The sequence below is a fragment of the Pristis pectinata genome, chromosome 4, assembly GCF_009764475.1.
Source record: "Pristis pectinata isolate sPriPec2 chromosome 4, sPriPec2.1.pri, whole genome shotgun sequence".
Classification (NCBI taxonomy): domain Eukaryota; kingdom Metazoa; phylum Chordata; class Chondrichthyes; order Rhinopristiformes; family Pristidae; genus Pristis; species Pristis pectinata.
In genome coordinates this window covers 22,363,018-22,507,196 of record NC_067408.1, presented here as the reverse complement: position 1 = coordinate 22,507,196, position 144,179 = coordinate 22,363,018, and the positions used below count along the sequence as shown (strand labels likewise).

The 144,179-nt window shown below is 39.9% G+C and overlaps 2 protein-coding genes across 2 annotated transcripts in view; both read right to left on the bottom strand.

Annotated features, from left to right (window-relative positions):
- LOC127569829 (uncharacterized) overlaps window positions 1–13,359 on the bottom strand; it is an 18,713-nt gene extending 5,354 nt beyond the window's left edge. Inside the window, exons 1-2 of the mRNA XM_052014775.1 lie at window positions 13,177–13,359; window positions 11,473–12,065 (exon numbers count right to left, since the gene is read on the bottom strand). Of these exons, the coding sequence (XP_051870735.1) occupies window positions 11,473–12,065; window positions 13,177–13,228 (645 nt within the window). The 5' untranslated portion in view covers window positions 13,229–13,359. The remainder of the gene's footprint in view (window positions 1–11,472; window positions 12,066–13,176) is intronic.
- A 49,855-nt stretch (window positions 13,360–63,214) lies between these two features.
- LOC127569828 (PDZ and LIM domain protein 4-like) lies at window positions 63,215–142,102 on the bottom strand. Its single transcript, XM_052014774.1, has 7 exons — window positions 141,912–142,102; window positions 122,341–122,492; window positions 99,702–99,786; window positions 73,692–73,879; window positions 70,540–70,697; window positions 68,996–69,116; window positions 63,215–67,710 (listed from the first exon to the last, which is right to left on the bottom strand). The coding sequence occupies exons 1-7, from the start codon at window positions 142,002–142,004 to the stop codon at window positions 67,515–67,517; spliced, it is 993 nt and encodes a 330-aa protein (XP_051870734.1). The 5' UTR covers window positions 142,005–142,102; the 3' UTR covers window positions 63,215–67,514.
- Window positions 142,103–144,179: the final 2,077 nt, after the last annotated feature.

The window sequence follows — 144,179 nt, the reverse complement described above, 5'->3', positions numbered from 1 at the left end:
GAGGGGAAAGATCCAGTTGTCGTGGTCCATGTGGGTACCAATGACGTAGGTAAAACAAGGCAAGAGGCTAAGCTGAGGGAATTTGAGCAGTTAGGGACTAAATTAAAAAGCAGAACCAAAAAGGTAGTAATCTCTGGATTGCTACCTGAGCCACGTGCAAATCGGCACGGGGTCAATAAGATCAGAGAGTTAAATGTGTGGCTCGAAGGTTGGTGTGGGAGAAATGGGTTTGAATTCATGGGACATTGGCACCAGTATTGGGGAAAGAGGGAGCTGTTCTGATAGCACAGACTCCACCTGAAATACGCTGGGACCAGGGTCCTGGCGAATCGCATAACTAGGGCTGCGGATGGGGCCTTAAACTAAATAGTAGGAAGGTGGGTTCAACATTTTGGAAAAGTATGGATAAAGTAAAAGGGAAGGAGAGTGCAGGAGAGGTTATTGAAGTCTCCAGAATAAAGAATAAGACAGAAAATTGAGAAAGGGATAAGAATTTAACTTCAGGCAACATAGAGACAAATTTGAGAAGTAGGGTGGTGAATACAGGACTGAAGGTGTTATATGTGAATGCACACAGTATACGAAATAAGGTAGATGGGCTCATAGTGCACTTAGAAATTGGCAGGTATGATGTTTTGGGCATCACAGAGTCGTGGATAAAAGAAGATCACAGTTGGGAGCTAAACATCCAAGGATACACATCCTATCGTAAGGACAGGCAGGTGGGCAGAGGGGGTGGGATGGCTCTGTTGGTAAAAAATGAAATCAAATCCTTAGCAAGAAGTGACATAGGATCAGAAGATGCAGTTTCTTAACTCTGCCCACAAGGATTCTACAAGGATAAAAAGACCCTATTGGGCGTTATGTACAGGCCTCCAAATAGTAGCCAGTACGTGGGGTACAAATTACAACATGAGATAGAAAAGGCATGTAAAAAGGGCAATGTTACAGTGGTCATGGGGGATTTCAATATGGAGGCAGATTGGGAAAATCAGGTTGGTACTGGATCCCAAGAGAAGGAATTTGTAGAATGCCTATGAGACAGCTTTTTAGAGCAGCTTGTGGTCGAGCCCACGAAGGAAAGGGCAATTCTGGATTTGGTGTTGTGCAATGAACCAGATTTGATTAGGGAGCTTGAGGTAAAGGAACCATAAGGAGGCAGTGATCATAATATGATAGAATTCGCTCTGCAGTTTGAGAGGGAGAAGCTAAAATCAGATTTTACAGTTGAGTAAAGGTAACTACAGAGGCATAAGAGAGGAGCTGGCCAAAGTTGATTGGAAGGGGACCCGAGCAGGGATGACAGTAGAGCAGCAATGGCAGGAGTTTCTGAGAGTAGTTCGGGAGATGCGGGATCAGCTCATCCCAAAGAAGAAGAAACATTCTAAAGGGATGATGAGGCATCTGTGGCTGACAAGGGAAGTATGTTAATGATCTGGATGATGGAATTGATGGCTTTGTGGCCAAGTTTGCAGATGATACAAAGATGGGTGGAGGGGTAGGTGGTGTTGAGGAAGCAGGGAATCTGTAGAAGGACTTGGACAGGTTGGGAGAATGGGCAAAGAAGTGGCAGATGGAATATAGTCTGTGTGTGGGGGGCGGGGGGGGCAAGGGTCCTATTGAAACCTACCGAATATTGCAAGGCCTGGATACAGTGGACATGGAGAGGATGTTTCCAGTAGTGGGAGAGACTAGGACCAAAGGGCACAGCCTCAGAATAGAAGGATGTCCCTTTAGAACAGAGATGAGAAGGTATTTCTTTAGCCAGAAGGTGGTGAATCTGTGGAATTCATTGTCACAGATGGCTGTGGAGGCCATGTCATTGGGTATATTTAAAGTGGAGGTTGATAGGTTGTTTTGATTAGTAAGGGTGTCAAAGGTTACGGGGAGAAGGCAGGATAATGGGCTTGAGAGGGAAAAATAAATCAGCCATGATCGAATGGCAGAGCAGACTTGAAGGGCCAAATGGCCTAATTCTGCTCCTATTCTTTATGGTCTTATATTTATTTTCTCATATTTTTACTGGTTCAATTTGCTCATCTTCTAATAAATATTTTAATCATATTTTATTGCTTTAGTTTTTGAATGGTTGTGCACACCCACAAACATTCAATTTTAATGCAAGGTTTTGCAACTGGTAAGCTCAGGGCCTTCCCTTTGTACTTGGAAAGACCCTGTGTTACACTGGGCCTTGCCACCCAGCTGGGAATGGGCTTCAAAGACTCTGCTCCCCAGGGTTTGTCTGCAAGAAATTGCAGGCTCTTAAGGCAAGTCGCCGGGGAGCCAAGGCAGCTCACCAGTCACAGGAAGGTTCAGCTCATTTTTATAAACAAAGGGAAGCAGTGTTTGTAACAGGCAAGTTAACATGTAGGAATAACAAAGCAATTGGGACAGGAAATGGAAATCTTTCCAATTTATACAGGGTGTCAAAACCACACTTGGAATAGTGTGTGCAACTTTGGTCCCCTTATCTCAGAAAATATGTTCTCACCTTGGAATCTTTGCACATTGAATTGATCGGGTTGATTTCTGGGGTGAGAATATTGGCATCTCCTCACCAGACTATAGAGGAAGGAGATGTCTGAGGTTCTGAGAGGGATTGACAAGAAAACCACTGAAAGACCACCTCCTCTAAATGGACAGTCTAGAATCAGAGGGTGTTGTCTCTGGCTGCTGCAATCACTGAGTTTAATCAGCCATGAAATTGATATATTTCAGGATATTAATGAAATCAATGACTTTGGGTAACAAGCAGAAAAGGTAGTAAATGAGCAATGATGGTGCAGGCTCAAGAGGTTTTCTCCTGCTCCTTTTCCTGATGTTTTTCTGCCTGGCAGTCACAGTTTAAAGGTAAACAATATTTGATGAGATGTTATGCAAGGCACAGATTTCTTGAAGGTATCTGTAACCTGAATGCATTGATATTCATGTGGAAAGAATGTATGCAGAAAGATGGGCTGATTACATTTGTCAATTTCATAGAACATAGAACATTACAGCACAGTACAAGCCCTTTGGCCCACGATGTTGTGCTGACCTTTTACCTACTCTAAAATCAATCCAACCATTCCCTCCTACATATGCCTCCATTTTTCTATCATCCAAGTGCCTATCTAAGCATCTCTTAAATGTCCCTGATGTATCTGCCTCTACTAGCACCCCTGGCAGCGTGTTCCACACACCCACCACTCTGTGTAAAAAACTTTTCTCTGATACACCCCTGTACTTTCCTCAAATAACCTTAAAATTATGCCCCCTCATGTTCGCCATTTCTGCCCTGGGAAAACGTCTCTGGCTGTCCACTCGATCTATGCCTCTTATCATCAAGTACACCTCTGTTAGGTCACCCCCCATCCTCCCTTGCTCCAAAGGGAAAAGCCCTAGCTCAGTCAACCTATCCTCATAAGACATGCTCTCCAATCCAGGTAGCATCCTGGTAAATCTCCTCTGCACCCTTTCTAAAGCTTGCACATCCTTCCTAGAGTGAGGCGAACAGAACTGAACACAATACTCCAAATGTGGTCTAACCAGGGTTTATAGAGCTGCAACATTACAGCTCTTGAACTCAATCCCCTAACTAACGAAGGCCAACTCACCATACGCATTCTTAACCACCCTATCAATTTATGAGGCAACTTCGAGCGATCTCTGAACTTGGACCCCAAGATCCCTCTGTCCCTCCATGCTGCTAAGAATCCTGCCATTAACCCTGTATTCTGCCTTCAAATTTAACCTTCCAAAATGAATCACCTTATACTTCAAACTGAGTTTACAATGAATTAAAATCAGAAAACGCCCAAAGACCTTCAGGTCATTGATCCAAAACACTACCTGTTTCTCCCTCCATAGATCTGGCTGACCTGCAGAGTGTTTCCAGAATTGTCTGTTTGTTTCAGATTTCCAGCATCTGCAGTTTTTGGTTTAATTACTTTAATACTTAGTTATCTACAATGTTCTAATTTATCTCCTAAATTAGATTGGAGATGGATTAGAGCATTGCTGATAACTCAGGTGTTAAAATAGTTGAACCAAAAACTACATCATATAGATTTGTCATTCTCTAACAATGATTACCCATTCAATACTGCATGTAAGATCATAAGCTCTGCAGTAACACACAATTTTGCCCCTTCGTCCCTTCTGCCATTCTTACCGTAAATTTTAGCTAAATTTATCAACAAAAACTTGGTGAAATTGCCCTCTTTCTCCTTCATTTCTGGTCTGAATTTCCATTAGTCAAATAATCCTTTGTTAAGAGAGTATTGTTTGTTAGTCAGTTTGCACCTTCCCTTGCTAGCTAACATCATGGTGAGCTCTTGGGAATGTAAATCTACTCCACAATAGTGCTCATGAATCAATGCTAATTGGTGCTTAGTTAACACTTAATTGGCTGTATCACATAACAAGACTCAAGACAATGGTTGCTGTTATTAACTGAAGTGTTAGTTGGTGCCCAATCATCAAGTTACATTAAGCACAGAAGCAGGCAACTTGACCCAGAGTCTCAACCCATACCTCTTCACCTAATCTTATCAGAATATCCTTTTATTCTTTCCGCATTTATGTGCTATCTAGCTTTCCTCTGAATGCACCTGTGTTATTTGTCAAAGCCACACCCTGTCGTAGTGTTTCACATTCCTACCGCTCTTAGCTGAAGAATCTTTACGTAAATTCCTGATTGGATTTATTATTTCCCATCTTACAATGCTGATCTCCACTCTTAACCCTCGCGACAAGTAGAATCATATTCCAGGCATCTGCCTACCAAAGACCTCTACCACATTATTCCTCAGCTTTGGTTTTTCTCAGGACAAGCATATTGCCCTCCCAAAATGTCAATAGATAGAAACAGAAAACCTACAGCATAATACAGGCCCTTCGGCCCACAAAGTTGTGCCGAACGTGTCCCTACCTTAGAAATTACTAGGCTTACCCATAGCCCTCTATTTTTCTAAGCTCCATGTACCTATCCAAAAGTCTCTTAAAAGATGCTATCGTATCCACCTCCACCACCATTGCCGGCAGCTCATTCCACGCACTCACTCCACTCTCTAAAGAACTTACCCCTGACATTTCCTCTGTACCTACTCCCCAACACCTTAAACCTGTGTCCTCTTGTGGCAACCATTTCAGCCCTGGGAAAAAGCCTCTGACTATCCACACGATCAATGCATCTTATCATCTTAAATACATCTATCAGGTCACCTCTCATCCTCTGTCGCTCCAAGGAGAAAAGGCCGAGTTCACTCAGATAATCAATTGTATTCTTCTATGTTAAATATCTCCTTTTTTATATCCATTATTCAATTGCCATTGTGACCTTTAGTTTCCCTGGTAAATACTGAAGCAAGTTAATCAGTAGCATTGGCAATCAGCTGTAGGTCCTGCCATAAATCTGGGATGTGCTGATAAACAGAATGCTGGTGCAGCTTCCGGTCTGCTCCGGTCCGGTCCACTTCACCATCAGTGATGTTAGACATTTCCAGAAGTGTACTACTGAACTTGCTCATGCTATACATCACCAATGGGACCCAGCATAAGAGCAGCAACCCCACCGATTTGAATGGGGATTCCTAGCTCTGCCCCTTAGATGGGAAGAGGTAAGTAAGGGAAATTCAGTCAGTTGTTTTTCCACTTATTTTACTTTACTTTAATGATTTTCATTGTTTATTGTGCCTTTTAATTCATTTTTGCTCCAGATTCCAGTATATGCAGTCTCATATCTCCCCTTAATTTTAGTTCTTTATTATTTTTAAGAGCATCATGGAGGGATGTTGCACCATGACATAGATATTCCTCCTGGAGGAGGGACAGTACTGGACCTAACCTTAAGGAGTGAAGCCAGGCAAATAAATGAAGCGTCAAGGGGAGAGCACTGTGGAGATAATGACCACAACTTTGAAAATTATAAGATAGTTATGGAAAGGGATAAGGGTGATCTGGAAATCAATGTTCTCAATTAGGGGAAAGCCAGAATTAATATCATAAGATAGTACCTGGTAAAATAGACTGTGAACAACTATCTGCAGGTAGGTCTACATTGGACAAGTGGGAGTCATTGCAAAGTGAAATTATTGGTTCAGGGCCATCACGTTCACACAAGGGTGAAGAGGAAGGAGAGCGAGGGCTGAATAAAGAACTAAAGGGAAGCACACTGTCTTTTTCCCAGGGTTGGGGAATCAAGAACTAGAGGGCATAAGCTTGAGGGGAGGGACTTAATAGGAAACTGAGGAGCAACTTTTTCACCCAGAAGGTTGTCTGTTTATGGAATGAGCTGCCAGAGGAAGTGGTTGAGGCAGGTAAATTAACAACATTTAAAAGGTACTTGGACAGGAACATGGATAGGAAAGGTTTAGAGGGATGTGGGCCAAATGCAGGCAAATGTGACTAACTTAGATGGGCATCCTGGTCGGCGTTGATCAGTTGGGTTGACTCGATATAGAGAACTGAAATCCTTCAGGAATGTCAAGTTCCTGGGCACTTATAAAGTGGGCACTTATAAAAGAAATCAGGAGGCAGAAAATATCACTGGCAGACAAGATAAAACAAAATCTCAAAGCATTTTGTCTCAAAGATAATAGGGTAACCAGGAAAGAGTAGGGCCCATTAGGGACCAAAGGAACAATCTGTGTGTGGAGCCAAAGGATGTACGTGAGGTCTTAAATGAATATCTCATCTTTATTCACCGAATACAAAGAGAGGGAAGGTAAAATTCTGGAACATGTTATCTTTAAGGAGGAGTTGTTGTTGGATGTCTTAATGGGTTTGTACAAGGATAAATCCCCAGGGCCCAATGACATGTACCCCAGACTACTATGGGAAGCAAGGGAAGGAACTTCAGGGGAGAATCACAGCCCGGAAGGAGATTTTTAAATCTTTGCTGGCTTTGGGTGAAGTAGCAGATGACTGGAGGGCAGTGAATATCGTATCTTTATTCAAGAAGGCCAGTAGGGAAAAGCTAGGTAAGTACAAGCCTGTGTGAGTCTGGCATCAGTGATATTGGACATAATTCTGAGGGATAGGACTAATCGAGACATGGAAAGGCAAAATTTAATAAAAGATAATCAGAATGGCTTTATTTGGGGGTGGGGGGTGATCCTGTCTGACTAATCTGACTGAAATTTTCCAGAGGTAAGAAAATGTATCAATGAGAAGAGTGCAGCTGATGTGGTGCACATGGACATTGAAAGATCCTACATGGGGAAATTGGTCCAAAAAGTTTAGCGACCGTGGGATCCAAGGAAAGTTAGCAAATTGGATCCAAAAATTGGCTTGGTAATAAGAGAGCAATGGTGCAGGGTTGTTTTTGTGACTGAAAGCCTTGACCCATTACAGTAAGGGCCCTTACTGTTTGTTATATATGTTAATGATTTGGATATGAATGTAGGTGGTATGGTTAGTTTTTTTTCCAAATTACACAAAATTTGATGTTGTTGATAGGACGATCTTGATGAGTTGGTAGGATGGACAGAGCAATGGCAGATGGAATTCAATCCTGATAAGTGTGAGGTGATTTATTTTGGGAGAACTATTAAGGGTAGGATGTACACAATGAAGGTAGAGGCCCAGGGGTTATTGAGAAACAGGGGATCTTGGTGTCCATGTCCAAGAATCCTCAAAGACAGCAGTACAGCTAGATAAGTATGATGAAGACATATGGGATAATGGAGCATCGATTATAAGAGCAGGTAGGTAATACTACAACTTTACAAAACATGGGAATGTTTCCAGCATATTTGTTTTTATTTATTACTAGACTCAGCCTAGTTATTTTAGGGAGTTCTAAATAATGCCAGCAGAGTTCTTGAAAGAAAATACTCAGCTTTTATAAAATGTTGCCATTTACAAGTTTCACTTTTTTTTGTCGCAGAGGACATGATACCAATATACTGCAATAAATGTTTGAATTAGTTTGAACAATATTGCATGTAACAGCTACCATATGAGCACATGAAAAGTAGCTGGTGAGAAAAGATGATTTGATTCACCCAATAGATATTCAGAAGTAAATCTTATCTTAAACTCCCCCCCCACCAAAAGATCCTGTGACAGATGCAGAAAAACAAAAGCTTTAAAAAGCAGGGTGGCACAGTGGTACGACAAGTAAAGCCATTCTGAAACAGTGCCAGAGACCCAGGTTCAGTCTTGACCACTGATGCCCTCTATGTGAAGTTTGCATGTTCTTTCTGTGACCACCTGGGTTTCCTCGGGTGGTTCAGTTTCCTCTCCCATCTCAAAGATGTGAGAGTTGGTAGGTTAATTGTGCACTGTAAATTTTGCCTAATTAGAGTGGTATAATCTGGGGAGAGTTGATGAGAATGCAGGGAGAATAAAAACAATGGTATTATTGTAGGATTAGTGTAAATGGGTGGTTAATCTTTGGCACGGATTTGGGGCTGATGGGCCTGTTCCCATGTTGGATCTCTCTGACTGTTAATTTGTTGGGAGAACACTGTGTCTGTTCATTTGTAGACTATGGAGGTAATCAATTTGTTACACCTCAGCTTTGTTCCACACACTATAGGAAGGATGTGTACGTATTGGAGAGAATACAGAGGAGATTCACTAGGGTATTGTCTGGGATGGAGCATTTCAGTTATGAGGGGAGATTGGAAAGGCTGGGTTTGTTTTCCTTGGAACAGAGGACCTGAAAGAGGTATGCAAACTTATGAGAGCATAAATAGGATTGATATTTTTTCTCTTTCAATTTAACTTTACCCAAATGTCTTTAGTCGTTCACAAGTTTATTGTTGAACTCAGTAAAATACACTCCTCCTGAACTATGTTAATCACTGTTTTAACTAGTTCTCCACTACTGTTCCCTTTATTTTTTTCTAATTTATCTTCCCATGTTACATTCTCATCCCATCAGGATTTGCTTCCCCCCCACTCCATTAGTTTAGCCTTAGAGAAAGACATTAAAGACAATCAGTACTTTAAACCTTCCCATGTTTTGTAATTGTTCCATGGATTTGACTGTCTGTACAATACTATGATAAGTGTGATTGATTGCTTCTGCTTCTTTGATAATATATGGATTCCATTTCAATCTTCTTGCCATTTATGTTCCATTTTTTCTGTTGCCAATATGATGTGTCTATTAACAGGTACCCTACAACTCCGATATTTTCCTAATCTTTTCTGGAAACATTAGGCTGAATCATGTTAGATTTGGCCCACAGCCCATGATGCCCACCTGCTCACACTTGCATGGGCCAATTAAGCTAACCTGCCCCAGGACACATGGTGAGCACTCAGCAGCAAGTAGACCGAAGGGAGCATTCTGCTCATGTCCTGCCCCAGATTAACAGGAGACAAACCCAGGAGAGAACCTTGACTCCAGTTAAAGCTGTCAAGACATGGGACTGTGTTTAAATGTGTTTGATATACAAAGACAGTTTTAAAAAAACTGTTCTAGGATTGCTTTAAGTAATTAAAACAATGATTTAAAAAAACATTAAAAAATACTCAAAATATTCATAAGGAATTAAAAACATTAAAAAGTTTAAAAATGCCCTTTTTTCCTAAACTCCAGGTGGGGAAGCCAAATACTATGCCAAGTCTGGCTGGCAGAAGATCAGAGGCTGTGAACCCCAGCCCAATCTGGTTGCACCACTGTATTCCACATGGAGTCCATTATCACTCAGCACGTGCTAGACTCACAGTCAGTCTGCATTAGTCAATGACGTATCTACCTGGAAACAGCTGAACACTGCAAGATCAGCCAGCACAATGCAGGCCATTATTCCTATTTGCCTATAGTGCTCTTTATTAAGTTGCATTTCAGTTATCCTCTCAATATCTGACTCCTTGCCACAAATTATTACCTCTCGTTTTCCACTTATATTCAGATTGTGTGCATATTGCTGCACCGACAATTCTGTTTGTTTTTATTAATTATTCCATTCACCTCATTTTTAACAGTCATTTTCTTCTAACTTTCCCTAACTGTATTTCCCTAATCATTTATGTTACTCTTTTCCATTAGCTTGGACTGACTTGTACAATCATCTACTTTAGACGCACCATAGATACTTTAGATAGAAAGTATCTGATATGAATGCATTACAGCTTGGTATGGCAACTGCTCTGCCCAAGAATGCAAGAAATCGCAGAGTTGTGGACACAGCTCAGTCCATCATGAAAACCAGCCTCCCCTCCATTGACTCTGTCTACACTTCCCAGTGCCTTGGGAAAGCAGCCAACATAATCAAAGAATCCGCCACACTATCCTCCCCCCCCAGGTCATTATCTCTTCTCCCCCCTTCCATTGGGTAGAGGATACAAAACCTTGAAAACACATTTCTATCCCACTGTTATAAGACTCTTGAATGGACCTCTTCATTGATAAAGATGAACTCTGGATCTGTCAAGCTACCTCGTCATGGCCCTTGCACCTTATTTGTCTACCTCCACCACAGGTAACTGTAACACTATATTCTGCATTCTGTTACTACTTTGGCCTTCTTACCACCTCAATGTTCTTGTGTTGTGTAATGATCTGTATGGATGGCATGCAGAAACAAAATTTTTCCACTGTATCTCAGTACGTGTGACAATAATAACCCAATTACCCACCCCACCCCCACACAATACAGTCGAGAGCTCTATTTATCTTTTCAGTAAATCATTCATCTCATGACATCTGAGGTCAGGCCCATTGCATTCAGAATCTCTACCTCCCCTCCTCCCCCCACCCCCAATATTATTGGTTCAGGCATAGGCCATGACAAATGGATTTTCACACTCTTTTTCCAGGTTCCCCTTTCAGATTTCTCAGAAGTGTCCATCCACACACTCTCCTAGACTGTCCATCCCATCTAAAGGATTCTGGTTTTCTGGTTATCAAATTCTCCATAACTACAAATTTCTATTTCTCCTTCCCTTCATTAGGTTGCCTCCTGCTCCACAGTTCCATGGCTGGCAATCCAGATCTCTTCCTTATCATCTCAGATGACCAGTGCTTGTTGGGCAGGACCTGTGTCTATGAGACTACCTGCTCCATTTCCCCATTTAACTCCTTGTTCTGCTGACTCACAGTCACACTTTCTCCCTTATTTCCTCTGAGATATGACTGTATACTGGAGAAAACTAATCACAAATTGCTCCCCTTTTTTGATGTGCCCAATTATTGCTAATTTACACTTGAGATTAATGACTATGAGCTGAAGTGACTCAGAGAGTCATTTCCTGTAAGCATCACTTTCATTTGTTCCATACCATGATGCCGACTCATAGATTGTTTATTCTTTATTCTACTCTTTTGAGATGAGGTTAGAGTTTTGAAGCATCGTTGGGACAATATTGAACAATCTTTTCTTGGCACCAAACTCACAGGAGTACTTGATGCTGACACAGGGCAACAAAAAACTGGAAGAAATGTTGTATTACGATTATTTCCAACCTCCTGAGCTGCAAAGTATGTGAAGAAAAATGTTAACAAGATAAACCATTGTAACTCTGGTGACTAACCTGATTTTCCAGGCTGTTCTGTCTGAGCTGCTCCTGGCACTCAACTATTTCCAAGGTATCAGATTCCTCTGTGGTTTTCCATTTGCTTTCCTTGCACCAGTTGTTGGAGCTTATTTCACAGCCATTTTCTTTTCCTGTCTTATTCTTGGAAACAGCTGCGGCTGTAAGATCAGATTTTGCTAGTTCTGTCAGCTCTGCAAGGTTATATGGTATGTTCAGTGTTTGTGTGACGTTATTCAGCTCAAAAACATCATCATCATCCATTGGAGACTGTGCTGCTTTAGTTTCATTCTCTGGACCCGAGAGAGCAGTAAAACTGAGAGATCTTGGGAACAGTCCTGATGTACTGTCACAAGACAAGTAAGAGTAGAGGCTGGAACTGTTTGATGTGTGTCTGCTGTGGATGGAGATGTTCTCTTGTGTATCAGATGGCACTCTCTTCTGATAAAGGCAAATAGGATTTGATAAATCCAGGCCCGAATCTTCTGATCGACTCCTCCCAAACAATGAAGGTTCTTGTTTTAATTGACACGAGCCACAGTCTAGGTCAGCTGGAATCTCAGCTTTCTCTTCTTCACTTTTCTGTTTCTTGCCTGAAACAAAATTGTTCACATAAGATATTTGTCAAAAACCATTAGAGGAGCATCATTGATAGTCTATCGTGCAAATGTGTCAGTGATGTGGAAGGGAAACTTATGACTATCTGAGGAAGGGTCATTGACTCAAAATGCAGCAGGTTTGAGAGTGACATGGAGAGATAGCCAGTAGGTTGTTACAACCTGACAATTAGGTTGTTACAGTTTTGACAACTTTGCCCAAAAAAAGCATCATTTCCTGATTGTCATACATTGATGAAGCATTCGCATGTGATTGCCTCGTGGGGGGGGGGGGGGGGGGGAAGAAAAAAAATCAGGTCATCACCCCTCATCGAATAACTATATATCTTCAGTCAATTGTGCTGAAACTCCCATGTTTGGATTCAACTTCCTGTGTTTTGATTTTCAGAGATAGAGAGAGAAAAGGGAATATAACAGCGAAGGAAATGCCTTGTATTATTTTTGGGTGGAGGGAGTGTTACATTTCTCATGGAGCAAAGGCTTTCTGCCCTTCATGTTTCCTGTGCATCAGACAACAAAGAAAGTTAGTGTACAAGAAAACTGTCACCCTCTTTCACCTCCATCACGTTAATACTACCTTCCACAATTTTAGAATGTCCCAGGATGATTCAGTCATTGGCTGATAAAAGATTAACCTAAAGTATTAAGTTTGTTTCCTTTCCATGTGCTGGCTGAGTTTTTCCAAGTTTCTGATTTTATTTCAAATTTACAATATTGCTTTTACTGTAACCTGCCGTACATAGATTTGGGGCTCAAATTCCAAAGGCTTTGAAAGATTTCCTGTACAAGTGCACCTGCTATTGAGCATTGATTATTCTTTTCACCTTTTACAAACACAGCCGGCTGTGTGAATACTTAAGCAGTTTGCAAGTAGGATTGCACACTGTAAATATAGGAGTCAGTGCTTTGAATAGTAAGGGAGATGGTAGGTTAGGTTAGTGCTCTTTAAAAACTACAGGAAACCATAGTAGGAAACCAGCGCTCTCTGATTTTACTCATGAAGGAATGCTCCTTTAAACTCTATGAATGAATTAACAATAGCCAAAAATACTTCTACATATTCAGCTGAAAATTAGTATAATGTTACCTTTTCTCCACTTTAGCAGTGAGAAAATTTGCTTCTTTCTCTCCGATGACATATTAGAAGAGGTTTTCTTTTAAATCACATAAATCACCTCCTTCTCTTGCTGAACAAACTAGTTCAGAGGGGGTGAAAAAAAACCAAAGAATTCTTGTCACTTCTCCTATTTAGAGATGCCTTTTTCTTCTTCTGAAACATAAATCTTTAATTTAAAGACTGTTTTAAACAGAGGAACATCAAGAAAGCACATTTAACTGAACTCAGATAAGGAACAGGAACTGGTTTGAAGCTGAATATCCAGCCTATTTATAGCATTGTGAAGACTAGGTCATGAAATGAGCAGTAAGGATTGCAGAGGAATGCAAAAGGTGCTTGCATTCTCTAAGTGGCCAAGTGACATATTTGCACACACGCTTATTAGCTTCTTACTGTGCAAAGTTATGGTTTCCTCAATGGAACCTCAGGGGATCATCATACTTGAAATATTTCTAATCTGGCATTTTATCTTAGTTGAACTCAATATCTGCATTTATATGCCTGCTCCCAGCATTTACACTATGCTCCAGTTATTCATGGTTCCATGATATTATGATAGATTAAAGTAAACATTCTGTAAACATGGAGAGCCAGATCATAAAGAAATGCACATAACCTGCAGCATTTTGTCCAGCAATTTATACAAACTGCTGTGCTTTTCTTTTCCAGCATGTTTCTTTGTTCCCCCCCCCCCCACCCTTCTCTAAGATGGTGACTTCTACTAAGGCACAATTTTACTTGCACCACCAGCTCTCCAAACTTCTCAACTCTTCATGTGTATGTTTAGTAGCATATTGAAAAAAATCAGTGGATATAAAAACACAAAATTCTGGAAACATTTAGCAAGTCAGGCTGCATCTGTGGAAAGAGAAGAGAAAATCTGAATGTGATGGGGGTTTTAGTGTATAATAAGACTATGTGCAGGCAACGTACCTGGGCACAAATGGCAATGGGAACATAGCAACCATGTCAATTATCATTTAACGCACATTTTACACTAATGTCACAACACTGGACTGTGGATACATTACAACAAAACAGCATGGATCATGAATAAGCAAGCAGGAATAAAAACACAAAATGCTGGAAATTCTCAGCAGGTCAGGAAGATCAAGTCAATGAGCTTTCCAGGATTTTATGTTTTTATAGAGAAACAAAGGACTGCAGATGCTGGAATCTCGATGGAAAACATGATGATGCTGGAGGAACTCAGCAGGCCAGGCGGCATCTGTGGAGAAAAGCAGGCGGTCAACATTTCAGGTCAGGACCCTTCTTCAGGACCTGAAGAATAGTCAAAAAGGTCCTAACAGAATAAAGGTGTGGGCTTAAAGGAGTGCAAGTTAACCTACCTCTTGCAGAGAGCCCACCGCAGAAGACAGCATTTAACTGGCTGAGACTTTCTAACATTTTTGATGGGGAGGGAGAATCCTCCGAATTGTCTAATTCTCTGCCAAGGTGCCTAGCTTTTCTGCCACAATCTCTTAATTCAGTTTCAAAGTGATGTCATCACCTACATTTTTTTTCAGAATTCTTCATTAGTCAGCGTAGGAGTTAACACAAGAGAATAACTCTCTGGTGGTCTTGGATTAGGTTGATGTAGGCCCCCCCCATGCATTTTAGCATTGTTTTGGTGCTAGGATTCATTTCCAGTCTATTTCCAGTGTAAATATAGAAATGCTTCTTGCATAAATCATACAAATTTGAAATTCAGCAGATAGTATCTGAACTTCAGCCTAACCTGCTGAGTGTTTCCAGAATTTTCTGTTTATGTTTCTGAAGATCCCTGGCTGCCAGTTTAGCAGCTGTGACAAAGCAAAATTCCCCAAAACTATCAAAGGTGCATTGTGAGAAAAATGTAGGTTCTGAACTTGATCAGAGACATATGAGATGAATGCTCCTTTACACTGAGCAGTTTATCATTCTGATTACACAACGGAAACAATTTTAAAAGACTCTTTGGAGATGAAATAACCATCATCAATTACGCCCAAGGTTATCAGACATTAGCAAGTTAGGATATGAACAGTCTTCTCTGTTGCAGCTTGGGTTACTGGCATTATCCTCAGCTTCCAGGGTTTGGAGTCAAATGTATTGCCTGATGTAGTACTGGATCACTCAGTTCACAAGGTTCACAGTTTCAGTCCTTGACCTGTGCTCAGATAGCTGAATATGTGACTGAACCTGCCTTTGAAGAACCAGCAGTAACAACAATGACTTCTATTTACTGTATATGGCATCCAAACCTCCCAAGCTGAACCATCATTGTCTTAAGTACTACAGCTACACACCTTTACTTAGTCACAATTCAATGACTTCTCTTGGAATGTACACAAACATTAATTTTGAGATAAAGAAAATATTGGGTGCAGTTATGACTGAATAATTTATCAATATAAAGATTAATCTATGAAAATTCATTACTTGAGAGCGAACTGTAGCCAATCATGAATACATAATCCATTATAAATTAACTCTCAATCAGACAATATGTGTTTGAGCCCATAATCTACAGCAAAATTAATTTGCATTTTACCTTTAATATAGAAACAGTTGTTTCACTGAGGACAAATAAGAAAGTTAAAATGCAGAATCAAAGGAGTGGGTTTTAAGAATTAGGGGCATATAACTATCCAAATGGTTGGATAAAAACTCTGGTTTAAAGGTTCAAATGTCAGTAAATTCAGTAATTTATTGATTCCTCTGTACTGCACAAAATTGTCAGGCTGGACAAGAGGCTAAAGTCACACACACAAAATACTGGAGGAACCTAGCAGCGGGCAGCACCTATGGAGGGAAATCAACAGTCGACATTTTGGGTTGAGACCCTTCAACAGTCCTGATGAAGGGTCTTGACTCGAAACATCAACTGTTTATTTCCCTCCATAGATGCTGCCTGACCTACTGCTGAGTTCATCCAGCATTCTGTGTGCATTGTTCCCAATTCCAGCACCTCTTGTGTCTCCGGGAGGCTAAAGACTTTGGAATGGGGCATGCTACCCCAACCCAAGAAGCACAATCAGAGAGTTCCATGAAGTTCAGAAGGAGGTACACTGAGGAGGTGGTGGAGGCAAAGTGTATTTGACATACAAGACATGACCCATTATCTTGATGCAAAGAATGTTGCGATGGTAAAGTTGACCAACATGCTGCGTGGTTGAAGTAGACAATCTTCATTATGGGAGGTAAATCTGAAGCTCAGCTCTTAGTTAAAGAATTTAAATTTTACTGCTGCTGAAGAGCCACATTAAACAGATCCATTTTATAGACATCCTTGGTTCTTATTGGTGGTGAGAAGGAACAATCACCCTCCTGGTCATCCCAACTCCTCCACATCACTACCTAGTAACTCTGATTTTACATGAGATTATATCGGGGAAGACATCAGAATTGGTTATCAAGGGTGCAGAATTTGGGTTAAGAGCCAGAGGCAATTTTCCAATAATCTAGAATATTATTTCTGGTGCAGTACTGCAGAAGTGGGATGTTGTCAGAAAACATGTGTCTTTTTCCACTCTTCTGATAGTTCCCATACATATAAAGATTATAGCGACTCGGGTTCAATTCCTGCCGCTGTCTGTAAGGAGCTTGTATGTTTTCCCCATGTCTGCGTGGGTTTCCTCCAGGTGCTCGGGTTTCCTCCCACATTCCAAAGGCATACAGGTTAGGACTTGCGGGCATGCTATGTTGGTGCCGGAAGAGTGGTGACACTTGCAGGCTGCCCCCAGCACATTCTCAGTAATGCAAAAAGATGCATTTCATTATGTTTCAATGTACATGTGACTAATAAATAAATAGATATCTTAAATAAATATCTTTAAGGGAGGTGTTCTCTTCCCTCGAGCACCAAAGCATAGATTAATTGTCTATTCACCTCAAGTTATTTTTACACATTTTTGTGGCAGAGTAGCTACTCTATTTCAACAATAAGTTGAATATGACCTCAATGTGCTAATCCTGGAGAGGAGACAAAAGAATCACCCCTCTGTGTTGTACAGCACTGCCATTGTGCTAAATGTGATAAATTCAGGTCAGAACTGGTAGATGAAACCAGGGTATCCATGGAGACACAAGATATTGCAGATGCTGGAAACCGGAGCAAAACAACCTACTGGAGAAACTCAGCGGGTCGAGCAGCATCTGTGGGGGGAAAAGAATTGTCAATGTTTTGCGAAGAAGTGTCCTAATGCAGGGTTTCAACCCAAAACATTGACAATTCCTCCCCCCCCCCACCCCCACCATAGATGCTGCTTGACCTGCTGAGTTCCTCCAGCAGATTGCTGTTGCTATGCATCCTTGGACACATGGGTTAACTGCCACAGAACAGTATTTGATCACAGTCGGTAAACTCACTGGCCACTATATCCTTCACTCTAACATTACCATCAATTTCAAACCAGGGGCAATAATGACTTATGAGTAAAGAAGAAAATGGCCCCAGCAGCACCAGACATGATTAAAAGTGAGGTGCCAACCTGCTGAAGTTATAATACATACATCAAACTGGAAAGATAGCATGCTGTAACAGGATAAGTGGTGGAAGATAGTGGTTAATAATCTTTCTACAACAATCAAAGGTTACTCTTTAAAAATGAAAACATTGTCACAGTGTAACTACAATAATAAGAAATTATTTTGAACTGGAAACCAGGTAGAGGAGTCAGAAAGTGTATAAAATTGAAAAGGTTAAACATATATCCCATATGTAAATGTAAAGTAGGAATATTTACGTCATTATAAATTTTTGCCCCAAGGTTAAAGAAAACCTTAAAATGCCATTTTTTCTCCTGAATGCTGTGGTACGTTAAGACTGCAGTTGGAGCCCACAGAGAGATTAAGCCTCGTGGATCAAACCTGTGACTACTTTAGCTGGTTTGTCCAGTTAATGTTGAAATTGCTTTGAACCAATGAAGAAATAAGTCAAGAATTCCTGCATGGGATGGTTTATCTTTCTTAATGATTTAATATACAAATTATGAAGATCACAGTTTCTGTGCTAAAGTAAAATACTGCTGGGTCTTATCTAAAGTATTAGTTTAAATTCCTCATTTAAATGCTGATATTTCCATCACATATTTCCAACATATTCTATTATAGTTTTCCTTTCAATATTGTCTGCCAGCTTTCTGCCCTCCTATTTCTTCCTATGGTCTAAATCCTTAGCTGCCAGTTATCCTTCTAATCTGCTATTGACTATTATTCAGGTACTACTCTTAAAATGAATGTCAGGATGCTAGTACTATATGAAATACCTCATTCAGTTCTCACCCAATATCTATAGGACTTAGCAGACAGTAATCAGGAGCAGGAATTGAATTGGTAACTCTCTATCATAGTTGCAGACTACTGAGGTTAGCTCTATCCTGCTAAAATCAACTAACTCATCGCATTCAAAGGACTAATTCTAAAACCTTGCTGATAAAGCAGTTTCACATGTTTGCTGTTTTATTTTCCCACATTCCTATTATCCTTTTAAAGACTTTGAACTCAAAACATTAACAATTTTTTTGACGGGAAAAGCTGACTTGTATAATAGTTTCCAAAGGAAAAAATGCTGATGCAGGAAATGAGGAAAAAAATGCCACAGAATTCATGAATTATAACTTGAATTTGCCTAATAGGTTTGGCCAATAAAAACAACATACAGCCTCAAAAACTGTTCATATTCCACCCTCATGAAATAATTAATTTATTTGGCATTTTAGGTATTTGTGATCTAGCACTACAATTTCCAAAATAACATTCACTTATCATTCCTCATACTTATTTTAGGTCACCAGGCTTACTTTACTTAGTGTGGCACCTACTGGTGTGTTTAAATAACTATTTCAAGGAATATGAAGAAACGTTCAAATAAAATTGATGGAATGAAACCCTACATGTGACCACTGCTTTGTAATATAAGATGGTTGAATTCACTGTAACCTCTGCTCTGTTTTTCCAGGACCACCTTTACTCAGAATATGTCCTCTTGCCAGCTATTATGTAGTACTTTCTTATATCTTTCTCCCTGCCCTTTAACCAGGAAATATTTTTATGTCATTATTTTATCTGAGAATGTAAATTAAACAATACAATGTAATCTGTCTCCTTGTAGGATAGGTTCCATTGTTCATCTAATTTCCTGAGGAATCTATTATGCTCAATTGTTGATGAATGCGTTCTACACAGGTAATGGCCATCATTTGCAAGAGAAACTCATGCTTCTTAATGAAATATTTAAATAAGCAAGTTCAAATTATAATGAAACAGAGAATACAAAACTATTAGCACATTAAACAAAAGACAAACTAACAATTTGGGGCAATATCTACATGTGATTATCTTTTTTTCTTGAAATATGATAATAGATTTATTGTGTAATTGATTTTTTAAATACATTTCTCTTAAAGATTTCCAGCACTGGTAGTTTCTTGTTAAGGTCCAACTGGAATTTTCATAAAAAATATATTCACAAGAGAAATACTTCTTGAATTCTAAATCCAACACTGCCATAATGAAGGCGCAAGAGACTACAGGTGCGGGAATCTGGAACAACGCAAAAGGGCACTGGAGGAACTCAAAATGAGTGCCAAAATGAGATGATTTGAAATCATGCATGAAGTTTGTTTCTAATGCTGAAAGCATTGTTCTGGGGAACACTATAATGTAAACAACATCATTGTAATGCAAGGTTCTGAAGGTAATATTTTGCAATGCTTGGTGCCAACCTGGTTAAGAGACTGGAAGATCTCTGTTCAGAACAGAGACTGGCCAAACTGGGTTTGTGCAAAAACAATGGACTGCTAACACCCAAAGTTCCCAATGGCAAATGTACAAAAGTTTGTTCTGAACTTGTAAAATAAGTAAGTGAAAAGTGGAGCTTCATTATTCCACAACTTTCTCCAGAAAAATTACATCACTACTCCAAGAGAATAATTTTCATTTTTTTTCAAGAACCAAAGACAGTCCTCAAAATAAAAAAAAATGCAGATTATGGAAATATGAAATAAAAACAAAGTGCTAGAAACACTCAGCAAGTCAGGTAGCATTTGCGGAGAGAGAAACAGAATTAATGTTTTAGGTCTCAGAGATGCTGCCTGACTTGCTGAATGTTTCCAGCATTTTCTGTTTTTTACCCAAGACAACCCATTACTTCCTATTGCTTACTATAATGGAGAGTATATATTCATTTTAGCCTCTTACATCCCCTGGGATTCCTTTGAGAAGAATTAGAGAGAACTCTGTAACTCCATAGGGATGCACAGTGGCAGCTCTCTATCCATTTGGGACAGTTTGCCCCAACCCATTATTAGCCAAGGAATTGAAAGAGGCTACTGTTGTTTGAGTATGTCTGATGAGATACGTGCCAATTGCATTAAGAGATTAGTCTCAGAATGTTGACACAGGAGACTGCAGATGCTGGAAATCTGGAGCAACACACAAAGAAGCTGGAGGAACTCAACGGGTCAGGCAGCATCTATGGAGGGAAATGGACATTCGATGTTTTGGGTCGAGACCCTTCATCAGACTCAGAATGTTGCTGCCATTTGCAATCCAACCTGAAAGCTTTATTTAAAGATTAGATAACTCTATTCATGGTTATGAAAATCAGTACTACCTTGAGTTTCTATGTAATTAGTTCCTTTGAAGCAAATATAAGAGATATTTGCCCTTTCCTGTAACTTGCAGTACACAAGTCCATTGTGATATCTTGTTTCCCAATGTGAATCAGTTTTATGGTTAGCAGTAGAGGTAACTCTCCACATTACCTAGGAGGGTGAACCCTGAAATTGTAACTCATGGGGCCTTGCAGACTTCTCTCTTAATACCATGCTGTATATGAATGGGAAGGTGTTTCAGTCAACATACAGCTTGTGCATGTTTAATCATTCATCTCCAGCTGTAGAACTTGTATTGGGAACACACAGTATATCAACAAGGCCTTTGACAAAGTCCTGCATGGGAGGCTGGTCCAGAAGGTCAAGTTGCTTGGCATTCAGGATGAAGTAGTCAATTACATTCAACGTTGGCTTAGTGGGAGAAGCCAGGAACTGGTTGTGTCTCTGACTGGAGGCTTGTGTCTCGTGGTGTGCTGCAGGGATCAATGCTGGGCCTGTTGTTGTTTATCACCTATATTAATGATTTAGATGATAACGTGCTAAACTAGATGGGCAAATTTGCAGATGACACCAAGATTGGGGGTATACTGGACAGCGAGGAAGGTTATCAAATCTTGTAGTGTGATTTTGACCAGCTAGGTAAATAGGCTGAAAAATGGCTCATGGAATTTAATGCAGCCAAGTTGAGTTTGAAAGAGTGCAGTGAAATTTTACAAGAATGTTGCTGGGACTTGAGGACTTGAGGACCTCAGTTATAGGGAAAGGTTGAATAGGTTAGGACTTTATTCCCTGGAGCATAGGAGAATGAGGGGAGATCTTATAGAGGTATACAAAATTTTAAGGGTATAAATAGAGTGAATGCATGCAGGCTTTTTTCCCTAATGTTGAGTGAGACTAGAACTAGAGGACATAGGTATTGGTATTGGTTTATTATTGTCACTTGTACCAAGGTACAGTGAAAAACTTGTCTTACATACCGGTCGTACAGGTCAATTCATTACACACTGCAGTCATATTGAGTTAGTACAGAGTGCACTGAGGAAAAAACAATAATAGTACAGAGTAAAGTGTCACAGCTACAGAGAAAGTGCAGTGCAATAAGGTACAAGGTCACAACAAGGGTGAAAGGTGAAATATATACAGGAAATCTGAGGGGGAACTTCTTCACAGAGGGTGGTGCGAGTGTGGAACAAGCTGCCAGTGGAAGTGGTAGATGCGGGTTCAATAGTAACATTTAAGAGAAGTTTGGACAGGTACATGGATGGGAGGGGTTTGGAGGGATATGGTCTGGGTGCAGGTAGATAGAACAAGGCAAAAGATCAGGCAGCGTGGACTAGGTGGGCCGAAGGGCCTGTTTCTGTGCTGTAGTGCTCTAGGACTCTAATAAGAAGACCAACAAGTAAAAGAGGATGATTTTCCTCATAGTTGACAGCATATTACTGGTGTAGAGTATTTTCTGAATGAAGAGAATGTTGTTGATGCTTGCTTACATTTGCTAAGTCTCTTCACACTTTATTTGCCTGCCAGATCCCCTAGAGACTCCTTTGTCAGAATTAAGATTGGTGCCATAACAGCTGCAAATTTCCTGGACTTGCAGTCCTAATGTACTCTGGGTTAGCCAGACCAATGATTTATGAGGCGCAGCAGCTGCCATGATCATTTTACCAAGACGAAAGTCAGAAGATATGAGGTCATTATGTCTGGAAAGTTAAGCAATGATTTCTGTAGCTTGAAGATCTTGAACAGAATCTTTATATTTCTTGTTGTCTGCAGTTACATCTCACTGCACATCACAGGGTGGGTGCACTAGGATACCTTCAGATGTCACCACCCTCCCACTATTGGGTATGTCTTTTCCTGTGTACTGTTACAGTACACAGGCTATATGCCATGAACACAAGAAGAGCTGCACAGGATGGAAACAAGGAGAGTTTTATACCTTCTAATAGGATGTCATGCTTCCCTCATCTCCAGCCCCTATTAACAAAATACAGGAGTAGCAAACGCCCTCCCTTGGGCTAAGAAGAGTACATTGAAAACAAAGAGGCAACGGGCTTCCTTATGATTTGCAGCAGGAAGATGTCAAGGCACGTATGTCAACAATTTGATTGTGATCACCACAGAGGCCAGATATGATTAAGCTGGAGAGGGTGCAGGAAGTATTTACAAGGATGTTGCCTGGACTGGAGGGCTTGAGTTATAATGAGAGACTGGATAGGCTCAGACTGTTTTCACTCGAGCCATAGCGTCATACAGCGTGGAAAGAGGCCCTTTGGCCCAACTTGTCCATGCTGACTGTGTTGCCCAATGAGCTAGTGCCATCTGCCTGTGTTTGGCCCATAGGCCCCTAAACCCCTCCTATCCATGTACTTATCCCGATGGCTTTTAAATGTTGCTAATGTGCCCGCCTCAACCACTATATCTGGCAGAGCGAAGGAAGCTGAGGGGTGACCTTACAGAGGTTTATAAAATTATGAGTGGCATAGATAGGCTAGAGTGTCTCAGTCTTTTTCCCAGGTTAGAGAAGTCTAAAACTAGAGGGCATAAATTTAAGGTGAGAGGGGTAAGATTTAAAGGGGATCTGAGGGCCATGTTTTTGAGTGACAGAGCTGGAGGGGATTATGAGAGATAGGATTTGCATTTGGAAAGGTAATGACTGATCAGGGATAGTCAACATGGCTTTGTGCATGGGAGATCATGTCTCATGAATTTGATTGAGTTTTTTTTTGCAGAGGTGACCAAAAGGATTGACAACAGCAGGGTGATAGGCATTGTCTACATGGACTTTAGCAAGGCCTTTGACAAGGTCCTGCATGGTAGGCTGATCTAAAAGGTTAGAACGCATGGGATGCAGAGTGAGCTAGTCAAATGGGTACAAAATTGGCTTTGTGATAGGAGACAGAGGGTGATAGTAGAGGGTTGTTATTCAGATTGGAGGCCTGTGAACTGTGGTGTGCTGCAGAAACTGGCGCTGGGTCCTCTGTTGTTTGCCACATGTACAGTATTAATGTTTTGGGTGAGAATATAGGCGGTGTGATTAGTAAGGTTTGCAGATGATACCAAAATTGATGGTATATCTCTAGATATCTGGTAGAGAAGGCACTCAGGTCAAGGCCTCCCTGTACATGAACAACGTCACTGTCTTCAGCACCTATGACCATTATGAACTAGATATGGAGGCCAGAGTCAATCACAGCAAAAGCTGGTCCATGTTGTTTTGTAACTGGTCACACCCACCTTTTGCTCCCTTCACTGTTGAGTCCAATTACCTGAAGGTATTGGGAGCCTGGTTTGGAGGAACTGGGGCACGCATCAGGAATTTGGCTGGAATGAATAGCCAAGGTTAAACAGAAGGTGGGAAGTGGAGGTGTCACTCTCCCTCAATGGCAAGAAGGACCACGGTCACCAGGTGCAAGGTGCCCTTGGTATTGCCACACATGCCACAAGTGTGACCAACACCTCTTTCCTACACTGCAGCCATCTTCCATTTCATCTGAGATCTAAATTATATCATGGATCAGATACAGCTCTGTGTGTGTGTGTGTGGGGGGGGGGGGGGTGGGAACAATACTCAACACACCCCTCAGCCTGAAGGCCATCTTTGCATGTGGCTGCATCTAGCAATGCCTACAGGTGAGTGCACAGACACCAAATGTCACTAAGGTTCCACCTGTCCCCGGCAGTGCAATAAATGTCCCTGGTCTAATTGTTGTGGAACATTCCATTGTGTTGGAATGTGCTTGTCAAAACTTTTCTGAGAAAAACACCTCAGCCACAAGTCAGTCAGGTGGTGGTCTGAATGTAATGTCCTGTAGCCTCTGCAGGAGAAGGAAACAGTGGATCCTGTACAGTAGTTCCCCAAAGGGACTCTCAAAATAATTTTGCAGAATGTCTTGTTGCCAGAACTTTCAGATAAACTTCTAGACTTCACTTGGCTGGTGGTGCAAAGGATACCTCCTGTCAGATGTTTCATGCACAGCTCAATCCTACCACACACTGCCCACTGCATGCAACAATGGCTGAGCCCGGTGTTAGAACTTCCGAAAAATTTCACTGATGGAATACTTAGGATGAAACATCAGCAAGTTTGACCTTTGTAAGTGAATGTTTTGAATTGCTTAGTACAGTGAATGTTCCAACTGTATGACTGTATATTAAATAAGCCATACTTTTGGGAAAAAGTACAGTATCATGATGCAGGGTATTGTATTCCCAATCACATATACCCTTTTGTTACCCTAACATTCTATGGACTTCTGTCAGTAACAACTAGCTTGGTAACTATTGAGTGATGAGTATTGAGTCAACAGGGTGAACCCTTGCAAGGCGTCAGGCCCCAACAGTGTACCGGGCAGGATCCTGAAGACCTGTGCCAACCAACTGGCTGGAGTGTTCAAGGATATCTTCAACTTCTCACTGCTGCAGTCGGAGGTTCCCACCTGCTTTAAAATGGTAGCAATCATACCAGTGCCTAAGAAGAGCAGGGTGAGCTGCCTCAACAACTATTGCCCATTAGCACTCACATCTACTGTGATGAAGTGCTTTGAGATGTTGGTTATGGCTAGAATTAACTCCTGCCTGAGCAAGGACCTGGACCCGCTGCAATTTACCTACCGCCACAACAAGTCTACAGCGGATGCAATCTCACTGGCTCTCCACTGGGCTTTGGAGCACCTAGACAACAGCAAAACATATGTCAGGCTGCTGTTTATCGATTACAGCTTGGCGTTCAACACAATCATCCCCTCAGTACTAATCAACAAGCTTCAAATCCTGGGCCCCTGTACCTCCCTCTGCAATTGGATCCTCAAATTGCTTATCGGGAGACCACAGTCAGTGTGGATCGGTAACAACATCTCCTCCTCGCTGACAATCAACACAGGCGCACCTCAAGGATGTGTGCTTAGCCCACTGCTCTACTGTCTCTACACTCATGACTGTGTGGCTAAGCACAGCTCAAATGCCATTTGTAAATTTGCAGATGACACCACTGTTATTGATTAAAATCTCAGATGGCGATGAGGAGGCATACAGGAGTGCGATAGATTGGCTGGTTGAGTGGTGTCACAACAACAACCTCACACTGAACATCAGCTAGATAAAGGAAATGATTGTGGACTTCATGAAGGGGAAGTCAGGAGAACACACACCTGTCCTCATTGAGGAGTCAGCTGTGGAAAGGGTGAGCAGCTTCAAGTTCCTGGGCGTCAACCTCTCTGCATACAAACAAAAGCTGAAATGGGAGGAACCAGTGCAGAAAGTCATACAGTGCTGGTCTGAGGAAATAGATGAGCTTCTATGTGACTGCTTTGAATCAATAGACTGGTCCACATTCAAAGACTCAGCTGTCAGCTTTGGTGTGTCCGTTGTTGAGGAGAATCAGGGTATTCCCAAACCAAAAATCATACATGAACCAAGAGATCCACTCCCTACTGGTCTACACCTGCAACATTCAAATCAGGTGACCCTGACCATTACAAGAAATTGAGATACAACCTCCGTAAATCTATCAGAGATCCAAGAGGCCTTATCAGTCCAAAATAGAGTGCCAGACCAGCTGTCAGTTGTGGCAGGGTTCACATGCTATAATGGGCTACAAAACGAAGCTGGGCAGCATCGTTGACAACAGTGCATCCCTTCCTGATGAGCTTAGCACATCCTATGCACGTTTTGTCCAGAAGGGGATAGGTGTGTCACCACCCGCCCCAACAGGCTCCAATGAACCTGAACCCATAGTCATTGTTGAGGATGCAAGATCAGTCTTCCGGAGAGTGAACCCACGGAAAACATCTGGCCCAGATGGTGTCCCTGGCTGTGTCCTTAGATTCTGTGCAGATCAACTGGTGGGGGTATTTGCAGACATTTTTAACCTCTCCCTGCTTCAATCTGAGGCTCTGATCTGCTTTATGAAGACCACTATCATGCTGGTTCCTAAGGAAAACAAGGTAACCAGCCTTAATGACTACCACCCGGAAGCTCTGACATCCACGATCATGAAGTTCTTTGAGAGCCTGGTCATGGCATGTATTAATTCCAACCTCCCAGATATCCTCAACCCACTGCAATTTGCCTACTGCTGAAACAGGTCCATGGCGGACCCCATCTCCCAGGCCTTACACTCATCTCTGGAGCATCTGGACAATAAAGACACCTACGTTAGACTATTGTTTATTGAATACAGCTCCGCCTTCAAAACTATAATTCCAAGCAAACTCATCTCCAAATTCCGAGACCTGTGACTCAACACCTCCCTCTGCAATTGGATCCTTGACTTCCTGACCAACAGACTTCAATCAGTGAGGATAGGCAGCAACATTTCCGCCACGATTATTCTCAACACTGGTGCCCCACAAGGCTGCATCCTCAGCCCACTACTCTACTCCCTATACAGTCATGACTGCGTGACCAGATTCTGCTCTAACTCCATCTACAAGTCTGCAGATGATACCACTGTAGTGGGCCATATCTCAAATAACGATGAGTCGGAGTACAGGAAGGAGGTGGAGAGTTTAGTGACATGGTGTCATGACAACAACTTTTCCCTCAATGTCAGCAAAACAAAAGAGCTTGTTATTGACTTCAGGAAAGGGGGTGATGCACATGCTACTGTCTATATCAATGGAGTTGAGGTCAAGAGAGTTGAGAGCTTCAAGTTCCTGGGAGTGAACATCGCCAGTCGCATGTTCTGGTCCAACCATGTAGACACCATGACCAAGAAAGCTCACCAGCACCTCTACTTCCTCAGGAGGCTAAAGAAATTTGCCATGTCCCCATTGACACTCACAACTTTTATCAATACACCATAGAAAGCATCCTATCTGGATGCATACAACTTGGTATGATAACTGCTCTGCCCAGTACTGCAAGAAACTGCAGAGAGTTGTGGACACAGCCCAGCACATCACAGAAACCAGCCTCCCCTTCATGGACTCTGTCTATACTTCTCGCTGCCTCAGCATAGCAGCCAGCATAATCAAAGGCCCCACCTATCCCAGTCATTCTCTCTTCTCCTCCCCTCCCATCGGGCAGAAGATACAAAATCCTGAAAGCATGTACCACCAGGCTCAAGGACAGGTTCTATCCTGCTGTTATAAGACTATTGAATGGTTCCCTAGTACAATAAGATGGACACCTGAGCTCACTATCTATCTTGTATCACAGCTTTTATCCAGCTGTTATAAGACTATTGAACATTTCCCTAATACGATAACATGGACTCTTGACCTCACAATCTACCTGATTATGACATCGCACTTTATTGTCTACCTGCACTGCACCTTCTCTGTAGTTGTGACACTTTACTCTGCATTCTATATTGTTTTACCTTGTACTATCTTAATCACTGTGTAATGAATTGATCTGTATGAACAGTATGCAAGACAAGTTTTTCACTGTACCTCGGTACAAGTGACAATATCAAACCAATAATAATAAACATCTCTCAGGATCTATCCTGGGCCCAACATATTGATGCAATCATAAAGAAGGCACGCCGGTGGTTAGCAGTTGGAGGAGATTTGGTATGTCACCAGAGACCCTTGCAAATTTCTATACATGTACAGTGGAGAGCATTCTGACAGCTGCATCACAGCCTGGTATGGAGGCTCCAATGCATGGGATTGCAAGAGGCTGCAGAGTTTTGTAGGCTCAGCCAGCTCCATCATGGGCACAGCCCTCCCGTCATCGAGGACAGCTTCAAGAGGCGGTACCTCAAGAAAGCGACATCCATCACTAAGAACCCTCACCATCCGGGACATGCCCACTCCTCATTACTACCATCGGAGAGGATGGATTACTGTGCCTCCCTGTGCCCGATCACTTGGCTGTACCTCTACTCCCGACATATAGGTAGAGACTGAATACTGCTGCAGCAGTGGTGAGCACCGTGAAGGTATGGTCAAGGCAGGCGGAGGAGTATTTACAGGACTGCTTTGAATCAGTGGACTGGACCATATTCAGGGATTCATCTTCAGATCTGAATGAATATGCTACAGCCATCACCTGCGTGGATGAGTGTGTGCCTTCAAGGTTGTACCAAGTTTTCTCAATCCAGAAGCCCTGGATGAACCAAGAGAATCTCAGCCTGCTGAGGGCCAGATCTGTGGCGTTCATGACTAGCGATCCAGAATCCTACAAGAAGTCCCAGTACAACCTACGGAAGGCCATCGTGAGAGCGAAAAGACAATTCTGTGTGGAATTATAGACACGATCAGATGTATGACAGCTGTGGCAGGGTTTGCATGCCATTACCTCCTATAAGGTGAAACCCAACAGCATAAATTGCAGTGGTGCTTCACTCCCCAATGAGATCACCACATTTTATGCACACTTTGAAAGGGAGAATAACACTACACGTGTGTGAATCCCCACAGCATCCAGCGACTCTGTGATCTCTGTTTTGGAGGCCAATGTCTGAACATCCTTCACGAGGGTGAACCCTCGCAAGGCATCAGGCCCCCACGGTGTACCTGGCAGGGTACTGAAACCTATGCCGACCAACTGGCTGGAGCGTTCAAGGACATCTTCAGCCTCTCACTGCTGCAGTCGGAGGTTCCCACCTGCTTCAAAAGGGCAGCCATCGTACTGGTGCCCAAGAAGAGCAGGGTGAGCTGCCTCAATGACTAACAACCGGTAGCACTCACATCTACCGTAATGAAGTGTTTCTGGAGATTGGTTATGGCTAGAATTAACTCCTGCCTGAGCAACGACCTGGACCTGCTGCAATTTGCCTACCACCACAACAGGTCTACAGTGGACACAATCTCACTGGCTTTCCACTCTGCTTTGGAGCACCTAGGCAACAGCAAAACATATGTCAGGCTGCTGTTTATCAATTACAGCTCAGCATTCAACACCATCATCCCCTCAGCATTGATCTACACTCATGACTGTGTGGCTAAGCACATCTCAAACGCCATTTGTAAATTCGCAGATGACACCACTGTTATTGGTTAAAATCTCAGATGGCAATGAGGAGACGTACAGGAATGAGATAGATCGACTGGCTGAGTGGTGTCGCAACAACAACTTTACACCTAACGTCAGCAAGACCAAGGAAATGGTTGTGGACTTCATGAAGGGGAAGTCGGGAGAACACACACCAGTCCTCCTTGAGGGGTCAGTGGTGGAAAGGGTGAGCAGCTTCACATTCCTGGGCGTCAACATCTGTGAGGATCTGTCCTGGGCCCAACGCATTAATACAATCATGAAGAAGGCATTCCAGTGGCTCTACTTTGTTAGGAGTTTGGGGAGATTTGGTATGTCACCAAAGACTCTTGAAGTTTCTACAGATGTACAGTGGAGAGCATTCTGACTGGTTCCATCACAGCCTGGTATGGAGGCTCCAATGCACAGGATCGCAAGAGGCTGCAGAGGGTTGTAGACTCAGCCAGCTCCATCACGGACACAACCCTCCCCACCGTTGAGGATATCTTGAAGAGGCAGTGCCTCAAGAAGGCAGCGTCCATCATTAAGGACTTTTGCCATCCGGGACATGCCCTCTTCTTTTTACTACAGTCAGGGAGGTGGTACAGGAGCCTGAAGACCCACACTCAACAATTCTGAACAGTCCATGACCACTACCTCATTGTTCCTTTTTTTTACACTAGTTATTTTGTAATGGATAGTTTTTTTTAATGTCTTTGCACTGTACTGCTGCCGTATAACAACAAATTTCACGACATACAAGTCAGTGATAATAATTCTGATTCTGAGTGATGATGTTCAAACTTTCAATCTCTTCATTACCAAAGGTGGCATGTCCCTAGCTCTGAGACTGGTTGAGAACTTGTTAGCTATGATTATTAAAATGAGAAACATTAATGCATTTTCCATCAAGAGAAACTGAAAGTTTTGTCCAGGCTGTTATCATAACCATATCAATGTTGTGTTTTGTAGTGTAGCTTGTGGCTTTGAACTTCAATTTTTAGCTTCTACTGAAAATATAATAAAAAGTCATGACTGCAGTTTTCCAATTTGAATCACTTCCAAAGCATGCATCATTTAAACCATCTGTTCTAAATCCAAAGAATGCTAACAAACCTGTGGAGTGAGTAGCCAGATCTCACACCCTTCCTATAACTTAAATTGAGAAGTTTGTTTTTTTTTAACCATGAAGTCTGATTAACTCGTTGCTTGCAATTGAATTGCAAATGATGTGTCAGTAATGCTACATCAAAAAAAACCCTGGATACTTGTTACTATAATGACCAGTGAATAGCAGGATATTAACAAAGACAAGTTATAGTCACACCAGCTTTCTGCACTTGTCTCTGTTTGGGGATCTTTACCTTTCTGATGTACATGAGGCAAAATGCAAGGGATCTAAAGGGCTAATTTACCATACAACAGGATTATACACATCAGAAGTAGTTTAGAGTCTATATCAGGTCTGTCCTGAGTTAGTGCTTTTAGCCAGGTTCCCTTAGCTTCAAACAAACTGGTGGAGGAACTCAGTGGGCTGAGCAGTCACTGTGGGGGAGAAGGAATTGTCGGCAATTCCTTCCCCCCCCCCCCCCACCCCACCCCACAGATGCTCCTTGACCGGCTGAGTTCCTCCAACAGTTTCCAGCATTCCAGATTCCATCATCTGCAATCTTGTGTCTTCCCTTAGCTTTTCACTCTGTTTGCAGCATATTTGTTCCTATACCCTCACCAATGATAAAGGCTTTCACCTTCTAAATAACTCTTACAGACTCAATCTTTCTGTATTGAATTTACTGTATTCTGTATCTGTCAGTAAACTAAAGAGCTGATTGTTGACTTCAGGAAAGGGAAGGAGGGCAAACATGTGCCAGTCTACATTGGGGGATCAACAGTGGAGAGGGTCAGCAGCTTTATATTCCTGGGAGTTGACATATTGGATGACCTGTCCTGGGCCCTGCACATAGATGCAATCACAAGGAAAGCGTGCCGGTGTCTTTGCTTTCTCAGGAGGTTAAGGAGGCTTGGTTTATCACCGAATACTCTTTCAACAGTACGTCTCTAGAAGTTTGTTGGTATCCTGACTGGTTGCATCATGGTCTGGCATAGCAATTCAAATGCACAGGAACATAAGAAGCTTCAGAGAGTAGTGGACTTTGCCCAATACATCACGGGCACATCCCTCCCCACCATTGGTAGTACTGCCTCAAGAAGGCAACATCCATCATCAAAGATTCCCCCACCATCCGGGCCACGCCATCTTCTCGCAGCTACCATTAGGCAGGAGGTACAGAAGCCTGAAGTCCAACACCACCAGGTTCAAGAACAGTTACTTCTCTTCCATCATTTGGTTCTTGAACCATCTGGCACAACCTTAATCTCTAGAGTTTAGCAACACTGTGACCACTTTGATCACTTTGTACTAAAATTGACTTTTTTTCTTTATATTTATGTTTTTCTTGTGAATGCTGCTTATATGATGCTAGGTGCCTGTGATGCTGCTGCAAGTAAGATTTTTGTTGCACCTGTGCATACATGTAATTGTGCATGTGACAATAAACTCAACTTTGACTTTGTCACTGAAACCTATAGAGCCATAAATCATGCAGTATGGAAACAGGCCCTTCAGCTCCTCGAGTTAACATGAAGCACCAAGTTTGCACTAATCTTGTTTTATTCTCACCACATTCCCATTATGCACAAGAGGACAATTTAAAGTGGCTAATTAACCTACCAATCTGCATGTCTTTGGGATGTGGGAGCCCTCAGAGGAAACCCATGTGGTCACAGGGAGAATGTGCAAACTCCACACAGACAGAACTACAGGTTGGGGGAGCTGTGAGGCAGCAGTTCTATTAGCTGTACCTCTGTGCCAGCCTATGCACTTGTCTTCTCTGGATGTAATTATTTCACTGACTGCTTGCCCACAATCCAATCTTTCATCTTCTATTAAACCCTGTATGTCCCTAATCCGCTGACTGTATGTTTTCAATCACCATTTACTGCTTACTCATGACCTATAATACCTTATTTGACCAAAAATCTCAGATTTATAAATAATGCCCTAGAATTTATTGAAGTTTAATGCCTCACTTTATCTCTATAATCTTTTCCAATCATACATTTCCAGCCACTATACCTCAGCACTTCCTTTCTTAGAAATGTTGATGCATGGCACTTTATTGTACAGTCTGAAAATATTTTTTCTTGGAATGCAAAACAATTGCAATCTTTTCAAGGATGAATTACGCGAGTCTGGGCGCTTGACTGATAATTTCTGCTTGAGGTTCACCCATGGCGTCATTCCTTGTTGTTTCTTTTGGAGCATTACAGGGAAAAGTAGACCAAGCCGTTTTGGTAGGAACCTTCTTTGGATACCGTTAGGACCACTATGGCTTCTTGACAAATTACTTAGCAATTCTTGGGCATACACCAGAGTATATCTCAAATTTGCCTCTGAACCTTTGGCTCCTACCATCCAATTTCCTCAAGCTCAATTCTGATCCATCACAGAACTTTTCCTCCCGACGCCCACCCACCACCAACCCCACCCCCCCCCCCCCATCCCCCGCTATTCAACTAAATCAAGTCTGGATCAACTCCCCTCACACCTCAGGTCTTACTTTCAGCCTTGGGCACTGAAGTTGCTTGCTTGCCCAATCAGAGTTCTTGATTACCACTCTATTGCCCCAGCCCTCTTTCAATCATCAGTCCCCCAGTCCTACTCTGCCCTAAATGCAACATCTTCAACATCAGAAACAATAACCTTTCAATATAATTCACAACTGATATGGCATTCCAGAACACCTATAATTTGTACTATAATTTCTAAGCCTCTTTCCCTCTGAAATTTGGAATTGGAATTAGTTTATCATTGTCACTTGTACCCGAGGTACAGTGAAAAACTTGTCTTGCATACCATTCATAAAGATCAATTAATTATACAGTGCATTGAGGTAGTGCAAGGTAAAACAATACCAGAATGGAGAATAAAGTGCAGTGCAGGTAGACAATAAGGTGCAAAGTCATAACAAGATAGATAGTGAGCTCAGGTGTCCATCTTATTGTACTAGGGAACCATTCAATAGTCTTATAACAGCAGGATAGAACCTGTCCTTGAGCCTGGTGGTACATGCTTTTAGGCTTTTGTATCTTCTGCTCGATGGGAGAGGGAAGAAGAGAGAATGTTCAGGGTGGGTGGGGTCTTTGATTATGCTGGTTGCTTCATCAAAGCAGCGATAACTATAGACAGAGTCCATGAAGGGGAGGCTGGTTTCCATGATGTGCTGAGCTGTGTCCACAACTCTCTGCAGTTTCTTGCGGTCCCGGGCAGATCAGTTGCCGTACCAAGTCATGATGCCTCCAGATAGGATGCTTTCTATGGTGCATCAATAAAAATTAGTGAGTGTCAAAGGGGACATGCCAAATTTCTTTAGCCTCCTGAGGAAGCAGAGGCACTGGTGAGCTTTCTTGGCCATGCCTTCTACGTTGTTGGACCAGGATAGGCTATTGGTGATGTTCACTCCTAGGAACTTGAAGCTCTCAACCCTCTCAACCTCAGCACCGTTGATGTAGACAGGAGCATGTGCACTGCTCCCCCTTCCTGAAGTGAATGACCAACTCTTTTATTTTGTTGACATTGAGGGAAAGGTTGTTGTCATGACACCATGTCGCTAAGCTTTCTATCTCCTTCCTGTACTCTGACTCATTGTTATTTGAGATGCAGCCTAACACAGTGGTATCATCTGCAAACCTGTAGATGGAGTTAGAGTGGAATTTGGCCACACAGTTATGAATGTATAGGGAGTAGAGTAGGGGACTGAGTATGCAGCTTTGTGGGGCACCAGTGTTGAGAATGATTGTGGCGGAGGTGTTGCTGCCCATCCTTACTGACTGAGGTTCATTGGTCAGGAAGTCAAAGATCCAGTTGCAGAGGGAGGTGTTGAGTCCCTGGTCTCAATTATAGTATTGAAGGCGGAGCTGTACTCAATAAACAATAGTCTAACGTAGGTGTCATTCCTGTCCAGATGCTGCAGTGATGAGTGTAGGGCCAGGGAGATGGCATCTGCCGTATATTTATTGCATTCCTTTGTCCCACCTAGGATCCCTATGCCTTCAACAGCCTACTTCCCATGTTCTGGAATTACCTTCTGAAAATCCCAGCCTCTATTATTTTAAGACCACCATTATAACAACTTAATGTTCTGTTTAATTCTACTGTGACCTTTGAACTCCATGTACCATCCATTAGTATCAACATCTGTATATTCTGTCTCCCAACCCCCCCCCCCCCCCCACCCCCACCATTACAATAGCACCTCACCACTGGTACGGAAACTCTCAAAACCCAATTCTTCAACCATGCCTTCTGTCATCTCTTTGTGGTTTTCAATGGTGAAAAATCACTGATAATACTGTCAATGTTAAATGTACTCGATAAATGTAGTTTACTGCTTTATTATACTCAAACTGCATGACCTATTTAGTACAAAGGTTTCAAGTTATATCAGAATAGATATTTAATAAGTCCTAATGCTTTTTACATTTTTGCATTGATTAGAACATAGAACATAGAACATGATATTGTGCCAACATTTTATCCTGCTCTAAGATCTATCTAACCCTTCCTTCCCACATAGCCCCCCATTTCTCTATCATTCATGTGGCTAAGAGTCTCTCAAATGTCCCTAATGTATCTGCCCCCACAAGCTCTGCCGGCAGTGCGTTCCACACGCCCACCACTCTCTGTGTAAAAAAAAACTTACCTCTGACATCCTCTCTATAACCTCCACCAATCACATTAAAATTATGGCCCCTCATGTTAGCTATTTTTGACCTGGGAAAAAGTCTCTGACTGTCCACTCAATCTATGCCTCTTATCATCTTGTACACCTCTATCAAGTCACCTCTCATCTTCCTTCTCTCCAAAGAGAAAAGGCCAAGCTCACTCAACCTATCCTGATAAGGCATGCTCTCCCATCCAGGCAGCATCCTGGTAAATCTCCTCTGCACCCTCTCTAAAGCTTCCACATCCTTCCTGAACTGAGCACAATACTCCAAGTGTGGTCTAACCAGAGTTCTATAGAGCTGCAACATTACCTTGCGGTGCTTGAACTCAATACCCCGATAAATGAAGGCCAACACACCACACACCTTGTTTACAACCCTATCAGTCTACGTGGCAACCTTGAGGGATCTATGGATGTGGACCTCCACACTGATGTGTCTTGCCATTAACCTTGTATTCTGCCTTCAAATTCAATCTTCCAAAGCGTATCACTTCACACTTTTCTGGGTTGAACTCCATCTGCCTCTTCTCAGCCCAGCTCTGCATCCTATCAATGTCCTGTTGTAACCTATAGCAACCTTCTGCACTATCCACAACACCACCAACCTTTGTGTCATCAGCAAACTTACGAACCCACCCTTCCATATCATCATCCAAGTCATTTATAAAAATCACAGAGAGCAGGGGTCCCAGAACAGATCCTTGTGGAACACCACTGGTCACCGACCACCAGGCAGCATACTTTCCACCTACCACCACCCTCTGTCTTCTATGGGCAAGCCAATTCTGAATCCACACAGCCAAGTTTCCCTGGGTGCAATGCCCCCTGACTTTCTGAATGAGCCTTCCATGAGGAACCTTATCAAGAACCTTACTAAAATCTATGTACACCACATCCACTGCTCTACCTTCATCGATGTGCTTTGTCACATCCTCAAAGAATTCAATCAGGCTCGTGAGGCATGACCTGCCCCTCACAAAGCCATGCTGACTGTCTCTAATCAGCCTATGCTTCTCCAAATGCCCATAAATCTTGTCTCTAAGAATCTTCTCCAGTAATTTGCCTACCACTGAAGTAAGACTCACTGGCCTGTAATTCCCAGGGTTATCCCTACTCCTTTTCTTAAACAAAGGAACAACATTTGCCACCCTCCAATCATCTGGCACTACTCCCGTGGCCAGTGAGAATGCAAAGATGATCGTCAAAGGCACAGCAATCTCTTCCCTTGCTTCCCATAATAACCTTGGATATATCCTGTCTGGCCCCAGAGTTCACATGCCCTAGCGTATCAGCCTGTTGTATGGCATCCTCACAAACGTCAAGGTCTCTCTCACTGGTGAATATTGAAGTATTCATCAATGACCTCCCCTACCTCTTCCAACTCCAGGCACATTTCCTATTTTATTCCTGATCCGTCCTACACTCACACTAGTCATCCTCCTATTCTTCACATTTGTGTAGAGTGCCTTGGTTTTCCTTAATCCTACTCATCAAGGCCTTCTTATGCCCCCTTCTAGCTCTCCTAAGTCCATTATTAAGCTCCCTCCTGGCAACCTTGTAACTGTCCAGCGCCCTGTCTGATCCATGCTTTCTAAACTTTAGGTAAGCTTCTTCCTCTTGACAAGATATTCTACGTCTCTTGTCAACCACAGTTCCTTCACTCTACCATCACCTTGCCTCAATGGGACAAACCTATCCAGAACCCCACGCATGTACTCCCTAGATAACCTCCACATTTCCATTGTGCATTTCCCCAAGAACATCTGTTCCCATTTACGCACCCAAGTTCCTGCTTAATAATTCCCCCTCCCCCAATTAAATACTTCCCCATATCATCTGCTCCTATCCCTCTCCAAGGCTATGGTAAAGATCAAGGAGTTATGATCACTGCCTCCAAAACGCTCTCTCACCAAGAGATCTGAAATTTGATCAGGCTCACTGCCGAGTACCAGGTCCAGTATGACCTCTCCTCTAGTCGACCTGTCCACATACTGTTTCAGGATTGATTGCAGGCTTTTGGTACATGTTAAGCTACCCAAAGATCCTGGAACTAGAAAACAGATGAATCATTGTAAAAAAAAATCTATATGTTCAACATTTGGCTTCACTAGAAAAAATGTTATAGTCATATTTCCCTCACAAAAAGTTAAAGGTTTATTCAATTATGATTCATATATTTGATAGTGTACAGACTCTGGAGGTAGTGCTTGCAGCTGGAGGTGCCAGCTGGTCTGGTTTCAATTTCACAGAAAATACTTTATAATCAGTCTGTTCCGTGTGTGTAACAGCATAGAGAACAATGAAGAACTTCCTACTCCAGGTATTTACACTTATAACAGGTATGGCGCTAAGACTGCATCCCACAAAATGTTTCATAACTAGCACTGCTAGTTGGTATAAAAAGGTTTTGTATTTGTACAATCAAAAAATAGTAAGTTTTGTGTACCATATTGCTTTAGGGTGGGCAAACTATATTCTAGCAGATATTATATGTACTTTTACATTATATTGCACAGTCTGGGTATGATAGCTCTCCCCAGTGTCCTGGGAAGATGTGTGTGCACTGGTGTGCATGCGTAAATGAGAGAGGTAAATGTGGAGGCAGCATGTGGAGCAGGGAGGAGATGGTGAGGGAGCACTAAGGAACTAGGTAGTGAAGCGGTGAGAACTAGGGTATATGAGCCTTTAAACATGATTTAAAATATCTTTACATGGTTATGTATGTTTAAAATAAAATGGGTTTCTTGTGAGCAGCCCTTGGAAGTGGTTTAGAATGTAGATCTGCCCCTCCCCACAAAATATTTATTCACCAATGCAATGGAGCCACAGCAAAAAGCAATTGCTACGTTTGCTTATTAGTAAGAAGAATAATTTATGGCCATAGTACCTGCTTGAAGGTTACAAATATTTACATGTGATTTTTACTTGAATTGCTAAAGATTGATGTACCACAACAAACTACCCATTCATGTTAATGGCTCATCAATCAAATTTGTCAAATTACACCTCATTTCCTGATTGGATTGCTTTGTAGTATGTTTGACCTATGATCTCATTAGGATAAACTTCTGAGAATGATTCAATAGAAAACCACTCTTAGATCCAACTCAAATCCTGAACATAAATGTTACAAGCTGCCAAGTAAGAATCAGTTAGATTTATCCAACTATGGACAAATTGGGTTCTGTAGACTTTATTTTCATGTAGTTGTTATAAAATCTTTTTTCGCTAAGGAAAAAGATTGCCTACTTCCTTCCAAAAAAGTACTTCACCTCCTATTCCAGCTGAATTTCAAGCATCTTACTTGCTTGACTGGTTTGTTTGATTGGTCTCTTGTGAAACACTTCCACATTTCTTGTGCTATTTTGGAAGTCTCTGTTTTCACTCATAAAGTCAAACACCATTGAAACAGGCCCCTTGGCCCACCAAGTCTATGCTGACCATCAACCACCCATTTACACTAATCCTAGTTTTTCTCCACACATTCTCATCAACTTCCCACAGAGTCCACCAACCACCTGCACACAAGGGATAATTTACAGCAGCCAGTTAACCTACCAACCTGTAAGTCCATGGGATGTGGAAGGAAACTGGACCACCCAGAGAAAACCCACATGGTGACAGAGAGAATGTGCAAAATCCACACACACAGCACCCAAGGTCAGGATTGAACCTGGTCTCGGCGCTACATGTAGCAGTTCTACTAGTTGTGCCACTGTGCCACTTATCTATGTTGTTTCCTCTATAAATAATTCTCTTCATCAAGTAACATTTTGTTGACTTCATTACTCAAAGTTTCTGGCAAGCTTGATCTTTTTCTTCCTCTGAAGTGATGTTAAACCCTACTTTGATATCCAGTAGGACATCTAAAATAAAAGCAAGGGCCAGAGGCAGAACAGTACACAGAGCACATTCCTTTTCCTCCACAGATGTCTGACCTGCTGAGTTCCTCCAGCAGCTTGTTTTAGTACACAGAGCAGCCTGATGCAGCAGAAGAATAACTTTGCCAGCAGTGCCATAATCGTGATATTTTCAACCTTACTAGTCAAAAGAGCATTATTTTTTTACTCAAGGAACAACACCATTTCCCATGAAACCACGTTATTTTAAAAGGCCAACACACAAATTGTATTCTTTGTCCTTGCTGAGATCTATGACTTCCTGCAACCTCAAGCAGTCTCACAATGTTGTGCTTCAATGTTTTGTTATGGCGGGAAATAAGTCATGGTCACTTTCATCTTTCTAGACTTAGGATTGTTCCTGGCTGCTGTTGCTGATCCCCACCTCAACCTTTCTGCTACATTATGGTTATTCAAATTCCATAGTCAAGGAGGGAAAACTTTGTCTACGTTTCCTTCAGCCCATGGGACAAGGAAGGGTGTGTAGAGGGACTTTCCTGTATTGCAGCTTGCCCCCAAAGTGCAGGCACACACAGCCTGAGCTCATGCAGTATTCTGTCTTATGGAGATCTCCCTAGCAACCTCCTTGCAGGTGTAAAACCAGAAAGAAGGTCAGATCCAATCTGGTTAATTATCACTCAATCAGCCTCTCTCAATCAGTGACAAAAGTGATGGAAGCTGTCAACAGTGCCATCAAGTGCTATTTTCCCACCAATAGCCTGCTCACCATTGCCCAGTCTCAGGTATGCCAGGACCACTCAGCAACAGACCTCATCACAGGCTTGGTCCAAATGGATCAAAGTGCTGAATTCCAGAGGTGATGAGTGTGACTGCCCCGAAGATCAAGTCAGTATTTAAGTCCTGATTGGTGATGTTCACTCCCAGGAACTTGAAGCTCTCAACTTCAGCACCATTGATGTAGACAGGTGCATGTACACCACCCCCTTTCCTGAAGTCAATGACCAGCTCTTTTGTTTTGTTGACATTGAGGGAAAGATTGTTGTCATGACACCATTCACTAAGCTCTCTATCTCCTTCCTGTAACTCCGACTCATCGCTGTTTGAGATATGGCCTACAACGGTGGTATCATCTGCAAACTTGTAGATGGAGTTACAGCAAAATCTGGCCACACAGTCATGAGTACATAGGGAGTAGAGTAGAGGGTTGAGGACGCAGCCTTGTGGGGCACCAGTGTTGAGAATAATCGTGTCAGGGTATTGTTGCCAATCCTCACTGATTGCGGTCTGTTGGTTAGAAAATCAAGGATCCAGTTACAGATGGAGGTGTTGAGTCCTAGGTCTCAGAGTTTGGTGACAAGTTTGCTTGGGATTATAGCATTGAAGGCAGAGCTGTAGTCAATAAACAATAATCTAGCGTAGGTGTCTTTACTGTCCAGATGCTCCAGAGCTGAGTGTAGGGCCAGGGAGATGATAGGCAAATTGTGGTGGGAGGCTGGAGTTGATGCTTGCCATGACCAGCCTCTCAAAGTACTTCATGATGGTGGATGTCAGAGCCACTGGTCGGTAGTCATTGAGGCATGTTACCTTGCTTTTCTTCGGTACTGGGATGATAGTGTTCTTCTTAAAACAGATGGGAACCTGAGATTGAAGCAGGAAGAGGTTAAATGTGTCTACAAATACTTCTGCCAGCTGATCAGCACAAGATCTGAGCACACGGCCAGGGACACCATCTGGGCCAGATGCTTTCCTCACGTTCACTCTCTGTAAGACTGATCTTACGCCTCAACGGTGACCACGGGTTCAGTTGCATTGGAGGCTATCAGGGTGGGTGGTGACAATCGACTTCTGTTCAAAACGTGCATAGAATGCATTAAGCTCATCAGGAAGGGATGCGCTGTTGTTAACTATGCAGCCCGTCTTTGTCTTGTAGCCTGTGATGGCATGTAAACCCTGCCATAACTGACGGCTGGTCTGGTATATTAATGTGGTATGTTATTATATCTGTAAATTCTATGAATTAAGTGCATGTTAGAAAGAAATAGAAAGACATGCTGAAAATTTAGGTTGAGGTGGTCAGAGTGGAATGGAGTATGAACATCAGCAAGCACTACCAGACCAAATAGGCTGTTGTGTGCTGTATACATTGCTTATTCTATGTTATCCTTTGCAATCCACATGAATGCTGTTTGACAGTCAGACTTCTGGGGAAATGCTAAACAGAGCGTTCTTTAGTTTTTTTTAAACTTCATATCTATTTAGTTTTTCCACAAAAATTGTCCACGTTTTTCCTAATTTTCAATTTATTTTCTTTTCATTCACAGCAGTTTAGGAATCAGTCCTTGAAATTTGGCCTTTGGTAGGAGTCATAAGAAAAAGAAATGCACAAAATTAGAAAGTTGCAGTTTAGAAATACTCTTACAGTTCTTAAGTGTCTATATTGAAGAACAGCTTGTTAGCTTCCGTTACTTTTAATGAAGTAATACACTTTACAGAACCAACTCGGTGTTTTTAATTACAAGAGGCTCTTAGGCACATGAATGTGCGGGAAATGTAAGGATATGGATATTTAGGTGGAAGAGATTAGTTTAGTTGGGCATTTGATTACTAATCTAATTAGATTGGCACAACATTGTGGGCCAAAGAGCCTGTTCCGTGCTGTACTGTTCTATGTTCGATATATTTCCAGCCATGAGATGGTGCCATTGAGGCTGCGGGAGATTTAAAAGATGAAGTTCCTTAAGGCAAAAGTCAAACAGCCATCTCATTTCTATCACTGCAATAGAACCTAATGACATTGTTTTAAGTTGTTTGGGATTGAATTATGGCATATATTCAATTGCTAAATGAATTTGGTGTCTTATAATTTGCATAATGAAATTTTCAACTGAGTAGTTCCATATACATAAAGCACATTTTTCTAAAGCATTCTGTATCAATTGACAATGCAGTTCTTCCCTTGTTCCACACTTTTACAACAATGAAGTAGTATTGCCTCTGTGTATAAAAGAAAAATTCTTGCCATTTTAGTGTAAGGTATAGATTCTTCTGTGAATGCTAACAGTAGTGGGTTGCTCTTTGGAAAATGCTGTTGCAGGAACAGATTATCCTCAGTCTATTGATGGATTTCCATGAGTAAAATTCTAAAAAAAGTTGTGCTTCATCATCAAGGCATTAAATGTCAAATGCATTTGTCGGTGGACTGTTGAGTGAATGATTTAGCAGTTACTCAGAATAAGTTCGGAATGATCTGGAGCAAAAAAGTTTAGACATATTCAGAGGCACAAACTGAAGCTTGGGCTTGACAATACAGGAAAGCTCCTATGCTTTCTTTCATGCTTAAGTAGAACCAGAAAGGTAAAACAGCCAGATAGTTTTAGTTGAGGTTGTTTTGTGGTTAAAAGCAGCTGTGCATCATCCAAGCATAGCATAAATGCTACCCAAGACTGACTGACCCCCTGAAACAGATCCAAGAGGCTGAAGTTCAAGGCACTGAAAGCTGCCATAAGATTTTGCCTGCAATAGACAATGTAATGCCAGTTGAGGTAGTGGGTCACAGACCTTGTAAAAACTGGCAGAACTCTATGAATATTTCTTATGCACTACCCTTTCCTATGTTGTCCTGGCACAATGCATTCTCTTTGGGCACTAAAGAGTCCTATAAACAAGACTCCTTTTGGCTGATCTCTATATCACTATAACTCAAATTTAAAATACTAAAACAACTTTAGGATGTCCAATGCTTGTGCACCTTAGGAGTTTAAGCTCATTCAAAGAGTCAAAACTTGTAAGATAAAAGCAAAATGTTATGCAACCCTTGCAATATATTAAAAATAAAGGGATAATTAACTCTTTGAATAATGAAACTGTCTGTTTCCCAACCATTACTGGGTATACTTTATGGGTGGGTTAAGGAAGTAAATGTGTTGAAGCTGATTGATAGGTAAATGTTATTGTTGGCATTTTCATGTTTTTACATGGCCCCAGCATCATTTTCTGATAAAAATGTTGAACACTTAAATTGAGACCTGCCTAAAAGCAGGGAACATTGTCCTGTATAAATAGTCATCAAGTCAGGCTGCATACGTGGAGAGAGAAATAGAGTTCATCTGAAATGTGAAATCTGTTTCTCTGTCTACAGATGCTGCCTGAGCTGCTGAGTTCTTCCAGCATTTTCTGTTTTATTTCAGATTTCAAACATTTGCAAGACTTTGCCTCCTCCTGATTTTTACCTCAAGTACCCTGGAAGTGGTGGCAAGGTGAAACTCAGGCCCATAAGAACAAACACACGCACTAAGCTATTGTTCGGGAACAATCAGGCTAGAAGTAACCAAGGCTTTAATAGAATATTCTTATCATAGGAGTCAGAATGCTCAGCATTAATTGCAGCCTAATTTTTAAATTTGTCGAGAGATGTCAGAATCAGTTAAGTGTTTTCACTGCAAATCTCATGAATTCTTACCAGATCCAGAGCTGCCAAGTGGAAGATAGACTACGTGGGGTTATTTTCCATTTATCATGTTGGCTAGGGTTTACTTGCACTGTAGGAATACCCCAGTTGTTTGATGTTCCTTTGGAACTTCTCTGTCAGTGCTGTTATATGGTTAATGTTAACTGTAAACTTAACATCATCTTTCCAGACATTGGAGCAAATACAAAAGACACATCAACCTACTGTCATTTGAAAACAAACAGTTTATACAAGCTCTTCTCAAGCTGAAGTGAATAGAAGTTCTTTTATCAATGTATCACTGATAATGTTGCCCAAAAGGTCAATGCTTAATTCTTGGTTGGTGCTAAGCAAATTATTTTCAGCTGGACAGCATTTGCAGTGTTACATAGAATATTGACAGAACTATGTAGAGATGTATTTTAAAACAAAATCCCACTAATATTTCTTCACCTGACCGTTAATGATGATTTTTGCAGGAGGAAAAAAAAAGGGTTTAAGGAAGGACTCTTCAACATAAGAAACTTTACAGGTCAGAGAGTATCACAGAAATTCACAGATAGTGTAGCCTAATATTCTAGAGAGTACTGTCAGTAGGTGAGATTTCAAACCTTCAGTACATAATTGGAAGATACATTTCAGATAGAACCTTCATAAAGTTTGGCTGTGGTTGAATAGCCAACCTTCCCCTGGATGTCATGAGAATTGGTGATGTGGATAGGGAGGTAGGTTGTCTTAGGCCACAACTGGATATAGATCAGATGAAAAGTTGGATAGAGCACTGGCAGATGGAACTTAATCCTGACAAATGCGAGGTGATGCATTTTGGGAAGTCAAATAGGGGTAGGACATATCACAGTCAATGGTAACGCAAAAAGGAATGTTGATGAACAGAGGGACCTGGGGTGCAAATCCATAGTTCCCAGAAAGTGGCAACACAGGTGGTAAAGAAGGCATATGGTCTGCTTGCTTTCATATGTTGGGGCATAGAATATGAGAGTTGGGCATAATGTTGAACTTTACAAAACATTAGTTAGGCCGCAGTTCTAGATAGGAAGGATGTGGTTGCACTGGTGAGAGTGCAGAGGAGATGCACCAAGATGTTGCCTGCATTGGGGAGGATTTTAGTTATGGGGAGAGATTGGATAGGGTGGACTTGTTTTCTCTGGAGTGAAGGAGTAACTGGATAGATGCATGTAAAATAATTTCTCATGATATGGGGTATCAAAAATAAGAGGACATAGGTTTAAGGTGAGAGGAGAGTTTTTAAAAAAAGGATCTGACAGGGACATTTTTTTCCACACAGAGAGTGGTTGCCGGAAGAGATGCTGGAATCAAACATGATTACTAAATTTAAGATGCATTTAGACAGATATTTATATAGGCAACAAACTCCTAGGTCTCTCTGTTCATCAACATTCTAATACAGGCAAATGGGATTAGTGTAGATTAATAAAAAGGTCAGCATGGATGTGGTGGACCGAAGGGCCCATTTCTGTGCTGTACATCTCCATGACTCTATTTCTCACATTCTCACTCAGACATGATGAATATACACTTGAATGAAGGCTGAGGCCACCAGCAGTATTTTGCCCCAATTCAGTCAGAGCTTTCAGGAGATCGGGGAGAAAACTGTGAGAAAGTGCATCCCTCACAATCTGTCCAATGGCTGCACAGTTCTGACAAAACCAAATAACTCTATCAATACTTTGTGTTTAAGGGAGCTATACTTTTCATGTTAGTTACCCAGTTTGTCAACTTAATAGTTGTTGTACCTCACATATCATTTATTGGACATGAATTGCTTTATGTTGTCTGGAAGCTGCATTAATTGGTGAGATGAACTTATTTTGAAAGTCAAGTTATTGAAGCAATTCAGGTTACTTTCTGTCAACCCTCTCCCAAAAGTTGAGAAGAACCTTTTCTGCTTCAGGGACAAAGTATAGTCAGTCTCTAACTGCCACCTTAACCCATTGTACCTGGTCTCAGCCTATCACAGATATTCCATTTGTCCTATCCATTCCTCCCACCACCACCTTCTCTGCAACTTATAAATTACCTCTGCTATCTCCCTTTCCCAGTTCTGACAAAAGGGACCCAACCTGAAACATTTACTCTATTTCCCTTTCCACATATGCTGCCTGACCTGCTGAACGTTTTCAGTATCTTTTATTGTAAATTCAGATTTCCAGTAATTTTTTTCTCCAACTTCTGACACTCAATTGTGCTCCAAGATTGCCAGGCAAGCTACTCAGATGTACCAATCTACTATCCACTGTGATAGTGCATTCATCATAAGGGCTTCCAGTGTTCAAGTAGACCATCCCACTTTCAAGGTAATTAGAGATGGACAATAAATGGTGATGTTGCCAGCAACGTCCACATCCTATGAATACAATACGTATATGTTCCACAAGAGCAGGCCATGGAAATTTGAGAAACATATTACTTGTGTCTGATGCTGTTACAATGTCAGAAACCCTCGGAATGATAGTACTTCACTGATATCACCAAAACATCAAAAAAAATAAAGTTCTGTCCTGAAAATAGATTTTCTTGCTGTCTGGAGATAAACTAAAACAGTACAGAGCACAGCTATTTGCACTAAAAGCAGAATTTATAAATATTTGAATTAGATATTGAATGTTTGTGATCTGTTTATCCTTACTGGCTGGTCACTAAGAATAGCCTGTTACTCATTGACTCCGCTCTCCAATCTATTATCACCCTCTAGCAGACATTTATTGTGCCAGTATAAACAATCTGGAATCTACTAGAATAGAATGGCTGATGCTGAAAGCTTAGCAGTCAGGTTTATCTGAAAGGCAGACTCAGCTATTTGCAAAGCGGTGACCCTTTCAGCGGATTAGTAGGTCAAGCAAGAGGGCAGGGGTTTATTATACATTCAAGCACAGGGACTGAAGGGTTAATGATTTGAAGTGGAGGGAGCATGTGCTTCAGGGTTAAGGTCAAAAGTGTGCATCCTAAAAATAATTAAAATGTTAGATTCTGTTACAAGAATCATTAAATACAGACTGTACAAACTCAGTAGGAAGAGGGAAGGAAATATATGGTCTGGTTTATATTGATTCTGCATTAATAACAATCTTATTATTTCTACACCACTTTTCCAGTGCACTCCTGGCTGGCTTTCTTCATTATATCCTCATAAAACAGAAGTTATTCAAAAAATCCACTCACCTAGAGCCCATGAGCTTTTTGACTAACATTAGCTTCCAATTAAGCAATGCTTCACTTTTAAAATGTTCACTTTTATTTTCAAGTGGCACCCACACCCACAGCCCTCCAAAAAAATCTGCACCTATTGACTCCTGGCCTCTCAAGCATCCCCATTTCCAATTGTTCCTTTCTTGGTGGCTCTACCTTCAGTTTCCTCCTTTCAGATGCTCCTTAAACTATAATTTTGAGCAGGCTTCAGTTATTTGTCATTACAGCTCCTAACATGATATTACATTTTGTTTAAAGCTCCTGTAATATGCCTTGGTTGCATTGGTTCACCATGTTAAAGGTACTATATGAATGCAAATGGTTAATGAGGATTCTTTAATATAGGTGTGTATATGAAGGAAGTCACAGGAGCTATAAGGAAGGAAATAGTAGCTAACAAGACAACAGATACAAAATGTATAATTTTCCTGCCATGTCCTTAGTCCCCATGTCCTTATTCATCTCAGTCTGGAAGGGATCCACATGAACTTTAGCTAATCTTTTCCTTTCTGCATATCTGTAGAAGCCATCATTCCATTTTTGTTTCAGGCTAGACAACTCTCACATTCTACCTTTTCTTACATTCACAATTTCTTGGTCATCTGTTACTGAATTCTGAATTATTTTCCAACCCTCAGGTTTACTACTTTTTCACAACATTATAAAACATTTGATCTAATCCTATTTTTATCTTCCCTTATTAGTCCTAGCTTGACCACATTTCCTATTGGGATTCTGTGCCTTAACAGGATGAATATTGCTGCTTTAAATGTTAGCCATTGCTCATTTATGGTCATATTTGCCTCTTTTCATGTACCTTCTTAATCCATCAAAGCCAACTGGGGCCTCATGCTTTGGTAGTTTCCTTTGTTTAGACTTAAGGCCCTGATTAAGACTGAACTAAATCTCTTTCAATAATATATACATTAGAAATAGAAAAGGAATAGGTATCCATCCCCTCGTCTCTGCTCCACATTTGATGTTCATCTTTTATTCTCACGTCCATTTTCTTGCACTAAATTCCCTTAATATCCAAAACTCAGTCGCTCTGTCTTGAATATACTCAGTGACGGAAATTCCACACCATTCTTGTTTACTGAATTCCAGGGATCTACTGCCCTCTGGATGAAGAAATTTATTCTCAACTCTGTTTTGAGTGGCTGATCCTTTACTTTGAGACTGTGACATCTGGTTCCAGCACCACAGTGAGGGGTGTCAACATAAAATTCTATATTATGGTCACACTTCTCTGAAGAGCCCCTTAACTACATATTATTAATTTACCTGTTCTCATTTCACAACACTAGATATGAAATCACCTGTTCCCTCAATGAATCCTCAACATACTAATCTAGAAAACCTTATACACTCTATGAATTTGTCTTCTCTCTACTGCCTTTACCCCATTCTTCTCCACTATTTTTCTGATCTCTTCCAGTAGTCTCCTGAAATATTTAATTCCTAACCTTGTACACTTGCCATTATTTCGTATCTATGGTTTTTATTTATTTGTGCCATTAAATCAGATAACGAGCCTTCAATTTCTCTTTCTTTTTACCATTTTTCCTTGCTCTGCCTCTATGTAGAGATGTACTCTGTTCCTTCCTGACAAACTCTGCCTATCATTATCCAGATCACCTCCCTGGAATACCATCTTATCCTTTCCCTTTAACTTTTAATATTTCCCCACTACACTATACTTAGTTTGAACCTTTATTGAGGGCTCTCGTTATTGGATTGGCTACTTGTACTTGATTCAGGTGAAGATTATCCCAGTGGAATAGCTGCCTCTATTGGCATTATTAGGTCTAATGTCCCATGAACTGAAACCCACTTCTCCCACATCAGTCTTTGAACCATATATTTAACCCTCTGATCTTTCTGACCCCATGCTAATTTGCATGTGGGTCAAATAGTAAGCCAGAGATTATCATCTTTGTGGCTTTGCTTTATAATTTCGACCGAATCTGTTCATACTTGTCTTTTACCCCATCATCCTTGTGTTCAATTCTCCATGTCCTCAGCCTCCCTATCTCTGTAAACCGCTCCTGCCCTTCAAGAATTCTATGTTGCATCATTTCTTGAAATCTTAGGCATTATGATTTTCATAATTCCACTATAAGTGCATGGCCTTCAGCTAACAAGGTCCCAGGCTTTTCTATTCTCTCTTTGCACTTCTCCATGTTCTTCTCCTCTTTTAAAGTATTTCTAAGAAATCTACCTCTGAACAAACTTTAGGTTGCCTGTCCTCATATACCTTTTGTACTTCAGTGTCAATTCTTTTGCCAGTAATACTCCTTTGAAGCACTTTAGGATGTTTCGTACTGGTAAGGTGAATGCTGTTGACGATGCATTTTGACTCAATTTATATTGCAGCCTCATTAACTGATAATTTTTCAAATGTTTTTTTTCTGAATTAAGTGTTTTAATGAAGTTAATGGTGGAACAAATTCAACTCAAACCTCCCTATATTTCCTGGATAAATGAAGTTAGAAATTTGAAATTTGTTTTATATTCTGTTACACCTAAACTGAATCATAAGTATGCTTGTCACCTTAAAGTGTAGGAAATTGCCTCATGTCACTTGCTGGAGTTGCATGGAATAGCTTCTTCATTAACCTTGCTTGATACAAGTTACATTTCTATTTCAATTAGTTTTTCTCCCATATGTTATCTGATACATTTGGTTGGTTGATTTCTACCACAGAAAGAAAGTTAAATTACCTTGAACCATTAAAATATCCAACACAAGGCCAAAACTGATACTCTTCAATTCAAAACATTATTATAAGCATTGTGATTCAATAGCATATTGAGTATTCTTGTAAGTCTCCTGACCTGAATGAAGTTTCCTTCCTTCCTTTGTCATTTCTTTCCTTGTATTATTTTATCCAAAGAATAGAAATTTCGTTAGAGGTCACAAATGCTTTTTAAAAAACATAATGTACTCAAGGTCTTGTTTTAAAAAGGGAGGTTCTATTACAACTTATGTCTTTTATGACTTGAGAGTGTTGATAAGCAATGACTTTGAGCAGGTCCGTAGGTCTGTTATTTTCAGTCTTTATAAATTGTTCTTCATGTACTATTGTACTCAGAGGTTTAAAACATACAGCATTCACACACCTTAACATTTAGGTGATACCCTCTATTGTGCATTATTGCTTAAAACTACATTTCTCTCAAGCTCTTTGATAGCTCTGTAAGCAGATATATTGCCCAGTGCATCATTTGATCCATGGAGATCAGAAAAATGCCAAGCTTGATCTCTTGTTTATTCTGAGTCAGAAGGCTTTAGATGGAACACCATTGAGGGCATTACAAATCAGTGTCAGCATCCCGCAGGCCATTTTCCAAAAATGGGAACAATCAACAACAGCTTTCACTTTTGATTGCTGTCCAGTGACCCGTGCTTTAAAGTATATGCATCTGAACGTTATTTATACCCCTGTCTAGTTCACTCCCCATGCTTGAATTACCTGCTGATATCAACTATACCCATATGTGAACAATGACTATCTGAATGAAGTTCTGTAAAGCTATTGGTTTCTGTGGAACTAAATCCTAGTACATCATCACATTCACATATCTTCATTACTGAGCTCATTTACCTACAAATGTATGAACCTAGATTAGAAGCAAAGGAAAAATAAATAAGACAGAAGGCATTTCACTCTTTTGAAGCATCAACTTACCTCCTGGCCTTCTCTATGCCAGTTTTCCTGATTAGATCATCTTCAAAATTTGAATTGGGAACTGGAAAAGAAATATTCACAATCCCAATGCAGAGGATTCAAGATCTCCGTTAGGATTCACTTTGAGAAGAAAAATGAATTCCTTTGGATGCATCAACACTCATTTTTCCTCAATTTTCCTGCCATTTGTTGCAATCCTCCCCACAGCTCCCCTCTCAATTTTCCCTCATTTCCAAGGCAGCCAGTGTTTTCACACTTCTTAAAGGAAAAAAATGATAACAATATTTTAAAACAAGGATAATGTAATTTCACAAATTATTTTAGTGACTCCCAATTTAACAATTAGACAAAATGTAGAACTCATTTAGCACATTAAAATGGGTGAAATCCATTTAAAGGCAGTAATATACTATTTTCTTGTTACATCCTTTCACTTTACTTTTCAAAGACTGGATTTTATTGTGCTTAGTTCCAAAGGTATGCTTGGAGACATAGCTTTGAGCAAGTCAATTGGAGGCTGCCTACAAACTTTAAAGTGATTCTATTATAAGTCATATTGTTATTAACTAAATTGCTATTCAGTATCAATAAATGTACAACAAAAATCACACTTTCAAATGCAGCAGTAAACAAAAGCAGAAAATATAGGAAACACTCAAATTAGGCAGTGTGGAAAGAGAAACAGAATTAATTTTGCAGACCCTCTGTCAGAACCGGGGAAGAGAGAAAGCAAGTTAGTTTTACGTTGCAGAGAGGGTAGAGGGAGAATTGAAATTTCATTTTGAATACCCCTTAAATCTCCTCTCGAGGAGAATATCTCTAATAGCGTGAGGTCAGAATTGTCACAGTGGTGAACTGTGATAGATTACTGATGGCAGTTAATGAGATAACACAAAGGGGTGTAAAAACTGCAAAATGCAGAGCTGCAGGAAATGCCCAACAGATCAGTCCAATGTTGGAAATGGTCAATTCTGATACAAATGGAGAAAGTGAACTACATGAAGTTGTTGAATTTACCAAACAAACATGTGATGTCAAATAGCTTCTCCATTCTTTTGCTTCTCAGTTGATTGCAATCGGTCATCTATTTCACATTTATTGATCATGTTATTGATGGAGCCAATGGGCAATATTTTATTCAGAATGTGAACCCAAAAAATGGAGCTGAGGCCCTGGGTCCTGTGCGTTTGAACAAAGAGCAAGGTTTGATTAGATGACGATGCTTATATTTTCCAAAACTGTGAAAAAAATGATTTAGGTTAGCCAGCAAGGAATTGCATAATTTTGAGTAACAAGGGAAATTAACTAAGTTGGTCCACGAACTGAGTTTTAATTTCAACATAGTTAGGTTTCAAGGAGGAACAATATTATTGCCTAGAAAGTGGATCTCACACCTCTTTTGGTGTACAAATCTGTAGTACATGCAGTGGTAATGCCCAAATAAATCAGCAAAAATTTGTGAAGTTAAGTAAAACTATACAAGCATCATGTGTGCAAGACATGTGATGGGCTTGCAGCTGCTGTGCCAAACTCATTGGCACAATTGGTGTTAACATAAAAGGCTTCTAGGGAGGCAAGGGACAACAAGGTAGGGAGGAGGCATCTCTCCTGAATGCCTGAGCAGATCCCCAATCAATAACCTAGCCGCTTGACTGTGAAACGTGAGTTAACTAATGGACAAGTGATTGTAGCATGCAGCTCAAGTTTGATTTCACAAAATACTGTGTCCAGTGAAGGGACCAACAATGAGACAAATTCTATAACCTTGACAATTGAAACTGAACCTATCTGTTGCTGGATCAATTTCACAGCGTAGGGCCTTTGACATCACTGATCCCTATGCAATGTACTCTTTATTTTTTTGTTAAGAGTGATTATCAAGTGCAAAAGCCTGCTTGATAAAACTCCAGGAAAGATAGCTTTTATTTTATGCTGACATTCAGTCAAGTAATCCTCCATCATTAAAAGTAAAAAATATAGTTTTGATGTGAAATATTATTATGAGCGCTAACTTAAGAGTAGCATTTATTTGAAGTTTGGTAACAAAGGTGAACTCAAGAATTGAGAACAGTTCATGTGATAGATTCAGCTCCATTGTCATGAGGACTCGTCATATTTTACTTCAGGTTGTTCTGCTGTTCTGCCTCAAAATCCAGATGGGCCTGCTCCCTAAGAACCCTTAGTTTCAGAAGTTTTTAGATTCAAGATCATGTAGGGTGCTGTCCATACAATAGTGCAGAATGCTTGCTTGGAAGCAGTAGAGCTCCCCAAAACAAACAAGACAGCATAGTTAGGGAGAGATTTAAGAGGTGCTCAAATTGAAATTGCCATAAGGTTTTTCTTACTTCATTAAGAGAAAGACTAAAACCAGAGGAAACAAATTTGAGATAATTGGTAAAAGAACCAGAGGCAGAACAAAGGGAATGCTCGACTCAGATTCCATGGCCCTTTGGTTACAATGTGTCATCTATGTGGCTGTGCTTTTCAGCTGCTTGCAATTCTTAGAGGGGCTTTTGACTATGGAAACAGAAGCTATATTTCTACAGATTATAAATTGCAGTTTATGCTAGGCCTCTGAAAGAGAGAACTTTAAAATTCACTGGCTCTTCTCAAACACCTGCAAAGTTTTCCTCAATTTCCATTTAAAAATTGTAATTGAATATTTCCACCAGTCTTTCATTAAAAAGACTGCATCAAAAAATTCTCTTCATCCCACCACAGTTACCTGAAATTTGTTTCATCTAATTATTGACCCATTTCAATTGCAAGGTTTTTCTTATCTCCCCTACATCTTGGACCCCTCTTAAACACTGCAGCAACTTTCTCCAGTATTAGCTAAGCTGCAGTATTTTTGTCTAATGTTTTCGGTTAACAGTACTCCATAACAGATATCACTTTCCTCAATCTCCTCGCACCCTCTTTAATGCCTTGATATCTTCCTAACATGTGTCAACTAGAAATGAACACAGTATTAATCAGTGTTTAGTCACCAGCTGGAATAAATGTTTAGTGTTATGTTTGTTCAAACAGGCAAGTCATTTTTGGAAATCTTTGTCCACTAAGAAAATTAAAAGGATCAACAGCTGGAACTTGCAATAGTACACAATGTTTTGTAAAGCACCAGTACTGTGGGGATCCTAGCAACACATTGAACTGTATGGATTTATTATGCTACTGTATTGTTATCATGCCAAACAGGATAAATTCCCCAGCTGTTCACAAATCTGTGTTGGTTATCTGTCGAATACATGCCCAGATGGGAACTAGTTCATAGAATATAATCCTTTTTGGTTGTGCAAACCGTAAACACATATACTGATAAAAGTCATCACTATCCCAGCCATATGCAGGGCTATCTGAGCAGGTGGTTTAGCCATTGGTCTTCATGCAATAGCTGGCATAAATTTCCCTGTCACTTCTTTAATAATAAGAGCTGCTCTAAAATCCTCATAGACTTTATATTCTTCACGTGGGAAATACTTTAAAACATATTGTCCCCTCAAATACAAGTTCACTCATCTTTCCTCTATTCACCTTGACTACTTCTTCTCTGTTAAATGTACTAACAAATGAATGCCTGTTGGAATCCCATGCTCGAAAATAGATAAATAGAAACTCTGTGACAATGGACTAATTACCTTCAGATTGTTAGAAATGAATCCAGGAGCAAGACAATACTTGAGGAGATGGTGAAACGCAAAATAAAAATGACAAAGAACATTTTGATCAACGAAGGGGAACGCAGTTGTAAGTTCAAACAATTGGATTGATATATTTATGTAAAGTCAATCTGCATAAAAAGGTACACAGAAAGTGCATTTTTGAAGAAAAAGGCAATGATTTATCCAATGATTAAAGTAATTTATGCATTGCATAGATTGTGCTCATTTCTAGTGTCCAGCCGTGCTTTAATATCCTCTTGCAGTGATGGCATCATAATTTCCTTATTCATTCTTAATGTCTTAATATATCCAACTGTCAGGGAGTTAAGGGGACATTGGAATTGGTCTCAATGTTTTCAGGTTGTGGAAGAGAAAAAAATGTTAGAATTCCTGTTCGATGTACATGCAGGGTTCAGGGAAATACAGAATGAGTTCCTGAAGTTAGACAGGAAATGCTGACTGCTTTTCTAACATTTATAATTCCTAACATTTATAATATTTGGCTGAGGTTCTAGAAAGACACAGTTATTTCAAAATGAACTTCTTCCTAATATGAGTCACTGATTTCAATAGCATGATTAATGTTGGGTAAAAGATTCCAGAACAGTCCAGTTCCCATGTAAAAAGACTTGCTAGATTACATAAAGCAAAATGGAATTACTGATGAAATAATTTAATCACAAGCTCACATGCCAATAAACCTCATGAGCTTTGTTCCAGCAATTTATGAGATCATTTTGACATTATGAGCCTTACCAGGAGCAGGGAATCTTCAAATATGAACAAGATTCTTACAGTATGTTGAAGCACCAGTTGGGGAACAGAGAGGAGATTGTGGCTGTGAATGAGACTCCAGGATAGTATTTTGCCTCTCTGGTATCAGGGTCAAGGATGTCTTCAAGTGATTGCAGAACATTCTCAAGGGGGAGGGCAAGGAGTCAGAGGTCATTGTACACATTGGTACAAACGACATAGGTAGAAAAAGGTATTAGGACCTGCAGAGTGAATATAACCAGCAGAAGGTTAAAAAGCAAGACCTGAAGGGTTGTAATCTCAGAATTTCTCCAGGAGCCATGCATCAGTGGGGGTAGGAATAAGAGGACAGGGTAAATGAATGTGTGGCTGAAGAGCTGGTGCAGGCAGAAGGGAGTCACTTTATTTGACCATTAGGATTTCTTCTGGAGCAGAGGTGACCTGACAAGAGGGAAGGGTTTCACCTGAAATGGAAGGAGACCTGGCAGGGAGATTTGCTGGAGCTACTCGGTGTAGTGTAAAAGGTCATGGCTGTCATGTGACCGTGACAACACTGACCCCTCTGGCTGAGATGACATCATTGAGCACATGGTCCAAAGCTACACCACTGTCAATCAAGGTTTGGCTCCACCCCACTAGGTAAACACCTTTGTCCTTGCTGGACCACTCGGATTGGTCTGTGCGAGCACCTTTGTTCCTGGGCACATCTACTATTGGCCTGTTTAAAACACCTTTGTCCTTGCTGGGCTACCCAGCCCCCCAGCAGTATAAAAGTACTGCATGTTTGGTTTTCTATTTCTTTTTCTGTCTCCGAGGATGTTGAGGTAAGCTGCGCACTACTTCAGGGCAGTTAGTTAAGGACTCCCGAGACCAAAGAGCCAATGTTTGTCCAGAATCAGGGTGTCCAAACATTGTACCATTTATTCCTTGATCATTTGTACCCAGTTATTTTGTGCGTGTGTGTGCACGCGTCTCTCACCCTCTGTCGTGATTTCCCTCCACATTCGTGATCTGCTTGAGAGTGTGTGAGTGTGCATCTGTTTCCATTCATTCTGTCCCCACATTTGTCTTTGTTAATAAACCATTTTTAAATTACAAAGACTGTGTGTCCAGACCTTTATCTTTAAGATACCAAAAGAACCCTTCTCACAACACTTGGGAGAGTTTAAACTGGTTTGGAGGTGATTGGGACCCAAAGTAGCAGTGTAACAGATGAGGAAGATGAATCAAAAATAGAGGTCAAAGTGAGCAAGTCCAGAAGGCAGGCTAGGATAGGGAGTGGGGAAGATCTGATAAGCTAAACTGCATTTATTTTAATGCAGAAAGCCTCTCAGGAAATGTAGATGAAATCAGCGCATGGATCAGCACATGGGATTGTGATAATATAGTTATTACTGAAACATGGTTGAGGGATGGGCAGGACTGGCAGCTCAATGTTCCAGGTACCAGCGTTCCACTATGACAGAGGTGGAAAAAGAAAGGATTGGTCCTCAAATTGAAGTCCTAGACTCAGACAAAGCTGTTCTTGATGGCTTCTGACAGGAACTTGCAAAGGTTGGTTGAAAGAGGCTTTTAGCAGGTAAAGGGAGGCAAGTGGGAAGCTATTAAAGGTGTTTAGGAAGAGTTCAGGGCAAGCTTGTGCCTGTTAGAGCAAAGAGCAAAACTGGCAGGATTAGGAAACACTGGTTGACAGGGTATATTGTGGCTCTGGCCAGGAAAAAGGAGGCATATGTCAGGTAAAGGCAATGGGAATCAAGTGAATCCCTTGAGAAGCTTAAGGGATGTAGGAGTACACTTGAGGAAATTAGGAGGGCAAAAAGGGGACACGAGATATTCCTGGCAGATATGATAGAGGAGAATCCTAAAATATTCTAATTATATGAAGAGCAAAATGGGTAACTTGGAAGAGAATAGGTCCCATTAAGGATCAGAGTGGTGACCTATGTATGGAGCCACAGGAGGTGGGTGAGGTCTTAAATGAATACTTCTCCTCTGCATTTACCATGGTGAAAAACATGGAAGCTAGTAGGTTCAGGGAAGATTTACATTATCTGAAACGTATCAACATTACAAAAGAGGTGTTGAAGATCTTGAAGTGCATAAAGGTGGCTAAATCCCTTGAGCCTAACCAGGTGCATCCTAGAACATTGTGGGGAAACAAGGGAAGAAATTGCTGGGACCCTGGCAGAGATTTTTGTATCTTGGTTAGTCATGGGTGAGGTACCAGAGATTGGAGGATAACTGACGTTGTGCCTTTAAAAGAGAGCTGCAAGGACAAGCCAGGGAACTATAGGTTAGTGAGTCTTGCATCGGTGGTGCGAAAGTTGCTGAAGGGTCTTCTGCAGGACAGGATAAATTTGAATTTGGAAAGGCAAGGACTGATTGGGGACAGTATGGTTTTGTGTGTGGGAAATCATGTCTCAGGAACTTTATTGATTTTGTTTATTGAAGAGGTGACCAAGAAAATTGATGAGGGCAGGTCGTGGATGTCATCTATATGGACTTTTGAAAGGCCTTTGACAATATTTTGTATAGTAGGTAGGTCCAGAGGGTTAGAACACATGGGACTGAATGTGAGCTAGCCAATTGGATACAAAATTGGCTTTGTGGTAGGAGGCAGAGGGTAGATGTGGAGGGTCACTTTTTGATTGGAAGCCTGTGGTCAGTGGTGTGTTGCAGAGATCCGTACTTGGTTCCCTGTTGTATGTCATGTACAGTATATAAATGATATGGTTAAGAATATAGTTTGCATGATTAGCAAAATCATGATGACACTAAAATTGATGATATAATGGACAGTGAAGAGGATTGTCCAAGGTTAGAACAGGATATAAGTCAATTGGGAAAGTGAACCAAGGAATTGCAGATGGAATTTAACTTGGACAAATGCAAAGTGATGCATTTTGCAAAGTTTTACTGGGGCAGTTGAATGGCAGGGCCCTAGGGAGTGCTGTTGAACAGAGAGATTTAAAGGTACAAGTACATGGTACATGGTTCCCTGAAAGTGGTGACACAGGTAGACAGGGTGGTGAAGAATGCATAAGGCATGCTTACCTTCATCAGTCAAGGCATTGAGTACAAGAGTTAAGACCTCATATTAAAACTGTACAAGATGTTGGTGAAACCACACTTGGAGTAATGTATGCAGTTCTGATTGCCCCACTATGAGAAGGATGTGATTAAACCAGAGAGGGTACAGAAAAGAGTCACAAGGATGTTCCCCGGACTGAAGGGCTTGAGTTACAAGGAGACACTGGATAGGATGGGGCTGTCTTCCTTGGAGCAAAGCCAGCCAAAGGATGTTTTTGTCAAGATTTATAAAATCATGAGGGGCAGAGATAGAGCAAATAGTCACTGACTTTTTCTGAGGGTAGGGGGCAAGGGTTTAAGGTGAGTGGGGAAAGATTTAAAGGAGATCTGAAGGATTTTCCCCCCCCTCATACAGAGGGTGGTAGGTATGTGAAATGAGCTGGCAGAGGAAGTGATAAAGATACGTACAATTACAAAGTTTAAATGATATTTGGATAGGCAAATGGATAGAAGAGGTTTAGAGAGGCGTGGGCCAAGTGCAGGCAAATGGGACTAGCTTAGACAGGCATCTTGGTTGGCATGGACGAGCTGGGCCAAAGGGCCTGTGTCTGTGCTCTATTACTCAATGACTATGACACTAATGGCCAGAACTTTGCAACGATCAGGAGTGCAACAGATATCTATGTTAAATGATCAGTTTGCTTCAGGTCACATAAGGGCATGTTTTGTGAAAGTAATGAGCTAATTTCACCATAAGACCTACTGCTTATAATGCTCCAAATTGTATAATAAATATCAGTAAAGGTCAGAATTTGTTGCATAGTATTGATTAGGAAATGGGGCAATGAAATTCACAGTGCACATTCTACTACTATAAAGGAGACAGTAAGCCCAAATTTATGATACCACTGGCTGCTTTGCTGCACTTCTGTAGCTCAAAGTCCCTTTCAACTGGATTCCAGCAATAGTGAAGTATTTAAAAATTGCTTGTAATTATAATGTACTACATTAAAATAAGTACAGCCATGTATTTTATTTAAGTTATCATGAAGCTGCATTAATAAAGGATGCAAATGGAACCCCATAATTTCCAGATAATTATTTAAACCAACCTTATACAGGCACATCTACCAAAGTGATTGTCATGACTCTGTACAGATCATATCGTGCACTATTGTCTCCATCTGATTGAAATCCATTTTACTCCTCCAGTACTGGCACAGTACATTCTGGTTTAACAAGACAGCACATGCATATCCTGCATATGTTTGAACAGCTTGCTACTTTCTGGAAGTTATTACACACTAGAATGTTGCTCTTAGCAGGATGAAGTGATTCCAGAATAAACATGTGGCTGGATGTCTTCTATGGTAAAAGTTATTTCAGGGAAAAGATGGCTCATTAAAGAACAATCCTACTCTTGTCACTACAAATCTGGAAATCTTGATTTGTTGGAAACTTTCTCAAAAGCCAAAGCCGACCATCATTTAGCCTATCATCAACTCCATCAACATTAATAATATATCATTTATTACTTTAAAATCTTCCAAATAGCACATTAATCCATCCTAATTTAGTTCAGTCATGTTCAGAAAGAAAAACTGCTTTTTTGTTGCTCGGCAGTTGGTCTGTCCAGTAAAACCAAGTGGGTAAGTAGAGTCATCATCCTACCAGAGTACAGGACTTTGCTGGCATAACTGCTGATGTAGACCTGTGTACCCGGCTTCAAATTGCCAACTTTAAGCTTTCTCACTGTCAGTGAAACTAGTTCCTCACCACATTGCTGGGAAACAAGTCTTGACAAAATTTAAGCAACAAGTTATGATTAATGAATTTGAATAAAATGGATGGGGAAATTACAAGAGCTTTTAATAACATAGCTCGGGTGATTGGTGGTTCATACACCAGCACTGATGCTGTTTCTTCAAATATTGGAAGGAAAGAGGAATAGTTAGCTGATCTCAGCATTTGAAAACCACCTCAGCCACTATTGAGAATGGGAAGGGTTGGCTCACAGTAGGACAAGGAAAGTGGCCAGGAGTGAGTGGTGTAGAGAGGTGGTAAATTGGTTGGGGATGGGAAGAGGTAGGGTTCACTTATTATAGTTCTAGGCCTAGTTTAAATATCATATCTTATTAGTTCAATTTTCTACCTATGGATGAGAAACAGTGGATGGCTGGACTGTACAATGTGAAAACCTTAACTACAATCTTTTTTAAACTTATTGCTTTTATGGATAAATCTTGTAAGATCATAATACTTGTTTATTCTAATGTTAAAATAATATTAAACATCTGAACTACATTATTTTGTCACTGCAAACAGTGAAAGATACAAGGGGGAAAAAAAATGAAGTTCCACCAAAAAAAATGCATTGATAGAATGTTTTCTTAGGAAAACCTGCATCTCTGGGCTGTCTTGTTGGTCTTTGTCTCAAATTCAAGGACTACAGGGCTGATTGGGGGCGGGGGGGGGGGGGGGGGGCAGTGGGGAAGAGGTGTGTGTGAAATGGAATTTACTTGTCAGATATATCAATTACTGAAGTACTATATTTTAACCAAATTACCAATTCCTATGTTACACAGAAAACTTTGGTCAAGATAATATTTTCTGCATTATTACACCCAATATACATACATTATAACTTCAGAGACTTTCACTTACGTTCATGTCGTTACAAGTTTCAACATAATTACATTTTTGATGCAAGCACTATACTGCAAGATTTTAAGCTTGTCCTGCTCTATGCAGAATTCTCCTTTCAAATGTATGGCCTTTCAACTTAGTAAAATTATACCAAATCAAGCGGTAGGAACAATAGCAAGGGCCTAAAATAGTATTAATTTTACTTTCCTTCCCTTCAGTCAATATACCTGCTGATCCTCGGTGCCTTCAACTGCACAATATTTCATCACATCGGAGCTTGGGATTGGGAACCACAAGCCCATGGTTGTACTATTGGATTGAAAAGCAGTAAATCTAGCAGTTTGTTTTTTATTGGTATAAAATACAAATATGAAATATAGTACATAGCCTACTTCGTTTTAAAGTGCATTACTAGAAGATCCAGAACAATGCATTGACACTGCATTCTTACTTTATTCTATATCAATGCAGCAGTCCCAAAATCCATAAGAAAGCATCAGAACATTACAAATTAATAATTAGATGCACCTGAAGTTTAAAAAATAAGTTGTAATGCAAGTGTTACGGACTCAGTGAAAGTCCCTTTAAGATAGAGAGTGTGTGTGTATGTGTGTGTGGGGTGTGCTTACGTCAATAGAAGATAAAGGACGTAATGACGTTGTTGAAGAAGTTAGAAGAAGAAAGGAGAGAGAGAGAGAGAGAGAGAGAGAGAGAGAGAAGGGAGAGAGACACCAGCCTGCTTGTTTTCTCTATCGATGGATGAGAAACAATAACTGTGTTTGCTACTGAAATCCATGTATGGAAGTTGGAAGTAATCCGGTGGAGTTCACTTTGTTGCTGACCTGTAGAAGGAAACAGGTATTTGTGTGTGGACAACCACGATTCGGATGCTTTTCGGGGTGAGGAAGTCACTACCGAGTAAACGCTGGAGTGTCGTTTGGGTTCCATCGTGGAACATTTGGATTTCGTATTTACTCTCCCTATGTTTCTCTACGTCTACGTCTTATCTTCAGACAACGGTGGTTGTTGAAGAAGCCCTTGCTCATGTTTCACCTTATGGCTTGCGGAACTGAACTTTAAGAACCGTTCCGGAACTGGGAGTTTTGGACTTTGTCACACACACACACGACGAGTTTAGTTTTGGGGTTAACGTTCGAGGTTTAATATTTTTGAATTCTAACATACTAACATTTTTACTTTTATTTTACATATTATCATAAGTAGTGATTAATAAAATAGTTTTTAACACTAAATCATGCTCAGTGTGTTTCTTTTGTTGCTGGTTCGTGACACAAGGATTAAAGATTTATTCTGTCAAATACCAGATTTCATTATTGAGGACACATTTGTGTGTTGTATCTTTTGGTTTCTTGTATTTTTTTTTGAGTCTGCAGTTTCCAAGATGTGTCTAGATTAACCATGGCATTTTATTTTATTCCTGCATACTTTTAAGGGAATTCAAGTATTAGCCTTGGCCAAGGAGGCAGGTGGCTTCTCTCATGTTGACATTATCAGTACTGAGTGCAGTCACGTGCAAATGACTGGCAAGTGACAGAGTTCACTTCAGGGCAAGCCTGCCAAACTCCTGATTATTGGTTAATACCATGTTGCAACCACAAGGACTCAGTTGGAGGACATTGCCTTGCATGATCTAGCCCAATGATTGATCAGTTTCATCTGGATTGGAATATCTGTGACATATGCATGAAAAATAAACAATGTGTTTCATAATATTCACTGGAGGAAGAAGTCTTCATTCTTTTATTACATTCCTGATGATGGCAATGTGAAGGTCTAATTTCATGTGCATCAGTTACTTGACCACCTCATATCAGGGCAAACTTAGCAGCCTGTGCAAAGTAGGGAATCACAATTGAACCAAATATCATCCTCCCATATGCTCTTTTCAGCAGGGTATTCTGGTTTGAAATCAACAGTATGAAATCTGGATGATTGCTTTGTGAGTTACTGGGTAAATGTGGGTCATTTCTCCTCCATGAAACAAGTGGAACCAGGAAAAGTCATACAAATCTACAAGAGCCAAACTTTGACTTCTGAAAAGTTAAATTGGAATACAGTATATATTTTAATACAGTTCTTGATTAAAAGCATTTCTGCATCACTAAGTAAGCTTAGTAATTTTACTGGAGAGAAATGGAATATGGTGCTTTAATATTGAACTCACATTGTGGTGCATCATGATAAATATGGACATCAGATTATGGTCACAAGAAGCTCTATGGTTACGTACATTTCAAAAGTTCAAATGCTCTACTGTGATGGACCCCTTTGGCTTGTATCAGATTGGGTGAAATTTAGTACCAGTAACCAATGACTCTCCAAAGAGTTTGAACAGAAATATGAAATAACCAGTCAAAAATGCATGTTCATGGCTTTATTTGCATCCTCTAGTGGTGTTTAGTGTCATAATTATGCAATTTAAGACATGAATACAGAGGAAATTGTAACTTATAGAATTAACAATCTTCAGAGTTAAAACTGAAACAGGAATATTTGTAGATGACAGTGTAAATGTACTAAAATACATAATATAGAGTTAACATTCAAAGTCCAAAGGAATGGGAAGATAAATAGAGTAAGCATTAGTGTCTTCAACAACCTTTATACGTGAAGTTTCTGTTAAAAACTTGGATACAAGAAACCAGTACACAATTCAAATTTAGAGTAGAATCAGATGGGCTAATAGAATAAAAGATTTAAATAGAATTTTTGACAGGCATGTGAAAATATTGATCCCATTTATCTGCCATAACTGTACAGACCCATTTCCTGTTACCATGATTTAAAGAAAATGGCATTTTTGTTCAGCCATCAAAACTGGAACTGAATTGTTTTCAGAGTGTCAACAAACTAGTTTGACAATTTACTGAATCACTTATGGTTACATGATTTTGCCATTACAGAAACATATTGGAACCAAGTCATATTTTTATCATGACAGATACAAATTACATTGTGTAAAGAATAAATTGTTCACATCCTTATTTTGTTAGGCCTCATGTAACCAGCACATTAGAGACACTTTATTCTTTCAAGGCTTTGCAAGAAGCACATACATTGAACAATACACCTGTGTTTATGCAGCATTTCAGAATTGGTCAATATTCCATGATTTGTACTGGCAAAGAAAATTACAATGTATTGAACAGCCAAAATGGTCAAACCCAATTACATGCCACTTAGATCCTTTAAAATGTTGCACATTTCATAAAAGGAATAAGTGGTTTAATGATCAAAGTAACCACCTCTGAAATACTACATTAATATACAATTCATATACAAAGTTATTTTGCCATCTCACTCATCTGTTGACAAATGTGCATTGTACTAAACTCTGCATTTAAAAAAATCTTTCCATTCATCTTTAACATGACTATTGTAATGCTTTAGAAATTGATTATCCAGCCAAGGGTTTTAAATGGATTTCAAGCTGATGTGTAATGCCTTGATAAGTTATCAGAAATTCATAATTCCAACACATTGACAGCATTCATTTAGCGTGGCAAAAGAAACAAAAATACTGGAGACAATATACAACTTGATTCTATATACAAGAATCTGTTGCTCTGTTTGATATGTATACACAACAAGATTCTTTATAAACACAATGTAATATTGTTTCATTAGAATATCAAATTATTTTTAAATTCAGTTCCACACATGGGTGGTGGGGGAAGAAAAATGTGCAGAACAAAACCTACACTAATTTTGGTCCACCCACAAGAGAAAACTTGCATCAACATGGTAGAATCCTGTCCTTGAGAGATGTCTAATGAATGGTACATTGGATGTTAGGAATTGTGAACTAACCAATTTAGCAGAGTTAGACAGAGGTAATTCCTGTGGCTTTCACTCTATTGCTTGTTGATCCAATGTTGTATCCATGAAACTTATAATAATACAGCTATAAAAGGGTGCTGCTAAGGGAAGGGTGGTAGATGATTAATCACATTGATGCTACATTACCATGATTGGTACAAACTACAAGAGCCCATCTCAAAATTGTTTACTCTACACAGAAGAATGGACTACATAAACAAGGCAGCCTACACACCATAACATTGTACTGAGAAAATGGGAAAAGTAATACAACATAACATTTTCCTTTCACCTAATATGACTCGTCTGAATGCCCACCATCCATGGTTAGGGCACGATTTGCAGTACTTGGACATGCATTTACCCTAAAATGCTCTCATCCAAAAAATCTTACAATGGTGTCTTGATTTTATTATGTATAAAAGTGTTCATACCCATTAAGGGAATCACTTTCTCCTCATACTTGTTATTTAACTGTTGCAGGACAAAATGACGCACAAAAGCAAAAGTAGGTGTACAAATCAGGTTGTACATTATCAGAAAAGTCACAAACCTCCACCGAGCTCAAGACCAATACCATACATCTCCATTATCTCACTCACTTACCTTCCACTGCAGTGTACATTCAAGCAAAATACCAGGCAATATAATGCATAAACTATATTTGAATATCAACCAGAATATGTTCCATTCCTTTTCCCAAAGCCAGTAAGAGTCAGGACCATCTCAGTTCCAACTCATAACAACGTCAATCATTGCTCACAAAGCAGCCGCTTAGAGCTTGACTATTAATCTTTCCAGGAGGGAAACCAAGTGAAGTCCAGGACATAAGGAGCAGCAAGTGGAGGAATAGAGACAGATGTGAATGTAGCCCTTCAGCCCTATTTATCCCTCTCCTCTCCCTTCCACCCCATAACCAAAGAAAGGACATTAATCTTGGAGGGTCATCTTGTGCCACACTGCAATAAAATTTCAAAAAAAAAATCTATTTTCAGTGCCTATGGAAGCAATAAATAGGTTGCATTTCTTCAAACAAAGGTATCTTTATTGTCTGATCCACCTCTACTTACCACCACATTGCACCCATTCATCCCCAAATGAAATTGCCATAAAATGCTTCCAAAACAACCAAAAACATTTCAAAACTGCATCCAAAACCACTTACCCAGGTTCCCCACTGTGACCCATCAAGTTTGACTTGTCTCACAGCCACCTTCAACACCTGTTCTGAATGAAAAGTACTTCCAGCCTTGAATTCAAGCAACCAGTTAGAAACCTTTATTGCTCTTCAACATGTGCAAGAAATGAGGCAGCCATTCAGAGTGAGCAGGTGTAAATAATGAGGCCCAAAATTAAACAATTAAGAACATATTTTTCAGTAAGGAACCAGTTGCAGTATTTCCCAGTAATGCTCCTAGCATTTCATATTCCTGTTCCATTGGTGGAATAGTTACTCACATTATTTACAATATTCATGCTCTGGGTTACCTCAAGTAGCAAAATGGCAAACTCACATTAGGTCCTATTCTCTGACTAATTTTACACAAAACAAAATGGAACACACAAGCCAGATGTTTCAGCACATAATACTAGTTTAGAGCTGCCTTTTGATTATTCATATACAACGCAATACCAACCTGAACTAACAGCTTGGTTGAAAGCAGTAGGTATATTAATGTTGCAAAATACACATTTTAATAAAACTAATGGCAAGACTAACAATCACAATCAAGTCTAAAGCATATAGAAAACAGTATTATTACACAAGATGAAATTCTTAACAGAGCAGGAATATACTGTTATCTGGAAACCATCAATGTGATTAGTTCCTTAAGGAAGGCAGTACTGAAACAAAGCAGCACACATTAGCTTTTCGTCTGAAATAACAACTACTAATAATCTGACATGGCAAACATACCATCCCCTGCAAAGAAAAGCTGGTCATCGTCATTTTTAAGCAGCATTAATTTTTTGTATCCACTTCTAGTTAACCTACATGATCTGGAAGTGCAATTAGAAAGATTTTCTTATATATATTGGTTTCACATTTGAGTAGAATTTTTCTGTTTAAGTTACTGTGCTATTAAAGGTGAGCAGAGAGACACTTATTTGGTTAAAATTCTGAAAGAAATGGAAGTAATAACTTTAAGCAGCTTCTGTGCCATAAATGTGACCTGTTTTATAGTTCTTAAAATGAAAGAAAACTTGACCTAAATTTCTCACTGAAATTTCACAAAAGCAGTCTTAAGTGAAAAAAATATGAACAATTTGAACCTGCCACACTCAGAGACCAGAGTGCACATATTAGTCCATGTGAGTTTTGCTGATAAACAATGCTAGTTTTGGAATGCTGCAAATGAAGTGTTCCAGTTTAAGGAAAATACAGCAGACCTTGCAAGTGATTGTCATATGACCACCTTCACCATACCTCTCCTACCACCAATGGAAAGAGAGGAGTTCAGCTGAGATTCCTTCACTATAAAATATCCTCCATTAGTTCCCAGTCTGTGATTAAACACAAGTGATGGATATCCAAATACAGCAGAAATAAACATTTACAGAAAAGCAGGCAGAGGTAAAAAAAATACAAAAAATAAATCTGATGCAGTCAACTGCAAGTTAATTTAACACAATTGTTTGAAAATGCTTGGTAAGCATCTGTCAAAATGCTTGGTAAGCATTTTGACAAATTTATCATTTCTGGATGTATGATCATTTTGATTCTACCCATTCTTTCAATACTAACAGATTTAAATTATGGCACACAAGAGTCAGAATTCAGATATTAGAGCAAAAAGAAAGTATTTTTTTTAAATACAAGGAGATCCACAAAGCACTTGCTTACACCCTGGAGTTGGGATACACAGCCACAACTTCATAACCTTCTGGAGGCTGCACTCTTGCTTTTGCATGGGTCTCACAATATAGTTGCTCTTCAATGAAGAAGTATCCTTTTTGCTTTAGATTTAATCCACAGTCAGAACACATGAAGCATGCTGGATGATATAGCTTCTCTCGTGCCTTAATAACAGCACCACTAGAAAGAAAATAAATATGTCAAGAAAGACAAAAGAAATGATTCAGAGGAATGCAGAGATGAGCTGTGCAGTGATCATATAAATTAAAAAAAAATCATCAGGATAATAGGGAGAGAGAATGGAAGAGGAAAAACAAGATAGATGAGAATATCTTTCAAAAAGTGATCCATAATGTCAACACATATTTCCTTCAAATTACAGAGTGAGGAACCAAACCCAGTGAGAAAGGATTGGCTACTTCACACTTTCTCATTCCTCACAACATAGGAGCCCATTCCCACCAATCCCATTCCCTGACACATTTCCGTGTCCTTTCCCTCTCACATAACCATCAATCCAACCAGATTCTGAAGTCAGTCACCTACAATAACAATAATTTACAGGAGCACATTAACCTACCAGCACATCTTTCGGATGAGAGGGGAAACCAGAGCACCTGTGGAAACCTCCATAGTCACAGGAAGATGGTGTAAACTCCACACAGACAGATGTCAGGATCAATCCTGGGTCATGGGAGCTAGGAGGCCACCTGTTGGCCCACTGTGCCACTCCATATTTCAAATGGACATTAACTCATTTGAAACTTTGACAAGGGAACCCAAGTTGCTGCTTCAGGAATAGTGATTTGAAATAAACTTATCAAATCTGATAACATAAATGGGTGAATAGAAAGATTGAGAAGCTGCTGCTCATTCCCAGATAGTGACATTCTTTCCTCTAAATAACAGAAGTCAACCAGAGCTACTTTGCCACTGCTATTTAATATCAGTTTGGTAAGCCAGAGAAATCAAAAAAATGTAAAAAAAAAAGTGAAGAACAAGAGGCAAGGACAGGAAAAAATAAATGTTAGGGAATCAGTATTGTTTCTGCAAAACAGCTTCCCAATTTATTGATTGATATTTCAATCCCAACTTTTTGCCAAACAAAATAAATCACTTTGAATACCTTGTCAGAATTTGACACATCAATTTTCCACTTCAAAACAAAAAACTTACTTGTAAAGACTCTCAAAAATGTTTTCACCCCACCTCCAGTCCTGTGGGTGGGTGGGTGGGACAACAGTATCCCATTCCTCTAGTTCCCTTTCATGGGATGCGTGCACTAGCAGTTTGCAATTGGATATCAGAATCCTAATCACATACTTGCTAGTTGACCTACTGGAATATACTCATATGGGGACAATAGACGAGACCAGGAACTGAAACCCTAGAATACTTCCTCCTCATTCATCATTTTGGTACACATGTATAAATACAAGGTTCTACTGAAGCCTTGTATACTTACACTATGCCAGTCTCACATCTAGTACACTGTGGCAACTTCTGTATTGTGGGTGGAGCATTGCTGAATTTTGATACGGGGGATTTCATACTTTTGACGGCAGCTGGCCTTTCACTTTTGTCACCTACAAGAAATTTTACAAGATAAAGATATTACTTTCCTGTCACTGTTGGTAATTTTCTCACACAGAGAACAAAGACTGATATGCATACAAATACTTGGTCAGTTTCTAGTTATGCTTTTGATGTTGATCTGCAACTATTTACCCAGATTAAAATGAGATTTCTGACTGGAATATGCAAAATATCATTCATCTTCTATTAAATACAACAGCAAGACTCTGGCATCGATGATCTGCAGCCTACCGAAGGTTTATGTTATCACGTCATCTTAACTATGGTTGGGTATATTCAAAAGCCATGACCTGAAATTTGCAAGTGTTATCAGTTCCTGATCATACCATTAAGGAGTAGTAGACCAAGGTGGACCTTACAAGGTCAGCTGGAAGATGCAGTGAGAGAAGCAAGGGCACAAAAAGGTACTCTAGGTTGAGAACAATCTCTAAAGGAAGCTTGGTACCACCACTGATCAGATTAACCCTAACATGGCAACTAGGATAAACCTTAGTGGCTTGCTGAAGGATCTTTAAAAGTTGCCACAATGCTGCAGATCTGAAGCCACAAAGGCCAGAGCATGCAAGGATGGCAAATTTCTTTCCCAAAAGAACACCAGTGAACCAGAAAAGTTTTCAAGATAATCCAGAAGCTTTAAATTCCAAAGAATCAACTGAATTTAAATTCAGTAACTGCCGTGGTGAGATTGGAAATGGCCTGATGATTGTTAACCCTCTGTGTGATTAATCTGGTAATTTAACCTCTATACCACCACCATAGCTCCAGTGATGACTAAGAGCTTGTTTAATGATATGATTTGAATGAGCTTTGAGGGGATATAGGCTAAGGGACAGAGGATCTAAGAAAGGGAAGACCAGCCCATAGTTCCTTGGTAGCTGAAAGCATAGTAACAATTATCTAAGCAATTAAAATTACAAGTACAAGAGGCAAGAACTGCACATCTACAGGTAGATGTTCTGCAGGAGGTTAGACACAGTTGAGGCCTTGAAGACATTTGAAATTATTTTTATAAATTCTATTCCTTAAAGTCAAGACAGCCAGTAGTCAATGTAGGTCAGCTTGCACACATGATGAACCAATGGAATTTGAGAACATGAACAGATAATGTCAGTTTACTGGCCAGGGTGGAGCTGGAATAGTCATGTCTAGGAGGTAGCAAAGGCCTCGATGAAGGTTTCAGCAACACATGGTTCAATGTGGAGCAGAATGACCAACGAGACAATTGCCAGGGAGACATACAGAGTGGTGGCAAAATAACAGTTTAGTGGGTGCCCAAATTGATGGCTTCCCTATGTGGCTAAAAAAAATTGTCCCATTTCACACTGGATGTCAGAAACCATACAGCTACTTACAGTGAGCGGATGGATACAGATTAGGCACTATTTGCCTTTGCTTTATCTGCGCACTATTTACCTGTCTGTTCAGCTTCCAGCATTCCCTGCAGCATTTTGAAAGATCCCGACTGCTTGGGTTCTGATGGCGGTTCTTCACCATCCCGAAGCATCTTATAAACATCTGATTCAGTGTCAACCTCATTCCACAACTTTGGCGACAACTTTGATGATTCAGTGCTTAAGAAATATAGTTATGCAAATTAAGCATTGATACAAAAATTACATGCTGAAATTAAGCAAAATCATACTACAATTCTGAAAACACTGGGCATCAATATACAATGTGCCATCTGTATTGAAGCATTCAAACCTGTTCATTTGATTCTATTATACTAGACATCCACTTATTTATATGCAAGGTGCTGGAGCATACAGTTCCTCCATTCCAAGTGGAGTAAGGTAGTTCACAGACGATAGATATACAGGTAAACAGAGCAAGAACAATATATTGATGTTGTACATCAGAAATAAAAGTAGAAAAACAAAATACTGCCCATTTAGTACTGGATGATATGACTATTTACAATGAGTTGATAGACACAGACTAGGCACGATTTGCCTTTGCTTCAGCTGTGCACCATCTATTTACCTGGTAATGGTCAACCAGTCACAGAAAATATAGTTAGTATTTTAGGTTCATCAGAATTGCAAGTAGTTAGGAGATTAATGCATTCATACAGAAGAGCCAGGAATAGAACAATAAAGAAAGGACTGATCCAGTTGAAATGGGGAGGCAAGAGTGACTACAGAGCAAAAAAAAGGATGATCGTGCAAGGTAACAGGATGAGAAAGGAAAGGCAAAGATTGGAGCATGAAGAAGATGCAATTCTGTCCATGAAAACTGAAGCTGTAATTACTACTTAACATTATGTTCAGGCTGGAAGGCTAAAAATATCATCCATTTAAAACACAAAATGCTATTTTCAGCTTGCATTGGCCTTTATTCGAACAATGTAGGAGGACAAGGACAGAGGTAAAACTAAGAATTGGATGGAGAATTAAAATGCTAAGCAACTAAAATCTCAGGGCCACCCATAAAACAGAAAGAATAGAGGTATTCAAGAAAAAGTGTTTGATCAAGCTATAATGCTGAATCATTCAATATCCCACCCAAACTCAAGCCCACTTAGAGGGCATTGTTCATTCCTAAGTTTATGGAATAATTGCAATCATAACACACTTCTTATTCCACTAGTAACACTAATTCTACCCCCCCCAAACTCACCCACCACCAGAAATCTAGTTACAAGAACTTCTCCCCCTTTTTGAAATACAGTATGTCCATGGTCATTCATGAGTTTCCAGAACTCACTTCACAGGTGACTTACATGCATCACTTATTGTTTCCTACTTTGCAGGCAGTCTAAAACAAATGCACAAAATTATCATGCTTCAGGATATTCCTAGTTAAAGAAATTTTGGTTATATTCACATTATGTGGTTCGTGGATTATACAAGGTATTCTCTGGTACTTGCTGTTTAATAATGGTATTATAATTTACAGGAATAGATATAATGGGCGGGCAGCATTAGTAATGGATGATTAATGCAATCCTCCAAATAAATAGTGCTAGTATGACATTTCTGAAGATTATATGGGAGCAGTTTTTTTGTGATGAAAATCAGTGGATGGGCTTGGTTCTAATATTTCCAGAATTGAACTGGCTTGCCACAATTGTCTCAACTCTCAAACCGAGAATGGACATTGAAAAGGTAACGGAGGATGACCAAAAGTCATAAATATGGCTAAATTGTTCAAGATGTGAAAAAAATAGCAGAAAGTGGCGTGTTGCATCAGCAAGGTGTAGTTTAATGCACCTGGTGAATAAGTAATACAAAGGAAAATAAGGGCATATATTGTACAAGTTACTGTAAACAATCAGCTTATCTAACTGTGGGATACAACATTTAAGTTTACAAGATTAACCCTCCCCCCAACCAACTCTCTACATTTCTTCAGTCACTTGTAAAAAATGTCTCCTTTGAAATTAGATTTAATGCCAAAACTTTTGAGTGCCATGCAATCCGATGTCAATGAATAAAAAAAAAGGGGACTTACTTCACAAATCAAAGTGTGCAAATGCATAAGGAACTAATACACCTCAGTGGAGTCCAACGACTTTTGTGGAACCTATGAAGCATTCTTCAATGTGATGCAAGGGTGCCTGCTTGAGAAAATCCAATGCATGTGCTAGAACCACAACTTGGGCAGGTTCTTCAAGTTACATGTTGTACTCTCCCTCTGGGGTGGGGCAAAAGGGGATGCAGACTCCATCCCTCCTTGAAAAAGTCACCTTCCCTAATCCCCAAACCCAGGAGGTTTACAAAAATGCCAAAACCCTAATCCTAACCCCAAAGTGACATGATGCAGCCCTGACCTGGCCCAATGGCCAATGAAGGACAGGGATCGGAAAGGTGCACAACGCAGATTCAGAAGCACACTGTACTGAAATTTCTAGCAGTGGGTTCATGAACAAAACATTCATGGGTCTGTCATGCAACAGCTATTGAGTCTTTGCACTTGCCAACCACATTTCTAAGCCTTGATACTTTCAAAATCAACTGCAATGAATTTCTATGTACTTTTACTTTTTCCTCAAGTTGCAGGAAGGGCAGAATTATTTTACTCCCTCAGGAAAAAAACAAGCAAGCATCTGTTTGCCATTAATTATCAGGACAAAAAGACAATGGTTATATTGTCCTCTGCTTAAGAATCAGAGGGCCCTACAGGAAAAACCAACTAGACAGACATCATAAATCCAAGTGAAGTTGATTCAGAACTGATTGAATGTTGTGCTAAATGCTGATGTGTTACAATAAAAGTCATTACTGATTATGTGAAGTAAGACCCTTGGCACCTATGTATTTTACAACAACACGAGAAGAACTAAGAATTATTTCAATGTATACTTGCTTCTTTGTCTCTCAATTATATTTAGTCTCCTCTCCTGCTGGCTCATAGTTCCATGGAGCGGCAGCCATCCTCCCAAACCACACTATTTGTACATGAGCCTAAACAGCGAGAGTTAGAAAGGTATTTGACTGCAAGAGTTGTTAACACTTGGCCACAGTGAGAAAGGAGAAGAACTGTTGTACATTTTTCCTTACTTAGTTTCTTGTGCAAAGAGGGTGGGTAATATAGTTTTGACAAAATCATTAAGGTATACTTACTGCTGTGGAGAGGCAACATGAAGGCCACTTAACTGTTCCTGCAAAGTGTGGTCTATGCTGTCATTGGCATACAATGCAGCAGGAGTGTTGTACTGTGTACTTGCAAACTGTCTGGTCTCATTTGTATTTGCACCAACTGCAAATGGCATAGGCTTTCTGTTATTTGGACTCCCAGTGGGTCTGCAGTCCTGTGTGAAGGGAAAAAAAAATTGAGGCTCTGCATGGAATGCAAATATATTCCTGGGGAATATGGATTATGGATTCTCAAAATGTCAGTACACGAATTAGTCAATCTTTCCCAAACATTATCAGAACAAAGTATTTGGATTTTAAATGATTATTACATGTGTTGGCTACAATTCCTTGCCCCAGTGGAGATGACTATATGTTAAAACATTGCTTTCCTCCTTAATACATTGAGGAAAGCAAATTAAACAGTACATGATTGACATTACTGAAAGCAATAAAAATTTAATCAATCCTCATAAAAGACAGAAGCAGAAGAAAACATTGCATGCAATCAATCTGAACCAATCATTCATTAATTTCAACAGACTTCATTGTGTTGCAATAACCTAGGAATTAGTTGGAAAACATTTTATAAACTACTTCTACACCAGTGAATAACAGCACATTCTGGAAAAGGAATTGCAAACGTGGCTTAATAGATCATAAATGACCTGGATTTTGATACTAATAATAGAGGCTAACAGTGGACAGTAACTACTGGAGTATATAGACATGTAGTTCAATGCAGAAATCTGGAATAGACTTGAGGTTACCCCTCAGCTCACAGACTAAAGATAATATATTTTCATCAACTACCTTAGCAATGAAATCCATCCAATGGCATGGTGTTGTGGTACTTATTCACTAAACATGCCAGGTAGCAGCTCAGATTGATATATTTAAGGACAAGTGATTTTTTTTCTTAAAAAAGAAAAACAGGCAATGAGTGATAATTACTTCCAAAAAATTTTGCTGCCAAAAATACAATTCTCACAGTTGTAGCATATCATTCTTTGTGAATGTTGATTTAAGTGCTCTTTCAATCCAGTTTCTTTCCCAATATTAATTTTGCTTTCTGTACACAATTTAAATCCTGTTTTACAGACCCTTGTGTCGTACACTTCACGTCACAGTAAAGAATTCATCAATGAGTGTTTAAAGAACCATGTCGAGTTGGTCTCACATGGTGATGGCACCCCTTTGGAACAGGTCTTCCCTCAAATACAAAAAAAAACCTTTGGGCAGCTTTGAGCATGGTGAGAAACACATGTTCCTGTGACTCAGACCATAAAATTCATCCAATGAAATTGCATGTGAAGAATTTAATTTTCCAAAAACTGTGAAAAATGTGGTATGAAGAATGGTAGTTTCATGTAGTAAGTCATTCCCCTTTGCTTCCCATTCCCAAGATCAAATACGTTTAACCCAAGACAAAGAACATTGGAATATCTGAGCTTTGACAGAGAATGCCCAGAAGTGCTTTAAACTTTTCAACCAAGATTACTAGATAGAAATCAAATACAGAAACCCCCAAAATTATAATTCTCTGTTAAGCAAAGTGCATCAAGTGCCACAAGCAGTTTGTTCTTTTTGTGATCAATTTCCTTTTGTGCAAAATGTGTTAAATGTTTATAAGGTTCATCAACTTATCCACTGGTTCATCAGAACATCATATCCAGTTTATCCCCGATAAAAAAAAGGAAAGCATGGACTTTGAAGACAGACCATTTATTTTTGTGTTTTCTCTTCTTTGTAGACCAAGCCAAAGTTCCCCCAAAACTATTTCCAAACTTGCAACTTTTTTTTTTAAAAGTACATCCCCCACATTTCCTCTACAAATTTACCTCAATTCCACCACACCCACCCCCAACACACACACAGATCTCTCCACTGAATTTCCATGAACAAATGATACTCTGTGGTCCTCAGGTTGTAAACAACTCTCTCTTCTGGTACTGTTTTCTCTTTTTTCAAACCTGCTATCATGCCTTCAACAGAATCCATTTGACTCCACTATAAATTCTTTCTCCTCTTCCAATTCCTTGCACGTACTTTCACCTTCCAAACTCATTGCCGTCATTCCCAAGACAATATTTGAACCACTCTGCTCCTTTTGTCCTATCCACAGTACTAACATCTGAATTTAAGTCATACTGTAACTGTGGTCCTCCATCCCTCCATCTTCCTCAACATCGCTGGAATCTTTAGCACACTTGAGATATCCTCCCTCAGTTGACTCAGAGGCAAACAGGATTCCAATGCTGATTCATATTCAGTAACTCTTACTAGAAATTCAACAGAAACATATCACATATCTTAAATAGTTTAGTGACAGTCACTGTGGAAATTTACTGACATACAAATAAGACACTTTCCTTGGGACAAAAAGAAAAGTCATGGAGATATTGATAAAAGAACATAAATGTAACTGTATTTAGAACACAGCAGAGTTAGCCAAAACTTCTAGCCTGACAGAATCTGTCTGAGAATTCTTGGAGGTTTAACTTTCAAGAAATACAAATTCCAAAACCAATTATTTGTTTTTACACCTTCTTTACAGTTCAGCTCTTAGAACCATAAAGCGTCGGAGCGGGCGGCAGATTGAGAGGGAGCAGAGTGATTTGGGCTTTGGCTTAAGGGGCTTCGGCTTAAAGGGGTGAGGCAGGTGAGTAGCTGGTAAGTAAAGGTAAGGTTTACCTGTTATCTGTTAGAAATATTTAAGTAGGGAAAAACTAGGTGGGGGGGGGGGGCATGGTAGTGGAAAAGAATTAGTTCAGATGGAGGACATGGTGGTGTGCTGCAGCCACTTGATGTGGGAGCTCATGGACCTTGCTGCAGTCCAAGACGGCCACACCTGCAGTAAGTGCTTGAGGCTGGAGGAACTTCGGCTCAAAATTGATGAGCTGGAGTTGCAGCTTCAAACACTGGGGAGCATCAGGGAGGGAGAGAGTCATGTAGATACTGTACATCAGGAGACAGTCACCCCCCCACCCCCCCCAAGCAGGTACTCCTGGAGTCCAGGAAGTAGATAGAAGGGTGACTGTCAGGGGAGGGAAAAGGAAGTGGAGAGGACCCTGGAGGCTATTCCCCTCAATAACAGGTTTTCTGCTTTGGAAGCTTTTGGGGGGGGGGGGGGGGGGGGAAGATGACCTGCAGGGGCCTAGCAGCAGTAGCCAGGTCTCTGGCACTGGGACCAGTCCTGCTGCTCAGAAGGGAAGGGAGGAGAAGAGGAAAGCAGTAGTGATAGGGGACTCAATAGTCAAGGAAACAGATAGGAGGTTCTGTGGCAGTGAGCATGAATCCCGGATGGTATGTTGCCTCCCAGGTGCCAGGCTCCAGGATGTCTCTGATCGGGTCCACAGGATTCTTGAGCAGGAGGGAGAACAGCCAGAAGTTGTGGTTCATGTTGGTGACCAATGACATAGGTAGGAAGGGGGATGAGGTCCTGAAAAGTGAGTTTAGGGAGCTAGGCAGAAGGCTGAAGAACAGGACCTCAAGAGTAGCAATCTCAGGATTGCTGCCAGTGCCACGTGATAGTGAAGGTAGGAATAGGAAGAGATGGCAAATAAATGCGTGGCTGAGAAATTGGTGCAGGAGGGAGGGTTTTTAGATTTTTGGATCATTGGGATCTCTTCTGGGGAAGGTGGGACCTGTACAGAGAGGACGGGTTACACCCGAACCTGAGGGGCGCCAATATCCTTGAGGCCAGGTTTGCTAGGGTGGTTCGGGAGGGCTTAAATTAGATTGCGAGGGGGAAGGGAACCAGAGGAGTAGGTCAGAGGAAGAAGGGGATAGGGAAAAGTCAGATCTGGCAGGTAGAGAGGCTTTGAGGAAGGAGAAGCAGAGTACAGGCTATAGAAGTAGTAAGGTGGATGGGCTAAAGTGCATTTACTTAAATGCAAGAAGCATCAGGAATAAGGGAGATGAACTGAGAACTTGGATAAGTACATGGGACTACGATATTGTGGCTATCACAGAGACATGGTTGACATCAGGGCAGGAATGGATATTGAATATTCCTGGTTTTCAGTGTTTTAAAAAGGATGGGGGGGGGGGCGAGAGAAGAGGAGGAGGGGTGGCGATACTAGTCAGGGATACTATTACAGCTTCAGAAAGGGTGGATAATGTAGAAGGATCCCCTCTAGGGTCAATATGGGTGGAAGTTAGGAACAAGAAAGGAGCAGTTACTCTACTGGGAGTATTCTATAGGCCCCCTGGTAGCAGTAGGGATACTGAGGAGCAGATTGGGAGGCAGATTTTGGAAAGATGCAAAAATAACAGAGTTATTAAAGTGGGAGACTTCAACTTCCCAAATATTGATTGGCATCTGCTAAGTGCCAAAGGTTTAGATGGGGCAGAGTTTGTTAAGTGTGTACAGGACAGATTCCTGTCATAGTATGTTGACAGGCCGACTAGAGGGAATGCCATATTAGATCTAGTTTTAGGTAATGAACCGGGTCAGGTCACAGATCTATCAGTGGGTGAGCATTTGGGGGACAGCAACCACCGCTCCATAACGTTTAGAATTGTCATGGACAGGGATAGGAGCAAAGAGGACGGGAAGATATTTAATTGGGGAAAGGCGAATTATGGGGCTATAAGGCAAGAACTTGAGACTGTAAATTGGGGTGACATTTTTGAGGGGAAAATGTACTATAGAGATGTGGTCGATATTCAGGGATCTCTTGCAGGATGTTAGGGATAAATTTGTCCCGGTGAGGCAGGGAAGGAATGGCAGGGTGAAGGAACCATGGGTGATAAGGGAGGTAGAACAACTAGGTAGGAAGAAGGCGGCAGCATACATAAGGTGTAAGCAGCAAGGATTAGACAGAGCTCGTGAGGAATATAGCGTAGCAAGGAGGGAACTTAAGAATGGGCTGAGGAGAGCAAGAAGGGGACATGAAAAGGCTTTGGCAAGTAGGGTTAAGGAGAATCCCAAGGCTTTTTACTCGTATGTGAAGAGCAGAAGGATGGCTAGAGTAAAGGTGGGTCCCATTAAAGACAAAAGTGCGAAGGTGTGCCTGGAAGCTGTGGAAGTGGGTGAGGTTTTCAGTGAATACTTCTCTTCAGTATTCACCAAGGAGAGGAGTCTTGATGATGTTGAGGACAGTGTTGGTAAGGGTAATGTTCTAGAGTACGTAGATATCAAGAGAGAGGATGTGTTGGAGCTGTTAGAAAATATTAGGACAAATAAGTCCCTGGGGCCTGACGGAATATTCCCCAGGCTGCTTTGTGAGGCAAGGGAGGAGATTGCTGAACCTTTGGCTAGGATCTTTGAGTCCTCGTTGTCCACGGGGATGGTACTGGAGGATTAGAGGATGGCGAATGTTGTCCCCTTATTCAAAAAAGGTAGTAGGGATAGTCCAGGGAATTACAGACCAGTGAGCCTTACATCTGTGGAGGGCAAGCTGTTGGAAAGGATTCTTAGAGGTAGGATCTATGAGCATTTAGAGAATCATGGACTGATTAGGGACAGCCAGCGTGGCTTTGTGAAGGGAAGATCTTGCCTCACAAGCCTGATAGGGTTCTTTGAGGAGGTGACCAGGAAGATTGATGAGGGTAGTGCAGTAGATGTGGTCTATGTGGATTTTAGTAAAGTGTTTGACAAGGTTCTGCATGGTAGGCTTCTTCAGAAGGTCAGTGGCCAAGGGATCCAGGGAGGCTTGGCCATGTGGATTCAGAATTGGCTTGCCTGTAGGAAGCAGAGGGTTGTGGTGGAGGGAGTGCATTCAAATTGGAGGGCTGTGACTAATGGTGTCCCACAGGGATCGGTTCTGGGACCTCTACTTTTTGTGATATTTATTAATGACTTAGATGAGGGGGTGGAAGGGTGGGTTAGCAAGTTTGCAGATGACACAAAGATCAGTGGTGCTGTGGATAGTGTGAAGGGCTGCTGAAGCTTACAGAGGGATATCGATAGGATGCAGAGCTGGGTTGACAAGTGGCAGATAGAGTTCGATCCATTGAAGTGTGAGGTGGTACACTTTGGAAGGACAAACTCCAAGGCGGAGTACAAGGTAAATGGCAGGATTCTGGGCAGTGTAGAGGAGCAGATGGATCTGGGGGTTCATATCCACAGATCCCTGAAAGTTGCCACACAAGTGGATAGGGTAGTTAAGAAAACTTATGGGATGTTAACTTTCATAAGTCGTGGGATCGAGTTTAAGAGCCGTGAAGTAACGATGCAGCTTTACAAAACTCTGGTTAGACCACACAGAGTACTGTGTCCAGTTCTGGTCGCCTCATTATAGGAAGGACATGGAAGTGTTGGAAAGGGTGCAGAGGAGATTTACCAGGATGCTGCCTGGATTAGAGAGTATGGATTATGAGGAGAGACTAAAGGAGCTAGGGCATTACTCTTTGGACAGGAGGAGGATGAGGGGAGACATGATAGAGGTATACAAAATATTAAGAGAAATAGATAGAGTGGACAGCCAATGCCTCTTTCCCAGGGCACCAATGCTCAATACAAGAGGGCATGGCTTTAAGGTAATGGGTGGGAAGTTCGAGGGAGGTTTTTCACCCAGAGAGCGGTTGGTGTATGGAATGCACTGCCTGGGGTGGTGGTGGAGGCTGATACGTTGGTCAAGTTCAAGAGATTGTTAGATAAGCATATGGAGGAATTTAAGGTAGAGGGATATATGGGAGGAAGGGGTTAGATAGTCTTAGGAGTGGTTTGAAGGTCGGCACAACATGGTGGGCTGAAGGGTCTGTATTGTGCTGTATTGTTCTATGGTCCTAAGTACCAAGTAAATTATTGATGGCCTAGTGGTCAAGTGGGACTATGATAATTATCAATATACCAAAGTTGAATTCTTAACCTGTGCTAAAGTACACAATTACAGACATTATTGTAACTGGGAAACTAGATCAATATTGGTAGACTAGGGAGAATGCCAAAAGGAAGATGGGAATTAAAAAGTAAATCAAACTCCAACGTGTATTGGAAAGTGTACATTTTGACATGGAATAAGAATATGATTGGGTTCATTTGTGTTCACTCCCATCCATTTCTCTGGTCAACTTTAATAGCTACTCATACAAGATAATAGAGGATGAAAGGCACACGTCAAACCCATCTTGGCATGAACACTGCCTTCTGCTAAGTAGAAACATGGAGAGGTGACAAAGGATATTAGAGAAGCAGATAAGTGTTGTACGTATTTAACTTGGGAAAAAAATCTAATCAACATCTTTACTCAGAAGTGCCAAACTAAGTCATACTTTTATCTTATCTAGCTCATGAACAACAGAAGCCACCATCCTACAAAAGCAAAATAATGCAGATGCTGGAAATCTGATAAATTAGAAAATTCTGGATGTAGCAAGCAGGTAGAAACCGGAAAAATAAATAATGTTAACTCAATATAAAACTTTAATTATCATTCTCTCCACAGATGCAGACAGCCTTGCCGAGTGATTAAAATATGTTTAATTCCACCATTCTACAGATCACTCATGTTCGCATATAAAGCAGAGGCTTGTTTGGGAAGCATAAACACATTTGTTTGAATTCCTCAACTCACTTCCAAGTTAATACATTAAACACATAACAGATGAGATCAGTATTTTAAAAAAAAGTGTCAGTACTCAGTGATCCTTCTGCAATGTCAAGAAACAGCTGCTCACTGTTTCTAACTGCAGCTGATGCTTTGTTATTACTGAGTTGCAGATTAAATCATTTTGCTAGGGAGTCTGTCTGAGACTAGTCTATTAATATGCATAAAAACAAATCAGTTTAAATTTGGGAACAAGGGGGAGAAAGATCGGCATTGTTCATGTCTGGAGTGTGGATACTTAATCATAGACATGAAGATATTGGTCATGGATCCAGTCCCTCCTTGGATTCTGTCTTTACCCCTCACTGAAGCAGCCAGCATAATCAAAGACCCCACCCACCTGGGTCATTCTCTCTTCTCTCCTCTTCTATCAGGTAGAAGATACAGGAGCCTGAGGGCACATACCACCAGACTTAAAGACAGCTTCTACCCCACTGTGATAAGACTATTGAATGGTTGCCTTATACAATGAGATGGACTCTGACCTCACGATCTACCTTGTTGTGACCTTGCACCTATTGAACTGCACTTTCTCGGTAGCTGTGATACTTTGTACTGTTATTGTTTTTACCTATACTTCCTCAATGCACTCTGTACCAACTCAATGTAACTGCACTGTGTAATGAATTGACCTGTACGATCGGTATGCAAGACAAATTTTTCCCACTGTACCTTGGCACAAGTGACAATAATAAACCAATACCAATAACTGATTTCCACCAGCCTCATTTTCAATAAGGAATCCAACTGACAGCACCATTTTAAAAGGGTTTTGTAGAATTAGACAAGGGGTCTTTGATTTTGTTTAAAATGTCAGTTTAAACATACTCTAGGGTGTTTACAAAAAGTTTATCCCATTCCTGACAAGGTGGTTGAAACTACTACCCATGTTACGTGCAACAAGCTAAATGTTATTACAATGTCCAACGGCTTCTGATAAATAGGTAACCATATTTCTTGGAAATCTAAATTCTGGATTATTATTCATACAGAGCAAGTCTGAGCTAAAACATTGCAAGAACCAAAATCATCAAAATAAACTTCTCCTTTTCATAAACAAGAGAGCCTGCAACTTGAATAAAAGTTTTTAAACCTTGAGACAGATTGGAGTTAAGAAAAATGTCGAGGACCCCTTGCTGCTATGCCAGGATGTAGCGGTTAGCGTAACGCTATTATAGTGCCAGCGAACCGGGTTCAATTCCGGCTGCTGTCTGTAAGGAGTTTGTACGTTCTCACCGTGTCTGCATGGGTTTCCTCCCACATTCCAAAGACGTACGAGCTAGGAAGTTGTGGGCATGCTATGTTGGCGCCAGAAGCACAGCGACACTTGTGGGCTGCCCCCAGAATATTATGCAAAAGATGAATTTCACTGTTGCGATATACATGTGACTAATAAAGATATCTATATGGACAATTGATGCAGATACAAGGCAGCATTTTTATTAAAAAACATCAGCTTCTATTTCACCAAGTTTATTGCTTAGGAACAAGACTGCACAAATTTGATATTGTAACAGTGCATGAAGTTAATGTATGTTAGGATATCAATGCTCTGTGCCACACAGTTGCAAGGTACCAATATGCCCCTGGATAATTTGTCATGTTATCAGAGTTGCCATTAATTGGAGGCCATGTGCATGTCTAATTTAAAGGTGAGGAAAAGATCAGACAGACAATTAGTTGGGCTTCTTCAATACATCTGAGTAAGTGGCTATAAATAGAATTATCAGATGGTCCTTTGGTACTAATATGCTTGAGATTGATTCAAAAAAAAAGTGAGGGTGGGGGAGGGGGAAAAAAGGGAGTGAGAGGGTGGGCTCAAAAGTCACCAGACCCATATGTCAAAAGATAAGCTAGCCCGTTTTTAATCACCATATAAATCCTATATGTGACAGATGTAGATCAAATGTGGCTTCTCTGACATATGTTTTGGTCCTGTCCTCTTTTGGAAAAATATTGGAAAGACATTTTTAAACATTCTCTCAAGCGTATTGAATATTGATTGACAACATCACCCTATAGAACCATAGAGCACAAAACAGGCCCTTCGGCCCACCATGTTGTGCCATCCATCAAACCACCCTCACACCATCTAACCCTTTCCTCCCGCATATCCCTCTATCTCACATTCCTCCATATGCCTATCCAACAAACCCTTGAACCTGTCCAATGTATCTGCCTCCACCACCACCCCAGGCAGTGCATTCTATGCACCAACCACTCTCTGGGTGAAAAACCTCCCCCTGACGTCTCCCCTGAACCTCCCACCCATAACCTTAAAGCCATGCCCTCTTGTCTTGAGCATTGATGCCCTGGGAAGGAGGCGCTGACTGTCTACTCTATCTATTCCTCTCAATATTTTATATACCTCTATCATGTCTCCTCTCATCCTCCTCCTTTCCAGTGAATAAAGCCCTAGCACCTTAAGCCTCTCCTCATATTCCATATGCCCTAATCCAGGCAGCATCCTGGTAAATCTCCTCTGCACCCTCTCCAACACCTCCACATCCTTCCTAAAATGCGACGACCAGAACTGAACACAGTACTCTAAGTGTGGTCTAACTAGAGTTTTGTAAAGCTGTATCATCACTTCGCGGCTCTTAAACTCAATCCCATGACTTATGAAAGCTAACATCCTATAGGCCTTCTTAACTGCTCTATCCACCTGTGAGGCAACTTTCAGTGAACTGTGAATATGAACCCCCAGATCCCTCTGCCCCTCTACACTGCCAAGTACCTTGCCATGTATCCTGTACTCTGCCCTGGAGTTTATCCTTCCAAAGTGTACCACCTCACACTTCTCCGGATTGAACGCCATCTGGCGCTTGTCAGCCCAGCTCTGCATCCTATCAATATCCCTCTGTAAGCTCCGACAGCCCTCCACACTATCTGCAACACCGCCGATCTTAGTGTCGTCCTCAAACTTACTAACCCAGCCTTCCACCCCCTCATCTAAGTCATCTATAAATATCACAAAAAGTAGAGGTCCCAGAACCGATCCCTGCGGGACACCACTAGTCACTGCCCTCCAATCTGAGGGCACTCTCTCCACTACAATCCTCTGCTTTCTACAGGCAAGCCAATTCCTAATCCACACAGCCAAGCTTCCCTGGATCCCTTGGCCTCTGACCTTCTGAAGAAGCCTACCATGAGGAACATTATCAAACGCCTTACTAAAATCCATGTAAACCACATCCACCGCACTGCCCTCATCAATCTTCCTGGTCACCTCCTCAAAGAACTCTATCAGGCTTGTGAGGCAAGATCTTCCCTTCACAAAGATGCTGGCTGTCCCTAATCAGTCCATGATTCTCTAGGTGTTCATAGATCCTATCTCTTAGAATCCTTTCTAACAGCTTACCCACCAGCTGTGAGATTCACCAGTCTGTAATTCCCTGGACTATCCCTACTACCTTTTTTAAACAAGGGGACAACATTCGCCACCCTCCAATCCTCCTGCACCATCCCCGTGGACAAGGACTCAAAGATCCTTACCAGCGGTTCAACAATCTCCTCCTTCGCCTCTCGAAGCAGCCTGGGGAAAATCCCATCAGGCCCCAGAGATTTATCTGTCTTGATATTATTTAACAACTTCAACACATCCTCTCTCTTGATATCTACAACCTCGAGAACATTACCCCTACCAGCACTCCCTTCTGCATCATCAAGACCCCTCTCCTTGGTGAATACCGAAGAGAAGTATTCATTGAGAACTTCTCCCACTTCTGCTGCCTCCAGGCACATTCTCCCACCCTTGCCTTTAATCGGATCACTGCAATTTTTGGATTACCAAGGATAGAGTCTGGCCATTTATCTGCTTCCGCTAACTGTATGATTGCCTTTGTTACATTAATGACCAAACGATCCATTTTGCTTAAATGGAAGGATCCAATACCCCCTACTACTTTTCAATGGTTCTCTCAAACTATCATGTTTAAACTTGGAAAAAAATTAGGAGTGGTACTATTGATCCTTCACTTAAATTTGAAGATACGAGTCCATTTATTCAATATTTTCCCACATGATATAGATCCCCTTTCAGTAACTTTTCAATTTAGAGGAACAGAGTTGACAACATAATATTGCTGTTTCTACTGAGAAATTTCAGTCCAGTCTTTTGTTTTTTAAATTTTTGTTTAGTTTGGTTTGATATATTGTTTACAATTTTTCGTAGTGATTTGGGGATTTTTTTCTCTTATATGATAAATCTCTTTCCTTTCTTTCATATTGTATTCATTTACTAAGAGATTGTAGGATCTACAGATTTTATTTTATTGTTCTTTATGATTATCTATTCCATGATTGTTCTCCTGATCTTTGTATTACATGTACAAACATTGCTGTTATATATATTGTATTAATTTGAAAACTAATAAAAAGATTGAAAAAGAAAAAAAAATCACCATTGTTAAGCATTTAGTAAGTCAAGTCAGAAATTCAGGTGTGTGTGTATGTGGTCATAGGCATGTCCATCAATTTAGCTGCTTTTCCTTTTATTCTTTTGAACTGGTGATATCTTACATAATGTACTTAAAATACAAAAAAGTTGTTTTTGTGTGCCTGTACTGAACTGTGTGCATAATTTGGCAGTTAAAGAGGGAGGTGGGGACAATGCAGAAAGAAATATCTTAAGGAAATGAGATGTTTTTTTTAAATCGTCCAATGCACAAGGTTGTGCACAATTAGAAATCTGTCCCTTGAAACAAAAAACTTAAAACTTGCTTTAAAAGTTCAACACAATTATTATCTAGTGACTGCAGTCATAACAGATTTATTCAAATGATATGGCTTGCTGACATGCTAACAACTTGGATTCACTTTGGCAGGAGATTGAGTGTACTTTCAGCCCAACCTACACAAGGTTAGAATGTTTAAATCTGCAGTGCAATGATCTTCAAACATTCTACACACACTTGTAATTCTTTTCCCCTCTTCATTTGCAATTTATTGCCTCACTATTCCATCTTTTGAATACTACTCCCATAACTTATCCATGTCACTGTACTTTTGAGTGCCAACCTGGTGATTGACAGCCACAATACATATTTACCAGCCAGGCATGAACAGAATAGGAGGTGTAGCTCAGGTTTGCTTTGCCATTATAAAGATGGTATCAAACTGAAGTTTGATATCAACTCTAAATTTCTGATTTTACCCATACCTCAATGGGTTTCTCACCATCCGAGTGAGTGTATTTTAAGCCCTAAATATCCAACATTTAGAGGCAATAACCCTTAATTCTACATTCTCCAGCAAAGGGAAATTAACTTGTTAGCACCCATTCTTGTCTTTTAAGAATCTTTACTCATTCTTCCAAATTGTGACATCCTCATCACAACTGCAGTTGAGATCAGCTAACTCAATATAGAACAAATCAAAACTTGTCTGGCTCAGCACTTTAATCTTGTTCCAAAGACATACAGGTTAGGAAGTTGTGGGCATGCTATGTTGGTGCCAGAAGTGTGGCAACACTTGTGGGCTGCCCCCAGAACACACTACGCAAAAGATGCTTTCACTGTGTGTTTCGATGTACATGTGACTAATAAAGATATATCATCTAATAGTGTTGCACAATTAGTTAAAGTTAGTATGATTGTAGTTTTACAGATTTTTGCAACAAATTTGCTCTTAAAACAGTACAATATTGCTTATGGGGGAAACCCTGCTACCATTCCAATTTCTTTCCTCACAGTCATGTGGTGGCCAGGCATTCATGTACTTAAACCATCAGTCTGAAATGAATAAACTTCAGTTAAGTGGGGAAAAAAATACTACAGGCTGAATTCTGATGTTGTCTATTTCAGAAACCAATGATAGCAACATTTTCCAAACTCAAATCTTGCAAGTAATCCAATTATTAGTTTAAACTAAAGAGTTAATAAAAACATTTTTGCAGAGCTGCAGGGAGGCCAACTATGGAAATACTTCAAATCTTTCTTCAAATTACATAATTTCTGGCAAAATTAGCCAATAGCATCTGTCAATTCAGTCACATAAAAAATACTTCCATTTCAAAGGGTGGCATTGATTCAATACATTCATTTTTCCATGAGTGATCCATTAATGAATGCCAAAACAGTGGATATTAAGTCACATTTGATTAAAGTGTTAACAGTAATTTAGTTTACTTAACTTAAACTAAATATTTTGTATCAGTTTTTAATATCATGTTTCTTAAAATAAAATAACATTATTACAGAAATTGGGCTTGGAAGCACTTTTCTGTTTGACATTGCATCCAGAAGATTTCTGTACACTTCACACAAAACACATTGATGCTACCTTAATAAAAGATACTAAAAACAGTGAACATCTATCAGATATGCAGAGGATGACAAAACTCCATTGATTTGATGCTAAAATGCAGCTCTGATGCACAGCTGAACATGCATTTAGTATGAAGGTCCATCTACTGATTTAGTATACTCATTGGGCATAAATCATTAGGCAAAAGCATGTTCAAAATCATGAGCTTTTAGAGGGTTGTCTTGGACTCCCTCAGTCTTTAGCAGGATCATAATATTTTTACCACAACCTGGTGTTTGCACCATAAAACACTGGGCTAACATTCATTGATTCAGAGTCTCTGATAGAATCTTGAAGAAGAATCTTAGGAGCATAGGGCTAGTGGTGATTGGCTGATCAAAGCTTTTCAGCAGCTCTTGATCTGGGGATTAGCAGAGTCAAGCTAATCTTGAGAGCCTCTGGCATAGCACCCACCTTAAGCCATAGGGCAAGGATGTTGGGTAGAATGTTGTTGTCCTTCATCTGAAGATCCAGGTTCCCTTTCCTACTCCATCAGGACCAAGTGGACTCTCCTCCTTTATTCCCTCCCATCTCTTCAGGCTCAATTTCCTTCATCAGCCCATTAAATCCTTTTAATGTCTGCCTTGTTGCTGGCCATGCCCAGTTTGGCCCAGAAACATTCCTACTGTTCTTTTTGTTTAGAGGGCAGTCAGACATTGGTTGACAGACTAACTTCCTCTAGCTGTTAATGTACATGGGTTGTTTCTTGCACAGCTTTCTGGTTTCAGTCTTGGCATACATTTTTTTGGCCCTCTTCCCCACCCCCCCCCAAATGTATAATATTATGGCAGTGACAACTGCAAGGTTTATTTCCACAGTACTCCATCACACATTGGATGATGCTCCTGCAGTGACATTTTTCCTCAGTAGTTCCTTTGCCTGATGCACTGAAGTGTGCATAACCATGTGCATAAAGCATCTTGAAGGTCCACCCACCCATGTTACTTATAGGCATCAAGTACTTGCAAGTTTGTTGCCAGTCAAGTTCCTTTAGTTCCAGTTGCTAAATGCTATGGAAGTGGTGCACTATATCAAGAACTTTTACTGTATAAGGTTTCTGCACAATCCAGTCTCTTCTGGAAATGGGAGATGCATAGTAGATCTTGCTTATCTGAATTGAGCAAAACTGAGAATACATAAATGCACACATTGCAGGACATATGCAGATTTTTTTTGTAGGTGTTATCACAAGATCACAAGACAAGGGAGCAGAAGCAGGCCATTCGGCCCATCGAGTCTGCTCCAAGGAAAAGGGAAAAAGAAATGGGGTGGGAAAAAACTATTCTAATCCCATTTTCCAGCCTTATCCCCATATCCCTTGATACCCTGACTATTTAGATATCTGTCTATCTCCTCCTTGAACATCCCCACTGATCTGGCCTCCACTGCTGTGCGTGGCAAGGAGTTCCACAATTTCACCACCCTCTGGGTAAAGAAATTTGTCCTCATCTCTGTCTTGAAACTGTACCCTCTAATTCTAAGATTGTGCCCTCTGGTCCTGGACTCGCCCACCAAGGGAAACAGCCTAGCCACATCTACTCTATCCTTTCCTGTCAACATTTTAAATGTCGCTACGAGGTCCCCTCTCATCCTTCTGTACTCCAGTGAGTACAGTCCAAGAGCCGACAAACACTCATCATATGTAAGCCCTTTCATTCCCGGAATCATTCTTGTAAATGTTCTCTGAACCCTCTCCAACGTCAGCACATCCTTCCTAAGATGTGGGGCCCAAAACTGCGCACAGTATTCCAAATGAGGCCTCACTAGTGCCCCATAGAGCCTCATCAACACTTCCTTACTTTTATACACTATACCTCTCAAAATGAATGCCAACATAGCATTCGCTTTCTTAACCACCGATCCAACCTGGTGGTTAACTTTTAAGGTATCTTGTACGAGTACCCCCAAGTCCCTTTGTACTACCGTACTTTCAATCTTCTCTCCTTCTAGATAATAATCTACCCCGCTTATTTCTGCTTCCAAAGTGTACAACTGCACATTTCTCAACATTGAATCTCATCTGCCATTTCCTTGCCCATTCTCCTAAACTGTCTAGGTCCCTCTGCATCCTTTCTATTTCCTCTATGCTCCCTACTCCTCCACTTATCTTGGTGTCATCCGCAAACTTAGCCACACAACCATTTATTCCATCATCCAAATCATTGATGTACAAGGTAAAAAGGAGCGGCCCCAACACCGACCCCTGCGGCACACCACTAGTAACCAGTAACCAACCAGAACAAGATCCTTTTATTTCCACCCTTTGCTTCCTGCCAACCAGCCACTGCTCCACCCATTCTGCTATCCTACCCGTAATTCCATGACCTCTCATCTTATTAATCAGTCTCTTGTGAGGCACCTTGTCGAAGGCCTTTTGAAAGTCTAAATACACAACGTCTACCGCCTCTCCCTTATCCACCCTACCTGTGATTTCTTCAAAAAACTCCAATAGGTTGGTCAGACAGGACCTCCCCTTCACAAAACCATGTTGACTAGGTCCAATCTTGCCTTGCGCCTCTAGGTATTCGGTAACCTCCTCCTTGAGGATAGATTCCAATAATTTTCCCACCACTGACGTCAGACTAATAGGTCTGTAATTTCCTTTGTGCTGCCTCCCACCTTTCTTATACAATGGAACTACATTCGCTACCCTCCAGTCCTCCAGAACCATGCCAGAATCTATCGATTCCTGGAAAATAATCGCCAATGCCTCTGCTATCTCTACAGCCACCTCCTTCAGAACCCGGGGATGCACCTCATCCAGTCCGGGAGACTTATCAGTCTTAAGCCCCTTTAGTTTTCCTAGCACCTTCTCCCTAGTAATCTCAACTGAACTCAGTTCCAATTCGTGAGACTCCTGACTAACCGGCATATTGCTTATGTCCTCCACGGTGAAGACCGATGCAAAATATTCATTCAATTCCCTTGCCATCTCACTATCGTCCATTATAATACCTCCTGCACCGTTATCAATTGGTCCTATGTCAACCCGTGTCTCTCTTTTATTCCTTATGTATTTAAAAAAGCTCTTAGAATCCTTCCGAATGTTGTCCGCCAGCTTCCTTTCATAACTCATCTTTGCTTTCCTAATAACCTTCTTAGTTTCTCTCTGCAGATTTTTAAAAACTTTCCAATCTTCTGTTTTCCCACTAATTTTTGCTACTTTGTACACCGCCCCTTTTGCTTTTATTTTATCCTTCACCTCCCTCGTTATCCACATCTGTGCCTTTTTTCCATTCAAAACCTTCTTTTTTCTTGGAATATGTCTATCCTGCATTTTCCTTATTTCCTGTAGAAATTTCTTCCATTTCTCCTCCGCCATCCCTCCAGCTAACTTACTCCTCCAATCAATTTGGGCCAACTCTTCTCTCATACCTTTGTAATTTCCCTTATTCCACTGAAATATCAATACACCAGTTATCAGCTTCTCCTTCTCAAACTTGAAACTAAACTCAATCATATTGTGATCACTTGTTCCCAGTGGTTCCTTTACCTTTAGTTCCCTAATCACCTCGGGTTCACTACACAGCACCCAATCCAAAACAGCCGATCCCCTGGTGGGCTCCTCAATAAGTTGCTCCAGAAAAACATCCCTTAAACATTCCACAAACTCACTCTCCTGAGTTCTACCGCCTTGCTGGATTTCCCAGTCCACCTTCATGTTAAAATCCCCCATAATTATCTTCACATTGTCACTCTGGCACGCTTTTTCTATCTCAATCTGCAACTTATGGTCCACTTCCTGACTGCTGTTAGGGGGCCTATATATGACCGCCACTATTGTCCTTTTACCCTTGCTATTTCTTAGCTCCACCCATAAGGATTCCACTTCCTCTGACCCAATGTCCTTCCTTTCTATTGATTTTATATCACTACTAACCATCATGGCCACACCTCCCCCTCTGCCTACCCGCCTGTCCTTCCTATACACTGTGTACCCCTTGACATTCAGTTCCCAATCACATCCATCATGAACTCAGTGATTGCAATGATGTCATATTTATTAACCTGTAGTTGTGCCACTAGGTCATCTACTTTATTCCTGATGCTACGTGCATTTAAATATAGTACGTTTAGACTGGTATCTGCTATTGATTTTATTGTACTTCTATTGTTCAGCAGATTATCCTGACTTTCTACCTGTCCATCCTTCTTACTATCTTCACTACCTACTATCTTAGACACGTTCCTGTAGACCTCATCCCCTATCCTAACATTCGGTATCCTAACATCCTCATCTCCAATCCTAACATTCTGTATCCTAACATCCTGATTTGTTGTACTTCTATTATTCAGTAAATTATCCTGACTTATCACCTGCCTGTCCTTCTTGCCATCCTCAATGGATTCATTTCTATACACTTCCTCCCTCACCTTAGCATCTTGTAACCTAGCATCCTGGTTACCATCCCCCTACCAGATCAGTTTAAACCCTCCCCTACAACTAAATTAAACATTCCCGCCAGGATATTGGACCCTTTGGAGTTTAGGTGCAACCCATCCTTAGCAAATAGGTCTTGCCTCCCCAAAAAAGGTCCCAGGTATCCAAGAATCTGAAGCCCTGCCCCTTGCACCAGTCACTCAGCCACGCATTCAACTGCCAGAGCTTTCTATTCTTCCTGTCATTGACACGTGGCATGGGTAGTAGTCCTGAGATTACTACCCTTGAGGTCCTACTTCTCAACCTTCTCCCTAATGCCTTGTATTCCTCCTTCAGGACCTCTTCTCTTTTTCTACCTACATCATTGGTACCTACATGTACCAAGACTTCTGGCTGCTCACCCTCCCCTCTCAGAATATTCTCGACACGGTCCGTGATATCCCGTACCCTGGCACCAGGGAGGCAACACACCATCCGAGACTCATTGTCGGTATCGCAGAATCTGCTATCCGTACCCCTTACTATCGAATCCCCAATAACCACTGCATTTCGCTTCCTCTGCTGGACCACAGTACCAGACACGGTGCCAAGGTCCTGGCTGCTGAGGTCTTCCTCTATGAAGTCATCCTCTCCAACCGAATCTAAAATGAGATATCGGTTTTTGAGGGGGACCGCCACTGAGGTGCTGTCTACATATTCTTTATAACTCCTGTCTATCTCCTGCTCGCTCTCCCTAACCAACCAAAGGTCATCCAGCTGCTGCTCCAGACTCTCAATCCGTTCCTTGAGGAGCCGCATCTCGGTGCACTTTGCGTAGATGTAGTTATCAGGGAGTCTGGTCGTCTCCCGGGGCCCCACATCTGACACTCCAAACACAACACTAATCCCAGATGCATACTGCTGAATATCGCTGAGCTCAACAACTAAACTAATAACTTACCCCCTCTCTATAATCTCGCCTCTTTCCCGCTCTCGCCGAAGCCCATTGAGCCAAAGCCTAACCCACTCTGCTCCCTCATGCTCCGCTGCCCGCTCCGACACTGCCCGCTGGATATGCTCGTCTGCTTTTTAAATCGCCCGCGCGCTTCCGAGTGACGTCACGCGCCTGCGCAGTCACTCGCTGCTGTCCCGAACGCTAGAAAGAGAAAAAAAAACTCGCTCGTTATTTTCCGGCACTCTCCGCTCTCTCGTCGCTTCAACTTTTGTCATTAACAGGATAAGGTGTAGACTCCCTCAATGTTCATCTGGTGTGCAGCTATAAACAGTGAATATTTGACAGTAGTCTACTGTATTTAAGCCATCAAAATGAACCAGGATGATAAATGATACGCACTGAAAACACCACATTGGTTTGGAATCCAGGTGTACAAAACATAAGAATGAGAACAATCCCTGTGGCAGCATGGCTAAGCCAAGAGTCCTAGCATGCTGAAGTAACAATTCTGTTGTCTGGACCACCCTGAAGCAGCCCTGAAGGGACTTCACTGCTCCAGTCAATGTTCATTATGACATTCTGCACATTGCACCACTTTGCTATCAGAGAGATTGACCTTGCCACAAACAGTCAGGTGAAAGCTGAGGTAGAGTCAGAGGAAGAGGAATAGCATTGAGGCAGTAAACAAGCAAACCTTTTGTATCCAGCAAATATGGATTAATTACAGTGCAATATCAGAACATCCAATCCCACATTAATCAGAGCCAAGCTCATTATCTTTTTACTGGCACTGATCACCACACTATCATTTTGGCTACATTACAAATATAAAATAAACCTTGCAAATTAATTTCAAGATACATCTAAGCAAAGCAAAAAATGGGCATGTGATACTTAACCCCATTTCCAAAGCGGAAGTTACAAAAAGGGCAAAGGTGGAACACCTTTGCTTTATGCATTGTGATCTATTCCTTTCATGAGGCATTAAAATCCTATACTCACGTATACTGATGCTTGCCAGGCAGGTAGTGCATTTGCACAAATGACTTGGGAAATGGATTATTTTAATGATGCTGATCTTTGTGGTAGCCTGAAGTTGCCATGAAAGGAAAGTCAAATGGTGGGCAAAGGGGTCATCCTCAAAAAGGAGCAGGCTAGGCCCAAAAAAACAGTAGCATCATTGGGAATCAGTGAACAGCAGTTACCAGTTCACAGAAGCCTCTATCTGTACCCAGGGCTACTGACAAAGAATTACAGAATTATTTTCAACTTTAAAAAACAATATTCCAGCAAAGTGTTGCCTTGGGGTGGGGGAGGGGGGAGAAAACAGGAAAAGCACTAAATCATATTGGTTTCACCAATTTCAGCATGATGTATGCCTGGTAAAACTTAAGCAGGCTGTAAGTCATGGCTTTTTCATTCCCTTTCTACTGTCTACTATATACCTTCTCCCTTTGTGCTCTCAGAAGCTGCATCATAACTGGTGGAAGGCTGCTGACCATCAGTGGAGGGGACTACAGATGGCCATGGAGGACAGCATTGTGCAGCTCTGGGCCTAGAAGACATACCTTCAAACTTCATCTCAAAAGGTGGCAGCACTCTGGACTGAGCCATTACAGAGAGGTATCATGCGAGTAGTTTAAGGAAGAGGACCGCAAGTCTCAAACTCAGTTTTTGATACTTCCTGGGCATTAATGTTGTATACCTATTTGTCCAAGGAAAACATTCTAGATGCCAGACATCTTGCTTGAATGCTGGTATCTAAAAAATGGTAATTATCATAATTCTGTAGAAGCCACTTGTAAGTGAAGGCCTTGGCCAACAAGAATTGAAAAAAAAATTACAGATTCTGGAAATCCAAAATAAAAAACAAAAATGAAAAACACTATTATGCTGGAGGAACTCAGGAGACCAGGCAGCACCTGAGGAGAAAAGCAGGCAGTCAATGTTTAAGGTCAGGATCCTTATTGGGGGGTGAGGGGGGGGGGGAGCGGAGGAGAAGGGGGGAAAATCAGTGCTGCTTACTAACCAAGTTCTGGCTGCTGGTTTCTGTCTGGCAGAGTACACTTGACAAAACAAAATAAATTTGTCAACCATTGTGTTTGAACTTGTTTTGCATCCAAGTATTTAGACATTCTGCTTGCACAAGATTTTAAAATGGAATTTACTGGCCAGCTTCACTGCTAAAATAGCAGCTGAGGAGAGTTCAATTTTGTTAAGTACTTCCTGGATGTCATTTACGGATTTTATACTTTCAGATAATTCTTGAGGGTAGCCAGATTACTTGTTCTGTAATAGCATAGATTATAAATTCTGATAACTAAACACATTTACAAGTGTTAATTTAAAATACATGCATTAGAGCCTATACTTAAAAAATACAAAGAAATGTAGGACTAACAGTAAACATTCCAAGGAGCTTATTCAAATATTTATGTCTAAAGTACATTAGTACTGTCAATTTTATTTCAATGACACTTGGATTTCAGTTCAGTGTAATGGTGGAAAACCACAGGCATCAACTAGAGGAACATTACATACGATGTCTGGCAGTGGTACAAGCAGAAATTTTCAAGAAGCACATTTATTTCAATTTTTCTCCTATTGCATATAGAGCATAGCAAGATAGCAAGTTCAATTTAGAATAAAAATGGTTACTTTTGTATGAAATGCAGTGGTACATCCAACCCTCTTCCCCCCCCACCGAAGGGGCATTGCAGCAATGGTACACCAAAAAAGCTACATGTAGTCTAAAACATGCATTTTAGAATAGCAAAAACTGAGAAAATATCCATCAGTGGAATTTTTAGAACATACATTAGAACTCTGGTTGAGGCATATACAAAAACCACACTTCAAATTATATTTTATATACAAAAAAAAAAGGTTTTGAAGTGGGATGGGGAGCTTGGGTGGCTATTGGGGAGCTACTGTCAGAAATCCAATTTTGTGATGCTTTGTCTGAGACAAATTATGAGGCTGGAATTGATAAGCAGACACTGGCATAAGTTTTGACCTTTGAGCCAGAAGACATTTTCATATCTTTTCAGTGAATTTGAAGACAGACAGTTAACAGGGATAAAATTGTATACACTAAGCATCTGTCAGGCTGGAGACCAATTTGATCGTATCTTTTTATTTAAGAATCCTGAAAATATATTCAATGAAACTCTTTCCCTTGCCTGGAAAAAAAACATTGATGGCAAGCATTTACCCACTAAGAAGATGGGAGTTTGCTGACTGCTGTAGCAACAAAGACAAAGATACTTAAAAGGATAAATAGCTAAGTACTGGATGAAATATTTCAGGGCTGGAGTCATTGTACAATATCCACAAAGTTGAGTAGCTACATGAATAGCTATTTAGAAAGGTGGTCACACACCAGACTAAGGCTACACAGGCAGAGTGAATGGGTGATTGCCAGAGTGGAAAGTAGCAGACTGTGTAGGAGATCTCTAGAGCCGTTTGCCCCTCAAACCGACTGTCTTGGATACCGTTGTTTGGGGGGGGGGGGGGGGGGGGGTTAAGAGAAGGATGAACAGCCAATGGTTGTGGTTCATATCAATACCAAAGGCACAAGGGATAAAATCCTGAAAAATGAATATGGGCAGCTCACTGATAAATTGTAAAGGAGAACCTCAAGAGGTAATAACCTCAGGTTATACCCAGGCAGGACCAGAACTGGATATCTTTGTGGAATTGCTTGTTGGTGCAATGGGCAGGTGGGTGGGGAAGGAATATTTTTTGGTGGGGGGGGGTGGTGAGGGGGAGTAGGAAATGGCTTCTTAGCAGGAGCCAATTTCATGGCACTGCAGGAAGAGCAGCTGCATGGGTGGGTGGGAAGAGTAGCAATCTTCATGCATTTGGAATAGTTTGCTGGAGCATTGAATTATGGAATTGACTATAATGGAACAAGCTATTTTTCATCTGATGGCCAAGGAGATGACACAGTGTTTAACTAGTATGGGAGGGAAATGGGTAAAAGAGCAGGGGATTAGAGGAGAGGGAAACAAGACTAGAAATGAAAGGCAGAGAAATAGAAACCAAAATGAAAGGCAAGAAGCAAATAGAACCACAATAGAAGGAATAGACAGTGTTAATGTAAAAGAAAATTAAGAGGCCTCTCTAGATGCATGTAGCATCTGAAACAATCAATGATCAAACAGCACAAAGATAACAGATATAATCTAGCACTTGTGATGCAAATGATTTGGTGTCTACTATGGAGACACAGCTAGGAGATCAAAGCTGGGAATTCAATATTCAGGGACATTTGATTTTTAGGAAAGGCAAGAACAAAAATGGTAGTGGTGTAGCTCTGCTTTAAGGAGATGAACTAACTCGTGGCAAAAGGCGTTGACTCCATTTGAATCAAGGTTTAAAAACCAAGGGAAAGAGGACTATGGTAGATAGCCATGGAAGTGGAAATATTTTGATATAAGAGACAAGATTTCTTTATTAGTCACATGTACATTGAAACAGTGAAATGCATCTTTGTGTAGAGTGTTTGTGGGGGCAGCCCACAAGTGTCACCATGTTTCTGGTGCCAACTTAGTATGCCCGCAACTTCCTAACCCATACATCTTTTGGAATTTGGGAGGAAACTGGAGCACCTGGAGGATACCCACTTGGACACAGGGAGAACGTACAAACTCCTTACAGACAGTGGCCGGAATTGAACCCAGGTCGCTGGTGCTGTAAACTTATGCTAACTGCTACACAACCGTGCCTGCCCAGGTCTATTTTAATACACAATATTAAAAGCAAAGATAGATTTAATTAGTAAAGGAATCAAGGGTTAAGGGGACAGAGTTGGAAAGTACACTTGGGGAAGTTGGACAAGCCTAGCCTTATTAAATAGCAGAGCAGACTCAAGGGACCAAATGGCCTATGCCTGCTCATATTTCTTACGACCTTATGGTCTTAAAGTGAAATCTGTTTTTAACTGTACATATCCCTATTTTTGGAGTTGTATTGAGGAACTTTGGGGTCCTAATGTTTTATGACCAAATGTTTCATCAGAATTGGTTTTAAACATTTAAATAGTGGTCTGTAATGGGGATCGCAGCAGGAGAAATCAGGTAACAATGCTGTGATTATGCAAGATAAAGGAAGTGGTAATGGGACAATTAAGGAGCAGCAAAAATAAAAATGGAATTAAATGATATTTGAAATGGGAACAAAATATTCCAACAGCTGCTGACTTGGAGAAAAATACAGGGAGTGGTTGATCTGAAATTGTTAAACTCAGTGTTGAGCCTGGTAATTTAAACTGTCTGGTGGAAAGAAAAAAAATCCAAGTATTACTGAAGCAGTGTAGGAGTCTGAGGGGGTCAGAGTGTGGGGCAAGAGTGAAAATGACAACCATAAGTTATCTCTTATTTGGACCTCTTGCCCTTTCAGTCTTTAATTGGGAAGTGTAGGCTTAACACAGCCTTTCTCAATTTCTCTATTCCATCCAGTTTAATAGCCTTCTTGTGAAATTGCAGCAGTACACCCTTTTACAGCCAATACAACTTTGTCATTAAACCTACTGACAAGAACATCTGTTTTTGTTACGAACTTGCATAGGTTGAAGGTCAAAGCCTACCTTCCTCATGGCCTAAAACAAAACCTGTTAACATCAATTCATCTCCTCTGGGAGATCTTTCCTCCACAGCAATCTTGGTATGCTTCTGTTTTATTCAAAGTTCATAAAGAGCACTGCACTGATAGATCAATCCTTTCAGCCTGTTGTTGCTCTGTAAAAGATTTCTTCCCCTCTCATTGCTTCTTCTCACCGTCTAGTCACTTCACATGTGCAACTTTCTCATGCTCTCTGCCACCATCACATTTTCATTTGTATTTGTTCCTAATCATGAGTTACAGCCAAGAATCAATGGCCAAGAATGTACATCACAAAGCACTGTCTGATAGCTTGCCATGTAATTGTGGTAAACCATATGGTACAGTCAGACCTTTAATTACACAAATGCCCATGCATGAACACTCAAGATTAAATTCACATCAACATCCTTGCCACATGCAAGTCAAAGCACTTAAGTAGAACACAACTGCACAAAATAAGTTGGATACTCACACTGACCTGTCATCTCTACCACCCCTCAATTTACAAACTTTAAAGTTACTTGACCTGCAGAAGAGGGCAGATTTCCAGGTTTATATACATAAGCCAGCTAACCAACCATGGAAAAACTACTTCTCTGCCACAAATGGAAATGCATCGAAAACAAATTTGGGACTGTTTCAATGCACATGAGATTTGAAGATAAGAGTTTAGGTCTATGTGAATTGCTTGGGGCAACTTTTTTTTGGCGGGGGGGGGGTGATGTAGGCAATTTGCAACTTCTTCAATGAAGGGACAGTTATTTTGTAGTGGCTAGGCACTCAGTCTTCCACATTTTGGTGGCATCAGGAAGAAGTTCTTATTGTAGAAAAATGTCTGGAGATAATTAGTTGATAGTTTCCCCATTTTCAGAAAAGCATCCAGAAGCAGCTGGCTACAAATCCAATTAAAAAAGTCACTTCAAAAATAAAATGTTATCTTGTTTTAACTTGGATTGTGATAACTCCCCTTTTGTTTTTCCTCCCTTCCATTACAAAAGTTTCAAGGCACTTTAGTAACTGTTAGATGAGAAATGTTTTATGCTTGCAAACATGCATTCTGTTGTAATGCCAAAGTTACAGCAGAGTGGGAGCAGCTCCAAACAGTTCCCAGATTTTGCTTCAAACTAGGTTCTGTCAGACCACTTTGTTCAAAGTAGCATCTACAGGAGGATACACTGACATTGTTGTGAACATGCACCATTTGTAATACATACCTGTGGCTGTGCCTGGAAATTGCTTTTGAAAGTTTGAGTGTTTCCATCTTCAAAACCGTTTGGGGACCAGGGTTTGTTTTCATTTCTGGAACAAAGCAGCAATCAATCTTGAGTGATACTCTGGCTAGGAATGTTGCTACAAATATCAACAAATGTTCAAACAGAAGAATTATACAGTGGTGTCATTCCTGTGTAGGATCCACAATTTAAGACTGGGTTAAAGTTAAAACATATTACACAAGTGGACCACTCTTACACAATCATATTTTGAAGTGAAATAAGTTTCATTTACAGTGGATATGGAACAGTTTTCTACTTGTCCCTCACCACTAACTAGTGAATCTTTCAAAGAAACCACAGATGACCAAGTAGAAAAACATTAAACAAGAAGAACTGCATTGTTACCATAAAACTTGAGGAAAGAATATTACATCAGGCATACAGGTCATAGAGCAATCTACAGTCCACACTTTTCCCATGCTATCATTATTTGTTGCAGGAGCCATGTTCAGATACATCCTAAACATCATTTGCAACTACATCTCAAAAGTGTGATGTTCTGTAGTTTCCCCCCTACAATCCTTAGCTCCAAGAAATTTTGCTTCCTGCTCTTTGAAGGACTTGAAGGTTGTTTCTTGGACCAAAGGCCTATGACTAGTGGTGTGCCTCAGGGTTTGGTACTAGGCCCATTGTATTTGTCTCTTCATCAAAATCAAATGATTTTGATGAATGTACCAGGAATGGTTAGTGAGTTTGTAGATGACATTAAAATAGGTGGTGTTGTAGACAGTGAAGGTGGTTATCAGGAATTACATGGGGATCTTGATCAGCAGGGAGCACGGACCTAGGAATAGCAAATGGAGTTTAATTCAGACAAGAGTGAGGTGTAGCATTTTGGGAAGACAATTGAGGGTAGGACTTTTACTGTGAACAGTCGGGCCTCAGGGAGTGTTCACAAGACAAAGGAGCAGAAGTAGGCCATTTGGCCTGTCGAGTCTGCTCCATGAGCTAAACTAAAACTATTCCTATCTAGCCCTAATTTCTGGCCTTATCCCTATATCCCTTGATACCTTGACTAATTAGATACCTATCAATCTCCTCAAACACCCCTAGTGTTGTAGAACAGAGGGACCTAGGAATGCATGTACATGGTTCCCTGAAAGTGGCATCACAGGTAGAGAATATGGTGAAGATGTCATTTGGCCTTCACTAGTCAGAGCACCGAGTACAGAAGTTGGGATGTTATGTTGCAGTTGTACAAGACGTTGGTGAGGCCATAATTGGAATATTGTGTTCAGTTTTGGTCACCCTGCTGTAGGAAAGATGTCATTAAGCTGGAAAGACTACAGAGGAGATTTAAGATGCTAGAACATAGAACATTACAGCACAGTACATGCCTTTCAGCCAACAATGTTGTGCCAACATTTTATCCTGCTCTAAGATCTATTTAACCCTTACCTCCCACATAGCCCTCCATTTCTCTATCATTCATGTGGCGATACAAGAGTCTCTTAAATGTCCCTAATATATCTGCCTCCACTACCTCTGGCAGCGGTGCATTCCATGCATCCACCACTAAAAACTTAAAAGCTTACCTCTGACATCCCCCCTATACCTTCCTCCAATCACCTTAAAATTATGACCCCTCATATTAGCCATTTTTGCCCTGGGGAAAAAGTTGACTGTTCACTTGATCTATACCTCTTATCATCTTGTACACCTCTATCAAGTCACCTCTCATCCTCCTTCGCTCCAAAGAGAAAAGCCCTAGCTCGCTCAACCTATCCTCTTAAGACATGCTCTCCAATCCAGGCAGCATCCTGGTAAATCTCCTCTACACCCTCTTTAAAGCTTCCACATCCTTCTTATAATGAGGCAACCAGAACTGAACACAGTACTCCAAGTGCAGTCTAACCAGACTTCTATAGAGCTACAACATTACCTTGCAGCTCTTGAACTCAATACCCTGACTAATGAAGGCCAACACAGCATATGGCAAGGCCGACACATCACACACATTTTCAGGGCGTGAGTTATGGAGAGAGGTTGAGCAGGCTGGGACTTTATTCATTAGGGAACAGGAGAATGAGGGGTGATCTAACAGAGGTTTATAAAATCATGAGGGGCATATATAGGGTCAATGCACACCATCTTTCTCCCAGGGTTGGGGAATGAAGAACCAGAGGACATAGGTTTAGGAAAGATCTAGAAGCTTGAAGATTATCCCCTCTTGACCCAGGACAGAAAAGGAAGGGGAAAATATTGGTATTTGTTATTGTAACTTGTACTGGATTGCTTATCAGAAAAACATTAGTTTTGAAAACAGTATCTTTTGTGTTATCCACTTACTGATAGAAAAACAAAGTGACCAAAGCAGCTCTGAAGGAAGTAATCTACTTCTGGAATGTAAAATTTTAATTGCAAAGTCACAAAAGATTTTCCATATATTAGACAAAACTGGGATTAGTCTCAATCCATTGCTTTCAAAAGACCATATGCTGATTTGCTCAAAATAGATTTAACATTTCAAGCAAGACCATTCTTGATGTAGAATAATGAAGCCAGCATGAGACTCAAATTCTTTACTAGTTATGCAAAAGGTGGGTTGGAAGAATGGGACAGATACAAAAGTATAGAATAATACAGCACAGAAACAGGCCTTCCAGCACAACTCATCCATGACGACCAAGGTGCCCACTTAAACAAGGAATGTAGGGAAAAAACAATATACCTTTCCTCTCCTGAGCAGTGCAATTAAAAGTTGGAACACAAACAAGGCATCTGCCATTAAATATCTACTATCATGCTTGCTAATCTGATAGCACAGAATCTCAACACAAATCTTTCATCCCACCATTAGCTGGTCTTCTAAACTGTTGCCTGTATAAAACTTAACTCAGTGGATCTGCAATTTCCTCCATAAACCTGATGGTAGATGTTAACCTTTCCAGCACTTACCAACAGATAAAAGTGAACAACATATAGCCATGAAAACAAATCTGAAATTTCTACTCCAGGCTTTTTTTTTACAATGAGGTTATTATATTTTTAATTTTGATACCAACGTGGAAAATAATTTTAGAAATTCGTGCTCTGGATGTAGTAATCTTCCTGTAAGAAGATGAGCACAATAGGAATTTGTAAAGTTGTTTTACCACCTCTAAAACTTCTATTCACTTTAAGATTAATAACTAAAAAATAAATGAAGTAATACACCAAGGTCCCAAAATACACCAAGACCAGATCCATAGTCAAATTCACAAAAATGCCAATAATACTTCTATTAAACTACAACTAAAATGTGGGAAGGCAAAAAGAAGCAGTAATTATACAAGTAATAAATAATTAAGGGAAAATCTATTATTTCAAAATTACTACAGTCAGTATCAAAATATAAATGGAACAAATTTCAGTGTTCAGCTTATTGTTAAGTATTTGGACTTAATCCCTTAATATGCTCCAGAGAGGCAATGCACTGATTTGTGTGGGATAGTCAATATCTATTAATATAGGATTAATAACAGTACGAGAGGTTAGGAATGATTGTAATGAAACTGCATACCACACAACACCCTTCATACCCATGATTTACAGCAGGCTATATGACACAGTTGTATGGTTAATAAGTGCTACCAAATTGGTCAAAGGTCAATAACATAACTAGTGATGACATGAATTGATTTATGCATTGCATTCTGTAGTTTTAAGAGTAAAACTTGTGTGCAATTTAAAAAGAAACTAACCTAGCTTCCTTTGTATTTCTTGCTGAGTTTAAACATAAAAGTGCCATAATCCATCTATGGCACATATGTTAAACTGACAGCGACTCTTAAAATAAATCAGTTGCTCCATTCCCATCCCCACCCCTCAGGATACAGATTAATAAATCCCAATGGATTATTGTTTGTTAGATGAGAAGAGATTAGATTAGTAGCATTACTAAAGATAAATTTCTTTGTACTTTCTGGATGGAGGATATGTGGGACAAGTGGGTGTAATAGATAAGGAGTCATTATCATTGGTTTTGTGACATTAAACAAAAAAAAAATTGTTCCTTTTCAAATGGTACAATATATACTGAGTCAGTTGGGGGTGGGGGGAAAAAACAAAATCAAAATGAATTAGTTCTGTAGCCTTTTCCTGCCCTCGAAAGATTGCAAAGAACTTTAATTACGATCAGCCTTTCAGAGTTCCAGCCTTTCTATCCTGTTTGGCTTCATGTTAGTTGGGTATTTGTCCCTTGGACACTATCTTCATCCTTTGCTTGCATTGTCACTATGCACACCATAATGCAATTTTCTCTTCATTTAAGGCTTGCTTCCCCAAGCATAATGACTTGTGCTGTGCAGTTTTTCCAGGCACCTGCAAACCACAGCACCTTGTACAAGTGCAAGTCTCAGAGTTTAAATAGCTAATAGGTAATACAAGTTTCTCTACTGAACCTTGAAAGCTAACATTTTTCTTATTTGAGGCAGAACAATTAAAATCTACATCTTTAATTCCTTTTCAGTAAGCATACTACTAAGCACCAATACTATCAGTATTTCACAGCACCTTCAAAAAGCAGGAGAGTCTACAAAGTGACTCACCCTCATTTTAAATGACTTTCACAAGAAATGTTCAATCTCTATTTACCCCAAAAGGTTTGGTACCATTTTCTTTAAGTGTTCACACTTACTGAATATACATACACAGAAACCAAGACAGAATCAGTTGCTCAAATAACAACAGTATCTTGACAGAAATATAAAAGTGGGAAAAACTGCTATTTTGCTTTAACATTTCCTCAGTCCAATACTGCTGTAAAGTGAGGGATAAACCAAGGTAGTCTACACAGCAAATGCACAGAGGTGCTAATGTGGTGTGGATTAAAGTTAAAATTTCAATTAACTATTTGAAAATAGCCACCCTGTAAATAAAAGTCCAGGCTTTGGCATACTGGCACAGCTAATAGAGCTGTTGTCTTACAGCTCCATTGGCCCGGGTTCAATCCTGATATCTGGTGCTGTTTGTGACTACTTATGTTCTATTTGTGACCACCTGGGTTTCCTCTAGGACCTTCAGCTTCCTCCCACATCCTAAAAAAAAATGTGAATGTTGATAGGGACAATTTACAGTGGCCAATTACCCTAGTGTAGATGATTGGAAGAGTCTGCAAAACAAAATGGGGTTTGCAGGGGAGTTAATGGGAAAATGAGGAATACAAAATGGGTGGGGGTAGGACTAATGCAAAAAAAAAGGATCCTTTGTGGTCAGCACTGACCTTAGTGGGCTGAAGGACCTGCTTCTGTGCTCTATTTACAACAGGATTTCTATTGTCAAGGAGTGGGCATGGGAAACTATTGTAAATAGCCTGATTACTACTTAATGACTGCATATGGGTTAATTTAAGATATTTACATTTAAGATATTTATTAGTCACATGTACATCAAGACAGTGAAACACATCTGAGTTACTGAGAATGTGCTGGGGGCAGCCCTCAAGTGTTGCCACTCTTTCAGCACCAACATAGCAGGCCCACAGCTCCTAACCTGTAGGTCTTTGGAATGTGGGAGGAACCCAGAACAACCAGAGGAAACCCATGCAGACATGGGGAGAATGAACAAACACCTTACAGACAGCAGTGGGAATTGAACCCAGGTCGTTGGCGCTGTAATAGCGAAGACATACATCAGGAAGAATAAGCATTTAAACTTCAGAGCCACATCTTGGAAAAGGAAGAGGCAAGAAAAATGGTTGTTCACCATTTCCATCTAAAACAACAAACATTCAATCAAAAATCTGGAAGATACAAGCTCCTTTCATTTACCCATCTTGCCAAGCATAGCCTCAAGTTGATACCCATATCCTTGTCCATAATTGACAGAACAATCTTAGTTATTTTAGAGAAAAAATCCTACCAAAGTTTTTAATTATAAGGTAACCAGACATCAGAGGGAAATGAATGGGTTTGAGGAAAAGGTTACAGGAAAATCTAGTAGTGGGATGGGATTGCTCAGAGAGCCAGCACAGACATGGGCAAAATGGCCTCCTTCAATATCATAAGGAGTGTGAAACTCAGTCTACATACAAAGCACAAGATCAGAATTATAGAATTTATTTCTTCACGAAAGATGAACATTATAGGCTTGTTTATGACTTTTGCTTGACAATTGATCTAGACCACATAGAAATGGCCCACAGCACTGACTTATTAAAAATTTAGAAACATTGGAAGAATACCACACTGAACTCAAATTGCTGCCAATCTGGGCCTTGCACACTTCTTGGGATGGCTGGCCAGGTCCATTTAAAACTTGGCATGTCTCTCCCTCCTGATCAAGGTTTTTTTAAAATATATTTTATATTTTATCTATTTAAGGATCTAAGTACTACAGTTGGGACTTGCTCAACCACCTGCAACACATAGCATCCCTCAGCTAATTGGGCATTTAGGGATCCCCTATTCTATATTTTTTGTAGTAAAGGGGAAAACAAAGCTGGATTGAGACCTCCAGAAGGCAACCCGTCAATTTGTTTTTTTGTGGATTCCACCAAGTTTCCAAGATATTCAGTCACTACTCATGAAATAATAATGCAAATCTGTAGAAGCACTTAATGAAAAGTGACAGTAAAAGAATATGGCTCATTGGAATTCTTTTTGGATCAGGAAATGCATCTGGAGTTATTTCTTTTAAATTTAAATATTCTAGTCCAAACAAAGTTTGAAATGAGCCAAATCCTTTGCCATTTTCTCCTGCTGTGCAGAATTCTGTCACTATAAATTTGACAAAAAAATACATTGTGTAATAAATACTTTCAAACCAGAAGTTTCATAAAGGGGCAGATCATTTTTAAAAAATTCAATAGTTTGTTAAACAAATTAGTTTCACATTAACTTAAATTTAAAAGCAATGAAAATTCAGTTAGGCCGAGAGTTCCCAATAACAGGTGCATTTTGGAAATGCTTGGACTAATCTCTCCCAATGTTCCAACATGCATTGCACAGGGAATTATGTCATTCTGAGTGTGCACTGTGGGAAAACACATCGAGAGATGTGTAATCAGAAGCACCCAGATGACTTTCTAGATTGTTGAGAGGGAAGAACAATCTGATCAAATTTCAGTGCAACAATACCTTGGGGTAGTGATTTTTAAATTACATTTTAATTGCTTACAAAATGTATTCAACTTCAGATTTTTTTTCTCTCCACCACAACCACAGTCCTCTTCCCCCCACCAACTGAGTTAAAAGGTGACCGAGTATTTCAGTGTTGCCTTATTTTCACTCCAGAAGTTCAACTACACATCCCTTGGTGCCAAGCATCTGTTGCAATTTCCATCTAATGCTTTTGGAGCAGCAAGGGCAAACTTAATCTGAATGGTCCTGGGAGTACCTGTCTTCACACCACAGTATTGGATGGACATCCATTAAATAAAGTCCTTACTTGTAACAGAAGTTTGATGCTGTATGTCAATAAACTGTTTTTGCCTGCTAAAACATCATTCTATTGCACCCCTTGGGGTACAATTGAACTTTTAGGCAAAACACTTATTCTCCTGCAAAAATGTTGAGGATTTTAGGTGATACATTAGGCAAGTGTATTTTCCCCCACAATGTAGCATGTACATATCCTAATATTGTGGAGTGCACAGGAGATAAACCAGAGATCAGAGTTATACAGCACAGAAAAAGGCCCTTTGGTACATCTCAACTTCAAAGATCAAGTAACCATGTACACCAATCCCATTTTACCCTCTGGCATTCCCCATCGACTCTTCTGCCAATTCTCCTGTCACCACCTGCATTAAAAGGAATTTACAGTAACTATGTACCACCATCTTTGGCAAAGGTGGAGGAAGCACAGCATACAGGGGAAACCCACAGGGCCATGGGGAGAACATTTAAACTCTTCACTTTAGACTACTTTATTCACTATATAAAAAGGTGCCTCAAATGAAAGATGTATTTGAGAGCATTGCAATATACTGTAAATAAAATGCAGTTTCTGTATAGATTTTGCTTTTAAATCCCAGAAGACAGAAATAGGAACAAATTGAATTATTTGCAGGATTTCATGTACACTTAGGTTGATAAAGTCCCAGGTAACAGGGTGAAATAAAAACTGCAGAGAGTATTACCAGTCATTACAGTACAAATTAGGATGTAGAAACAAACTAATAGATTGATGGTTTTACTGACAGTCTTCAACTTCCAACATTTAAACTTAAAACAGTATTTTAAACATGTTTGCAAATGTGGAATCACTTTGAAAAAGGCTAGTCATAATAGATTATAAATCTCAAAAACATTTGAAACCAGAATAAATTCAGAGAATCAAATCCAACTGTTCCAGAAACTTCCCATAAAGCAAAGAAAAAAAAGTTAGGAGGAAAAAAGATTTAAAGAGGCACATCTGCCACGAATCATTTTCAACTGGTTTTCCTTAAGCAGCAGCTCTTAGCAACAATGTTAAATGCACAGTTTTGGACAATAACCACAGGTGCACATTAATGGGTTTGGTGCAGAACAAATTTCATAGGATACATGGCTCTCCTTGCTTTGTGCAAATCAAAAGCCTTCATGCAGTCTTAATTTGCTATTGCAATACCTTCCCAAAATATCTATATCAATTTCCAGTGTTCACACTCAATGTTGTTTTTGAATTATAGTAATCTGTCCCCTATTTACATTTCCTATCTTCTGAAAGAAAAACTCCCGTTCTTCTGCCTTCACCTGTATTTACAAATAAACTTGTTTTCATCAAGAGTCATGCAGCCTATTCAAAATATGCACATTGTTTCAAAAATAGGAGCCAGCTGTGGAGTTGACTTGCATGAGATATGATAAAAGAAAATTAAGTGGATGTGTTGTGTTATCAATAACTTCAAAGCAGAACTTTAATCAGCCATTTATCTCCCTCTCAACCTCTCCTGAAATCAGTGAAATGCTCAGAAGTACAATTTTAATTGCTTCATTTTTCAGTGTTCCAATTTTAGTGGTATTGCAGAATCCTCCTGCATCCATGCACTTCCAGTGGGCAGTATTAACCAAAATTTTCTTTCCAATCTCAATTTGCTTTATAAAAGCAACCTTTTATAATTAGAGATTCATTAAATAAGAGCAATACAGAGACTAATTTGAGATCTGTAGCAGTGCATACAATTTGATTATACACAATATAAAATTATTAATATATTAACAATACATTCAATGTGTGTGTAATTTTTCCCAAGTCATCTGGAATCATTGAGCTTTTGGGTCTTGTATCACCATTTCATTCTTTGGCAGACACTTTTGATCACAAGGGCTGTTTGTGCAGATACGTGGGCTCAATAGGCTTGAAGAAAATAAACTTCCCAAGGTATAACAAACAAAAGTTCAGGTTGAATTTTAAGACATCGGTGACAAAGGAAATTGTTCCCAAAGTAGGAATGAAGAGAAATATCTTAAAAATACACTGAGAGAAGGAAGGAATAACAGCTACCTTCTTGTGGAAAAAGGAAAATTGTCATAATTGGTTTGAAGGTAGCATGACAAACTCACATCATAAGAACATTGAGAGATACTATCACATTTCTTCACTGCAAGCGACACTGACATAAATAAATGAGGTCTATCCTAATCAATATGATTGTTATCAGAGGCAAGTTTGACTTGAGAACTAAAAAAAAAATCACCCAAGCAGTGGAATTGGCAAGTAAAGACATACAGGATTTGCAAGTGAGACCAGCTGTTCCATGGGACCAGAAACGTGGCAAAGCACACTGTTCTGAAACAAATTGAACATAGTTCTAAGTTAAATAGAAGGCCATTACCACTGGTGGGGGGGGGGGGGGGGGGGGGGGGGGGGGGGGGGGGAAGAGGGGGACAAAGAATGCATTTAGGAGGTTACATCAGCAGAGCTTGAAGGAATAAGCAAAAAGTTGAACAAAGTAAAAAGCACTCAAGATTTCTGCTTTCTACCATTCTCACCATGTAAAAGAAGTGAAAACTAACAGAGGTAGAGGTAATGTTGACTGTTTAATGAAAAAGGGTCCAACTTAATTGCAGAATTACTGATAGTCTTTAAAAGTGAATGACAGAAGTGATATTTGAGTGTAACACTGTACAGCATTATACTGATGAACCAGACTGAACATACAGCTGGATGGACAGAAATAAAAAAGCCTTTTATTCAGTTAAATCTGTCAACCCATAAGCAGTGAAGTAGTTGGGATCACTGATGTAACAATATCAAAGACAGCTTAAAACATTACCTCTAATATTCTTTGAAGGCTCTGGACCCAACTTTTTAGAGAGAGGATGGCCAAAGGAAGTTCTCCTGGATTTATTTCATGTTAAGATGGACGAGGGTAGAACATGAGGTGCTCAGAAGGCAGATTTTCAAAAATCAACTAGGCAGGTTGAAGAGCATCTGAACCAAAATTCACATTGATCATGATGCTCTACCATACTTCAAGCAAAGGTTTTGCAATGAAACCTAAACTGGAGACAAAGTCAAGCTTTTCAAATTAAGAGGCTGTTAAACCATTTGAATAGACAGCACCTATTTTGCCAGTATTAAAGCATAATGCATCATTAGGATTTGTGAACATTACAAGCCAACTGTGAATGGGGTCTTGTCCTTGGAACAGTATCCCAGTCCTTGAAATGAAAGACTTATTTACAGTTTTGCAGCAGTTCATCAAGTTAGATACAGGTCATGCATACTAAGAGTTTGAGGATCAGTCCAAGTTTTTGGTTGTCAACATACACAAGGGCTTGTTCACATGTAGAACACTAGTCTTCAGTTTTATCTGCACCTGCCATTTTTCAGGGAAAGATGAGGGGTTATGCAGGGCATTTCCAGGATTGCTGGGTCTCCAGAGATGAACACCTGCAGAATCCAGAAGTGTTGAGCAGACTGGAAAAGGCAGGCGCAAATTAAAAGGCAGGAGAAATAAAAAGTGTACCTCCTTGAAGTTTAAAGCACAGTACTTGGACACAAGGAACACAGTCAGTGCAAAGAAGATAAAAGCCATTACTAAAGCTCCAGCCCCAACACGTTTAACCGAGTTGAAGGCATATCTGGGATTAATGAATGGTTAATTTTTGCAGATCCAACAACACTTTGCTCCATCACAATTTCTGCAAAAGAATAAGTGGAGGTGGATTAACATTGAGGCTTTTGTGTACTCCAAAGAATTGCTTTAGTCTGCTGATATGCTATTCAGCTACTCCACAGCTAGAGAGTTAATCTAGTGACACCTTGCCATTTGGCATTGGTGCTGTGTTGTCCCAATATATAGAAGATGATTCTGCAGAGGCAGTAGGATTTATGTCCAGAACACCAACAACAGCATAGAAAAAGGGTAGGTAAAGGTCTAGCCATCAAACTTGATGGATAGAAGCTCCATCTGGATATTTATTCAGATCACAACAACCCATATTCCCTCCTGATTTATCTTTTTTGTGAAAAGTCAGTGATTGAAATGATTTCCCCATGTTCAAAGTTGGGCTTTTGATCTTGATGACAGCATAGTGAGGAGTACAGACACTGTTCTCTGTGACAAAGGAGGAGTCCCAAAGGATGTGTAATCTACCTAGAACTAGGTTAAGGGCACATCTTCTGGCCCAAAGATAAACTTGAAGTAGGAAGGGGAGGATCTGGCTGTCATTAGTCTCTGTAGACCATGACATAGGTTGGACTAGGAAGGAGGCTCCGCTAAGGGATGAGGAGTACAGGAGAAATTGAAAAACAGAACCACAAGGGTGATAAACTCTTGATTATTACCCAAGCCATGTGCAAAGTGTAAATAGGATTAAAGACAAATGTGTGGCTCAAAAAAAGTGTAGTAGAGATGGGTTCCATTCATAGTACTGGGGAAGGAGAGACTAGTGCTTCCACTGGGATGGGCTTAACACTGGTCCTGGAATGATTCAGATGAAGGTTATAGACGGAGCTTTAAACTAATTAGAGGGGGAGAGCTCCAAGAATGAGACATTTAATAGATCAAGAAGAAATGAGAGCATGGTAGCACAGGATAGTGAAGGGGAAATTGACAGGTGTGTCAGAATATGTTAACAAAAGTATGCAGCACAGAGCAAATAGAGATAGTTTAAAAACTATAAAGAGAAAATCAAAGTCTTTACTTGCAATAAGATAGATGAGATGGCAGCACATATAGCAACAAACAAGCAATATTTAATAGCTACTACAGAGACATGGTTGCAGGGAAGGACAGAATGCTCAGTATTAGGTTCTGTGTCCAGTTCTGGTCGCCTCATTATAGGAAGGATGTGGAGGTGTTCGAAAGGGTGCAGAGGAGATTTACCAGGATGCTGCCTGGATTAGAGAGAATGGATTTGAGGAGAGACTAAAGGAGCTAGGGCTTTACTCTTTGGAGAGATGGATGAGAGGAGACATGATAGAGGTATACAAAAATATTAAGAGGAATAGATAGAGTGGACAGCAAGCACCTCTTTCCCAGGGCAGCAACGCTCAAAACAAGAGGACATGGTTTTAAGGTAATTGGGGTGGGGTGGGGGGTAGGTGAGAAGTTCAAGGGAGATGTCAGAGGGAAATTTTTCACCCAGAGAGTGGTTGGTGCATGGAATGCACTGCCTGGGGTGGTGGTGGAGGCTGATACATTGGACAAGTTCAAGAGATTGTTAGACAGGCATATGGAGGAATTTAAGATAGAGGGATATGTGGGAGGAAGGGGTTAGATAGTCTTAGGTGTGGTTTGAAGGGCAGCACAACATGGTGGGCCGAAGGGCCTGTATTGTTCTATGGTTCTATACCAGGTTTATATGATGTTCCAAATGAACAGGACAAAGGGAAAGGAAGCAGGGTAGTGTTGTTAATCAAGGTATCTGAGTGGTGTTGAGTTGTGATAGAGGCACAGAAATTGGTTTGGGTTAAAATCATGAACAGCAGGTGAAAGACACTAGCATGATTAGCCTATAGGCCATTCAATGTGACTTATCGATAGGATGAAGCATAAATAGGGAAATATCGCAGGCATGTTTCAAGTGAACTGCAGTCGTCATGGGAGATTTTAAACATATTGATTGGATGAACCAAACTGGTAAGGATATTTATAAAAGAACTTAAGTTAGGGATTGCTTCTTATAACAGAATATTAAGGAACTTATTTAAGAAAAGGCCATTTTAGATTTAGTCATATGTAATGAGGAAGGATTAATGAGAGATCATGTGGTTAAACAATCTTTGGAAGCAACCACAATATGATGCAGTCTGAGGGCAGACACTACAGGACCAAAACCACCATCTTCAACTTAAATAAGGGCACGTGATAGCATGAAGGTGAAGTTGTCCAAGGTGGACAGGTTAGTAAATAAACAGTGGCAGATATTCAAATAACTGGACGATAAAATTTAGCAGAAATATCTCAATTAGAAAGAGGGATTCCGTGAGAAAGAGGCACAATCTATGAGCAACAAAGGAAGTCAAATTTAAAAATAGGGCATACAAAGCAGCAGGTGGTAGGCTGGAGGATTGGGAAATTAAGGATCCAAGAGCAAAAGCTCAAGTTCTCTCTCAAAATCAATTTTCTCCCTTGTGTGTAATATCAAAACAAATAGTAAGCGTTTCTATGGATATATAAACAGGAAAGCAGCAGCTAAAGTAGGTATGGAACCTCTGGAGAACAAGGCTGGCAAATTAAGAAACAGTAAATACATTAAATCAATTTTTTGTGTCAGTCTTCACCATGGCAGGCACCTCAAGATAACAAATGGACTAATTTCACTATCATGAAAAGACTTTATTCCAATCACGAGAAATTATTAGAGAAGCTCACAGGGCTAAATACAGACAAATTTTTAAGGACCTGATGGCCTGTACTTGGGGTTTTTGAAGGAGGAAGCTGTAGAGATAGTGGACCCTTTCTCAATTCCAGGAGTGTATCAGAAGATCAGAAAACAGCCAATGTGACTTCCTTGTTCAAAAAGGAAGACAATACAGGTAGATTGAATAACTGAGCAAAAACCTGGCAAATGGAATTTAATATGGGGAAGGTCAGAGAACACACACCAGTCTTCATTGAGGAGTCAGCAGTGGAAAGGGTGAGCAGCTTCAAGTTCCTGGGTGTCAACATTTCAGAGGATCTATCCTGGCCTGACACATTGATGCAATCACAAAAATGGCACACCAACAGCTCTGCTTTGTTGGGGAGTTTGAGGAGATTTGGTATGTCACTAAAGGCTCTTACAAAATTTCTATACATGTACAGTGGAGACCATGACTGGTTGTATCACAGCCTGGTATAGAGCCTCCAATGCACAGGATCATAAGAGGCTGCAGAATGTTATAGACTCAGCCAGCTCCATAACAGGCACAACCTTCCCCATCACTGAGGACATCTTCAAGAGGCAATGCCATCTATCATTAAGGACCCTCACCATCCGGGACACACCCTCTTCTCATTACTACCATCAGGGAGGCGATACAGGAGCCTGAAGACCCATATTCAACAATTCAGGAACAGCTTCTTCCCCTCCATCAGATTGCTGAACAATCCACGAACACTACCTCAATTTTTTTGTTGCACTGTTTTTGTAATTTATAGATGTCTTTGCACTGTACTGCAAAACAAGAAATTTTATTACATATGTCAGTGATAATAAATTTTATTCCGATTCCGACCCAATATGGTCTCTGACAATGAGCAATGCAACCAGGAAAAAAGATGCAACTGCTTCTGCTCCCTTGTAATCTTGGGTGTACCTTAAACAGCCATGGAGTATACCTTGTTGATTGTGCTGAACCTTACCTAGGGATGAAGTTACTGCTGATAAGTGGTCATTTGAAGTTATTGGACATGTATCCAATGTATACTTTATGTCAAATACTGCAATTGAAAAGCTTCAGATAAAATTTCAGCATATGTATTACCTCATGTTAGTATCAGGCAATGGAAGCTGTTTCATGAGTGCAGAATGTAATGGCGTAAATCATGTGACATCACCCCCATTTCCCATTTCATGTTTCTAATGAATTAGAGCTGTTCCCATTTTTAAAGGAGGAATCCAGAAAATGTAAGGAGGCAGCATTACTGCAGCCTACAACTAGATGATCTCCTGCATTGTCACTTGTGGCAAGGAAATAGAAGGCCAACTTTAGATCATCATTCCCAATGTGAAAACCAAACTACAGAACAATTAAAATAAGATATCACAATCCTGGTTTTGCACTTTGGTCCAAAACTGAAGTTGCAAGCATATGCGTCATCTCCAGATATAAAACTCCAGATTGGTTGAGAAGGGTACAGGACCATTGTCAAATCTGGCCAGTTTATTCACCAGAATGTAGACTGAATACAAGGATTACTGGATTACCACAGGTCTCAAGGTATCTTCAGGAGACTGCTGGGTCTTGGTCTGATTGTATACAATTAGGGGGTTGTTCTGAGGAACTACTAGAAACATTCTGAGATAGCTGGATTACTTTGGAAAGTCAGAAGGGGAACTGAGAAAGCATCTGTTTTGCCTCAAGTCAAGGTCAGGTAGTCTACCAGAGAAAGGAAGTCTCCAGTCTCCACTGCCCAAGCTAATTCAAAGTCTTTGTAAAGTAATGTTGAATTAGCTTAGGCAGTGGAAAAAGAATATCAGATGTTGTAATATTATATACAATTGAGTGTATTGTTTATAGTTGTTCAAGTCAGCAGGGGTCATGGTGCTTCTGGGCTTATTTTATATCATGGTTTTGTTCTTTGGCAGATTCCATTTTGATTGATCTCTGCAAGGGTTGTGTTTGCAGACATCACACTCAGCAAACTTGAAGCACAGAATTCAGTCTCTACCTCTTCTTGCATGTTAAGACCAACAGAATTGTTAGTGTGCATTGCCCAGTATTCCCTCTTGCCATGCATTTTCTTGGCATTCCAGTGATTTGTGTCAATATTAAAACTAAAGCCATTGCATCTTTTTGTTGTTGGTTTTGAACAAAGCATGGAAATACATCAGAAAATAGTTTGATTTCAGACAATGTTTGCATTGTTTTTAAATTGTGGATCCTGATTCTGCATTTGGCAGAAACTCCATGACCAGGTCAGTGGCAATGTCAAATGAAGCAACTCAAGATATTGAGTAGCTTTGAAAGTGAATGTTGGTAGCTCAATTTCATTTTCAAGTATAATTGGTTGGATAGTGCTTGACCCAAACCATCGCCTGTGCCTGCCCACAAAGCCAAATTAACCTTTCAAGACCTTACAAGTCAAATCAAGCTCCAGGTCTTAATACCATGGTCTTCTCTCAAGCTAGAGTGATCTGTAAGCAGTCACTAGACCTTGGCAGTGGATCCCGATGTCCCACCCCACACTCCAATCACTTTTTGACTACTCACTGCTATTAAGAGACCTTAGCTACTTTTAAATGTAGTCTGTGTTCAGAGGAGGATTTAAATATAGTTCCAAAGGATTTACATTAAAAACAAAGTTTAAAAAAGGTAATTTTTGTTTAAATGAATTATTAAAAACCAAGTCAAATTAATCTAGTTTAGTTCAATGTACCATCATGTCATGAAGCAGAGGTGCCAGATTCATAGTGTATTTAATCTCCTAAATTCAGCGTGACTGAAGACTGCCCTTGGAAACAGTACAAAAATCTCAGTGGAGTGGCAGGTTAGGTGTACAAGGATCAGACAAACTACATGTTAATCAATTCCAAAATGTAATATACAGAGCCACGAAGAGCACCTTCCCATCAATTATGTCAAAAGCCAACACATTTCAGCCCATTATATTCTCAACTGGCATCAAAATTATGAAGTAGCAAAAATTGAAAAGTGAGCAGGTGCCCATACCTATAATTAACAAAATGTAATCAGAGGAGGAGCTAGGGATCTACAATTACTAGCCTGAAGTTTTCTTAGCCATAGTAATTAGTCTGACTCCCAAGATGTGCATTGTTTCAAAAGAATAACTTCTACACAATTAGAGTAAAATTCTTAATCTGGCATATTGGGTCTTTAGTGGTGCAGGACTAAGGTTTTCTGGGCCAGCAGATTGTTATTTTGTTAATAATCCAATAGATTTCTAATTCACTTTAAAAGATGGTTCACAGCAACACTTTAGTGAACTGGGACAAGTTTAAAGGAAGTACAGGAACTGGAGGCTCCAATAAGTGAAAAATTCAAATGTCACCTTATGAGTCAGATTCTGAAACATTGGGATTTTTAAATGTTTGGTTGGTGGATTAATCAGAGTCTTACTGTAATACCCATGCATGTGTTTTATTCAGCTTGGCATGATGAATTAGAGCTCCACATACATCTCAATATTACAGCCACATATCCTGTAAGCAAACTATACAAGATCAATTAGCTTTTTAAAAGTACATTTCCTACATACGAAAGCATTCTCTGAGTAAAGACTCAAAATATAGATATTTCCAAAAAAAATTGCTGAGGAAGTAAATGCAACAGAAAAGTAGATAGAAGAATCTGAAACAGCATCAAGTACTAAATGAATGTTCCCCATGGGTTAACCCAAATTGCCACAGTGTGAAAGTATTAAACAAGTAAAATCCAGATTCAAGATTTTGTAACTTCACAGCTGGTTACTCAACATAATCAATTTATCCACACTGGACCTGAATCCTGAACCACTCTTCAGTGTCATCAGCCATTAGGTTAATCTCCCTAACAGCTGTTTTTATCCCCAAAACAAATCCTGTTGTGCTTTTCCCTAACCAGTCTAACACATTTTCATCATGCATTATTGTGGTTAAATTATTTAAAATCATTTAACCACAACCACTCACCTCATCACCACCCAAACTACTCACCCCTCCAGAAACTGCTTGACATCAGCTTTCTGGAATTCCCTCACTAAACCATTTATGTTTGCTGCTCCTGCTTTCAGATATCATGCTTTTGAATACACTTGTCATTCACCCCTGCTTGTCATTTCCATTACCCACTGTCCTTGTAGAAAAAGCATTGAACCAATTTAAGGCCACATGTTCTAACTTCCAAGTCAAATGAACAATTAAACATTAAAGTTGCTGTTTCATTAAATAGTTGCATACATAGTAGTATAATGTTAAATCGAAAATTCTTTAAGCACTCAAATCTCCCCAATATAGGAATGTATAAATCCTAGGACAGTAGAGAGAAAGGGAGATTGAACGAGTAATTTATAAAGCTGAAAATCCGAAATACTGAGCAAATAAGTGGTCTTTCCAGACTTATACAGGAAAATGAATTGCATTTTGATTTTACACAAATCCTGCACATTATTTCATCTTGTAATAAAATAAACTTGTTTTCCTCAAAAACAGAAATGCCAGAGATATTCAGTGGTCAGATAATTCTTTGCCTTCACAGAAGACATCATTTCAAGCCATCAGAACTGGTAAAGATATGAAAAAAAAAGGATGTTTTAAGTTGCAGAGAGGGAGGGGAGGGGGAAAACATCAGACAGCAAACTGCTTGGGTTTATGAAAACAGCTATATGGCAGTAGAGAATACACCCAGTCACAATTACCACAGGCCTAGGCACTCCTACTCTAATGGAAGTTCTCAATGTCTAAATAAGCTGCAGAAAACAAACGTGCTGAACACAGTAATCGACTAGGTTGAAGTTTTAATGTGTTACTCTGTAAAATAACAATTACACAATTTAAAATTGCTTGAGAGGCATAATTTGATATATGATTCAGCTCGGATCTACAGAACATGTAATAATACTTACCCAAAAGGATTCCAAGCTTCCAATTGAATGGTTACTGTGACAATTTGTAGTTAGTGGCTTTCCTTCCTTGCATTTCTGAATTTAAGGGTGTAATCATGGCCAGGCATTAGTTGACACTACAGTTTTGACAAAATTGACACACTAGAAATGTATTCCAAAAGACGAGTCCTCATATTTAGTTCCTCTGGAGAAAACACTGGAGTGGGTATGATGAAGATTAAAGTCAGATACCTTATTAGTAGGACAGTTTGAGAGGTAGATTGGAGGTATTACTTTTCTTGAAAAGTTATTTTGCTTTAACTAATAACAAGCAATACAAAATTGAAATAAGCTTATAAAATTAGTGTTTTTTGAAAACAGTTTTTGAATTTCAGAGACATTAACTCTGAACAAAGCTGCCTTAGCTTTACTGGCTGCCAAAAAGTTTTGTGAATGGGACCCCATTGCACTGCACTATGAACATTGCACCAAATTCTGGTAAGCAGAGGGACAACAAGATCAGCCTATGCATGTGACATGGGGAAGTGGGACAATAGCAGGCAGATATTCTGGGATGGTAAAATATAGCCCAAGGCTTCAGAGGTAGATGACAAGTAGCAAGTACAAATGTATGCAATGTTATTGAGGTGCAAGTATTTATTCTTTGCTTTGTGATTGAAGGATACAGGATCTGATGTCATTCATAGATCCATAGTATGCTATTTCTATATAGCAATTAGAAAATGTGCTCACATAGTCTAAAAATTTTAATAAACAAATATGCAAACCACAGGATTTCTCACTTCACATTTTATTACAGTACTTTAATCAAATGCACATTAGCCAGAATAATTCATGGCAGTTGATTCTGAAATGATTAAAGAATCTCACCATTGGCCTTGCTTTACAAAAGTCCAAAGAATTCTAATTAAAATGGAACATTTTTCATCCACTTTGATGTTAAAAAATTGCTTAAAAATGTTAAATGCCAATTTTTTCTCCAGAGAAAATGATTTGGAGTGCAAATGAAATCAATTAGAATCATCAAACCAGGGCCTGATTGTATTTCAAAAGGTCTTATTTAAATCCTGCCCGCATCATTCGTTCTGAATAGTTACCCCTGCCCCTCTACTCCACCACCACCAGTCAAGGGGGTCATTCAGTTAACTTAAACAAAAAAAGTTTAATTGTATGTGTATACACACACACATATAATATATAAATATATATATATATATATATATATATATATATATATATATATATAAAAATGAGTGTTGGATAAACTCATCAGGTCAGGCAGCATCTGTGGTAAAGAAAAGTTGGCATTTCAGGTCTGAGACCCTTCATCAGAACTGAAAAAAAATCAAAACTGTTTTGATCCTTGTCCTTAGCTAGATAAGCAACAACTATAGTATGCCCATCAGTTATCAACTCTCCTAAATACTTTACAGCAGTAGTAGAAAAAACTCACTTTTACATTTCAAAATAGATAACATTGGTGATGTATTGTTGTAAACACTTGGGTAGAAAGGAAAGATACTTCCATTTATCACAGTTTTCATATCCCTGCCTTGTTTCAAAGTACTTAACTTTGCAGTCACAGTTAAGTAGATAAATGCCAGTGAATGTGTACAGTTAGGGTCTACAAGCAGCAAATTAAACTAAGTGATTAGTTACCTTGTTTTGGAACGTGGCCAGATAAACGATAGCCAGAGTTCCCTTAAGGGATAAGAACATGTTTGGGATAGGGGAATTTTTGGCAGAGGAAAGCAGTTATCAGAAAGGCTAAATTGTTAACCAATACCTTGACCTAGATCATGCTCCAAAGTTGTGTGGTGGAGCCTAAATTTGTAACTTTGATTCAGAGTTGAAAGGGAGAGTATATGACTCAGAAGGACAATTATATGCTTGACAACAACCACCTCATGAAGTGCCCTCAAAAGCAAGGTACAATTTACATCAATCTATAAAATGTCAATACAGCTGCACTGGGAGAATGGAGTATAGTAAGTGTTGGTACCATTCAACATTCCTGCTGTTACCAAATCTAAGTTGTCATGTGCATTTTAAAAACCCACGAATTACTGCAAACCTATATAAATGGGGCAAGAGAAAGTGCAGAAAGTTATTAAAATTAATTCCCATAGCACTGTGATTCAGTAGTTGGCCAATACATCAGCTTCAAATGTGTGACCACATTCTTATTACCTAAAATCATGGAATTATTATAGTATAGGAGACCACTATTAGGTTCATTATGTTCATGCCAGCTCTTGACAGAACAACTCAAGTCCCACCCCCAGGCTCTGTCTCTGTAGCCTTGCAAATTTCTCTTTTGCCACATACTTTTCCAATTCCCTTGAAGGCCTCAATGGAACCTGCCTCCACCACATCACTGGCTGTGGATTCCACATTTCAACTATATACCACATTGAAAGGTTTTCCCCACACATCATGATTAAATTCTCTTCCCCTATATTTTACACTTGTGGCCTCTAGCCCTTGATCCCTCAACCACAAGCAAGCAGCCTCCCATTATTTATGCTGTTCAGACCCTTCATTTTGTGGACTTGCATCACATCTCCTGTGGTCCTCAACTTGTCTAAAGAAAAAGTACACAAGCCTCACTAATCTATTCCACCCCCCCCCCCCCCCCCCCCCCCCACACACACACACACAAACAGTAATTACTCATTACTAGAGCCATTCTTGGTTAACTTTTTCCAAAGAGGATCCCGTTCTTGGGAAACTTTACTGGACCCTCATTCTTGTGATATAGTGACCAGAAATGAACAGTACTCTGAAGCTGGACAATGTTTTATAATTGTTCAGTGCGCCTTCCTCGTTTTTAAACTCCTTTTATCCTCTTGAGAAATTGTACATGCCTTATTATTCCTGAATCATCATTGTAAATATACTGGGTGACTTGTATTCACATTATCCAAGGGGCAACAGATTCTACACTCAAAAGTCAATCTGATTCATGCACAAGTTAGTGTGCTATAATACTAGACATACACACATTAGATTAATTTCAGGTTTATTATTTTTGAATTTGAATTCTCCAGCTGGTGATGGGATTTGATAGCCTAGACCTCTGGACATTAGTCTACAACTTGGTCTCTACCATTGCTCCCCTTTAGGTGGCAACTTAAGGCTCAGTACCAACACTTCTTTCATTTTGAAAGAATTAAGAGTTTGTGGTAACAAGTTACTGTTTTCTGTGAAGATATTATGAAATTACTTACAAGAGAAATTAACTCCTGCCATTTATTTTTAAAAGCAACATTATGCAATGAACAGGGAGAGCTGTTTGAACAGTGGCATAGTAAGGGAATAATACACACAAGATCTTTTGAATCCTGGAGATGGCCAAGAGGAGAGCAAGACAAACAATTAAATTAGATGGAAGCTAGCCATTTCAGCTGTTCAAAAAAACACTTAAGCATATGACCATTTTCTCCTAAAAAAAAATTTAGAATTTTGACATCAATCAAATGCATAGTGCAGCCATTCAAATAGAGCACTACAGAAAAAAATCAGTACTGCCACGAATGCTTGTGTATTAATCCATGTGCTTTCCCCCCCCCCCCTCACCCTTTAAGCCATCTCTAAATCCAAACCCACCTCTTCCCTAGAGAACAGCTCAGTAAAATCTAGTTACTCCAATCTGCTGCATGGCAATTTAATTCATGATTTGCAAAATTCTCTCTAGTGCCAAAAGATTCTGTCTGTAGCATGGCAAATTAGATAATCAGATGAGGTGGTACCAATACCCTCAATGACTTGCAAATGCAAGAGGATGCCTTTTTGGAAAAGGTGGCAAAAGGCAAAACTACAGTAATTTTTGAATTTGGCACAAGTTGCTACACAAAAACAAATTATGTTTTAAATTATGACCAACGTTCATTGGTTCATGAGAACATTAAGCTAAAACTGTATTTCTAAAAGATGTTCGGAACTAAAGTCACTGACCTGTTAATGGAAAGTGTGAGCTGGTCAGTACAGGCCTTGATCTTGTTTTGTGCATCCAGATGGTTCATATTCTCTGTACTGTCTTCATTGATAGCTACAATGATATCACCAGGGCACAGATTTGCTGAGGATGCCTTGCTGCCAGGAGTAACCTTCAACAAAGAAAAAAGTGTTACAATTTAAATCCACAAAGCAAGCTGGTACCAGACCTCACATGATAAATTCATCCAATTGCCCAGAGTAAGTGTCTGATACTCTAAAGTGGATGAACATTAGTGCATCCCCTTGCACCCAAATATTTAAATATTGGTAAATAGTATTCAAAATTCAATGTTGAAATACATAACTTTGCCTCCTTCGCCATTGCCATTTCCTTGTGCCATTTGCTTTTTCAAGACATTCTGACACAAATTTCATTGCAGGGGCAGCCGAGCAAGAGTTTGGGAAGTTATTACTCAAATCACAAGAACCGTCTTGCATCAAGTGTTTAAAATGACCAAATACAATTAAAAACAAACATTTACAGATGCTGGAAATATGAAACAAAAATAGAAAACACTGTCTAACTTTGAGTATTACCAGTATCTGTGGAAAGAGAATCAGAGTCAACATTTCAGGTCAATGAACCTTCATATAACAGTTTGCCAGCTCTGGTCCACTATTGTTCTCATCTCCTGGTGTGCAATTGAATTAAATGCTACCTAATTGGTCTCATCATGCCATTGCATCGAACAACTTAAAGCCTGGGTGATAATGGGTAGAGCTGGCACTTATACACATCCTGAGAATGAGGTATTACACACAACTTCAAGATAATATCAAGTAGCTGATGCTAAAAGTGAAGAAACCTAAATTGCCTGAGGGAATTGAAAAGTGACCAAATGTGGGCAGGGATAAAGAAATACACTTCTTGTAAATTAATTTACAAATACAGAGAATATTTTTCAGTTAGGTATCAGCTCAGCAGCAGGTTGGTAATTAGATAGTGGTTAAAGCACTGTCATGCAAAGATGGCTTTTAGGAGATTGAGATGGAAGAGATGTAGCAATGTTGACAGGTCATAAGAGCTGCCAGTGATGGCAATTCAGGGGTGGGGATGGAGGGAAACTTCCTTCTGAATTAGAGCTCAAAAGGGCCAGAGGCAGATAGCACTCATTTATAATTCCAATTGCACTCCAGAAATTAAAATAAAAATCTTGGCTGGCACCCCACTGTGTTCTGAAGGAGTACTATACTGTCAATGATGTAATACCTTTTGATAGAGACCAAGTTTCAAGTCCAGTTAATTTTCTCAGCTGGGTATAAGGAGATTACAAGAACTTTTAGATCAAGGAAGTTATCCCTAGTGGGATTGTCAAGGCCTGTATCAAGATGGATTTTCCTTGTGTCAAGAGAAAATTAGCAATCCTTTTAAAGATGAATTTCCCCTCCCAGGGGAACTCAACCTACAGAAAGTTGAGTTCAGGGCCAGGAAAATCTCAAATGTCAGTAGTAGAGAATTGCTGGTTATCTGCCAAATGTAGAAGTAAATAGAAACTTACATTTTGCAGGCTCCTTATAATCTTCCAAATAGGGATTTCCAGAAATCACTAGAGGAATCCTGCACAGTGAAGCACAAACCCCACCTTTTACAAGAAGCCTTGCCCTTGACAACTTTCCAAAAGCACCAGATACCAGCTGGTTAGGTTGAAAGTGTGGCCTAACCAGCTGTCAATGACTAACATTTCACTACATGTTGCTACAGGAGAAGGGAGGTGGAGAGAGGAGGGGGGATTAGAATTGCCAACAATCCACAAGTTCTTATTGAATGGTATACTCCATGTTTAATTTTGAAATTGATTTCCTTGCTTAATATCAATAAGGTCACCCATTTTTCTTGTGCATTTTCCCCAAATCCAAGCACCAGTCCTACAGTGATCAAATAATGGGTTTGCTTGGAGCTAAATAACTCCAGGACATCTACTGTATCTCAGAATTACCAGAGACACGAGAGCCCAAAATTTTATAGTTCACTGTTGAGAACTTAACCTGCCGTGAATCTCATTTAATTGCAACTTACCTTGAAATAATCCTCCCTGCAGCAATTCTTGGAACAGCTGCAATGCTTCCAGTCAAAGATGGAACAACTCCTGCCCACAAACTATCCCTTCTTTGAAAAATGTGCTGGCAGTCCTGATCCCTGATATCCTGATCAATGTGTAGCATCCAAGTAAACTTCCCAAAGCAAACATCCACTACAACATAATTTGTGATTCTTTACTGTGCGCAAACTGGCTGCCCCATAATGCATAAATGATAAGGTTTAATTAACTGGAACCTCGAAAGCCTTAAAATTGAATAATGGTTTTTAATTCTGATCATTGCTTAGATTACCCAAACATCAATTCAATATTGACCGACAAATTCATGCCCAAACTCCAAAATATGATAGCAGCTGTTCAAGATCCACAACCGATGCCAAATAAAATAGCAATTTTATTGAACTGCCCAGAGATGCATTCATGGTTGCAACACAATCTTAAAGATTAGGTGACCATGCAAGTATCATAAGGACTAATTGCAAAACTATCCCAGCTAAGTTACTAAATTAAAAAATGAAACAAAATGGAAGACGTCACTGCAACTGCTGCCATTCTGCACTACCAAAAACAAAATAGAAGCTTAGAAGGCATTTAGTAACTAGATAACACCATGCTTGACATGGTCCTGCAATTTAAAAAAGACAACAGAAACACAATTTGGCACTTAAGTTTCCAGGCCAATAGTAGAGTTCTTTTCTAAAGCAAATTGTAAGCATTGAATACAGCACAGGATGAACTGTGAAGCTAAACAGCCAGTTCTCAGCATATTAAAAGTGAAATCAACTGAGAAAATAAAACTGAAGTGTCTTGGAGTTACAAACCAAAGTTAAGATCAACAATAACGTCTCTGTGGAGCTTCAAGTTAGATATTTGATACACAGCTGTATTTCCACCCTTCCACTCCTTTTGGAAACAAAAACATTTATACAAGCTTTGGAATATAAATTGATTTGTTACTCATACTCGTGGTTTATTTAGAGAAACCCTTCAAAGACTAAATTTAGCTACAAATTTCCATAAATTAACAGCCAAGATAACACTTGTTATTCTGCCAGACTGATATTCCTTAGTTATTCTGCCAGACGATTTCATCTTCCTCTATCTTTTTCTGTAGGCAGCAGAATACATCACACCACTATTTATAGTTCAGAAGAAAGGAGGTACAAAATTATAAATTTTTTTTAAACATGCATCATAGCAATGTGCAGGAACAGTTTATTAAAACAGCCACACCACCCAAATAAAACAGAAAATGCTGGAAATACAGGTCAGTCTGCATCTATGGGAAGAGAAACAGCTAAAATTTCAGTTTGAAGACCCTTCCTCAGAACTGGGCAAAGAAGCTAGTTAAGCTGTAGGAAGGATGAGGGGGAAGGGGTTGGGGACATGACCCGTCTTTGACCTGAGACTAGCTGTTTCTCTTCCCACAGATGCGGCCTGACCTGCTGAATAATTACAGTATTTTCTGTTTCATTTTAGATTTTCAGCATCTGCAGTTGGTTTTTTGATTTTCCGATTTTCCAAAATGAACAACCAGTTTATAGAGTGCTAAACAAAGTGTGACCAGAACCAAGAGCAGGAAATCCGTATGGAAGAATAAAAGTCTAGTCTGAAATGGTAGATTTTAAAAGGACTATCTTTAAAAAAAAAAGGGGGAAAATGTGGAGGGGTGAAGGTGAAGTAATTAGAGCTTGGGGCTCAAACAACTGAAATTATAACCAAGTGTTTAAAATCAGGGAAAAGCAAGGAGGCCAGATTTGGAGAAGCAAAGAAATCATGCAGACTGGAAGAGGATGCAGAGTTGGGGAAATGCCAAGACCATGGAGAAACTCAAAAATATTAATACAAGAGTATTAAAACTGCAATGATGCCAGATCCAACGGCAATAAAAACAGAAGATGCTGGAAATACTCAGCAGTATTTATGGAAAGAGAAGCAAAGTTAACATTTCAGCTCAATGATCTTTGATCAGAAAGAAGAAAACTTGTAAAACAGGCACATTTTATGTTGCAAAGAGAGAGGGTGAACAGAACAAAGTGAATGATGTGATAGGGTGGAAGCAAGAGAGAATGAAGCAAGACAACTTTAGTGCCAGTTTAGAGACCATGGCAAAGGCTTGTTCATCCCAGCTGATAAGAGATGTAACGTTATGAGAACAAAGACAAAGAAAATGCTAGAATTGAGAGATTAAAATCACTACATTTGCTGGAAATCTGAAATAAAAGAATACAGGAAAATCAGGCAAGGCAGGCAGCATCTGTAGAGTGAGAAAATCTGAGTGTACAAGTTCAAGATCTTTCATCAGAATTGGTCAGTTCTAGCAAAGTAAAAAGGCCAAATTCAACCTTGTTAAATAACTAATAGAGGTCAGAGGACTTTAGTACGCTAGAGAGAAAGATGCCATTTCTCAAGCTTGCACTTCATTGAAGGCTAAAAGTTAGAGGTCAAAATGGGAATGGAATGGAAAATTAAAGTGGCAAGCAACAACAAACTCAAGGTCACCCTTACACATTGAATGGCGATGTTGTGCCAAGCAGTCGAATGATCTGTGTTTTGTTTCTCTAATATAGAGCTGATCACATTGTGCACGGGCAATTAAGAATCCAGAGTCAAACAAATTTCACATTTAAGGATAGTAGATTTCTTCTTCTGACAGGTATTAGGTGAAAAAAATTACTTTCAAACATAAACAAGATTTGTGAATTGTGGTCATTGAAAATTAAGATTCCAGATTGCTTTTAAATAGAATTTAAATTCCAGAGCTACCATGTTGGATTTGAACTCATCTCTAAATAAGATATTTATTAGTCACATGGATAGGGTAGTTATAAAAGCTAACACCCCATAAGCTTTCTTAAGTCGAGGGAATGATGCAACTCTATAAAACTCTGGTTAGACCACACTTAGAGTATGGTGTCCAGTTCTGGTCACCTCATTATAGGAAGGATGTGGAAGTGTTGGAAAGGGTGCAGAGGAAATTTACCAGAATGCTGCCTGGTTTAGAGTATGCATTATGAGGAGAGACTAAGGGAGCTAGGGCTTTACTCTTTGGAGAGGAGGATGAGAGGAGACAGAGGTGTACAAAATATTAAGAGGAATAGATAGTGTAGACAGCCAGCACCTCCTTCCCAGGGCACCAATGCTCAATACAAGAGGGCATGGCTTTAAAGTAATGGGTGGGAAGTTCAAGGGAGATATCAGAGGAAGGTTTTTCCCCCACCCAGAGAGTGGTTGGGGCATGGAATGCGCTGCCTGGGGTAGTGGAGGCAGGCACATTGGTCAAATTCAAGAGATTACTAGATAAGCATATGGAGGAATTTAAAATAGGAGGGATATGTGGGAGGAAGGGGTTAGATAGTCTTAGGTGAGGTTTAAAGGTTGGCACAACATTGTGGGCCGAAGGGCCTGTATTGTGCTGTACTGTTTTATGTACATCGAAACAGTGAAATGCATCTTTTTGCATTACTGAGAATGTGCTGGGGGCAGCCTGCAAGTGTCACCACTCTTCTGGCACCAACATAGCATGCCCACAGCTCCCAACCTGTAAGTCTTTGGAATGTGGGAGGAAACTGGAACACCCAGAAGAAACCCATGCAGACACACAGGGAGAACATACAAGCTCCTTATAGACAGTGGTGGGAATTGAACCTGGGTCACTGGTGCTGTAGTAGCGTTACACTAACTGCTACACTACTGTGCCACCATATTTAATTGAGCAACTCCACCGGGTTTAATTGAGCAACTCCACCAATACTGTACCCATTGGTCAGCAAGATACAACTCATTATTCTGTTTTGGATTGAGTTTAGTGTTTACTTACATTCTTTGAAAACCAACTTGGTCAATTAAAAGTCTTCCCATTTGCAAATTTTAAAAACATGCATATACCTAGTCACCTTTTGAAATCACATTGCTTATTTCAGTGTAGTAGACTGAGTAGAATTCCTTTTCCAGCAAGTGGGAAAATAAGACACCACTGTACATGCTTTTGATTAGAAGTTTTTGGAATAGTGCACTAGTGAGGCTGCATATTCAAAGAGATAGATGAATTTACTTTTTCCATAAGTCACCTTCAACGGTCAGTCAAATAGAGCTAATCAAAAATTCTAGTACTAAAACAAAGACCAGTGGATCAAAAGAAATTTGATTAGCAGAGTTCCAATTAATATTATGGCAACATATACCTCAGGACTATTCCAAAGAAAGCAATAAACTCAAGTGTTTTGTTTGGGTGTGGGACTAGAGTATAAAATTCTATCAGGAACAGGGAAATGGGCCAACATTGGGGTGGATTTGGTGACTTTTTATAAACTGGCTGTTTGTTTATGCACTTTGATTTTTGAAGGCTTATCAAGCTTAGCACACCATTGTTCACCAGTCACTTGCACAGACAAAATTTCCATTTGTCATCTGCTAACATCAGACAAGCAAACAGCCACACAAACTGTATGTAGCATATAAAAAATTCACCCGAGGCCTCCAACCATTTTCACTTGATGCACAAGTTACAACAGTTCACCACTTGAATTCCCCTGCCCTTCCCCCATTCATAAAACTTACGATTTTACAATGAGATCTTCTATATCAGCCACTATACTTGACATATTGTTATGTTATCTCCCCCCCCCCATAAGATTCAACTTAGTGCCGATTTTTCTTTTTTTCCCCGCAAACATTCCTTCAGTAATGAATCTGAGCTTCCTTAAAGAAAATCTGCAAGGAGGGCTCAGTGCCTTAGCACCCTGTAGCAGGAGGACCCAAAACTGTGACCCTTGCCCATAAGATTCTTTGCAGCAATTGCATAAAGTTTCAATGCACTATTTAGCATGAAGTCCTGCACCTTAAAAGTGTGCCAACATTTGGTCACAAATAGATTGTATTGACGGATGTGCAAGTTTCTGGCAGACCAAAGTGCATCTTAAACAGAGTTGATGATCTTCCAGCAATATTGAAACTTGTCTCAATAAGTATCCCTGAAAACAACGGAGCCATCAGTCCTGCACATTTGGAATGAACTTTCCAGAACCCTTTCGTGAACAGGCTCTCCAGACAAATGAATGACTGTTGTTTCATCCCCAGTCAAGCCACTGAGGGTTCATTTGCAGTTAAAAGTCCCTTTAATTCAAATCAGAATTTAAAACCAGTTTGGATTATTACAAATGTGATGACAGTGTCTAAGTCACATTACTGTTCCTTAAAGACTCTCAAGTCAGGAATATTTATTTCTTCCAAATAACAATAACTAACACACACTTCTGCATATTCTGGTAGGACCTTTGTTCATGTCATAGGAGGCAATGAGAGCAACCAACTCAACACAAAACACTTCATAACTGTTTGGCTGTAAGTGACATGGGTTTTTGATGCACAATAGTTTTTGTAACTGTACAAAGACACCAAAGGGTACAAGTACATAGTTCCCCAAAAGTGGCAACACAGGTAGACAGGGTGGTGAAGGTAGTGCATGGCATACTTGCATTCATTTGTCAGGGCATTGACTACAAGAGTTGTGACCTCATGTTACAGCTGTACAAGACATTGGTGAGATTGCACTTGGAATAGTGTGCACTGTTTTGGTCACTACACTATAGGAAGGATGTGATTAAGCTAGAGGGTACAGAAAAGATTCACAAGGATAGTACTGGGATTGTTAAAGTCAGTTTAATTTATTGTCATATGCACAAATACATGTATGCACAGGTGCAATGAAAAGCTTACTTACAGCAGTATCACAGGCACATAGCATCGAATACACAACATTCACAAGAAAAGTTGATAAATTATACAAGAAAGAACAATTCAAACAAAAATAAAAAAGTCCACAGTTGTGCAAAGTGGTTATGGTGTTGATATACTGAGGTAGTGATTGGGGTTGTGCCAATCAGCTCATGAACCAAATGGTTGAAGGGAAGTAGCCATTCTTGAACCTGGAGGTGTAGGACTTCAGGCTTCTTAACCTTCTGCCTGATGGTAGCTGCAAGAAGATGGCATGGCCTGGAGGGCTCAAGTTACAAGGAGACACTGAATAGGCTGGGAATGTTTTCTGTGAAGGAGGCCGAGAGGCAACTTTAAAGATTTATAAAATCATGACAGGTAGCCAGGTGAATGGCCATAATAGTTTTCCCCCCCAGGATGGGAGAGTCTAAAACTTGAGGGCATAGATTTAAAAGGTGAGAGGAGATTGCATTTAAAAGGAGATCTGAGAAGCAAGCTTCCCTTCGCCCCCCCCCCCCCATTAAGGGTGGTGGCTATAAGGAACAAGCTGCTAAAGGAACTAGGAGGGGTAGATACAATCTCCGACAGGACCCCACTACCAAGCACATCTTCCCCACCCCTTTCTGCCTTTTGCAGGGACTGCTCTCTGCCACTCCCTAGTTCACTCCTCCTACCACCCCAGAAACTTTCCACTGCCCCTGCCGTAGGTGCAACACCTGCACCTACACCACCTCCATCCAGGCACCCAAATAGTCCTTTCAGTAGAGACAGATTCACCTGCACCTCCCTTAATATCATCTATGCATTCAGTGCTTCAAGTGTGGCCTCCTCTACATAGAGAGGAAAAACAGACTAGGCAACCATTTCACTGGTTTCTCTAGACAAAGGATTGGTTTCCACAAAGTGGAATTTTATGGTCTGCTTCCCAGATGAATAGATATTGCACATGTCCTCTAGAGACTTGTGGGTAGACTCAGAACATGTTTTTTTAGTCTAAACAAAAGGGGGAATACATACAGTTACTATATCTGTGAGGCTTTTGATTAAAAGTTAAACAACAACTTTCTAAAAAAATTCACTTTACCTATCACATGCCAATTAAAGTCTAGACTTTCCTACACTGCCATCATATTTTAAACAATTACTGTTAGTCATTCAACTACAAAGATAATAGCTTCTAAACTCAGATTTCAACATACAGTGAAGTTTGAAAATTAGTGGATGGTGCCCCAGGCTGATTTGCCGAGTATGAAATTCTGCATTGAGGCATCATTCCATGTTGTAGAAATAATAGGTACATGTATGGAATGGGCCCTTCACCCCACAATGTTGTGCCAAACTAATTCAGCTAATGACACCAAATTAAACTTATCCCTTCTGCCAGCACATCGTCCATACCCCTCCATTCATTCTCAGCACATTCACATGCTTGTCCAAGAGTCTCTTGAACACCTCAATTGTATCTGCCACCACCACCAGCCCTGGCAGTGCATTCCAGCCACCCTTGACCAAATCATAACTAGCTTTTACTTGTATTTCCAGTAATTTCTCTTTAAATTAAAGAGTCCCATCTTTTGGGATAGTTTAGTTTCATGACTTATCCCCATCAACCCACTGTCTTCCTGCAACACATGTCATAAACAAATACCAACTCCCCAGTCTCCAGTTTGTAATGTACCCAAAAGACAATTTGGTTGTGCCAAGATGATGTAGTATATCTGTGCTTCCTTCTACCACAACTCATTGCACGTGGAACTTTTATTACAGACTTGTATAATTATTTGTTTTTTAGGATGTGGGCTTTGGCCATGGGTGCAACTGAGTCACTGAGCTGCAGCAGCAATTCTGGTGAAGGTTCTTCCATTATTCTGTTGAGGAAAGAGCCCAGAATTTAGAGCCAATGATAATGAAATAATGAAGGAATGATCATATACTTCCAGATAAGAATAGTGTGGAACTTTTAGGGAAATATACCAGGGAAGGGGGGGGGGGGGTGCAAGGGAAGAAAAATGCTTCCCACATTCCTAACGAGGGCCCTGAATCAAAACAGCAGACTGCTAACCCTGTAAATTCACATGCAAAAGGAACCTGATCAAAAGATGTGAAAGGCAATAAGATTCCTTGGACCCGATTACCTGCATCTTAATATTTTGAAGGAGACAGCCAGAAAAATTGTGGATGCATTAGTTGCCATCTTCCAAAATTCCAGATTCTAGAACAGTTCACACAGATCAGAAGATAGCAAATGCAACACCACTATTTAGGAAATAAAGAAACTACAGATCAGCCAGCTGAAATCAGAAGTAGAGGGAATATTATTATTTATTAAAGCAAGTGAGAGCAAGGGATTTAAAAACTAATAACAGCATTAGAAAGAGCCAACTGTATTTCAGAAGGAAATTATGTTTGACAAACCAATTAGTTGAGATTGTAACTGGCAGAACGGATGGAAGCAAAATCAGTTGTAGTATTTTTGGACTTTCATCTGGGTCATCTATAAAGTGATTATCAAAGAAAATTAGGCTTCACTGCATTAGTATATTGGCATAGATTAAAAGATTGATTAATGAACAGAAAACAGCAGGAAAAGAGCAATTCATTTTCAGGACAAGATGCTTTGACTGGTGGGGTGCTCTTGGGCCCCAAGCAGTTCACAATCAATATATAAAAATCTGTGCAAGGAGGAACATGCAAAATATCTGGGCTTGCTGACAACTGATGGTAGTGTGGCTGTGAGGGAAGATGCAGAAATTCTTCAGGGAATCTGGATTGGGCGATTGAATGGGCAAAGACATGGCATATAGAATATAATGTGGAAAAATTGCAAGGTCATCATTGTGGTAGAAAAGCAGAAAATGGAGAGCTTTTAAAATTAAAGATTTTAAGGTTTAAAAAAGTGTACTAGAAGTTGACATTATAGGTACAGCAAACAATTAGGAAGGCAGACAGTAAGGCCTTAAATGCAAAAAGATACAAATACAAGAGTATAAAATGTCTTGCTCAAATGATATAGGGCCCTGATAAGACTGTACTAGGACTGTCTCCTTACCCAAGAAGCAATATGTTTGCGATACAGAGAACATAGTAAAGTTTCACCAGTGATTCCTAAGCCAGCAATTTTGACTTTTGGCGAAAAAAATTGAAGCAGACTGAACCTATACCCTATATACAGTATAGAAAAGAAATGATCCAGTGCACATTTGCGTGCCAGGGTGGCCACAGTCTGAAAATAATAAAAGGGTTAACCATTTAGGACAGATGGGGTTTTGGGGATGGGGAAGGGCAGCAGAAAAAAAATAGAAGATCAAGTGCACTGAATCTTTAGAATTCTTCACCCAAGAGAGCTATGGGTACAGGGAAATCAACAGATATGGGATTAATACAGAAAACAGCACAGACATGATCTATTAGATGGTAGAGAAGGCATGAGGGGCCAAATGCTGGTGCTTCTATTTCTTGTGTTAAGAAGTTCTACCAACTTTTGTGACACTACAACACAATGACAATGTATGCCATATAAAGCATAACAATGTATTACATTTTGGAATTAGCAAAATGTACAGATGATACATTTTAAATTCACCTTCACTAATCTTCCATCCATTATGTATAAAAATGAAAGTATTGTTACATTATGAATCATGTTAATTACTGCATATCATTTTGGAATAAGCACTTTGCAAAAATGTTTAGCTGGGGAATTTCCATAGAGTGTTTAAAATTGACCATTGCCTTGTTGGACTTAAAAAGGTATGCCAAAGGAGATCTCCCGAGATTCCTTGGAGATGTGCACTCTAAGCAGTACATAATCATCCTAATGTGGAATACCTTGTATTGGATTCTCGGTTTTTGCTAACACAGCCAATCTCAGACTGGGTCTTGGTTGAGGATCATGGTGGAACAGAGAAAAATTCTGGGTGGGGGAAGAATATGGGAAACGTTTACAAAAATTGTGTTGATTCAGAGTAGATTTTCTAGCATGCATCAAATAGCAAAGGATCTGCACATTTCCAAATTTCTGGAGTAATAATATTCCAGAATCAGATTTATTATCCCTGACATAGGTCTTGAAACTTGTTTTGCAGCAGAATAAGAGAATGCATCCACATATACCTGCAATTCAACCCTTCAGACCATGGAGTACATAATGCATATAATAAAAATTCACAAAATAGATCCATTTGTAAATTTAGTAGGGCTACCTTCAAAATAGGTTCAGTAATCAAGCTACATCTCTTTCACATGTTGACTTCTCTTTAAAAAAAAGACTATTTGCAAAGAACATGGGAGAATTCATTACATCATATAAATTTGAATCCAGCAATTTAGAAGTTTTATGTTAACAAATGATTTTTCCACCATCTGAAGCAATACTGTACTTGCTAGAATTAGCATTTTAACAGGCTTCTTTAGGTTAGTTTAGATTAGATTTGTCTTTCACAAAATCCTAGTGAGAATCATACTTCTCAATACATCATGTCCTAGCTACACTCCAGTGATGAATGCAGCTGTACAATTCACATGACTAATTCCCCATCAATGTGCTGACTGCAAACCACCTGGGTATTTCAACTGCAGAGTTCTGGTCCAGACACTTACCAATTGCAATTTTCAGCAATGAAAATTCAGCAATTCAGCTAAAAGAATAAAACCTCTTTCAATTTATAGGCCTTGAAGATGTAGCAGAGCAACATTCAATTTCTTCAATTTTAGGGTAGGGTAGGTTAAAAAATGTGCAGTTTTAAAATCCCATTTCCAAAATACAAGACGTTTTATCTTTGGAAAGAATACCGAGCACTCATTTCACAAGGATTTAATTCCCACTTGCGATATTCCACATCAACTTACTGTTTCTTCAATGTAGAAGCATAGAAGACCTTTTAGAATCATTCTCAAAAGGACCTGCTTCCACTAGTTCTGTGGGTTCTGGATTGGCTGATAAGACCAATGTGGGATCTGTAAACCACTACTGGTCTTGACGGGTCAGGTGGTGAGTACTATGGGAGGCTATGGTCGTTATGTTTCTGGGTTTTAAAGCACTCCCATCCAAGATGCTCCTTCATTTTGGTCAGTGATAGAATAGGTACTGGTTAGCAAGGATGTTGTTACATTTTCTTCTAAAGGAAATCCAAGAATATCCTTGAAACATTACGCAATTGATTGAATGGCCTCCTTCATTAGGACACAGGAGGCTATTCAATCAATCAAGTCATGCATACTCCCAGAGAGCAGTGTCATTTCCCATTCTCCCTTTCCTGATTTTGTGCAATATATACTTTCCACATACCCATCAACTGCCTTTGTTTTGCCACTCACCTACACAAGGAGTAGTTTACAATAATCACTTAATTCAATGGTACATTTTTGGGGTCTGGAAAGAAACTGAAGCACCCAGTGGAAACCCATGCACTCAAAATGAGAATGTGTGAACTCCAGAGGCAGCACACAAGGTCAGATTGAACCAGGGTCCATTGACCTGTAAAATAGCAGTGCTAACCACTGTAGTGCCATAGGTAAAAGAATGCCTTTTGTTTTGAGAATGAATTGGCCACTACATTGCAGCCCCAAAAGCTGTATGTTGCTTCATTGGGTCACCTACCCTACTAGTGGGGACAACATTGTTGTTAACTCCCCAGTGATTACCCTGCAGTAGGTAATCCACGTCTGAGTGCATAATGTAGGGATCATTGCTGCTCATTTAATGATGAGCTTTGTCAGGTTTGAGATTTTGATCTTTGAATACTTTTCCTTATACAGCCAAAGGCCATGTGGGCATAACACAGCACAGATGAGTTTTGGCATTGATGCCTTCCCTCATTGAGGGATAGGTCAAGATGTGGAAAGTGATTATGTTTTCAGTGGTTATTTTGTGAGCAAGGGAAGGTTGTCAGAGGAAGTCATTTTGCAGACATCTATTCTTTCATGCTCAGCAACTAAAGTCTCCAACTTGAGCTCTGCTTCCAAACATGCACATTATTCTAAACAAAGATGATTGGAAAGGAGCATGAAACCTGCTTTGGAGTTTTTTTTCATGGCTATCATTTCCAAGTTTTCTGACATTACCATATTTGGCTAAACCTTTTGATTCTAATCCAACATAGTTATTGGTAGGGCCTGGATACACTGTGTATAGAAACTGTTGATATTGTTTTTTTGATCTTTACATAGACTCAAGGTTAGAGGGAAAGACTGCTCCCATCTCTATTTGGAGAGAAGTTAAACAGGATGACCTACTCTCCCCTATATTTACTTGTGCAATGGAAAATGTCAAAATAAAAAAAATACCCATGAACATGACAAATTATCTTCCCCAAACCCAAGTGTGATGGTGAAATCTGAATTTAAAAAAACATTGGGTATTTTATTTTTGCATTCCAAGCTTCAATTTGAAAATTAGTTGTTAATGAGATTTGGTCACAGTCAGAACAAGATGGTCAATTGATGAATTTGCTTGAAGGGAGGACTGGTAGACAGAACAGTCATTCAAACTACTGAACATCAAAACACCATCTGTGAAATTCTGACCTCTGAACTTAAAGCCCAACAATAGACATAAAGCTCTAGTTTATGTTTGGTCTCATTTTAATTCTATAAACTCATTAAGGATTTTCTTCTTCCATTAATTTCAAATGTTGAGTATAAACAATTTTGTTAAGCAATTGTCATTCCCATCATTAAGTGTGGTGCATAATAGTGCTGTAACTGTTGTTCAAACAGTCTGATAGTATTTTAGGACTGCACTCAATGACTGCAGGACCTTGCATTCTGTAAAAAAAGCTTTGTGGGGGGGGGTGGGGAAGGCCTATAGTCCAAAGTCCTACTGACACTAGACAGGGGGTGGGGGTGCTAAGCCCCACGTAAAAGTCCCTCAAACACTTGGTTTGTTTCATCCAAGGAAGCCACAAGACAGTGGTGCCTTGTACACAGAAAAAGAACCAATAACACCACAAACAGACAGGCAGTCCCTAGGTTATGCAAGGGTTCCATTCCTGAGATCTGTCCATAAGCCAATTTCTCCTCAAGTCAGAAAACACCCAGTTTTCTATAGTAACCCATACTGTATTACTATAAATACAATTCCTATAATTTTTTCATTTCACTAAATATTCACCCAAACACTTCCTGAATTAAATCAATGGAATATATACTGTATCCAGTCATTAATGAATACCACAAAACATTACCATTTTGAAAAATACTTTGAAAGGGTATGGGAAAATTTGCATAAAGTCAGACTTCCACAAGTCATCTGTAACCTGGGGAGTCCCTGTATAGACTGTGACACTGAATGTAAAGAAAACTATGCACTATTTAAGAATAAAGTTTATTTTTAAGATGAAAACTCACAACTCAGGATTTTGCTAAAATAAAAATTCACAAAATCCAGTTTTGAATTTTTTAAAAACTCAAAAACATGAGCTCTACACCAACCACCTTCCCCCCATTCTCAATTTTTTTTAAAAAAAAATTTTAAAAATTTCTGGCCAATTAGTTTCTTTTTAAACCACAATTTGATTTTAAATGCAATGCTATTTAAAACTACCTTCATGCATTAAGTGATTTATAGAATGATATGATAAAATCATTGGACCGAGTGCAGCTGACTTACTGTAGTGGAGGAAGTCAAAATGAGCAAGGGCTATTTTAATTTATGAAGCATTTGCTCTAACCTTTCAGTTTAGAATTTAGCATTATTCAGATACACAAAGAGCAACTTAATATCCATTAAATTATTCCAGAAATTCTTCACATTAAGGACTGCATTCTGCTAACTAACCTCTGTCCAAGAACAAAAAAATACCCGATCTTATCCTGTCATTTGGAATAGAGAGCACAATTTCAATTTAGTTAAGCTATAACTATTTATATACATCAACTACCATTCCTGCCTCCCAGTGCACCACCACCTCCACGCCCCCCCCCCCCCCCCCCCCCAACCAAATTCTAGAGACAGGACTTTTTTCAACTTTTAGGCCACAGTGCATTTTGATTCTACTTTACTTTTACAGCTGCACCTCTGCAATGATTTCTTTTGGGCCCTGAACATCCTCCAAATAATACTCCTAGAGTCATACAGCACAGAAACAAGCCCTTCTATCCACTCTGTGCATTGCAACCATCAAGTACCCATGTATACTGATCCATAATTTTCTATGCCTTGGCAATTCAAGAGCTAGTTTAGATACCTCCTAAATGTTGCTAGAGTCTCTGCTCCCACCACCCTCTCAGATAGTGCATTCCAAGTTCCATCAACCTTATGGTTGAAAAATTCTTCCTTCTCTCCCCCCTAAAACCTCCTATTCCTTCCATAAACCCATGCCCTCTGGTTATAGATCTCTGCTATGGGAAAGAGCTTACTATTAAGAAGCTCCAAAAAGTAATTCTTGAAAACTGAAAGTATGCACAAACTGCATATATAGATATGCTTTGACACTTTAAAAATGTGTACTGTTACTGAGAGAAAAAAAATATTTTGTTGAAAACAAATGCACTTACCTACGAACAAGTTTGGTGAAGAGCCATAATCACCAAAAATTTAATTGAATCCATTTATTTACTTTTAAAACTTTTGAGGATAACCAATCCACTTATGTATTAACATTTGAAACCCCACTACAATATTTTTATGATATCCCCAATCTGTATTTTGAATCTTATTAATGTAAGAAAATGGATGGATGTCAGTTTCTACAAATAGTGACAAATTTAGTTTTGTTAAACAATTTTCTTCAGAATCAACTGTCATAAATTGACAAATCAGTAGGTATATAGTGGAAATGCACAAATAAAGACTAATTATACAAGCAGCATTTTCCCAATAACTACTTGATGTTATTCTCCAGATAAATATCAGAAAACCAAAGCCAGCAATTTCACAATATTCCCCTCCCACTCCCCAAGATTCATATGCAACTCCAATCACATTCCCCTTTCTGGGAAAAGTCTTACATTGAAACCAGCTGTTCACAAGCTCAGCATTGACCAAGCTGAATGAACCATATTATATCCTGTCCTTCACAGACTAACTCCATGACATTGCCATTCTGAAGTAAGAATTAATCTTATTCACAGCTTGATCATTTTAAAATTCAGTTATTATAATATCCATTTTGCCTGGTTTTGCAAGTTTCTTAAAATTAGAGGTCAAACAAAATCTGTCCTATCCCTATCCTGTATCAGATCTGTCCTATCCTACAGTGCATCGGATCTCAATTACCCATTACTTTAACGGCTCACAATGAACCATCACCAAATTTACAATTTTTTTGTTTAATATACATGGAATTATAGATAAAGGATAAGGTTCAAGGATCATTATTAACAGCAAAGTAAAACAACCACTTATTTTACAGCATCAGGTTATTTGTTTTTTTAAAATAATTATACAACAACCAATGTCCCATTGGTTGCAAATTAGAAACCTTCAGTAGACAATGGTTAAATATCAAGGTTATGGACATGAGGGGACTGAATAAAACGTGAGCTACATGGCAATACATTTACTGTTCAAAATGCAGCACAAAATCCATTGTTTGGATTTAAGTCCATATGATCTTAATTTTATCCTGTTCATAGATGTGGTATCTACAAGTTCTTTTGAACACAAAAACATGCATTGAATATGTGCTGTGGGGTGGAGGCAGATGTATACCAGTTTCTGAAAGCCAAAAGAGCTATTTTAACAACATCCAATGCTTTGCACATGTTAAGATTTAGCCTTCTACACAATCACACAGAAAGTGCACATCGCTTCTTGTACAGCTTTGGGACCACAAACTAGTCCATGATCTCCAGCCACTGCAATGTCAACTGCAGCTTCAAGCAACTTTGTGGCAAATTTGTCTCAAGTGGGTGGTTTATTTAGACAGGAATCACATCTGACAGCCAATGGGACATTGGGCAGTTGGAAGTTGGCACCAAAGAGGTAGGGATTATTGCCATCAGGAGACCCATTATGAAATGAGGAGCTAAATGTGATGAGTAGACAGCTTTGGGGCCATCCATAAAGATAACAGCTGTCTCCTCAGTGCTGGACTCACTGGCATTGCTCAGGAAGGAACAGACTCTAACTTTATATCCACTAACCTAGGCTTGCTGCTGTATTCTTGCAATTCACATTTATCTACACTACAATATCCAACAGCAACAGTCAAACATTGTAAACCACTTGATGTCACAGCTCTACACACAGACCTCAAATATCATATTCCTGGAGGACCATGTTTCCCCAAAACATGCAGGGAGTTGAAAATCATATCAATTTTCTGGGGTTAAAAAAGGCTTCTGTATTCACTTAATAAAAATATTGTGCTACACAATAGAGTTTCTAACCCAGCACATTGAAACTTAATTCATAAAAACCACCAAATTTGGTTATTGATCATAATAGTACAAATGCTCAGATATGTCCTCAAGTTACACTCTGAATCAACGTAATAACAGTTTAAACTGACTGATCCCAAGCCAGTTTTAAAGGTCAACACTTTTTGGATTTCTTTTCCCCACCAAACAATTGAAAGCATTTGATCCACACACGTTCATTTAGGGTGGCAAGTATCCTTGTATATTTGTTTTGGCCTAAATGCACAACTCGAGTATTTATATTTAAATGGAAACGTTTCCATTTAAATATTTTGATACGACCAAGATCCAAATGAAACGTTCTAGCTAGTTTAATCATACCCTAGAATTAACACAAAAACATCATTTAAGCACTAGATGCACCAGCTTTAATGCTCTTCTTTGCAAAATATAGTTACGATTTGTTGTCCCTGGTGAATACTGCAAACCTCCTAATTAACAAATTGCCTTCAGCTAAACTGGAACCAAACCAAGGAGATATATACACGCGTAATTAAAGACTTATTTAAACAAGTAAAATTGTGCAGTGTGATGCTAAACTAGAACTCAAGTGATATAGAATAAACTTTAATGGCCAGTCAAAATTTATCCATACACTACCGGTATTAATAGAACATTTAATTTATAATGCAGAAAGAAGCTACATTATTTGGTAAATGTTTCACTAAACCGTGTATAAAGTTATTGCTAAATGTTACCCTTTCACTCAAAATTGCATTCACAATGAAGCAGTGGTTTCCCAAGAAGTATTTTCCTTTTGAGAAAGAACTTTCCTTGTTTCGCTAATGCTTTCCGAGAAGCTATCTTCAGTATTTCCATAACGTTTTAATTCACCAATCGTCAAAAAAAAAGATTTTAATGCTTATGAGACTCGAAGCCATCAAGAGTTCACTTACGACGAAGTGATCTGCAGCCCGTTATGCCCTCAAGATAATAGATGTGGTTGTTTCAAAAGCTCACAATCGAGGACAAGACACCCAATATCTAAATTAGCACACAGTTGCAGCCCCCGAAGTACAAAAAGTACCAAACCAGGTTCTCCATTGTGTAACACCTTTACCGAAAGGGTACAGCTAAAAAATAAAAAAGACAACAATCGGTGCTCGTAAAATGCAAAATCCTTGTGGAATGGGTGGGGGCAGGCGGGAATACTTTTACATTTCATCTTCAAACCACGTTTAGAAGAAACTACACAGCCGTTCCAGAATTATTTTTGTATACAAGTGAACAACTTTGTTGCAAGTTATGCGGCTGCAGATTTCCTCAACATGTTGCAAATACATGAAATCAAAAAGAGAAAGTAACACACTGTCGCCAGCGATCTCTGGTTTCGAGGAGGACCTCAACACTGAGTAAATAGCTTCAAATGAAAGTTTCCCAATGCATTTCTCCCAATAGAGAGGTGTTGCTTACCCGCGAAATTGTTAAGGGCTGGCTATAGTCCTTGCCTCCTACTAATCTAAAGCCCCAAGGTGACGGTCCGTAAAGAGTCACAGGATGTGGCATTTTAATCTATAATTCTCCTGGTGCAACAACTTGAAACAAACACTTTGGATCCCAGCGAGACTAAGAGCGAAAGCTGCAACAATCATACCCTTTCCCCCTTGCTCTCCCCGCCCTCCCTTTAAATTAGGTGCTTTCACATTACGTCATTCCCCTTGACATCCCCATCCTCGCGTGAGTCAGGACAAAGAGCCGCAGCCCGTCACGTGCCCCGACTGACAGCGCGGCCATCCCGTTGCCAGGGGGATCACTCCCGGGACCGAGGACCTATCGGCGCAAATGTAGTCCTCAATGATTTCTGGGAGTTGTAGTTCATTTGTCAAACGCAGCCGCGTGTCTGCCACAACTGCAGCTGCTGTCCGTACTCTCTGCCTTCTCCCTCCGCTCAAGCTTTTAAATCTTAGTTTCTGTTTGCAGTTCAAACAACTGTCTCACAATAATTGCTTTACTGATTCTTTTGGACTTCATCCAAGGTTGTAGTCATACAGAAACAAACCTTCCAGATCAGTGCAGATCAAGAATCCCAAAATTCATTTTGCTGGTAAGCTTCTGGAAAGGGGAATTTCCAACTGAAATTACTTCATTTAAAAAGATGACCCCAATAGGGAGCTTCTTTAACTGCAATATTCTGCAAAAATGTTATAGAGGGCTTTTGAAAAGTACGGTATGGTTTTAAGATCAGTAACTTACCCGAGGCAATTTGTTTAGCTGTCATAGTGCAATAAAATTACTGTTGACTTTAGCTTTATTAACAAAATGAAAATTAATTATGACAATTGGTATTTTTTTGAAGAACTATAACTAACATAATTGTGGAAAAAAAACAGCTGGAGGAACTCAGTGGGTCAGGCAGCATCTGTAGAGGGAAATGGATAGTCGACGTTTCGGGTCTCGACTGCTGAGTTCCTCCAGCAGTTTGTTTTTGCTCCAGGTTCCAGCATCTGCAATTGCTTGTGTCTCCGTAATTGAGAGAAAACTGCATTGTTTCACAACAAAAATCAAATGTTCACAATGGTGTCTTTGTTCCAATGCAAATAATATCCTTTTGTAGGATTTGTAAAGGTTGTGCAGAATGTTTACGCAGAATTTTCAAGAGAGGATCCCACATCGGCCTAGACTCTAAAATAATACAGCTATAGAGACTAATTAACGTTAATAAATTTCTGTTATTTTCTAGTTTACTCTTGGCTATTTAGGACGAGTTATTTTTAGGATTAGGATGAGCAATGTTGCCTAACTATTTAAAAAAAGAGTTAAGAAAGAAAGAATTTGCTTTAATTTTGTAGGGGTGATTACAATGTCACAAAACAGTTCACAGCCAGTTAAATACTTCTGTAACTGTTGAAATGGATGCAAACAAAAGATAATTTATCTGTGAAGTCCCACAAATGTAGTACAAGATAAATGTTCGGACAATCAGAATTAGTGTGTTGGCTGAGGAATACATGTTGTCCAGAGTACGAAAAGTTTCATGCCCTTCCTCAAGATATGCAGTAGTATTGTTTGCCTTCCCATCCAAAAGAGCAAATGGAGCTTTCATCTGAAAGTGTTTGCTTAGTATTGCAAAGAAGTATTAACCCAGATTATAGCCTTGAATTTTTTTTGTCAAAGTGCACTCCAGAATCAAAAATACACCAATTCTCCTGATCTCAGTTTATGCCAGAATTCCCTACTAATCTTATTTGAATGTTCCTACACACAAATAATGTAAATTGCTTTCGATAAACAGGGACCAAGGTAACAACTAAACTATTTTTTCCTTATTTAAGCCGAGCAATAAGAGCTTCAACACTTTTAATCTTATACAGAATTTAAAATGTCAAGTACACATGATTAATTTCTACAGTTAGGAAACCATTTACATTTTTAGTGTGACATATTAGTGACATAAAAGTTTATCATAAGAAACAGAAATATATTGAGAATTCACTGAGGACTGATCTAACACACTCTGAAAAATGTCAATAAAACACCAGAAAATTGACTGCTTCCTGTTATGACTTAAAGCTGAATACAATTATAAGACAGTCATATGAAGCAAGTACTCATTTATGATGCTCTGTAATTCGAGGCATAGCAAGCTTTCTGGGTGAAGATGCATTCTAGGAGAGGAATCAATAACTGGTCATAAAAGATTGAGGAGATTTGTCCATATTGGTTATTTTTAAAATGCACTTT

Bases quoted from the DNA above. Each gene is read 5' to 3' on its own strand.
- LOC127569828 (XM_052014774.1), bottom strand. From the start codon at position 142,004: ATGCCACATCCTGTGACTCTTTACGGACCGTCACCTTGGGGCTTTAGA. The intron at 122,493-141,911 runs GTAAGCAACACC...TCTTTGTTGAAG, and splicing joins AGCCCTTAACAATTTCGCGG to GTTACTCCTGGCAGCAAGGC. The intron at 99,787-122,340 runs GTCAGTGACTTT...GCTTTGTTCCAG, and splicing joins CTCACACTTTCCATTAACAG to AAATGAAAACAAACCCTGGT.